The sequence below is a fragment of the Bombus flavifrons genome, chromosome 8, assembly GCF_040668555.2.
Source record: "Bombus flavifrons isolate JBK064 chromosome 8, iyBomFlav1_principal, whole genome shotgun sequence".
Lineage (NCBI taxonomy): Eukaryota > Metazoa > Arthropoda > Insecta > Hymenoptera > Apidae > Bombus > Bombus flavifrons.
In genome coordinates, this window is record NC_138449.1 from 8,104,071 (window position 1) to 8,248,249 (window position 144,179).

Genomic DNA, 144,179 nt, shown 5'->3' on the forward strand with positions numbered 1-144,179 from the left:
CAATACCTCGCGGGTTTGAATGTTCGTATCTTCGAACCAAAGAGTCCAAGAAGATTCAACGTACTTTTCCAACGACTTAATTGAACGAAGAAGAACGAAGTTGACAATGATTAATTTTTCAATTTCGGAATAACCATGTCGAATATTCTGTACGCTGCAATTTATTTTCGCGGTGCAAAATGCATGACGATGATATTCTCCTAAGTAAACTTTCGCCTGACAGAAAATCGCGTCTACGGTAAATCCGTTATCGCTAAAGATTCGTCACGCGATTCTTTAGCAAAAAAGCGGCGCTTCGTAGTTGCTGTATTGTAAAAGCAGCAAAACTATAGGTGTCAAGGATTTTTGATTTAGTGCATTAGAAAAATGGACAAACGAAGGTGCAGTTATACCTGCAAAAGAATCCGAAGCAAAGAACCCTTAACCTGCTGTTTCCATTATCTGCAGCACGTCGTAGTTTGTTTATTTGTTTTTGTAACACCTTTATCCGTCGTGAGGGATCAGTTTTACAGTTCTTCGTATCACCGGGCGCCTTCTACGCATCCTCCTGGCCAGGGGTTAACCGACAGTTCCGTAATCGATGCTCCACGACTCTTCAAATTCTTGTTTTTACTCGGGAGAATAGCACGAAAGAAAGTGTCAATACCTTCTTACCGGACTGACAGACGCGTCTCGTTCATTTGCATTGAATACGTCCGAATGGCCATTTGTCGAGTATCACTGATGCGTTAAAATCTCTCTGTTTCGTTAGCGTAAATTATGAGTGATTCATTCATGTGATGAGTGATGAGAAATTCATATTTTTACGAATACGCTTGAAAAAGGAAAAAAGGAGAATGAAACGCAAGTAGAAATTTCACTCGCTAGATATCGTAATTACACTTTGTACATTTTATATACGTTCGCGTGTATTCTCCAAATTTTCTGCTGTATATCTTTACTTAAATGGAAGTTTCTTCATTAGTATAAATCCTAGTATTAAATTAGTATAAATATTAGTATAAATGGTACTATAACTCGGATAATAAGTATTTATCGTATGTTTGATTCTAGTTGAATGTAATGTTTAAATCTAGAGGGTAATGTCTTTTTAGCCTGCGGATCTGATCCGTCGTGTCAAGTAATTAAGTGACTAGTGGGAAGTACACAAATGAACAGATAGTCTGAGAAACTTGTAAATTGAAGAATATCGTATCGTTTTTAGGAAAGGAATAAAATTGAACTGATATTTTGTTCCTTAAATTCACAGAACGTTGCACTGGATGCTGTTTCCGATTGGGATGCAAAATGTACCTGTGTGTCCAACGCTATGTGTACAAAATTCTAATTTTAATCGATGTTCGATTCGATAAACTTCTGTTTGAAATCACAATACGAGGAGAAAACTCGGCCGTATCATACAAAAATCATACATACACCGCATTTACACCAACTACGTGTTTGTCTGCCGTTACGCCAACTATTCAAGAACAATTAAATTAAAGAAACATTGGAAAATTTGCGATCATACCTTTAGATCTTGAAAACGACAAGAGAGTAAAGAAAAGGAAAACAATTGGTACAGCGTTTGCACGTACGTTTGCTATTATCCATGGGAATCAACGACGCGCGACTCGAAGAATTTTCTAATCTGCTGATCGTCGGCCTTGCTCGTTTACAGCGAATGGAACAACAGAAAGGGTGTCGCCGTTCGAAAAATGAGAATGCATTACCCCGACGCCTTCTCTCTGAGTTCTCGGGGAGATCGACGTTGGTGGTTCGGTGGATAGCACCGGCGTCGGGATCTGGACGCTATTACGAACGAAGTAGAGAGAAAAAGAGAGTCCGAGCCGAGAAAAACGAAGACGGAAGGCTCCTCTCCTCGCTCTCGGCAGGCATTCCAAAACAAAGAGCCGCGATGCTGCTTCACTGGTGGACAATATGTAAATCAGTGGCTGGCCGTGGTCACGATGTCGCGACCTCGTCGTCCCGCTTCAGACTACGTTCTTAAACCTTCGCCACCGCCACTAAACCGACTACCTTCGAGCCGCGACTACTTCCCATAAGGGTCTCAGAGATCTGTAACGATCCGTAATGGCTCGACAAAGCACGACGGACCATGTATTTTCTTTAACTCGTGAAACGACGCGCTGCCTGGTTATATCATCGAGTAATTATTTCAGAAATTTCTTTCGTTAGTTTCGTAATAGGAAACAGAGGAAGCAGCGGTATACGCTTCTGATTAATCGCGATAACAGCGATTATATTGGTAAAATTTGAAGGCAATTTGAAAATATATGTGTTTCACTTGTAAAGTGTTAGTAAAAAATTAATATATAATAGGAACGATGAGTTTGAAGACGTAACCAGCTGATGATGGTCTAGCTAAATACTGTGACTAAATACTGTACTAGTGTGGTAAATATTTGACTGTTCAAATTGATGATTTTTATGAAATATATCTATGCCTTCAATAAAATATCTCGTAACTTTTACATACGTTTACAAATTCCTTTCAAATTTTACCAATATAATTATATTTACCATGATCGTCTTGTCCTAATATAGTGGCAATGAAATTTCAAAATGTTTTGCATAATACATATGATATATTTATGAACAACTTCTGCAAATTAATGGAAATACTTCATCGAATACTTTCATCAGCCACTGTATGTAACTAAGGAAATGGAACCTAAATAGAGTACCTTACTTCATCTGCTAAATATCTTAATTACTACTTACCTTTATACGTCTCTTTTATCATTAAATCTCTCATATGGATACATAAACATTCACAGTCTAATGATCGTAATGTAACAGGATCGAGGGAAGTTATAGTCATTGAAAATAGTAGTTCGACACCGTTGTGTCTTTCATTCCTGGCCGTCATCGTTCTTCACGGTAGCAGGTTGCACATGCAGATCAAGATCGTTATGGAAATCCACATGGATACAGGAATGATGACGCACACCTTGGCCAGATGACTCCGGTTCCCATGCATTTTGCGAGGACGATCGACGATATTATACCAGTTCCACACCCAGCTTCTCGAACGCTCCTATCTACGGCAATTAGTCGTTAAAAGTGTTCGTGTGTTTCACCGGTTATCGGCTGTCCCACCCACGTGCCCGAATCGTCCACGCCGCGTTATCTCGCGACAAAATGCATCTCGTTGGCCCAGAGCAGCTGGTCGAAATCGTGGCTCGAACCACCGCGACGCGATCATCGTTCCCTCACAACCGTCGCTGTACCACACCGACGCTAATATTGCGAAACAGCCGAATTTCCATAATGCCGATCGTCCCTCCACGTTCCAATCTTCCATCCACCTTCTTTTTTCCGGCCGATGTCTACGTGCTGTTCAGCCTTCTCGGAAGCGGTCTCACGGTTCCCACGAACGGCACCTCTTTTCTCTGAAGCCATCTCGACATTGACCGAGAGAAACCGCGTCCTACGATGCTTCACATCATGCTCCTATCTAGATTCCTAGCGAGACAAACCGACGAATATACGTATCATGCTCGATTTTTCGATTTTTCAGCGTTAGCCTCGTCACTTTGTCGTTCAAAGATTGCCAACTTTTCCAAGGGTTGATCTCGCAACGTTTCGATACTGTGACTAATTAATTCGTCAGCGTAGGTGCACACGAGCAACGTTTTCGTCACGTATCGTTTCATTCGATATTCAAATATCCCATAGTATTTCTATTAGAGTCGTTCGTCGTTTACCACGTCTCAACGAATTTGTTTTCACAAGGGAAAGAGACTACAGCTACGAAACTATTATTAACTTTCATGCTATATACGTTTAGACAAGGCAGATACTTATTTAGGTTAGCCAGGCGTGTTTTCCTAACTAGCCTGTCAAAATAATAAATCTAAATCGTTCTAAAGCACGGTGTCCGTAGTAATAGGATGAGGGGTGAAAGCTATTAGCACGGAACCGCCTCTCAATCCACAGTTCTTAAAAACAGTTATATATTTGTTTTCCTGAGTGCGATCCCTACAATTTCAGATTTCACTTTAGAAAAACTAGAACATTTCCTAATTCTTCCTTAACAAGTCGGTAAGTTACACCATCGATACAAACGAAGAGAAGGCGTTTCTTTTTTTTTATTTAATTTGTACCTTACAATTTGTCCAGCTGGACATTCGATAAATTTTTCTAGTTTAAGAAGAGAAGATGTATCTTGCGAGAGATAAATTTCGCTACAATTTCGTTCATCTTATAATTTTAATGTTAATATAATAATATAATATATATAATAATGACAGTTGAAATTTCAAGCTGTTTCGAATAACATACACGACACATTGATAAAAGACGTCTACAAGTGTTGGAATACCTTCGTAATCCACTGTGTATTGCTGATCCGATTCCGATCGGCATGGCAACGATCAACGTCCTTTTAAACACGGAGCAACCCCAATCGTCGAATTCTGGCATCACACGCGAGGCGTTACGTCCACACATGCAATGGGTTGCACGGCGCCCCGCCACAGCACCACTCAACTTTGGAAGCCTTTTGTCTCAACGTTATTGAAAGTTGTCTCGAGGGTCACTAGGAATGTAGCGGCAAGATGCCTTCGGGTATTCAAGGACGACAGAGGAAGCGAGTAAAAGAGAAGATGGTAAAGGATAGGGATAACAGAAAAGAGAGAGCTACCGGAGAATGGAAAAAGACAGGAGAAGCGAGATAGCGGGTGATGAAGGAGAATGGTGAGGAGGTGGTGGAGACTCCGTCCAACAGGCCATGCGGGCGCACTGTCCTAATTACAACGAGGCCTCCTATTTTTTTCGAGCTGAAAGGAGCCGAAGTATTTGCCCGCGGCAACGGAGGCTAGACGATTCCGGTCCGCTCCCAGGACTCGCTTCAGAAACGAAGTGCAAAAGGATCGTCGGCACTTCGCCGTCATCGAGGATCGGGCAAAACGAAAAAAGAACAGCCGCAAGGAAATGGAAGATGAAGAAAGAGAGCGAGAGAGAGAGTAGGATTCTCCGCGGGAACGTCGCAGTTTTCCCAGCCATTCATGGTACCGACCGATTTTTTTGGCCTCTTCTCACGACTCATTCATACCTCGCCGCATGAGATCCGATCGTCGATCCCTACCTGCATCATCAGCGAAGACACCGGCGAATCATCCTTTTCGGCCCTCTGCCATTGGGTCCACCGGTATGTATGCGCCGGACCTTTCGGATTCCACTGTTCGCTGCCGCCTTGTTAACCACCTTTAAATACTTGTCTGCTTTCTGATCATCTCTTTGTAACGGGCCGTATGAATATTTATATCTTCTCTGACAATATTTCAAAACACGCTCGGCTCCTCTGAATCACCGCGCGATTTCACTTTTCTACTTTACTCTTCTTTTCACATTTTCGCGCCTGTTTTCGGTATACGTCCTCTTATTATTAAACGTGTCGGGAATAAAAGAGCGAAAAGATTATTAGTAATCGTCTGCGGTCGAGATGAGTTCAATACCGTAATTTCTCTTATTCCTTTTACTTTCCGCGTCTTTTCAGTTTAAACGATACAACGTTGGAAATCTGTTAAAAAGCTTGAGTTAAATCTGGGCCAACAATTTTTTAAACGATGGAAATAGTTATTTACCGAAATCCAACTCCATCTAACTTCTTCGCTAAATTTAAAACACCGAGCAAATTGAGAAAATAACATAATTTTATTTACTTTGGCGAAGGAAGAGAACGTTGTAAACACTTTCTTGATAAAACAATGAAACTTATATCGTTTCTCGTGCTTCTACTCTTTCTCTTACGCTGTAACAGAGATGATAGACGTGAAACCTTTTAAAAAAGACTGCAGTGAAATAATCAAAATTGGTACAAGTCACGAAATTCTACAATCACCATAATCCCAGACACCAAGTGTTTCATAATTAATTCCAAAGTTCGTATTCGACTAATGCTGAACAAGCTAGTTTGCTCGAAGCATGATTATGATAAAATTCGATCGTCAGGATCGTTCTCCAACCAAATATACGCAACGATACAGGAAGGAGGACTAACGATCTTAATGGCTAGGCAAAACATTGACACCTTGGCGGCGCTCGGGAAACCACCTGGGCGAGGACATAGAAGGGAAGGCGGGCAGGGATCGTCAAACAGACGGTCAGCACGAGTGAAGTGGAAATCCTTATGAGAAGGTAAGTTGGGAGAGCGATGACAACGAGCTAACAGCATGGGTAAACACGGCGGCTTGGGACAGAGCCGTGCCCGGGACGATGATCATGTACTTACGCGTTTCCTCTCAAACATCGAAGACGTAGACAGCACCGAACGCACAACGACTCGGCCATTGATCATGGGAAACGACCAGTCGTTCTTGCTCGACTAGCAAATTCAGCAACGGGATCGAGCGACGATCGATGTGCACCGCCATGACAAGAAAATCGAAACCGAAGAACGTGTTACAACTTTACAGGAAGCCACGCCAGAAATATGATAATTTCATTCTTGATATTTGTAGTTTCAGAACGTCAGCTTTCACGACGATTGGATCACGTACCACGTGTGATTCTTCAGCTTTCAATCTTGTCTCCGATCTTTCCTGAAGAACGGAATCGGAATGTTCACGAAACGTTGGAACAAAGCACAAAAAAAGATTAAAATCTAAAACTTCATTTTTGTTAACTCTGACTTTTGTGTCATTTGACTAAAAAAGAAGTGTTTCAATACGAAACAGTCGAGGAAGGAAAAGACCTGATTAGATTCAAAGGTGTCAGCTTTTTGGAAATGAGTGATAGGTTCGCGATCTTCTGTAAGAAACGAATAACGTTACTTTGTCGTTGATGCTAATTTGACGTAATTAAACAATGTCATTTATATTTTGTAAATATTCAGGAAGTTTCAAAGTCAAACGAAAAGATATCTAGCTTTAACGTGGAACTGGTCGACGACAAAATGTAACTTATCATTCTTTTCACCTGTGTCCTTAGTTCTTTTATGTCACATTCCTTTTAAGCCTCCAACCTTTTAAGAAGCCTTTTTCCGGTGCTGTAAATACCACGGAACGAAGTGATACCTCTTCATTACTGCTATCACTGGTTTCATTTACTCTTTGATTATTATTCAAAATGTTTCGGAAAGTAACTTTGTCCGATGATCGTGCTCGGTTATTGAATAAAAGTTTTATGGAATGCATCGCAATCATTGTATTTTTGTATTTCGTGTAATAACGCCCTGACAATACATCTGTGTTATTTCTATATCGATTACACCGAATCATTGTGAAGAAATATCGCTTTATAGAAAAAGATAGACATTGTATATTTATTACATATGTAGGTATAATATTTTAATAAAATATATAATGTCCGAATAATAGAACGTTCGAATAACAAAGATTCTCATTATTCAATTACGAACGTGTAATTCTGGACATGTACAGAGAATAAAAAAGAAATTTGAAAAGAGAGAGTTGATGTTTTATCGAAAACCGCTAATTGCCAATAACTGTACTTTTACATTGCTTAATAGCAATTTAATTGATTTCGTGTTTCTGTTTTCTTCGATAAATATTAAAAGTAATTAATTAAAATATGAATTAAAACTTTTATTTTCCACCTGATAAATATAATAAGAATACTGTCAAAAATACTGGAGTTCGCGCCAATAAATTACCATGCATTATAATAAAATATTCGATATTTGGATACACTGAACACTTAAAAAATAAAACATCTTATCATACTTTCTAATTTATCTCTCAAACGAAGGAAAATACGCAACAGGATTGGAAAGTATCGCCAAAGTGAAATGAAACGCAAGATATACCATGTTGAACTGTCTTTGGTTTAATATGATACAACAGAGCGGACGTTCTAGGGTAGGGGCTCGTGTACATATTACATATTCACATATATAATTATACTTTGCAGCTTCTATATCATCAAATCTGTTTATGTACAACATATACCAAGCGATCGATAATTATTTTACGCAAAATTTTATATCGCCCGTATCGATCACGTAGAATCTGCCCGTGAAACGCATCACCGGAACTTACTCTAATATTCTTCCAATCGTTTGAATCAACGATCATTTCATCCAATTCAATTCCATAGGAAAAATGAGCTTCCTTTTTCCTTCATTTTTTTAACAGACACGTTCCATGTATCTTTACATAAATACACCGCGTCTAATGACAAAAGACGGGAAAAATTTGCCAAAGAAATAGCGTGCGCGCGGTGATTCGACGTGAAATTAAATTCGAATAAAAAGTTGATCGAATTCAAATTCAAAGAGAAATAAAAAGATAGAATCCATATCGGCAATCGGTAGGATTATTTTGCTAATCGACGCTCGAACAGGCTGCGCTGCTGCTTTCTGATCAATACGTGCAATTGCCGAAGTCCTTCCTAGCGTTTACAAATCTGCGACCTCTTTTCTTCTCGAATGTCAAACGCGTCCGATTTTTAAATAGATTCGTATCCTACGATGATTGGAACGATTTTAACTAAAATGGCAGTCTTCCTTATGTAAAAGAGAGAGAGAAATAAAAGAAGAAAATGAAAAAGAAGCTAAAAAAAAATGATCGATACCGTCAAAGAATAAGTGACGATCTACTAAATAAAAAATATATAAAATAGCAGTGATAAAATGAAATACGCATTCGAGATCGATTCGTGAGATCGACATTGCCACACACATCGGCCTTTCTCTCCCTCTCTCATATTGTTTTATATCAGCACGCATAAGCGCCTTCTTTTGATACATCCTCCATTTATCTTTCTTCCTTTCCCTCCCCTTCGACGAAATCAGAACTCCGAAAAATCAGTTAGTACAATACGACGATGATAATAATTAATCGTGTGAGCGACGTTCGACGATGCATATCACAGATACGATGATATCGGATTGAAAGTGCGTCTCGTATAACGTGCATCCGCGTACACTTTACAAAATCACACGAACAGTGCGACCAGTCGTGAACTTTCTGCACGCTTTATACTAACTATCTATGGTAAGCTTATAGGCCGCCAATGACATGAAAATTAAATATGAAAGTAAGCGGTCCTTTCTTTTGCGGAACGGAACGCGCTTACCCGTATCCAAGTTTCGGATTGTAAGTACGAAAAGTGTGTGAAGTCGACCGTCTTCGAGCAAATGTCGAAGTGATACCTTACGCGACGCTTTCTTCTAGACAGGAAAGTGTATGGAATAAAAAGTGAAAGTGAAATAGTAAAGTTTCAGTAAAAATCGATGGTAGTAAAAATAAACGAATTTTACGAGAGATTAAAATCCTAGTACAGAAGGTAAAATGCACTTGAATTACTGATAAAATTATAATACTTTCGAGTCATCGAAGATTACGTTTTGTTCAGCCTACAACAGTCTCGGATATCGCTAGATCAAAAACGGAAGTGTCAGACACTATATATATGTATATATATATAAAACAAAAAAAGAAAAGAGAAATAAGGAAAAAAGAATAAAGAAGGAAAAGAATACCGGATAAAATTGATTTAGAATCAATCGTTGAAAATAAATCATCACAACGGATAAAAAGAGCGGGAGGAACGGACGTTGCGGATCGTATGTATCATTATGAAATTTTAAATGTTCATACCGTTGAAAGGTACGTCGAGCGAAGGGAGTTGCAGCAGCAGCGCGGCGCGTAACGTAAAATGGCGTCGGCCGCGTCGATGCGTTTCCTTCTTCCCCTAATGATACTATTAAAATTCTACTAATAATATTAATAATAATAATTAATAATAATAATATATATCCTTCTGTATTTTTCCTATACTCTAGGTAATTTTAAGCTCAACTAGACACTTTAAATACAGTTAATCAGACATGTAAAATCTTTACAAAAATAAAATAAATAATCTGAATAAATACGAATATAATAATATTACAGTTAGTCAATAAATTATCATGTAGGATTAAGAGTGGGCGCGGATGGCTCGTCGAGAGATTTGTTTTCTTTCGTCGTCGATGATTCAATCGACGCCGTGCTGTACCTTTTTTCAGGGTTCGCGCGTGATATCACGCGGCATAGCACATACGCAGAAATTTCTCTTACTTCCTTCTCGCACGACACGCATAGTCTAAGTTAAAGCGCGAATACTGTATTTTCTTGTATACTTATGATATAATACCGTTGCGGTGCACAAGCTCGTTTAGACGGATTCCCTCTGAATCCTTTCCTCTCTCCCTGTCGGCTCAACTTCTTTCACGTCTTGTTCGTTTCTTTTCCCTCAATGAATCCCTGAATGAAAATGACAGTGAAATATTTGTTGGTGCCGCTGCTTTGAAACTTTCGAACACGAACGAAGCAACTCCATTTTTAAAAGAGAATTATTCGAAAGAGAAAACACATTGATACATTGTCCAAATGGACAGAATGATCATCGATGATTAGTGCTCAAGGAGAATAAGTTCGCCCAATTGTATAAACCTTTATATTTTAAATCCACGCGGATTAAAAGTGAGATACCATGGAGTAAAATGTGAGTAAAATTGCCGAGTAAAATCAGATACCGTTCTGTTAAATGAAAAGAAAGAAATTTACGTTTAACGGTATAAAATATTAGAATGGATCATTAAGTCGATAAAATGCTAAACTTTATGAGTGATTTTCTAAAAATTTTCCAAATTTTCTAAAAATGCACACGAGTAATTTAAGAGCACAATGTCAGAGCAGCGATACCAAACGTGAAAGAACTGATAAATCAGAAGAAACTTAAGAGTACAACGCTTTGCTCGATGATGGAAATCTCAAGGAACGGTAAGATGTTGCACGGAACTGGTGTCTGTCATCTTCAGCGATCCTCTTCTATATAATAATTATACTTTGGACATGGATTTTCACGCGTGATATATATGACGCGTACTAGGTGTAAGCGCGTACGAAATCGAGTAATATTGACACACGTTCGTGAACTACGGCGGCGAAAGCCAATGGGCTGCTCATCGTACGACTCTCTGTTTCTTGTTGTTCACACTATCTCCTTGGTTGTCTCACTGTGGAATCTCGGTGAGCATCAACGACGGGCGGTGTATGTTATTGACGAGATTCTTGAACGATTTTCGTCGATTCTCTGTCTCAAAGTCATGCTAGTCAACTTGATACAGATACACACGCACACTTTCGCGTTCCGACGATACGGTATATCTGTCGGTTTCACTGTGATGCAGCATCACTAGCTGATCTGTGGCCGACGGATAGGCCGATCGTCGCCATGGAGACACATCTCACTGGAACCGAGAAGGGTAGGTAGCCCCTGGGCTTGCTTGGCAGAGCACGCCTAGGTTCTTCCCCCGTTACCCACTTTCTTCTCCAACCTCATGACGAGAGTTGGCCATCCAGGTTGAACTGTTCCGGTTTCCTGAGATGGGCGAGTCGTCGCCTGGTAGCCCTTCTTCGGCTTCCGCCTTGCCATCCTCAGGACTGCAGACCGCGGAGTAAGTGTTCGAACACTTGCACTACGTATTCCAGCCCGTTCATGTAGTCCCGAAAGATTACCCAGTCGCGTAACCTGCGGAACGTCTCCGAAGATGCCAAGCCACGAATATCCGACTTCATGATGTCGCGTGACACGTCTGGCCGTGGAGATAGCTGCCGCTCCACCAATGCCACTTGCAGCTCGCACAGCACCTGCAAATGTATATTTCCTAATGTTATGGTTCGTTCTAATGAACATCGAAGTGCTTTCTATGCGTAGCAGACAAATGTTAATTGGAGCGCGGATGTTCAAAATGATTTATGCTTTCGTAAGAACAATCAGAGAATACTTTACGAATACTTTAAATATTTCATACATTTTTGTATAGTGCATACATTCTATATATTTCTGTATACTTAAACTTTCCGTAAGCGAGACAAATATCCGTAGACTATTAACGGAACGTCTCCTTAGATTTGTAAATGAATAGATAGATGTTTACCAATCTAGTGAACGTATTCCATATAAATTCAGTGGAATTGATGTTTCGATTCGAACGAGCATAAAAACATTGAAACATGGAATGCAAGCAATGTTATAGCAATATAGCTTAGATCTCTGATAAGTGAGTAATAAATTAATTACTGGTAAAAAGCTTGGCTAACAAATGGTCTTGCGTTGTCAGAGTAGCAGAGACAGTCAGCGAGAAGTGCGGTAATTTTGGCAGGAAAAATAAAATGCGCGTGGAAAAAATATATATTTTACATGTTGGCGATTTGACTCGTATCACACTAATAAAGGATTGAACAAGTGTTTAAAGAATCGTAGTGTGTAATATTGATCATTAGTATGAATACATAATAATTCATAATCTATGTTGTATAATGTAACAAATGTATCAAAAAATATTCGAGGTATATAATGCTTTGTTCTCTCAATGTTAAATGGCTGGAAAAAGAACCGATAATAAGAAATCAGAGAAATCGAGTGGAAGTTGACTGGACAGAACAGCGATCCAGATTGGTCGAACGGACGATATAGCTATAAACTTTTTCACGAGGTTCGAGTGTTTAGTCGCGTAAGTTTTGCGTCAAACTCGTAAAAGCAAAGTATCTTTTTTATCGCGTTTGCGACAATAGAAGGTAACGTGATTCAGGCTAATAGCATTCAGTGAGATGGTACCATTGTGAAAGCTGTTCAGTAACTTGTATTTTTTATCGGAAAAAATAAAGGGAACGGGAAATAAGATATCATAATTTAGACTAGCGTTCTCCAAGACAAAGTGTTTCAACGTAAATGTACACTCACCGTTCGCAGTGCAGTTTCGGTGGCCTTAAATTGCTTGCTAAACTGAAGGTTTAGATCTTCTTGATCCCAAACTACCTGTTCTAGACCCACTGCAAACTTTTGCATATATTCATACGTATCGATCAAGGCCGTATCAAGCTGTGAAAACAAGAAATTATTTTTTAATTTAAGTGTATCTTTGAAAAATAATTTGCATTTGAATTGATTCAAGAGAACAGCAAAAATGGACTGATCTTAATATTCAACGAACTTTGTAACTAGCTATTAAAGGTGAACATAAAAATATTACATAAAGATATATAGATACTACAAGAGACTTTGTTATATTATCTGAAGTTTATTTGGAAAAAATTGATTCCTCCACTGTATATAATTAATACAGTTTATTGGAATAAATCGTGTAAGCTCGTATTCAGAGAAAAATGTGGTTTAGTGCAACTTTTACTCTCAATGCTTTTACGAAAATTTGCTTAAATTCTATACTTAATTACGTCAGTTTTGCTACTCAATCTAGGACAAAATTACACAATGTCTAACAATACTTTATTTTTTATTATTAAAATCATTAAAATATGTAATTTTTCTACTTAACACGTGTAAATGAAAAATAATGTATAAAGCTAGGAAATTATATTAGCATAGAATGCATTAGCAGAACCAATTTCACAAAGACGATAAATGTAAATCTAGTACTAGATCTTTAGAGAATGATGACTTAATTAATTGAATGTTAAATAACAAGTCACTCGAAATTAAACGTTTCGTTAAATACTGTCTTTATTTCTGCTATTCGCATTCTGTTAGTGAAGAAAAAAGAAGTAAACAAGCAGGAAAAAAGAAGAAACTGTTATCTATACATACTTCTAATTTGTCTAGAAATTCTTGCTCCAGCTGTTCTCCTAGTTGCTTGGGAATTTGCTGTTGCCCGGGAAGCCAATCGTAATGACTGTTTTTAAACGATGAGTGTAGATCGGCGAAGTCGATGTTGAACGTTCGTCTAGCCTGTAAAATAAAAAAAAAAAAAATTGTACGTGTGATTAAAATGACGTTTGTCTAGAAAAGTGACATATTTTAAAATAATTTTCAAATTGCAAAAAGACATTATACATTGAAATGTGGTTGAAAATATCGTACAATCTGAGAGCAGATGATTCGTTATATATAAAAATAAATCAAATTCTCTTCAGAATCTTCAACCACAACCCATGTAATAACTAATAATTAAATTTCACCCGTCGTCTTTCCCCCGGTAGAAAACGTATAAAAAGTAAGAAAGAAAAAAGCTTAAAAAATGTTCAAATCTACTCTTCCATAATAAATCGTGTCCGACAGTATTCATTCTACTTACAAAGTCGTCGTACTAGATTTACTAGATCGTAACTACCTCAGCTGCGTTGTTTTGATGCCTTTTTGTACCTTTCAAAAAAAAATTACGCATATTAGCTGAACATTATCTGTTTTCCTTATGAAACGACACGTGACGAATGACATCAAACTTAACTTGCGTAGACGTTATTACTCGTTTATATTCAAAGTTGATAATTTATCGATTAGGAAAAAGGAAAACACACAAAAAGAGCGGAGAATGCAGCATCGACGATAAAAGATCGTACACAGAGCAACAAAGTTCTTAACGAAGAACGTACATTTTTCTTCGTGTTAACTGTTATGCGACGTGCAAATACCCTATATTCGTGCGTCAAAGGTACCAATGATCGGCCATGAAACACCAAATGTCTTTATTGTGAAAGTTAACGCGATCGCGTCGTATCCAAACTGGTTCATATATATGCAAAATTTTCGCACTGCACCTTCATTATGGGAGCAGTATGGTTCAATAACAGGTTAGCGAGTTTAGTCACCGATTAAACAGGGAGCAGCGCCTCGTTCACGAGCACAACCTCTCTCGATATCCCTCGTTCCTGGTACGATGGGAACGTGGACAATCCATGCTGACGGATGAGTAAGCGTATCGCGAGTCCCCATGCGAACGGTGCACGCGCCCGCCTCGAGCTACGTCGTTCACTTTTTGGGAATACCAAGGTGGCTCAGCTTGTGTAAAAGCTAGATCGTTACCAAGAAATTACTTGGAAGCTCAGGCGCCAGGCTAGTCCCGCTAATTGCGTTACCCAAGTACAGGTTCCATCGGTCTGAACGTTATGAATCACGAACCATGCGAACGAGTATGTACTTACAGAGTCGAGTAACGAGCTGAAAGGAAGGGAGAAGCCCTCGCGCGTATCGTGTCACGACTTCGGGATGCTCCATTACAGCCTACGTTCCGCGAAACTTTAAGCGCCGCGTACCCAATATAAAAGGATCTAACGCGATCGCAAGGTCGCATCGGCACGCGTCCAAACGCCTCGTTTCGCGCGAAAATTCTCGTTTCATGGTACAGTACGGTTACCGGTCAATTACTCGGAATTAGAATCGCACGGAATTTTTAACATTTTTTAGTTGTCCAGTTCTTGAGTAAAATTTGGATACGTGAACGAATGGCTAATAATAACGTTTGTTAATCACTCGGGTATTTTATATATATATACATATTATGTTAGATTGTTGAGAAAATTCATAGCAGATGAATATACTCTGATATAGTGCTTAATTATTAGTAATTGCTATTGTAAGCAGAGAGGTGAAATATGTGTAAGTGTGATCCTAATTCAATGGCCAAGGATTGTAGGACTCGTTCGATGACCCAGCCGCGATTGTGCAAGGAAGTTGACTTTAGCCAAAGGAAGTCGAAACTGCGATAGAAAAGTAATCCGATATTTTGATCGATGTAACAACATTGACGTTCATATAGGCAACTGGATATCAATGTTTGTATCGATTCACTCGAATTTTGTAAGACGAGACGCTGGTAGCAGATTTGACGCGGAGGAAGATTTGAAAAATGCTTCTAATCTATGTAGAGATATTTCATTAATTATAAGCTGGTATTGAATGTTAATATTTCTCTTCTGTAAATGACAGGAATTTTCATTCGTTGTCTTCATATTTTATTTCTATAATCTTGAAACGTTGTGAAACGTAAATTGTAAATACGATAACCTCGTAATGGCATCATTGAGAGTTTCGACTTTAGCATACCATTGTATCATGGTAAATAATCAAACCCGTCGATTGAATCACTTAGTGATTACGCTATAAATGCTTTCACGTTGAAACTACTATTTTAAATAGATTTAAAAAAATCGATCTGTCTCAAGCTGAAATAAGCACTTATTGTATCATCGAATGTGTCTTCGACCTCGCATCTCGGACCAGCTGGCCCGCACAAAGATAACGTAGTTATCCAGGCTCTTATCTGGCCCAGGAATGGAAATAATCATCATGCGATACTACTCTCACGAGCTGCAGACTGCGATAATACTTTGACAAGCAAACAACTAGAGAACTATGCGGCAACCTGAGAACTATGCGGCTGCCAGGAATAATTTCGATAAATTGTTTATTAATAAAACGAACCGTCAGTTAGTAAATCGGAGGTTAATCAGCCAATAAGAAGTAAGAAGTAAGTCAAAATGCGTTTCTATATTCGCAACTTGCAGAAGTTGAAAAATATATGGATTGAAAGAAATGTCGGGCTGAAAATCCTACTAGTATAAATCAACATTTTGGGAATTTAAATTTCCTCGTGTAAATACTTCGACTGTTAAAATTAAATTTAAAAACAATTAAGTTGTAATTTCGTTCTTCGCCAAGATACTTTCAGGAAATACAGGATACTTTCAGATACAGGAATAGAAAACGGCAGAAAATCGAAAGATGAAACGAACCACTCGGTGAGTAGAATCCTCACACAACAGTGTGAGCCTGTCGTATTTAAAGCTAGTCGTTCTCTTCGATCGGTAATCGAACCCTTTCCACGCCCAAATCATTACGAAACCCTTCGAGAGGACACAGATACCTTTCAAAATAGAGACTTTGTATTGGGAACATTAAACACGATGATTAAAACCGAGCGGTCATTGATTGCGTCACGAACTATTATTATCACCAAGCGTGTATAACATTGACTGTCCAGGGAACCCTTCAATACGCGGAGGGGCTTCATGAACAGGCACCGAAATGGGTAATTAAATAATTTTATGATTATTTTACGCGAACGGTTCCCGCGTATAACGAACGGTATAATAAATACGCGTTAAAACGTATTCTTACAAGTTCGTTTCTGAATTGATCTTGCAGCCTTTCCGCTTCATCCCGGATTGAAGTGTTCAAATGATCTACTGGAATTCCATCGGCACGTTTTATGGCTTATTTCTGCCGATGCTCGTTAGTTAACCACGAGTCTCTCATTTTTATTATATTTTCATGATTGTGTTCGAACAAAGTGTCTCTACTTAATTGAGAATTAAACGCTCTGGCAAATTTAAACCAAAAGCCGAAACATATACCTGTATCGCTCTAATCCTGTGATTATCTGCAACGAACACTTGACGCTTCATGAAATTTATAGAAACTTTCCGGATTGTTGCTAGTGATACGTATTTCAATCGCTTTAAGGTCTAAACTGCGAGCAGCCATTTTCAATTATTGATCCCTTCTCTATACTAATTGATGTTAACTATTATTTTTATTATTAATATCTACTAACTGTATATGATTATTTGAGATAAGAACAGAGGCCAAAATTGGACTAAAGAGTTTCGTTTGATATTTTATAAATTTGCGATAATTCTACTGTGTCGAAATACTTATAGTCAACAGTATACACAGCTGCGAGTCACAGGAACTAAAGAAGTTATAAAAAAAGGTGGTGTTTTATCGATTTCGAAACCGAACGGATCGCGAATATCCGCAGGTCAGGTGAAATGCGTGGGTTTCTCGTATTGTTGCTTGTTGGAAGGCGGTCACGAAATGGTTTTAGCGAGCGAACGAATAGAAAAGGGAGAAGAAACAACGAAGAATGAAAGGAATTGTCGCTAACAACCACTGGCGGCGAGCAAATCTGAGACGCGGGTCTTTTGTGCCTCGTAAAAGTCTCCTCGGCCACACCGAGGCACGAATAATCGTAAAACCGGGCTGAAAACTGACAGGAAGTAGGCTGGCGAGAGTAGGTATGGTCTCTGTGGTACTCCCGAGGACCCGTCAAAATCAATTAGCCTCTCAGTCTTTCTTCTAGCGCGGCTTCACCGCTCCACCGCTTATTAGAAGTTATAAAATTTCGGTGCGACGGCCTCGAACCGATCGAATGGCTCGCTCTGTGCTCGCGACTCCACGAGACACAAAGGGAATGCTTCACGCGAATGGAAATCTTTTCAATTTCAAACTTTCCCGCTCGATTAATTCTACTTTCGTTTCAGAATATTTCTAGATCTACGAATTTTTAGGAATTTTCTGGGAAAAGAACTCGTAAGACGAACTGCTGAATCGAATAAATTCTCTTGGAAGTTCTAAGTCTAGTTTTTTCATTCTGTCTACGATCCTCGCAAATTTTGATATTCCAAACTTGCTCTCGTTTTAGCAAACGAGAAGTATCTTTAATGCTTCAAGAAAACGTTTAATTCGAAATCGCGCATACCAATAAGACTTGTTTCATATTTTGTTCAAGCTGAAGATATTTTTAAGCTTAGGCAAAACTATAATTATGTCGAAAACGACTGAAAGAACGTGGCAGAGTTCGTATTGGTTACGTTCGAATTGATAATTATTATGCTACAGATCTTTATGCATTTATGGGACATATGAACGTGCAAAGATAATAAAAAAATACTCAAAGTACGATACTTGCAGTAATATTTTGTAGGTAAAACGATTCTCTACCTACATATTTGAAAAATATGTCAGCATTAAATGAAACCGTACGGATCGACATCCAGCCAACCGAGTAGCAGAAAATACGTGTCGTAGTGCGTACTGAATGTATCGAGGTGAGTAAATGCACTGGCGGGTTGTATATCCGGTCTGCGCTTTAGTATGCAGGCAGAGTGCCGGTGTGGTGTATAGATGCCCCATCCTTGGCGGGGAGGGGCAGCTTCCGATTCTGATTTATTGGAATCCTCCGCTTCCGATATTTTATCCGATTCCTTCACGTACCGACGCGCATATACGCGACTCGTAGACGTCGGACTTCCTATCTACGAAGAACAGAATATCGGATATGTAATCACCCATACTTGCTCACGAACGTCTTACAAGGACGTGTCACACAAATCTATGTTTACCCGAAAGCATGGTTTTTCGCTTGTTAATTTTTCCCATTAATAGATATTCGACGCGATAAAAATCGAAATAATTATGATAAAATTACTTATGATAAAATAATATAATAATAATTAAAACGACTTGTGATGAAATAATTAAAAATACAAACAGTTGGAAGCGTGCAATCGAATAGCAAGAAATCTCCTATACTACTTAAAATTGCCAGCGGTTCACCTAAACCAAATACGCGACTATTTCTAATATTTTTAAGCGTGATAAATTTTAACGAAAGTCACTTATATCGATTAAAATATCTGATACAAAGGCTCGCGCACAAAGGATTCGCGGATCGAAACTGTATCGCAAAACACGCCACGTGCATGCGAGAGCGATCAGTCTCACGAACTTCCTTGCTTCTCGGTATCCCTTGCTAATCTACCTTTTCCCTACGCTCTACAGAGTGTCTGTCGACGTTTAAACGATAACGAGGTGGACGGTGACGTCACTGGACCACCAGACAGTACGTCGCCTAGAATCGGTATCAGCACGAGCGTCCTTAGAGGCCCCCTGTCGAAGCTTCGGTTGGCTCTGAGAAAGTTGGATAAATGTCGAGGAGAACGAAGATAATTCTGTCTTGGTAGAACACGTTTCTACCTAAATGGCACAACCTGCTGTTCAAAGCCGTTCGTTTTCCCAAGAAGGGCCAGAATAAGACAGAGAACGAAGAAGGGGGAGGAGGAGAAGAAGGAGAAAGAGAAAGATCGTTAGCGAACCAAACGATATCGGATTATGCGCTGACTTAGAAAACATCGGTATCGAGTATCGCGGAACGATGATGTAACGGTGACTTTGGTGGAGCCACAGGGCGGAACGAGCCCTATACGTACGAAGAGACACACAAATACCCTTTATGGTCGCACGCGATGAATGCTAATTCTCGCTGTCGTACACTCGCCTCGCGTAGGCAAATATTAGCGGCATAAGCATAGGAATCGGACCTTTCGTCGTTTAGTAATGGACATTCGGCACCAATCGCGCGTTGAATGTTCCTCCAGCTGTATTATAAAACTCGTATTCCATTATAGATTTATAGTTTTGCTGTCAGTGACTTACCAGTGATTATCATTTCGTTCGACGCACTAACAATCTCGCTAAGTATCTATTAGAAGTAATAGTTTGAGTACGCGATATAATCGATATTTTAATTCACGCCACAGTCGTTCAGTGTATGATATGAAGAAACAGGAAGCGCATGTAGAATGGTCAAGGATGAGTCAGGTGAGTCTAAGAATTTGGCGGGCGCGTAAGGACGCGCAGTTATAGAGACCCGGAATCGTGTCGACACGTGTGCATGATGTATAACTAGGGGACCGAGCTTAATCTATCCTAAAAAACGAGAGTAAAGTTTCGCGTGTGTAACCGTACCTTCGATCCTGCGGTTTCCACGTCTCTTCTTTCGGATCGTTTCAGAAGAGAAACCTTGAGCAACGAGAGGCCGAACCCGGTCCGTGATTTATTGTCCTTGGTTAGAGATAATAAGGCACGATCGGGCTGGGAAGATTCTTTCGAAACGAAGGATCTCCGTGCGCGGTCGCACGAATCTATTTTTTTCCCCCAAAGATCGCTTACATGTTTGATGATATACGCAAAAAAACGTGGCCGAGAGCTACCTGCCGGTACACAATACAGTGACAAACAGCGACAATGGTCGTTATATCGGATATGCGACTGAAATCGAACAGTTTTTCTCCCGTTCGAACAATTTTATTTCCGGCGATTATAACTCTGTATTTCCAATGTGCAATTACGAGTAATAAAAATTACGCGTAATACTGGCAATAAGAGAAACGGGGTAATTTTATCCTGACCACTTTCCAATCCATCCTGCAAGAAAACCAATGTTCGAATGTTCGAATACACGACGGAATCGACGACTGTCACCGTCTAATTACGTAACAAGAGCAGGCTATTTTTTAAAATAACCACTTGGTGATTAAAATTTGGTGAGAATATCAGCAAGTGAACAGCGAAAAGAATTACATATTTCAACGAAATCGTTTATCTGATAGTTGCAAGATTAAAATAAGAGAGAGTTTGCTTTTCCACTTTGCCAAACAAGCATCGTTTATATATTTAGTAATTACATTTTTTCTACTTTCAAGTCGATGAATTAAGAATAAGGAAAACGTAATCGACAAATATAGATAATAACTAAGATAGCAAAGAATCATGCTAGAAGAATATAATTCTCGAGCAAATTCGAGAATAATATTCTCCAAAGAGTTAAAATAGATCGTTAACGATAAAACAATTTATAGAATATTAGAGAATAAATTATCCTCGAGTTATTTCTAAGATTTCGTTTTCATTTACACCTATGGCACGCTCCACTTTCATTTTCTCCGTATATGTATTATATGGTTTAATGTATTTGCTTTTCCTCAGATGATAGACATTTTATAATGCTAAAATTCACTAGTATAAAGCATTTATGAAGGAAAACAAAGCGGCGTAATATCGAATTCGAAAGCATATTCTCGAGCGGCTACAAAAGACGATTCGTAAGTCCGAGATCTCTTTCGAAGGTCTGTGCGACTCTACGATCAACGTCCGTACGACCGGAAGTACTGCCATAACTGCCTTCCGCTCGATGTCCCCTTTCCCCGTCCGATCCTCACCAGAAGTCACGTCAGTAATTATTGAACCATTGATGAACTTAATCTTCGTCTCTGATCGGCGATACCGCGCGCGAGTTGGATCGCACCGAAGATATCCCGAAAAATATTCGAGGCATTTCGAAAATGTTTCTCCGAGGGGAACGACGACGAGTATACGCGCGCTCGCGCGCGCTAAACGAAAGAGAAAAGAGGAAGATGAACGTGCAATCTGTACTCACGTAATCATCACGAAAAAGTTCCGCGTGCATCAGTGCTGTTTTCGCTTGAAGGACAACTTGTTGCAGAAGCTGCGAGTCTGTAAGCTGCACCACGTCCAAATCACCGGTAAAATCTTCGGCAGCGAGGCCACAAGGATTCACCCATTTCGGGGGAGAGTTATGTCGTCTACCCTCGAGGGTCATCGTCGGAGCGCTGTGCACCGAGACCACGAGCAGGGTCAGCAAAACACTACCTAACCCTGAAAGTGAAATTGAACAACGAAATGATTACATGATCAACGCGATACAATATTTCTATGAAATAACTATTTTATCGGTCGCTTTTCAGCGATATATTTTGATCGGTAAAGAAAGTAATCGTCCAACTGTGGTCTTAGAGTTGGTTTAAAGGATTACCTAGTAGCAAGTTAGATGTTGAGACTTTTATACGTGTTCATATATATGTATATACCGCGACACGAAGTACATCAGAATCGAATAGAATGAAAACGTCGAAAAAGCAGTTGGGTTAATTTCGTTGGTATCGGTGGCTTATTTCGGTTTCATTGCTCTTATTTCCAATTCATGGATAACTGCCGCGGTACGTTATTAACGGAATTGTCCATGTATTAAGAAGATAAGAACCAGCTCACTGGTTGGTAGTAATCAACGATTTGACGTGAGACTCTTGGGGAGGATGCCCTCGAGAGAAATCATCCTGGAGCTTCCGGCTTGTTTCTTCTACCTTCCCCCCACCCTTCGATGCTGTCTTCGTCGATAGTAAGCGCCTAAATGGTAGATTTCGATCGAGGCCGTCTTATGATCATCCGGCAGTTTCGGGATCACCGCTCGTCGAATTACATCCACGCGAATTCGTCGTCGCATTATTTCACGAGTTACGACCCTTGATGAGGGGCCTGGGATCACGTGCACCGCTACGACGACAAACCATCAGCAGTCGCGTACGCATTCGGAGGATGTATAACCACCGCAGTCTACCGCGTACGAGTTCTCTTCCTTCGTTTAAATATCGTCGTCTTTCTTTCCCGACGCTGACGAGTATGCACGCTTCAAGCGAATATCTTTATATTTGATTTGTAACGCTAGAATCGTTCCGATATCCGCGTATAAACGCCGTCGATCTGTCTAAACAGCGTTATTTGTCAACGAAGTATCAAAGTCCGGTCAACCGTGATACATTAAAATACACCGATCAAATATTATGATAGATCGCCGAGAATATCAACGCAGAGGATTTTTGTCGTTTGTCAAGTTCAACCGTTTCGCTCGACGTTCTATCATTTGTAGTTTCAATTTGTCGCTCGCTCGTTACCTGCCAATTAGCACGATTTTGATGCATCACCGATGCGATTACTTTTCATTCGCGGCGATATTTGCGAATACGCTAAAGACTAGCCGCGAATGAATTGGAAAAACTATCGGCCGGTGTGTAACGGTCGTATCAAGGACTAGAAAATGTAGGTATGTTGTGCGATCGTACGGGCGCTAACGAATTTAATTTTAATGTGCAGCTACGCGTGATGCAACGCGCATGACGGACGCGTTCTCGAGTCGCAAGGAGAAAAATAAGCGGACGAAGAAAGAGAAAGAAGGATACAGCGAAAAGGAGGGAACGAGGAGGAGGGCAGGGAGACACCTCGGACACTTAACGCATATTAATAAGCGGCTCTTAAGTGCGTTTCGCGTCTTAGTGAGAGAGTAATTTGCCGCGGGGAAGTTTGCGCCCTGAAGTAACCATGAAATCCGTGTCGTCGTGTGCACCGTGTCTAACGGTGATATCCTTTCTTCCTACTACATACCTAACATAATCCTCGAATCTCCTTTCGGATGTTAAAAGCCTCGATTCACGTGAACAACGACGGACTCATTCTCGATAATTCGATGGACAGATACGTGTGACAAGAAATTAGAAGACACACGTGTTAACTCTAATCGGACAGATTGGATTGGAATTCTCTGGAAGATAGATACATAGGTCACACATCACGTATTCGCAGACTGTAGCAAGTTCCGATGGAAATCACGTGAATTTGTTTATACGTGCAGTTGCACCGAACTCGATGATAAACACACGCGCATGTTTTTCAGACAATTTCTTTCTGCGTTATGATGCATTTTGAATTGCGACGTATTTTGAATTACGCCGTTATACGAATGCAATACGGCGGAAAACGCCTCGCGCGAATGTTTTTACGCGTTTCGGTGAATTTCAGCGGCAAAACAGCCTCGAAACAGTCAAGTCAGCAGAACAGCGATTAAGACGGTTAAACGGCGCAATTAGGATCTTTGCAGCAGCGTGGAAACGATATCGTCGAGTCTACAATTTTCAGTTAAAACATGCCGAAAGAAATGTGTACATACTTTGGAAAAAGAGTCTGTTGAATAATGCGGCAAGTATTTTTACCGTACAGAAGTTCCCATCGTCGAGGTAAATGATCTCAGCGTCTACGATTATATTTCCTTACTTGTCGTTCGTATACGCATCGTGTACTTTCTCCAGTTTCTTTAATTGCGCCGCGTTTTTACACCGCTGAAAGTTAATTGCCATACGATATGTCCTCCGTGCCGGCCAAATTTGTCCGGAAAGGGAATTACGATGATATGTGCTGTTTCGAGCAAGATCGCATTCTTAAGCCGTAAGAAACTCAAAGAGCCACCTGTGGCTCGTAACGTGCAACCTTGCCAACTGGAATGCATCATCCGATATGCTTCGTTCACAAACTCAGTATGTACAATGTACATATCTCGGTTATCTCGGAGATAAATATTATTTATTTCTTATGTAGACAACCAAAAATTGGTGCAAGTTAACATTTCATAAAGAATAATTTCCTTTGTAATTTTTTAAAATCAATTTACGTTATTAAATTCACGTAGCAATTATAAGAAAGAATTTCAATGATTTGATCGATATCTTTTTTGTTGCTATTTCTTCCTTCATCTAGATCCTACAATTTAATGAAACTTTGAAAATATCGAAGTATCTTATAACAATATGACAAAATCTTTATTTCAAATTATAGAAATTTGTTTTGTACGCTCGATTAGTATAACGGACTTGAGTTTATAATCCTAATACGGCTTTTGTAATTTAACGAGACACTAATTTACTTCATTTACGTTTTTTCGATAACGTTGCATTTACGTAACTTTTACATATTATTTCACTACTTGCTTCTTAATGGGTTAAATGAAGCTTTTAAACGAGCTTCTAGACGAATGACAAATGAACCGGTCTAGTGTTCTTCATCGAATCGCGCGATTTACCGCGGATATTCGGTAGACGGTCATCTAACGGTCGACGTTCGCATCTTTTGTACTTTCGCCCCGTGTGGCCTGGACGATGTAGACGGTACAGCTAGGACCTACCTCAACGACGACGCTCGGCGACGGCGTTCCAACGAAATTCCTGAGAACCCGCGGTTGAATGGAAAAAAGTAAGGCGCGCAAAGCCGGTGGACACCGGTGCAAGCGCATCTCTGCTGTTGGTCGGCAAGAAGATGGTGAAAAATGCGGTAATGACGCACTGTCCTCGCATTGCTCGCGACAATTATACCCCATTACGCCCGTCCCGCCACCCCCTTATCAACCTGATCGTGTTCGTGCCCGGACCGAAGCGCGTTGCGGTAGGTCGCGATGCGCGCCAAGTGTACCTATACGTTCGCCGATTTATTACACGCCCTTTTCCGACTATTCTTGTTCCTTGTTCGCCATTTCTCACTTCAACGTACTTTGACACCGAACAAATTTCGAAATCAGGGCTGAACACTTGGTCTTGATCAATAGAATCTTGTTCCATACACGCTGAATACCTTCAACTCTTATTTTAGTCGAACGTAACCTTCTAGTTGACGAAGATGAAGTAACTCGTACATTGAATATGTCTCTACGTTTTTTCAAATGAACTCTTTACGTGGTAAGAAATCGTTCTGTCTTTAGTCTTGGTATGATAGGTATTCGTTTCAGGAATATTATCAAATACGGTAAAATCTTGCTTCTCCAAACTGATATACGTAATAGACGTTGTTCGGATAATCGAACGTAACTTCTTACGAGAGTTTGAGAATAAATTTCATAGTTTCATTATGCAAACACGCGATTAAATAAATTCCAAAATGAAGGAAAAAATCTCTGCAAAACTTTCCTCTACTTCTTGATTTATGGAATTAATCAGGCTGATTTATAAACGATTCGATTATTGGTATGAACAGAAATAAAAGCTTCTAAAGGGAAGTGTAAAAATTTCTTTCAATTTGTGTTCTAAATTTCCCATTTTCCTTGTAATTCTCAAGTTTTCTATTAGCTAACGATTTAGATCAATCAGCCTTTCGATAATCGAAGTTCTACCGTAATATATATACTATCGACAAGGATTTTACCATTTAGTCATTTTCGTTAAGTTTGTCATTTCTCATGTAATAATACCTGTGCTCAAAAAATATACCGGTTAACGAGTGGAACTGCGTGCTTTAGGGATCTGTTGCACGAAACACGGCAGCAACATGACGCATGAAAATTTTACGAACCGGCGCGCGGCATCAGTCAGGACTCTCCGTAGACTCGCGAGTGTTCAACAGGTGGGTGTGTCGAGCGCGTACGTCGCTCTTCGAATCGATGTCACATTTCTCACCGATTTCGCATCAAATTTGTCATCATGCTTAGTTATATCGCGCTCCACTCTACGTAATTCATCGTTACAGAACAGTTGTAAATGGAAAAGAATACAATCAATATATGCAATCGGATGAATTTCGAAGGAAACAACGAGCAAAGAAGAATCGATAAGAAGGACCGTTACAAGGAGAATGACTAATGCGTTCATCGACTTGTTCAATAGTGACGTCAAACCGCGAGAGAGAATGTCAGTAGGGACAAAGGATCAAGAAAAGACGAAAACATTATATGATCACGTTTACGTGGTAACTGCTACGTTAAAGTTTCAGAACGCGTGTATTATCTCCCACTTTTATGATGCATCTCAAAAGTCGAATTCTGTGACGCGTATCGATATCACATTAACTGTCGTTAATGTCGAGTCGAAGCACATTGCAACAGGTGATTCTTGTACGAACAGAATCTCCTGCAACAGTCTTTACTCCGTATTACAGTCAGCTTGGAGAATATCGGAAATAGTAAGAACAAAGTACGTTTGTGTTCGTTTTATCATGGTGAACGCGTCCTATTAGCGTTGAATGGATAAAAGTAAAAGCGTCGAATGAACGAAGAAGATTTCAGACAACGGGAAAGATGCTGAACGATCATTACGTAAGAAAGTATTGATTTTACGTGAGTCAGCGTCAGGTGTGTTGATGTACATTGCACATTGAACGGACAGAGACATAGAGCGTTAATAAATGACACCTATATAACAATATATGTTTTTTTGCCAACTGTTATTTGTTGTACGTTGACTAGTGTCTACGAGGTGCAATTCAATAGATGAAAGATAAAAAAATATATGTAAATTCAGTCGATACTAGGCTCATAAGTCCACTAGTAGTCAGTTATTAGCTGATTCACTTCATAAAGCAATTAACCGATTTATTTCAATAAATATCAAAGGATAGAGTTTCTAGTGTTATTCTTGAGATAACTGATTAAAGAGCGAAAGAAAAGTTAAAAATATCGTATCAATTACACGTATGATGAGTAAACTGATTTATCTGTTAAGGACGACGACCGCTATACGAGCTGTTAGAGTTATTAATGTAAGAAATATGTAAATTAGTTGTAGAAATGAACGGGGAGTATCTCAAAGTGTACAGATTTAGAGTACACGTGTAGCTGGAAAAAGGACGCAATCTTTACTTACAACAAACATTCGGTCAAGATAAAAAAGAAAAGAATAGTCTAGTTTAGAGCATAAAGTAGAATTTCTTGATTAATTGCTTGATATTCGCTCTTTGACCGTGACCACAAATTTTGTCAGAAATGATATAAAATTCGCAGTGAAACATTTCTTGACGAATTAGTTTGAATATCTGGTGAAAATTCTTCTTTTGCTTGCCTGCCATAAAATGAAACGTACGTCGGGATTTTCATCAATGTCAAATCGTTCTACAAAAATTATTCAGAACCAAAAATTGCCATCTGTCTCAACAGATCGCCTTAAACATTGCGCGTGAATAAAATAGAAAAGATTCGTGCTTGTAAAAAACATTAGCGCTCAAAGTTGCATTTTGACGAGACAGATACGTTAGTTTCGATAAATTTTTAGATCAATATAACATATCAAGTTGCCAATTATGCAGAGAAGAAAGAAAAACATAGAGAAAGAACAGTTACCGCGCACATTTTCTTGGCAATCGTTGGTATCGAAACATCATCGTGTTCAGTAGTAAGTAGTTGGACTTACTCAGCCACGTGGTCGCAGTGACGGATGCGTTGTATCTCGATCGTATCCCTCGATCGTCGTAAAAAGCAGGTACAGGGCACGAATCACACGATAAGTGTCTCTTCTTTTGATCGTTTCTTTTTATTCTCGGAGCGACATTCGCTGCGTAACATGGATTCTTATCCAAAATAGGTTTGTACCATTTAGTGGACGTTGTCATGTTGTTGGACGCAGTAGTGTTGTTTAGACCGTTCGAGGAGGTACGATGGTCAAGAACTCTGTGCGATGTGGTCCTTTGGTCACGAACTAGAATGGCCTCCATTGTCATTTGTCGATCGTAAGCGATCGTCGTATCCTCCTCAACTGTCATATTCGCATAGCACTTGATCACTCTCGTCGCACGCAGGCACTCGCGGTGGCGCGTGGCAGCCAAGGAGCAAGCGAGACGTATCTATCCTCGCGTGTCGCAGCACCGATGTATACCGTACTGGCTGCGTGAAGGCGCGGGTCAGTGGTACCCTGTCATCGAGCGTGTATTTACGTAGTTGACAGATACGAGTCGCATGGAGAATGCACTGTTATTATAATAGATAGCGTCTGTTTTCTACGATGCGGTATCGTTGAGAAAGCAAATAACGAGTTGTTAGAAGACAGGACCTTGATTTAGCCCACGCTCTTGACTAAATCATAGGAGTTGCCGATAGTTCGGGTTATCGGGTGGAACGTGTGATCACACTTGAAAAACTGTCCGCACAGAATCACAAGCCGTTTGGCACTGGTCCCGACACACGCGATGCACTGATTCTTATACGAGGGGGGAAGGGGGTTACGAGAGCTGTCTCAGAAGATGGTAGGAGGAGGGGAGCGGTAGGTGCTTAAGAATGTGGCGGGGAGGTTCGCGTGGAAAGGAAAAAGAATCAGCGGCTCGGTACACCGTTAAGGGTGGTCCGTGCGGTAGCGGTGGTAACAGCGGAGATATTTTCTTTTCTTTCGTTTAGCGTCCCTATTCTCGGTTTTTCCCAGTTGCCTCTTGTTCGTGGGTGATTATCCCTTTCACCGGCTGTCTTCGTTTGATCTCGAGTCTCGGAGATCTTCTTAGATGTTCTTAACCCTCTTTTTGGCGATACCTTCTTAGTTGCACGCCAGTGGGGTAAGGTCGTACCATACCGAATGTCAGGAGGTGACTGAGGTCTTCGTCGCCCTCGTCTGGCTGACTGTATCGAGTGTATCACCTCTCGCCTCTGTCCGAGTTAACCACGGCGCAGAGAAGGTAGGTAGGTAGGTAGGTATAGAAACAGAGAAGGAGAAGCCAGCTATAGGCAGGCGAGCGAGCAGAGGCAGGCTGTTCGTTCGTCGTTATAGTAGGAGTGAACCTGCGTAAGGGAATGGAAGTGGAAGGTGGACTTCTGTCTGTCTGCCTTGCTTGTCGGTAGGTCGTTTCTCTTGTCCGTTCCTTCTCTATCTATTGTATTCTCTTTCGTTCTCTTTCCTCTTTTCCTTCTTCTTCCTCGACCGACGCGACGTCGTTCTTTTCCTCTTTTATCTCGTGCGGCCTGAGTGTATGACTATCAGTGTATGGTAGTGGCCACTCGGTCGACCGGTGCCTATATACGATTGTATAAAGGCACCGAAGCACGTGGCCCACACCCCGCTTTCGGTCAATCCTAAGTACCCCCACTATCATCCTTGCCCTTCCTTGATCACTCGCTTTCTCGTTTCTTTCTCTCTCCTTCTCCTCTCCCTCCCTCCCTCGTCTCTCTCGCACTCCTCTCTCATTACTTCTTGCTTCTTTTCTATTCTTCTTTCTTCCCCCGGCCTTCTTTTCCTTTTGCTCCTCCGCCTCCTCCGCGCTCTACCGCCTCCTGCCTCCGATCGCATCCCTCCCCTTTACTTCACGCTCACCACTACCGCCTCTCCCACCACGTGACACTCGTGGGTCAGGACTCCACGACTCATTCATAACTCCCCGCGAGCGACCAACTATCCCCACTAAACACCTTCCATCGGTTTACCCCCACTTTTCACATCGTAGAAGCCGGGCATCTAAACGAACCGATCTCGTCTTCGCCTCACGATCAGCTTGCTGGAAGCTCGATGCTACACCGGCACGTTCCGCGGCTCCTCTAACCGCGCCACTCACAGGTGCACCGTGATACCATCTGCCACAGATCATTGGACATCGTCCTTCAAACGGATGCTGCATTTTTATTTTCCTCCTTTCCAACAATCGAATTTGTCTTCTACCGATCCGAAATCCGTAAGATTATCGTTAATTTCCCATATTTGTTTAACACTCTTTATATACTGCTCTTTATAGTCTCTTAGACGTAAATATGAAATCTTTTCAACGAGATTTTTTCATTTTAATGTTTTGTCAGATTGATTTCTTCGTTAGTTTGAACCTACTCCTTCGTTATTACGTAATTTTTGCATTTCGCGAAAGAAAGTAGATAGATCGAATCTTCCTTCTCCTCTCATTTGTCAACATGTTAACGAACGATTGTAAATTTCGCCAAGCGTGCAAACGTCTAAAAGGCAGAGGTAGTTACGCGGTTTTACATCCTACGCCTGGTTGATCCTCAGGACAGACATCGGTGGTATGTCGTCTAGAGAAGGCTAGGTCCTCACAGCTGCAAGAACGTTCCGTCGTTGGCACGCGAGCGCTTTTTCCGTACTCGGAACAGAAGACACGTCGTTAGTTGGTTCGTTTCCTCCATAAGAATCAGCGGTGCATTAATGTTTTTATAAATAAATCCGTTTCTGAGAGCAAGTTTTCCGTGGCAGGGGGCATCCCACAGGTGAACGTGTGCGTCATTAGCGGTGTTGTACGCGTGATTCTGTTAATTACCGTGGTCGTTGGTAATCCGAGGCATGTCGCCACCGCGTCGAGACTTTTGCATGTAGCATCCATTACGCAAAGACGAACGTTCGGCCTCTCGAACATGCAATTAATAAGCGAGAACCGTGGCTCGTGACTTTTGACTACGTCAGAGTAAGCGTACTCGCGTGTAAGTGTGTACGCGGTTATGCACGGTAAGCATGTTTCCGTAGACATAACACCGTGGAACAACGCTAATAATAGAGAAGATGACGATAATAGTAATAATTACAGCATCTCGATGCCCGCGCAACAACATGGATTAATTGCCGTTGAGATTCTAATGATAACGAACGTATCGAGCAAAATGTTCGATGAACATGGCAATGACAATGAGCGCTTTACGTCGATTCTTTTAGCGGAGTATCTTACCCTCTCGCGATGCTAGATCCAACTTATCATAACTGAATGACTCATTTGCATAGTTATACGTCTGCTTATCTATTATTAACGTGTTCTATGTATGAACGTTCGTGATAATACAGGTTTTTCTTGATTCAGCCTTCTCAAAGGAATTCGTAATCGATCATCACTCATCTCGTCGCAATATCGAAGCCAGAATACAATAGATGTTTCACACATTTATAGATACTATAATAGCAACATTGTCGAGATTTCTATATGCGTTTTTATCTGTTAACCGAGTAATTTATTAATTAAAAATTTCTATAATTATTGAATGTTAATAGAGAGATATTAATTCCAGCCTTTGCAAATACAAATACATAAAATGATAAAAAACATTTCTGTAAATAAGAAGATGAATATAACCAAAAAATTATTATTAGAATTTGTAACGGGTTAATGTATCAAAGAAACGATAATATCTAGTTTGCGATTTTATCTACGATTTATCTAATATCTTCTTTTTCTTCCTTTCTACGCGGACGCTCTTTTTCGTTTGACATGTTTGAGAACATAATTGTTATCGATGTGGATGTCGTTAAATCTCAGATCAATTAGTTGCATGTTCACCTAACCGTGTACTCATCTCGCGTGTGCGATCGGCCCACCTCGATAATAAACCTTCCCCTTCTGAAAGTTACCCTGTGTCCTCTTTTTCCTCTCACTTGAAATCAGTGATCACGTTTCCTTTCGCCGAGTCTTCCTTACTCGTATCTCGTAATCGTAATTCTGCGTGAAACCCCCATTAGATCGAAGGGAGGAATGAGCAGCAGGTTCGTTAGCGTTATGACGAACGCTACTATTTCCGAAAAGGAGCGAACGATCTTTAACGGTAGGACAAAGGCGTTTAAGTCAAAAGACGATGACATCTATTTCGCAGACTTTTTTTCGGAAGCTTCTCCAGTAGCATAAACATGTCATTCACTTCTCAGTAATGAGTTAATAAATTCGTGTTAATTGTGTGATTTTAATAAGTCATTGTGTAATCGGTGTCTAAGTATCGAGAATTTCATATGAGACAGTGATCTTTTTATTTATAGTAAGATCCTTTGTTTTAAGATTCTTAGTAAGTACATCGATAAACAAAAGCATATCGACGTGGCTCCGTTCAACTGTCTTTCATCTCGAGACTATCAATAGAGGTGTAAATAAAAATTTTCAGAATATTAGTTACTCACGTTTTATAGCCTAATAGATATAATAAATATTGTTATACGTCTGTGTACAATTTTATAACCCAATATAAACAGTAATATGATGTCTATAATTCATTTTACTTTTCATTTTAACGTTGCCCTTTTTAAATTTTTAAATTTCCCTATTCGCACAACGCAGGTGTAGGTAGTTTAAACTATTATAACAGTTAATACTGAATTGACGTACGTGTTATAGTACAAGAATCGATAGAGAAAGGATTTCTAGATGACTAAGCGATTTCTATTACACTCGCTTTAGAAATCACGTTACGAGTGAGAACGATCGGGCTAACGATTTGTAGGTTATGGTGCCACTGATTATACCACGTAACAACGCAACTATTTTTTTTATTACGTGTGTGACGTCACAGGAGATCAAAAATCTCGTGAAGCACGTATTTTACGGTAAAAATAGAAGCGATCTTGAAAGTAGAAGGGACAAATTTCGAATCAAGGCCAACCTCTCCTCCCGTGCCTTTCTTCTACTTTCGCCGCTATTGGTTTATGGTATAAACTGGTTAACGGGATGACGTGCGAGTTTTCGCAATGATTACGGCGGTCTCGCCAATAGTTGCGAAATGATTTCGCGCCTACGAAAGCAGACGTCTACGCTGTCTACGTCACGTTAATTTTCGGGGTCAAGTGCATAAGAAACGCTGTTCGAAGAATACGTCGTGTATGACTACGCATGTGTATCCCGATACATTAGAATACTCTGTTATATAATAAAAAGATAGCCATCCTAGTTAGTATTACATCTGAACCATACGAATTGAACCATTGAAGAAATTAAGACAGGATAAATGAAACTTATTTATGTTATGAGAATTGGAGGTGTATTGAATATCAATTTTTTAAATGTTTATGTACCACATTATCTTTCTATACCGTTATATTATATTTTTTAATAGTTAACGTTTACGAACAATTTAAACAAAATGATCTTGACGATTGTAGAATCCTGTTATAACAATTTGCAATAGCGCTCAATTTAAAACTGTTCCTTTCCATCCATAATGAATAAATCAAATTTAGTACATTATTGTTCCCATAACGTCTCATCCCTTATTTTATATTACCTTTATATCCAATTTCTTTAAATATATTTCCCATTATACACCCCAAAGAAGTTATAAAGCATCTGGATATGTAAAAACAAAATTATGCTTAATTGATAATAATAGGAAGGTTTATAGAATTCCGTTATTCGATTATTGCGAGAAATCTGTTATTGTTTTTATGTAATGTAAGCAACCCCATTCAATCAAAACTCATTATGTCATGTCATAAAAGGGATGAATGTTAGCCGTGTAATTAAGTACATAATTCAATCATTCGATCCGACAATCGTCCAGTCCCTTCTACCATTGCTCAACTCTTGTAGGATTATGCAGGTCGTCTGCTGGGGAAGTACGCGTGCCAATTCGAACCGTTGTTAATACCTTCTCCTGGAAGTCGCGTCTTGACTGTCGTGTGCGTACTCGTACATACATCATGATTCAATCGTTCACGGCCTCGATAACGCTCGGTATTTCAGCTCGGCCCTTGCCGCTCTACGAATTCACACCGTATCTAAAATTCTCAGGTGGACCACGATAATTTTCTATATGATAATTTTATAAGTATGCAACGACGATACGTGACTATATGTTTGTTTAACGGAACTATAAATGCGATCACGCGGAGTTCGTCGTTATCGAGAACACGTATCATATGCTTTTAAGCTTTCGCGATCACGTTGTTTTAGGTTCTTGAAGGATTGACAAGACAACCTTCATTGGAAGTAAATGCAAGATTAAGACGAATACAGGATGTCCTAGCTTTTTCTATGATAGACAAACATCATCAGAATGTTTTATTGGTACAAAGGAGGAAAAGATGTAAACGCAAGTTTAAAGTTTATTAGAAAGTTAGAAGAAAATCACCTGATTCCAAATTGCCTGAAATACAACGTGAAGTGGAAAAATAATTTAAACATGGAAAAACTGATGAGCAAGTTTATCGTGTAAATTGTACTCTTCGGGTAATAAAACTGTGTATTTGTAATGGTCGGCATCGTTTATTGGCGTTCTGATCAGAATCTGATTAACATCTTCCACGATTAATAATAAACAGGTGTGAGCTTCGTCAGTGACACATTCTGCGAGGAGTTGCAATTTAATTTAAACAGTAAGGTGTACGTGACCGTCCTCACGAGATTTTTCAGTAGGTTCGCGAGCAATCTTGAATTACGTACTACGTATACACATGATTCTTGTTATGTATACATAATATAAGTTATCACATCAGAATCATGACTCCCGATGATAACGGGAAAACGTAGCTGCACACGGCATGAACATTGTAGAAGAAACGTAGAAGTACGCGTTTAGCGCAAATACCGCGTTACAAAGCTAATAGAAAATCTTGAATTTTCATTATTTGCCTCTTTTAAGTACATTGAATTATCTCTAGAAATATAGATATAAACGGTGTCCTACTCATGAAATTTTAATAATCACTTTTAGTCGAATTTATTATTAGTTTGTACGTGCAGTTTTCTTCAGCTTTTTCTCAATTACTTGTCCCAACCTTTTTGAACATCAATTACTTGAATCTAACTTCTTACGCAAAACTTTGTTCAAGTTCCTTTGTACCTTATAAAACGTGTTGAATCAAACTATTCAGATTCAAGAATTTCTCTTTGCACATCGAATGTGAATAGATTATTTAAAAATCTTTTGGTATCAATTTTATTTACATACGAATATAATACAAGCTAGTATAACACTTAATTTATCCCGATTTACTTAGTTGCACTTACAACTTTATTTCAAATACGCCACATTAATTTTTTGTTCCGACTTCCGAGTAATTAGTATCATTTCTTCCTTGACTTACAATAGAAAAACTGACCTTACTGCAACATACTCGCCAAACAAGTCGTGCCACATATTCCTGCTGCTCGTAATAATAACACAAGCATATCCGATCGAAGGTATTACAATAAATCTCACGAGACGAATCACTTTTTATACTAAAATTAGCAACTACGTAATACATATTTTACAAATCTGTCTGTCATCGTCGCTGTGAGAAATTAGTCGTGTGCGTCACACGTGGACATCTAGTTTGATTATTTGCATGCAGGATTTTGTTTCCGGTTCAAATACGTTACACTGAGTTTAAGTGGTGACTAGACGTTACCCAGAAAACGTACGCGTTCCTCGTGGCGCTTGGCCAAAACATAAAAAAAAAAAGGACAAGCGAAAAGAAGCCGCAGGAACGAGAGCAGCGCGGTTCGAGCCGGTTGATTAGTGAGTCAACATGGATTATTGTTTCGCAGGAAATACGAGTGTTTTTCCGAAAATAAGCAGTGGAAGCTGACATAAGCAATCGGTGCGTGACGAATTCATCTTCTGCTAACATTTGCCACGAACCACGCTCATGGTGTATGTTAGCTATGCAAATTAGCCTAATTTGGTATCACGCTGTTACGCGAGTAGTCACACATTATCGCGTAATGTCCTGTCATCATAACCGATAATCGCTTCGATAGAAATGAAAGAGAATAGTCGGAATCATGCATTCTGACCATCGACTGTTAAATGAAACATTACGTCGATATAATGGATTCGTTCGTTAGTTCGTTCGACGATCGTTATAAAATAATATTGAAAAACGATGCGAGAGAAGAATACGTTCGCGTGTACCTCTTCTTGCGAAGAACATCTTTTCTAAATATAGTAAATGACATGTTCGTTGACAAGCAATGAACATCGGTGCATTTAACGTTACATCTTTGAGCATCTTTAGCGCATTCGTACTCCTGTTTGTCCTCCCCATACTTACGTTTGCATAATGTTGTTAATTTTACATCCTTTTAGCTTATTTCGTTTTTTCCTTTTTTAACGTATAGTCGAGTCTAATACGTTATGCCGAAGTAATGCTGCTATGAGTACGAATAACGAACGTAAGTAAAGATTCCTTTGGTCTTTCAATATTATATCGAACACTTCGCTTCAATACTCTCAATATTAAGTGCATTCTGTACATTTGTGTACAATTCAATTTCTCACAAATATGGAATCGAACTTTGTTTGCATATGGCATTTCTTCTGAACTTCTTTATAAATGTTAATATTAAACAAGAGCCAAAGCTTTCAAGCAAAAACACAGCGATTTCTTCCTTCTGAATTTTCTATTCGCTCGTCCAATAATGCATCGTCTCGTTAATCTACGTTCTAATAATTCATGTTCCACTGCATCGTTATAATTCGAAATATCTATGTATAAAATATTTAAACACACATTATAGATCATCGGTATAATTCTATTGTTAAGTTACCGCCATTATTTCAAACTCAACGAATAAGTACAAACATCTATTGTTACATGTATAAGGAGAACTAATTCGACCGAGTGACGGCATTCGAGAGCGAAGTTCGTTGGACCCTCCGGCTCGGAACATCCCGATGACAGAAGCCGCGTACTTTGGATCTCGCTTCTTCAACCGGTCAGGTTTTCGCGCTCGGTATTACGCGAGCGAATTCGAGGCGCGTACCGACGCGTTGCCCAGAAAAACGACGTTTAACTGGTCCAAGTGGAAAAGGCGGGAGCAATTTTTCGAAAGAGGCAATTATCGATTCGTGTGGTCCTCGTGATCGCGGCCGCTGCAAGAAGCGGATAGAGACATCGGCCACATTCCAGGGATACGAAAGGCACGCCGGGAACCCAATAGGGACCTGCACGTTTTCTCTCTTTCTTTATCTCGCTCTTTCTGTGACCGTCTTGCTGTCCGTTTTGCCCTTTCTGCTTAACATTTCGGCCGCACAAGGACCACCCAGAACCACTCTCGTTGCCTGGCGCAATATTCAATACCCGAGGTATACCGGCCGCATGAAACCCAAAGAAACAGATAGCGGGTCAATCGCAAACGCGATTCTGCTCCCAAACCATTCCTGCCACTTTACCATTCCTGAACGTTTCTTTGTTGCTCAGTGATCACATATCAGTAGAAAATTTCACGCGATTACGGTATTCAGATAGATTTTGTTATTAACTTTGTCTATCGGTGCATGAACTTCAATAGTCACGCGTAACGCTAATGCTATGCTTAATTGTACAACATGTTTATGATTTATATGCAACGATATCGTCTACAGCTTAATTACGTATAGTAGTATTCACTGTAATACCTCCAGTGAACATTCATATGTTAATATGTTTATTAATGTTCATCGCTTGGCAGAGATATGATTTAATTAAATTCAAATGCCTTGGATAAAAAAACATTTTTTTTTAGGATTTGATGCCTTCATTGATGAACGAATTATAGAACATTTGCAATGAATTTCTTATTAAATCTTGTTAACTTATTGAGCAACGGAGTATTATATGGGACAGAGAATACGACCGATAAGAATAAAGGAATCAGTACAAAGAATATTAAAAAGTGCATTCCAGGTCAAGTATAATACCATAACAGGTTTACACTGGTAAAGTAGTGGCCAACTACTTGAAGACAGGTAACATGACTAATTTGGACGAAGTTGAACGGAAGCGCAGGTCAGAGTGTATTAGATTGAAACGAAATAAAATCGCTTACCGGTGCGATGGAGAGAGGTCAGCATCGAGGCAGCGGTGATTTAAGAATTTTCTGGGCCGTGAAATCAGCGTTCATTTATCGGTGTGTTCGTGTCAGCGAATGTTTTTTGCGACGCACCGAGAAATTACTTGCCATATGGATGGCCGCGTGACATAAAACGTCTCCGAGATTAATTCACATTCGAAAGGATCGATAATTTTTTGTGGATACAACGGTCGCGGAGAATTGGAAGGATAGTAAATTGACGAAGCTGGCTCGCGCACGCATTTCAATGAAAACACGACGACGCCAAAGGAGGTAAACAAAAGACAGTGACAGTTCGCTGGGAATGAATACGTAGAATCACATTGTTTTCGTATTAAAATATGTATCTCGTAATTTCGTTAGAATCTTCCAATTTTATACAAATCTTGTTTCGACGATTCTATTGGAACGACTAGACTCTTTTTCTACATCGTACGACTTAATTTTCTTGCTGATGCGTACATACCATAATGAGAAGTCGCAATTGGAAAAAAATTAATGCGTTGTTAACCTATCACAAGTGATTAGCGTCTTTGTGTTTTTACACACAGACGTTCTTGACCGACCATGAGAATACTTGTATTTACACATGCGTTTATGCACATATGCAATTATGAAAGTACAAATTTATGTATGCTGTCATTATAGTGTTTATTACTTTAGATAGTTTTTGCTTAATTTTGATAATACTTATTTTCCTTTCAAGTCTTTGTAGACAAACAGAGTCGCGTTTATGTGTCCAAGCTTAATTTTTTAATTTCATTCTAGATTTAAAAAGAAATTTAGGAAAATCCCGGGATGCTTATAATTATTATTATTACAACATTATACAATTATACAGATCGTTAAATCAATCGTTTGAAACGTACCTCGATAAAAGTGAAAGATCGAAGAAAATCAAGAGTGTAAGAAGTAAATTATACGTTATAACTAATCTCAATTTTACAATAAATTATTTTTGTAATGATTATGTGTCTTTGCTTATTCATTAATTTCAATTAAGCCAAATTGGCTTTAATACCGATCAAACTTTATCTATTTTATTCTCTTGAATGTACGTAAACGTCTGTAATGTTTACTGTATACATACAGAGACAATACAAATATACATAAAATTACTTTCGATCGACACATTTTTTCACCAGACAGTTTCTCATTGTTCGATGTTTATATTTCGTTGAAATTAATTAATTGCAGATTCGACGGAAACAGATATATCATTTCGTTTTTGCCGCAACCTCCAACCATCGATATTTCCACCTGAACACGTACGTAAGGTAATCTCTCGGCATGTTTAAGGTAGAAAGAATGGTCATCGTTTAGTAAGACTTACAGGTGGCATTCCACGATACATTGCAGCGTAGATCCTCAGGCGACGAGTCCCACGCCATGGAACATTCACGTCGCGATCACGTTCGAGCATTTCACCCGACGTACGTTATCCGACCGTGAATGTCGTTTGTACGATCGCACGTTCTAACACGCACTGCCGCGTCTTTTCTCGCGGCACGAGCCGATCAGCTGAGCCAACCATTGGAAAATCGTACTCCTCGCGAATACCGACAACCTTTATGCCACTACGCCCTTCTATAGTAATATATAACACGTGGCTAATTTTCCCACGATATAGCCTCTAGCCGATCCTTTTACCGAAATCGACATAAATCTGAATGGCTTCGATGTTGATCATATACCGGCAGGAATTCGTCTGAATGTTTGTAAATCGCAGATTAACACGTTCACTGTTGATGGAATTTTCATTGCCCACCGCGATATATGCTGACGTGTGCTATACATATTCACAGATATGTAGACGTTTACATACGTATTTTACACTAATTAACACGAAAACTTTTTTCAAATGTCGTGATTTTTAACTCATCCGCGAAGTTAAACATTTTGAACAACTTATACCATTTATTTCTTGAATGAAAAAAGGTCGACGTAATACACGAATCGTAAAAATGCACGGAGTTTTGAATTTGACAATGAGATGTAAATACACGATGAAGAAGATGTAAATTAATACAACGATTCAATACGTCTGTGACAAAGAATATGTTTTATCAATGTGTCTGTACTACAGTGTTTTATTGTGCTTTTGTCCACTAGATTACCATGCTTGCAATACTAATTTATACATAGCGAAAAGGTTATAGTGGTAGAAGAATCAACTGATTCTATAATATACATAATCACAGTAAAGTATCAAAAATAACTAATAATAGCGTAATTAAACGATGGATATAATAATATAACATTTGTTATATTGAAATTATATTGAGATATATTATATATGAAAAATAATACGAGTACTAGAAATAAATACCAAGATAATTATTTTTTTAACGAGAATACTAGAACGTTTTAATGAATTTTACAAACGTTCGTTTGTTCGCTATTATAGTCATTATCGACTCCAAATGTGTACATGTGAGTATTATATACTTACTTAGCAATCGATTATGGTGTTATTAGAGACAGCGACGTTCTCAAGATCGGTAAAATTGACGGTAAATCATGGAATATAGAAATTCCAGTACTACTTCACGGAATCGCGAATTTGTAGAGAATCAACAAGTCATCGAGAGAGATTCTTGTATGTAAATATCGTAGAACCAATGTCACGAGTTTAAAGTTGTACGATGATCGGCGGCGCTCAGTTTAAATCAGCGGGTTTAATTTTAGGCGGTGTAACCGTAAAAACCGGAAACACATCCTTGAACGATCGCGCTTTATCAGCCAGTTGTTGCAATCCATTCAATCAAGCTTTAAAATTAAACTTCATTTGTCTTTCAACGCACGACGTTCGAAATATGCATTATACATTGTCCTTTCGGCATTAAAACGATCGTTAATGAAAATTCGTTTCCCGACTCTGTGTGTATACTGATAAGCAAACTGGCCATTTTTATGTATTTATAGGAGATTTCAAGGTACAAAAATACTCAGAATGCGTATAATATTAAAAGATATATAAAATATGCAAAATAAAGTACTTGCTATAATACTTATTAAAGAAAATATGATTAGATTCCGTCTCTTACGTAAATATCCGGACAGTCTACCATGGTAAGCAAAAAGGACAAAGGAAATTTTGTAAAGAATGATGATATCCATTGTAATGTCTCTTCAGGAATAATAAGAAGTACCGGTGTAGAAGTTTGCATTAAATGTTCGTGTGTTTTGTTAAAAGTCTATTATGTGCTACGTATGTCATTAAGTAATAAGGAGAACGTGAATAATATTTATTAAGCGAGCGCTATCCCACAACGCATTGAATATTATTAACTCATAGTATGATCGAAGTTACAAACGTAATCATTTGTATTATTGCAGTAAATTGCCGTTTTCGATAACCGATAATGCAAATTTTCTTTCAATACCACTTTTGAGGAGATTTAGAAGAGGATAATTTTCCGCATAAAACCATATAAACATTCTGCAATTTATCGCAATTAGAATAAGGAAAATTGCTTTCCAATCGCACTAAAGATTCATCATTCATGATCGGCGTGTATCCAGCATAGAATTGCACAGACACGAGTCTATCGCCACGAGAAACGAAACGAAACGAAACGTACAACGTATATTGCTCGATGAACAGCTATTTTTACGAATCTCAAGTAGAGATTCGACTTCGGTGTAATGGTCGGTGGATGAAGTGCATCCAAAATCGCCAGTCAAAATCGGCGTTATATATGTATATAATCGTAGTGGCCGAGTCGTAAATGAGTAAGGCAGTAAGGAACCGCGCGAGCCGCTACTTCCTCCGGGGATTGATTCACACTCGCCTTCGGCTCGTCTGGCCGTGCCTGTCTGCTATTATTTTTAGCGCGTGATCACGAAGCCGCGCGAAGAGAAGACCAGGGAAAGCGGCTACGGATCCGTCGCGATGCCGACCGCGTGCGTTAGCTCATCTCGCGGGCTTGGCTCGCATAATTGTCGGCCATTTCTGTCACCAAAGGCCGATCAGCGTGTTCGACCGATCGCGATCTAGCTACCGCACCCACTGCAAATGCTCATCCACCTGGTATGCTCGCGAAATCATCAGCGAATCGACATCGCTCCATTTTGCGCAAGTGTGCCTTCACTTGCGATCTAGAAAATGCACAAGCTCCAGAGAGAGACACGATTGTTATGCAGATTACAAGTTTCAGATACTTATTGCGTATTGTTTCATGGTTTATAGGCTAATTGAGAATTTTGCAATACGTTAGATCGTGGATTAATACATTCGCTGCTACTGAGATGTGAAGAACACAGAAAAGGGACACAAGTAGGTACATTTTTGTTGATTTTGGAATTTTTTTGTCATCTGACGATACTAAATGCCATTTTATGGCATTTTCATCTAATCTAGAATCATTGTTTTAACATAAAATAGCTAGAAGTTGGCAGAATCTGTTAGGTCCAAATGTCTAGTAAAGTTTCGCAGGAGCCAAAGATGTAACAGTAAAGCAAACAGCTCTTTTTTATTATTAACGGCTATCTATTATGTTGCTTCCCTTGTTTGACGAAGAAACATTTGTGCATGGAATATCGTTCTTTTCGAAACGTCATAAAAAGCATCGAATAATTACTTATGTAAGTGTTTTCTATTAACGGAAAGTTTAATGTGGTCTAGAAACCACGAAAGCACAATGACACACGTGGAAACTCCTACCAACCATTCTTGAATATCTAAAATCGCTCTTCGGTCGATTGCTAGGAACGATTTTATTCTCGATGAGTATGTTAGAAGTACAATGGACTACGAGGATTTTCCAATTATGTCACAGTGAAGTTGCATTTTCTCTAGAAGAAAAATAACGACAGCTAATTTTACTGGAGATATCGATCTCGCGAAATTAATTTTATCGATTGCTTTTATCTATATCCGCGTATCGAAGGTTATACGGCCTTTAAAGTATTCAGAGGAGAAATATAGAGAATTTGGACAGTCATTGGTCAGATATATTTATTAATTTATTAATTAAATATCGTTCTAATTAGAAAAACATACTTGCAGAATAATTTCTCTATGATAAACATTACGCATAACGAAAGTCATAGATGTGATTATTCACGTGTTTAATAAGTACAATTGACCTATTGTACTTTATAACTGTGGATGAAAATAGAATTCATTTCCGTCTAGCCAATATCCTTATTTTCGGAAGATTTTTCCAAGAAAGGGATATTAAGGCTACGTCTTATAAGTCTGATCACACGTCCGCTTCCGGACAGTAACGTTTCTTTCCTCACAGAAATTACGTTATTTACGTCACTACGAGGGACTTCCTCGACCTAAGAATAGCAGACTTTTTTAGCTGATGCACAATGTTATCATGACGCATTCTGGTGAGAAGAACAAATCTTTTAAAGTTGCACACGAAGAGATGATAGCTACATAAATGACTAAGCGTAAAGGTTTGTTATTGAAAAGTTAGAGTAGAGAATTTATATAACGCTATTTTACGATATCAATTAAATCAAAATTAGAATTACTAACGACATGTGATTTATATGAATTTTAATATAATTTTCAAGTTTCTTTTATACGAAGTACATTGCAGGCATACAGTATACAAGTATATATATACAAGTAACGATAGTAGATGTATATAACAAAGTTATACATATAAAAGGTGTATAAAATTTCGTAAGAAAATCCAACTTCTATAAAAATTCATAGTATTATAAATAGCACGGCGTTGACTTATGTATGAGTTCTACATCTTTGAAATCAAGGATTGGCGAACGCGAAAGAAAAGAATGATTATTAATCTTGATCACAAGAGTACGTATTCCCAACTACTGCAATTAAAATGCAGGTAAACATCATGGAATTTAGCGTATATACTGAATTCGTAATTAGCTCGTTTACACGTTTATTCCTCTACTTCCTCTAACTGTAAATGAAAGAAATATATCGCCTTTGCAACATCTTGCCTATAAATGGCTTATGTTCTGCAGTATAGATACGCTTCATCCAATATTTCAAAGTGTTATAGTCTGCACGTTTTATTTTTTTACAAAATCTCATGACTTTCTTTTTATGAAATTGTTTCTAATTTTATGAGACGAATGATTCTTTAAAACTAGATAGAATTTATTTACAATTATATAATCACGAGTTTTCTTCTGTTAATCATAAACTAGTTTTTCCACTATTTATTCATATATTCCATTTCTTATTCACAACCATTCTTACAAGGTAATTTCGTAAATAAATTTCTCATTGAAGGTTTCATTAAACAATGAAATTGTTAGAACTATAAATATTTGATACGAGAAATACTAAATCTGCCCAAAACACACGAACATATTTATGCAGATGCTGCTACTGCACGATTAACGTTGACTTTCGTTAAATTTGAGCGTATCTATTTTATTCTCATCATAAAATTCTGACCAGAATAATTTATGTACAATGCATATTTAAATATACGTTAGACAGTAGTTGTTCTAGCGTTAACTGTCTTGAAAGGCTCAGTTTAGTTTTAAGTTACGTAGATCTTATACATCTTCACACAATTTATGACAGCTTAAATGAATCGTTTACGTTGTACCATTCTAAGAAAGTTAAAAGAGAGTTGTAAACGGCAAAGCATATTAATTTTACTGTCTTTACTAAGCACGCGCAAATGTTGATATGTTTGAAAGAAGAATTATCACTTGGAAATTGCAAATCCCTCATATGTAGCACACAGATTGCACAATGCTCAAGTGTAATGCTATCAATTTTACGAGTTTCACGTAGGTGAAAAATTTTACTACGATGACGAAGTCCGCCTACTGGAATTGCGATGTAACGTCATGGAAGCTACGTCACTGCGAATCTCTCCGATTTCCATGAATGAACCTACATATTACGTACTGTCCCTTCTTAAAGAATATGCCGTTATTTGGCAATGGCATTCAAAGTTAGTCACGTAATTCGGGTATTTTTTAGTAGCTCAGGAAACCATGAGTAGCTATGACTCTCCACTCCTTGATGATTCAGTTTTTATATCTTAACAAGTCGAATTAAGAGAGCAAAAATGCATAGAACGTAGATCATATGCAAAATTATACAAAATGTCCAAAATAGAGTATTCATTACGATATTTAATGGGACGAAACAAACCTTCATTTTAAACCCCATTCTTTTAATTAACTTCAGAGGAATATGAATTTTTATACAGCTTTACAGTCTAGTTATTATGTATTATATTATATATAACTTACCTTTCTTTTAAATCGAAAGCTCCTTGAGTTGGTTCTGTAACAAAAAAAAAATATAGAAATTAAATTAGTTTCTTTGGGCATTATAAAATTATCAAGTGTCTATAACAAATAATAATATTTGTAATAAAAAACATTCAAATACATGAGAAACGAGTTCAAGGACGCGACGATAAAGTGTAAAAGATAGTAAAATGTAATATCAAGAAATCGAAGTACATTAGTATCTTCATCTATTTTATATCCGCTTGAAACGTTGTACGATACATAATAAGATATTTTTAAGCTTTATGTAATAGTCGTCATGCACTAAGGAGCATTTTATCCTGGAATATCCCTATATTTATCCTGCGGCTTTTAGTTACTCTACGCGTCAGGCTTACCGCTGTGGTAATAAATGGTCAGCGAGAAAAAGAGTAGTCATCCTTCGAGTATGCAGATATTGTTCCTTAATCACAGGTTTTGAATCATGTTCTCTTAGATGTTGAACTCGTTGATCAAGTTGCGCGAAGTTAAGTCGTTACATTATCGTCTCTTTTCTTCTACCTCTCAAAAATTCTTCTTGTTGTTTTCGTCATTTTTTGTTCATTAATTCTGTTTTATACATTTATAAAGAGCGTCGATGACAACAAAATTATATATCGCTTCAATAGAAGTAGATTATATTTTAAATATCAGGTTAGTATATAAAAAAACGTCCTTTCTTTGAATCTAACGTATCGGTATATCCATATTTTTATATATTATATAGATATATTTATTTAATTAAATATATGTATCTTTATTTATATTTGTTTATTTAAGCTTCCAACACTGGCCCACCAACAATTGATCAAATATATCGTACTTTGAAAAAACTAGCAAACTTTCATTTGAAAAAGATCGTGTATACCATAGGTATGCACCAATCTGATAGTTTATGTCGTTGTGTCTCATTTTGCACGGCGCTCCTGAAAGAAATACCATGAAATCGAGGGGCTGAGGTGTTGAGATAAGATTATAAAAGATTCCCAGTGCAGACAACACGGCACCTGTTGCGCTCGTTTCCCCGTAATCACCCTGTATTTCAGTAGAGTGTGCACCGCCTGGGACAGCCGTGCGAATGGCATTTGTAAATCATGTATCGTTTGCATTTTCTTGACACTGCATACTGAGAAAAGCCAGTCTTCTCGGAGCTTTTGTTTTGGTATTCAACTGCATATTTTATTATGTTCTCATACTACATTATCATAACAATATATAATGCTTATAATTCTATACATACTTGCGTTCATTGGAATACCGACGTGTGAAGAAGTGACTGTTTCTTTTTATCATAATTATGTATTTCTTGGCCACGGGTGTATATTTAGATACACAGGTATAATTATAATCGACACGGGAAAGAAAGTAGTATCTTTATAATTAAAGCTGTGGTTTTTTTTAACGGATAAAGTGGGAGGCTATAATTTTGAGGAAAAAGAGGATAGATGTCTGCAAAAATTAGTTTCTCATTTTTGCGAAATTGTTAATATAGCTTCATATAAATTATATGTTAATGATACCAGACACTATGTTCCTGTCTTATTCCACTTGTTGTGCACAAACCGGTATACAAACCGACAGTCATGTCGAATGGTATATTTTATTACGATATATTACTGCTAATAAGTTCCTTATTATTGAAAATCAATCAAACTGTATTTATACTTATGAGCGAAGTTACGAGACATTATTATTACGCGTGATAGATATAAACGGACGTCATAATTATGAAACAAAGTTCAAACTTATAAATCACGTAATCATAAACGAAACTATGTTATCCTATATTTCGAAGATTTTCTTACAGACATATATTATTAAAGCTTCTATTTAAAACCAATAATCGTAAATAGTTAATTGATCTGATGTTCGTTAATACTAATTTTAGCGTTAAAATAATATATACCTAATATAATATACCTGAAATAAAGTGTCGAATGGAACTTCATCGATCGAGTAGGAAAAGAACGCGAAGGCTTATGTGCGCAAGCAAAAGAGCGCAAAAATATCCGTCGGGTGGCAAAGATAGCGAGGAGTCGCGATCACGTGCAGCATAAGCTCTCGAACGCTCTCACGATGGCGCGTGGTTTGAGAGGCCGGTGCACACAAGCTGGCTTACACTTGTCGGTCTCGGAGCGTCTGTATGTGCACATCATTTCCTCCGGGTGATTCATCGCGTACGCTAGCTGCGCCCTTCAGGGTCGTAATGGCGGATCCTCACTCGAGGTCGAAAGATCGCACGATATCGTGTTACCCTCTCATAGGGTGCACCTGTGCACGAAACCACCTCGGTGGCATCGTGCCACACATTCTCCTTCAGATCACCCCACGTTTCTTCCTCTTTTCCTCTCTTCCACTCTTTCTCTTGCCTTTCCTCCACCGCTTTCCGTTCTCTCTTTCCCTCCATCCATTCGGACAGCCGTTTGCTTCCGATAAGATTGCCAACGGGCCCTACGCGATTGCGCTACCGTCAACAACACGTGCCCGGACATCGTGCGTTCATTCATAACCACGTTCATTCAACGCGACTACATAGTCGTATCGATTGAATCAATGATATAATACAGGAAGTTCATCAGCTTTCGAATCAACTTTAAAATCGTGTTCACAGGAATTTAACTATCCTTCATGCGTATCTTCGACGACGAGCATGATAAACTGCACGTAACGCTAACTTGTTTGTTGGTAAAATTGGGAGCTGCATAAAGAATATCGAGAAATCGTTGAGATAAATGCGTTTTTAATAAGACGTTCGTGTTCTCAGGCTTTTTATCCGTGTCAGTTAATTTAGAAAATTGTTGGTTGTCTTGATGCTCGTATGAATCAAAACAACGATGCCATATGCTTTACTAGTGTGTCGAACACGCGTGCAACAAATATAATTATTCTAAACTCACATTTAATTAGTAATATCAATTTGTTTCGTACTACGATTATGTTGCATTAATCACTTTGTGAGAAACGAACGGTTCAAAATAAAGTCCACAAATTATTATTAACAATAAACAGTCTAGCATCTATGACAATTTTTTTAGTTAGCACAATTTCGCGAGTTGTCTGTTGTTTGTTAGAAATGCATTGAAACGTAACAGGAAACCATTCAAAGAGAAAAGCTATTATGGTATCGGTTTGTCATAATATTCTTCCTCAATGAATATCACCTTACGTCGCTCTTTGCAGTTACTCTGATAGTGAGCAGATTCTACGCAACTGCGTGCCATTGATACTTTGTTCCTCAGTCACGCATTATTCATTCTTAATTTCTCTCTCGTATCCACTTCTGTATTCCTTTCTAATTGTTTACTTTCAGTTCTTTATTTGTGTCTTTCTAGTCTCCAAAGAAATTTATGCAAATAATTTAAATATTCGAGCTTCCAGCTTTTATTTATTAACTTGTATAACCGCAGCATTGCGGTTGCCTATATAAGGGTTGAGAAAGCGTGACCGAGATTATAATCCTTGGAATTTCCGGTGGAAGCAAAGAGTTTGGCATTTCACTAGATATACAGGTAGGAACTAAATTTTTTCGGGGTAGGTTCATGAAGGAAAGACGTAGTAAACGGGTTTGTACGTCCTGGAGTTGAATCATCGCGGATCAATTCCAGGAATGTTCCATTCATCTCGGAGCAATGTCTCGGACGCGGAAACCGAAGGTCTTGCGGAATCGACGAACCTACTCGCGGAAGAAACGCTTTTCTGACCTCATTCTCATCGAGAGTAGGCTGAATTCCACAGACAGTTGCGGTTTCGAGGTCGTATCTTTTTCAATAAGAGCCTGCTAAATTTTAGGAATACGTTATGTGACTTCTAGTTAGAACAGAAAGCCATAGGCGAATATGGAAATTAGCATCCAAAAAAAAGAACGCGTATCGAGTCATTCCTAATGTGCGACAATTTAAACGTTCTCCTTATACTGGATGAATTTCTACACTACCTTCGATTTTGAACGCAACCCATTATGTACTTTTGCATTTTGTAGTGGAATGCATGTGAAATGTTTTTTTAAGCAAAACTTCAAACACACGAAGTTTTTCAAAAGATTGTATATTTAATTAAAATAATTTTCATGTCATTGTCATTCTTATCTTGTCGTTAGATCTTTATGCAAATGCATATTTGTGTAAATACAGTTAAGGAAATGGGTTTTAAATAGAGATTTATTCCACGAAATGTAATGCAAATATTATAATAAGTACTATGTATATTCTAAATACCTTGTATATTTTCGTACAATATGTGTGTTCCATATTTTTTATAAGTGCATAAATATCGGCAGTTTAATTTAATATTTCATCCACGTATAAATATTAATTCTATTTAATTATAAATATACTTATAGAAATGATCGATGCATAAATTAAGAAACTATTTGCAAAGATGATAATCTATAAGAGCGAAGTTGAAGTTATAGAGCACTTAATAGAATCTCATATTTCATAATAAAACCTGTTTATTTCTTCGAAACAGCAAAATAAGCAGTCATCTTTAATTGCCATAACTTCTGCATATCATATAACTCATGCAGAATTCATTTGTCTATTTTCTTTACCTTTCCTGTTCGCACCAGTCGACGAGTAATCGTAAAAAGCAAAAGTCTACTTTTGTTCGAAATATTAGTTCTCTCACTATGTAGATTATTTTCAATAATATCTCACATTTTCTGTTTTAAAATATTATGGACTACATTCTCTGGTCTATCTCTTGGTTCATTTTCTACAGAATTAGTTTTACAAAATTTCCTTAAACTGTTCTAATATTTGCATAAGCTTCTTCAAATACTACATACAATATACATTTTTTACATTTTATATTAGCTAAATTTCTTCGTAAAAACAGTTAGGGAATGTCCCAGTGATTCACGGCGACACATGTACAATGAAATTGGCTACTGATCTAATGTCAATTTCGATTATTTGTCCGATTCTAAATATACCAAATATTTAAATACTTATTTAAAGTTTGAAATATTAGAGATTGTCCAGAATCATCGTTTCAGACGTTCATTTATCTTGCACGTATTTAACACAAATTATGAATTAAATTACAAATTGCATCATTAAATTATTAAACAATAGATAAAGAGAAAATACACTGTTACCATTGCAATGTTATCAGTTACTTAATTTTAATAAAAATATTGGAATTTTATTATACATAAATATACTACCTGTTACAATTTCTCTTTCATATTATATATCAACTTGCTTTACGAAGCACGATTACGAGGCATCTTCTAATGGTTTCGTCAAAGAATATCCGCTTACGTGCGCTTAACGTGCGAAAAATACACTCAATAAATGTTTACCAGTAACGTCTCTAAACATTTGCCCGTACTTCAGAGAAACAAGTTGATTATTTGATTAGATGAAAATTTATTATTTTTAGACATTCCGAAAATCGAAATGGAACATTTCTCAATTTATACACCGGATCTTGGTGGTATGCTCTGAATCATTGCAAGTGAATTCTGCGGTCGTCCGGAATGTCCACGTGTTGGGCCCACGTTCGGTACACGTTTAGTCATGATCGGCTCTCGTTTCGGACTATTGCGCAAGATCAGGTCCCGTTACAAACATTTCGTGTCCTGAACAGTTTTGTTCCGGTGTAACCGCCTGACGCCAAATTCTTTCATTTTGTGCAACTCACCGATTGACCAAGATACGTGTACACGAATAAAACATAATTTAATACAATTTATATTCTCTTCGCATGATCAAAATCATTGTTGCGTGTATTACTAAGTTTTAACGATTAACTTTGAAACGATGATCATAATTTCATTGTCTCTATTTGTGTTATTCGCGTGTTTGGAATTTATTATTGAAACTTTGAAATTTATTGAAAACGTAGTCGAAAATTTGACTGGAGAGAAGAGTTGTTCGATATCTTGTGTATAAAGAATATAACAAAATGTATGGAGTAGATGGATACTAGAAGAAGTCTACTTAAAATTTGAATCTTCACTGTAAAATCAAGAGAAACGATTAATATATAATAATAATACGAATGTCGAAATTGATCAAAATGACGATCAAAAGACGTGTCAATCATACATAGACACGAAGAGAATTAACTTCGTTGTATGGACGTCGATACATTGTTGATAAAATTACTATTATAATATTGATCTTTTATAATATAACATTTTGAATCAGATGATCATTTTTAAAGGTTTTCATAATGTCCTAATACCAACGAATTGGACTGCATCTATTTGTACTTCACTCGTATAGCTATCTTTCTATTCGACGACATAATTTCCATACCAAGGTGAAAGAGACGGAAGAAATCGTGCAGTATAACCATAATTTTCCCGACCATCATAAAAAGTACACTTAAAGTTTAGATCGGCTTACTCGTCTCGTAGGTCGACAGCGGAAAAACGGTGCTCCGTTCGAGTCATTCGCTTCCGAAGAAACTCACCTTCGATTCTCGATCGAGGTTACGTCCCATCGTTAAAGCGTTACAACATACTCAATATGAAGTTGCAATAATTTCTGGGTGACCAGTCACTCGGCCGAAGGTGACATGGAAAAAATACAAGGATCTTTCCCGTTTGTCGTTGTCTACGACGCGGCCGTAAGAATATTTAACGACATTCGCAACGATATTTTCCTGTCTCGAAAATGTATTTACCGTCGTGAATGACTGATCCACGATCGTAACCACGATTCTCACACTTGACGACGACCACGACGTCCCGTGTCAACGAGAATTATCGCCGTTCTAACATCCTGAGTCCCGGACCGTTTCGGTCAGTGACGCGTGACAATCCTGACTTCAATATTACTGGTTCGCGTGGCGAATTAGCATACCCGTATCATTTTTTTCGTCCGACCATAAACTTTGTCGCGAACGTGAGCCCAGTCATGTTATGCCCGAAGAGAGTTGCTTGCAATATGTATATCTCACGAGAAACGAGCTTCGCGTTCTTCGAAATTAGTTTTTTGTAGCAAAAAAAAAAAAAAAAAAAAAAAAGAAGGAAAGGAACAGCGGACCGAAAACGCTATGTTAAAAGGACTACCTAATGTTTTTAAATGTTTGGGTGCTTATGCTTGGAATACTACCGAAAGAGGAACACAAAGATGTTAACGTTTATAGTAACAGCAGACTTGTTGTGTTAATAAAATATTATTTTTGAAATTTTGGATATTTAGCTTTTCATGTCCACACACTGTATATTATTATTTGAAATGTATAATTATAAATAAATGTAGAAGTGTGTGTATGTGATATAAGCGTATGTGTAATTATAAGGTAAAATTGGTTGCACGTATCGGCAAGTTTATGCAAATACATATCAGTTTTATCAGAAGATAAAGTAAATTTGAATTGTACAACTTGTAATTTGATATCATCATTTCACTAGTGAGCGTTATCCGCACGCTCACGATATCCACATTATCAGATTTGCTGGTTCGTTCAACAGAGCCGCAGTTTGTAAATATAATATAATTATTAAAAAAAAAATAGTATTATTTAGCATGTTATTGGTGAAAGGAATATTATTACATTAAGAATATATATATACATTCTTATCTATATACATATTTCAAACAAATAGCATAGGTACAATTTACTGTTGAAAATTTATTTAACTATGTACATACGTGTATAGCATATTAAAAATTAAGACTTTTCATATGACAAGTTATAAGAACCCGACAAAAAGTTTATATATTATCCTTTACAAGGAAATTACCATAATTATACCTGTTATGCTGATTGTAGCTAATCGTTAAATCTATTCCATAATGCATATAATATTTGACGCAGAACACAAATTAAAAATTAACATTCTATTGTGTAACAAAGGGTTTTTATCGATGCTAAAATATAAACATATTTATGCAAGTGTAACTTCTATAAATTGACCCGTGTGATGGCTGGCGATTAAACGAGTGTGAAAACGGCTCGTACGTGCGTCGAGTTCCCGCGGATAATAGCTTCACGGTCCGAAGAAGACCATAGGTAAACCCCAACGCGATTGCTGAGTCATTATGCGACTCCGAGAAGCCAACTACAGAGTTTCTCAGTAACCAGATCATTTTCCTCTTAAACTGAACGTACCGCATATGATTATCCATTGAATGAAGCGATTACGGTCTATAAACGACATTATATTATGTAGATAAGGCAGCGAAATGGGCAGCTGCTTGTTTTAGTTGATAAAAGTTTTGCGATTAGTTAAACAGTAGTTTAATGTGCTGTATAAAGGAAAAATGTATACGACAGAGAATGATACATAGTGGAATTATAATAAATCGTTTATCGTCAGTTATAATGAGATTAGTTTTTCTCATCCATTTCATACTTTTGTATATAATTATATATATAATTATTCGTACAAGAAATCACATAAAGACAAGAAGATGCAATCTTCTCAGTTTTCTAACTCAGAATTCGAAATCCTTCTTAGGTTGTGAATAGAGTTTGCCAAACTCCTTTGCACAACCAAACTAATATTATTAGTAAACTGCGGCTTTTTATGAATTTATGGGAACATTAAAAATTCAAAAAATAGCCAGAGAGCTGATAATATGCAGAAACATATCAAACATCCAAAGTATGGTACCTTTTACAATATTTGATAGATAGAAAACAATCTTCTATCTAAGTTCCGATTTTTTAATCAAAGATAAATATTCATAAAAATATGAATTTGCATATATGTCCACAGCCTAGTTGTTAGCGAGGTTTGACAAGTCACTGACTAAAAGTTATTATTATTAATACATCTTCTTATACACAACAATGAAAAAAGTGCAAGTGAATTTTTCAAATTATACAAATCAATTGTTAGCCCTATTCTACTTTAAATTATAAAATCATCAGCTATTTGTGGTCATAGAAATCTACGATCGTTATTCGTTAATTCACTAATATTATTAGTTAAAAAATTAACCAAAATTATAAAAATCACCGTGTTTAGAAGCATAAGATAATCAGTTTGATTCCACGTTGGCAATAACGTTACTTCGGAGAGCAAAAGTTTGGCGTTACACGATCGATCTACGAGGACACTCTCACTATACGATCGACCTACTTTGGAATACCGGGTTTGGTTCCTCGTTTGTTCTTACGCACGTCTGTGCAGGTTTTGACCTGTTTCCCTGTGCACCTTCGTTCATCAGGTGAATGCTTATTATATTCACCTAAAACGATCTTCTTTTTACTTCCACTTGGTTGTCACATCACTCTCTCTCTCTTTCTTTTTGTAGGATTCGGTTCAGATTGCATTCTCAATGGAGAAGCGAACGTTTTATACACTAAATCGAAGTCTTAATAGGAAATCTGTCTATCAAAACATTTGTCTGTATTGCATCAGATGTCTCGCTTACGTTAACCTAAATTCTTCAGCTCTTTCTTTCATTTTAAGTAGTATATAGCTTTCGAAATGGCTATTTTTACTTGCAGTTGCACTTGCATGCAGTTCACAATTTTTTATATAAATATATCGATGATACAGTAATTAAGCTTATAGAAAATTTAATATCTTCAGGACTGAATTCTCTTTCTTTTTATTTTTTTGATTGTGGCAAAAATTTATTTTTCTAAAATTTTATCGTATCATCTATTCCTATTTATCATTATATATTTTTCATTTTTTATTCCTAGTTATATATCGAAGAGTTCTAACAGATAACTTATGATAACACATTAAGTGTTTGTTTACATGCAATACTATCGGCGGATTACAAGTTTAGAAGTAGAATTACCGAAGACAAATAACATACGCATGCAGATATTTTAAGTTTATGCTAGGCAAATAATCGTTCGTCTGGCGACGGATATTCTGTAAACGCTACAACTCACTTCAACCATTCAAGCGAACATGACGTTTAATGGTTTTAAAGGCAACAATAATGTACGATCATTAAGATTCTTACTTTGAAAATAATTTAAATTTTTATACATTTTAACCATAAACAATAAATCTAAGTTCTTTTACAATTCCCCAGCATTTGCTCTCATTTTTATTTCCACCAAGGACATTTGTAAGTACCTATCTTATAATAGAATTAGAAATTATTTAAGAAATTATTTCGAGAAATTATTTACTTAAATAAAAATAATAAAACATACCTTCATCTGATAATCGTATAATAAAAGAATTCGAAGAAAAATCATTTCTCCTTATATGAAAAAATGAAAAGAAGCTAGGTAACGTACAACTAATTACTTTTCAATTAATTTGAAGAAACGAATAAATGTTGTAACCACTTGTTTTATACATATACAAAGGATTTACACGAATGGATTTTACATTAATCACAACAATGATCGAAAAGTAAATTTATCAATCTTGTTTCGAACGATGACAATATCTTTCGAATATGCCACACATCTCGAGTGTAAATTTCCTCTATCACAAATGCATAATTTTCCGGTATGCTATGCAATGTCGTACAAAGTACAAGTGCAGTAAGAATCTTCTACGGAGCTCAAGTGTAAGTAAATGTTCGCCACGGTAAATCCCGAGTTTTTCCACACAGACACGTTCCTATGTGCGCGCATACGCACGAGAGTTGAATAATATGTTGGATAAATTATTACGTTAACGGCGTCCGTGATCTGACGCACGTTATCTCACAATACTGACCTCTTTTTTTCATTTGACTAAGAGAAACAGATACGTCCTACACCAGACAGAACACTTATCATCGATTTCTTTTCGTGAATTTAAAAACATATCGAACAAGTGTCTGATACATGTGTACGTGTTATCTATAGCAATTACACGAATTAAATCGCCATTACATTGACGATAAGTCAATTGATTCATTGACCTTCCTTGTCGATGTGGTCATAAAAAATGTTCCGCATTTATTGATTAGTTATTAATATTTTTATATCAGCCTATTTGAAAGTGCTTTTGCAATTTGTGATCGAAATTAAGCTGTTGAAATAAGAAATAGGTATTCCTATCTATTTTCCAACACTACCAATGCTTTATTAGCACCTTGTCACTCACTTGCAATTTGTACTAACATTTTAACACAGAATTAAAGTATACAGTATTTTGCCTCGTAATAGAATCAATAATAATAATAGAAATCTTTGATATCAATTAAAATAAAACTCTATATTGTGCTTCCAATATCATATATTTCAATCTTCAATCAAGTCATAATTAAATTGAAATCATTATTTCCAAAGACGAATTGAGGTTATTTTATATAAATAACAACTTTCCATCTTTTTTTATTCGAGCACTGAACTCCTTAAAAAGCTGTTAAAGGCATATATACTTTCATAATAATTCTCTACTTTACCCGTGTGTATTATACAGAACATTGTTCTTAGAAATTGTCTTGTATTACCTAACATTCAAAAAAGAAAAAAAAAGGTTAATTAAAAATGAACAGATTGATAACGATATCTCCAATTAATTACTGTCTCATTTACAGTGTCAGAGGGACGTTCGATTTTCGCAGTATTCCGTTTACGCGGAAATAGCGCGCACGTTTCTAGACGAGCTCGTCGAGAAACAAACTAAATCAGTGCTCGATACAAGAAACGTTCCGCGGCGATATTCCTGCAACGTGAAGGAAGAGAAGACGACGAGCGCGGCGCGCAACGCCATGACGTGTATGAATCAGTCGCAAGCAAGTGTAACGACCGAGTGACGTCAAGAAGGTTGCACAACGAAGCGCGCCGGTAATTCCAACCGTTAGTTCGGTCGATCGATTTCTAGATCCTCCTATGAACGCTTGGGAGATGGAACACAAATCACGCTCAGATTTAGTATTCAGAATTTGTTCCTTTGACCGTTCGAACGACACAGTAATCATCACGGAACACTAAATCGTTTCACTTTGTTATTTTATAATTAGCCACTTATTTCTGGTGATATTTGAAGTACAGCATTTTAATAAATATGACACATTCGGTGGTGAACTATGTCTTACATGCAGAATAGAAGATTTCGTGGTTTTAAATTTTGATTTAGATGATATGTTCGTTTTAAAAAGATCGAAGTATCGTTCAATTACCGGAGATCTTTTCTAACTAAGCGAATATTACTCCTATTGCTGATCTTTCGGATCGAAGGTATTCCTTGCAATACTTTCCATATCATTTTTTACGTACGCGTCTTTGCATTAATTAATGATGTTAAAAGTAGATATATTTGAGGAACACAAAATTGTCGGAATAAGTATAAAAGTTTAATATACAATTTATCGTGGAATATCTGTGATGTCAATTAAGTTCATGCGTATTCGATTAATCTTCAATGACGTTTTTCTCAGAAATCTGGTTTCGCTTGAAAAAAATTTCTTTCATAATTCTGACTTAATTCATATTATAAAATTACGTGATTTAAGATACTAATTACGTTAGACTGAGAACGTTAATCCGATATTTTATTTTAAAACAATTATAAAAAGTGATTTTTCTCATCTATCATACTATTATGTCTATTCTTTAAGATGTAATAATTTCATAATAGATAATCAGATTGAAAGTGAATTCTTACACATTATGAAACAATGTAAAAGAAAAATGAGACGTTTCCGGGAATCCTCTCTGTTTCTGGTAGAACTTCAAATAATTCTGGCAAAAGTTTGGATTTATTAGTGAAAAATCATATGTTCGACGTTAATAGATTTTTCAGATTCTTGACACAATCCGAGAAAAAATGGCATAGCAAGATGTAAAAGCAATCGTTGTGACGTCACTAAGAACAGTGCCACTTGTGAGACATGGCCTGAAAGAATCACTGCAACACACCTTTCAGCGTGAAAGTGGAGACAGTTGCGAATGAGTGAAAGTGCAACGTAATAAGGCCAATATGAATCATTGGTTTCCAAATTCACATACTGAGCGATCTTTTCTCTTCGACATAAGAAATAAATCGATCGATTGCATCTTGAATACGTGCAAATTTGTGTTCGAAAAATAATATACCTACATACGTATCTTCTACAATATGTAACTTTTCAAACGTAAAAGAAAATAGTGACTACAGAAATAAGATACTTTTTTGTAAAGAAATTTAATGAAGTATAAGATTCATTTTTTTATATTTTAAGTTCAATTCCCTCGCTATTATAATTTTGGAATATTATATTATTATTGAAATGTCTTTTTTTATTTCCTCCATAACATATGAATAATGATAACATTATGAATGAAACACAAATATTTAAATTGTATGTCCTATTTACCTTTTACAATGAAAGATATATACAACGATACTGTATATATGTATGTTATTTAAATGTAAACTTTGTCAAAAACATATAATTTTCCATTATTTTCATTAACTACGTTCCATGTATCTCAGATGGCAGCTTAATTTTTCTCACTTATGCCTTTAAACAATGAATCGAAGTTTTCCATCTTCGCACATAACGCGGTAGGAATATCATTCTGGAAATGATTCTGTGAATGGAAGATCGATCGCGATCTCGAAGAGACACGTCTCTAAGAATTGTTAATCAGGTCTATTTTTTCTATACCTTTGCTGCTAGCCTTTGTGGAAATTTTGATGATGTCAACGTCACGTTTGCAAACGTCATAATAGTTAGTACCTAGAACTCGTGATATTGGCCTTCGTTAGTAGAAAACTGCTTCATTCATAACAGAAAAATGTCTTTAACGAGCATAATTTTCATCGCACGAACGAACACGATGGAAAATTCTACAAAAACTAGTGCATTTTTATAATTCAAGGTTACTAGGTTTTGATAATAGAACTACCGAACCATCAAAATGACACGACATAGTCTTGACAAAAAAGAAAAGTTAATATCAATAACTGCTATGATTTCGGAAAAAAGAGTTTGTAACGTTTAATTAGAGCATCTTACATGATATTATTTCAATGTTATAAATTTTAATGAAACATAGCGTAATTCTTTAGCGTAATTTAAAGAATCTTACCTACATGATTAAACAAATTCAAAAGATTCTTATTGATTTGTTTGCGTTGATGTATGAAAGTTTCCTTTGAGAGTTTACGTGTCTAGATGAGCAAATGCATAAACGTATACGTATACGTATGTACTTAATTGTACGGGATTATTCACTCGTTTACGTAATTAGGCTTCCTTATATCGTATGGAATATTTTGTTTCTCTCTGATGTAAGAGAATAATTCCAATTTCGATATTCAGTATTTTTCTATTATTTATTGCTATTCTTAACCTGTTAAGGGAACATTCTCCTGTGAAAGTCGCAAAATTTAATAATTCTCATGAATGCTTTTTAAAGCAATGGTACGTCTAACGTTACAATCTTTTTCATACTTTATTTAGTACTTTTTATACAGTTTTAATTGTTTCTCGGTTTAATCTCGCTCGCAATAATCACCTGTTTAAAAATTGTATCTGAAAAGATCCTACCACTGTCATGTAACAAATGTCATGTGAAAACTGTTAAATTTTGCAACGTTCACAGGAGAATGCCCCCTTAAGCGAGAAAGACGAGTAAATTCGTCAGCCGGATTTCCAGTCTTCGTACATAATAATTTCTTTACTTACAGATTCAATATCCTTTGACACACATTTCTCTTTTTTTTTTTTTTTTTTAATAAATTATATCATATTTATATCTGTGAAGATTAAAATAAACTTCACTGAAATTGATACTCTTTATTAACTTTTAATTCTATGATCGCAAATAGACCGACGACTATTATTCGTTTACAGGAAATTTGGAGATACAAAATTGCAAAAATATGCGAAATAAAGCATTCGTTATAACATCCAGAGAATAAAATGAATTCCTATTTAGATTTCATTTCTTTATATATTCATAAAAAATGAGAAAATTCATAGATATCCAATGCAAATATAAATATCCATAACACAGTCCAATTATAAAGGTTTCTCGTTAAGAGATAACCCGATTAACTGATAAGTAAAATATATAATTAACCATCATTGAGTCACTTTACGTAACGTCAAAAACATATACAAAACTAGTACGTCAAAGTGTACTAGTTAATTTCTCACAATACAAGTATCCAACTACTAAATTAGTTATCTCTAATCGAAGGAAACTCTATAGGTGCATGAAAGAAGAAAAGAATCAGCCGAATATCATTGATACTCGGTCACGGTTAAGGCGGACTGCGTATTATTCACTGGCGACACGAGCGTGGAAGAGCGGAGACTCGTACACGTGGGTGCGCGCGCTCATGTGTACTGGCGCGCAACATGTGGTCAGTGACACACGAAGGAATCGTGCGTGCGAAAAGTTTAAGGCCGCGATTGCGCTCGTGTGCGTCCCTCTTAACCATGCCCCTCCACGCTCACACATCGCTCGCGTATCATATACGTGTGCACACGACGCGTGTCTCGCGCTTATGTATCGTGTCCTGCTTCCTCTCTCTTACTTTTTGCCTCTTTATCTGTCCCTTTTTTTCTTTCTCTGTCTCTCTATCTGACAATGCGGCAAAGACCGCTGACCTTGGCCTGCTGACCATGAGTGTCGGCCGCTTGATTCGTTACGTTGGTAGGAGGGCGCTACGGTATTCGTACTTGCCAGGTATTCGCGGACTTCATCGATGCTTGCTTGCTCTACGCGTTTAATAGCCGAAATTAGCGGCGAAATCAAGTTCTATAGGCGCTTATAAATCCGAATTTTATCCGATAGTCAAGCTTCTCTTCGTAAGGTTCGAGTGTTTCCCCGAGAAAAGTGTCTTATCTTTGTTGCGAAATGTTAGGAGATTTCTTATACAGACGGCTGATTGTTTAACTTGCTGATTGACACGAAAACATGTGTCGCTTTTCTGTTTACATAGCATGAAGTTTGTGCACAAGGCGCACGTTAAAAATAGACTATTCATGCTTTTAAGATTTATGCATTTATACCATATGCTAAAATATGCAGACTATATACAACACGTACAGATTAAAGATGTACAAAATATCTTAAGCTAATATAGTATTCGTTATAATATTTAAAGAATGAAACTAATCTCTATTTGGGTTCTATTTTTTTTCTTTATTCATTGCATCCATAAAAATAAGAATGTGCATAAACGTTCAGTTAGTGGAATTTTTTAACTATAAATTGACAAGTATAGGGAATAAGAGAAAATAACTGGTAACAGGTCAAGGAGCTAAAGAAATATTAAAGAGTGAAATAAAAACATTAAATATACATGCAAATTAAGTTATAGTTATAAGGATCAAAATTTCTAAAACGAGTTTATAATATGTATATCAAGTACAATAGGTTTACTGTTAAAGCCAATAGATAAAGCTGAAATAAATAAATTTGGATAACGTCAATTTTTATCAAATATATGGTAACAAATTTTTAAAACGAAATAGACGGCACAGATTTAGAGAAACAAATGAAAATGAACATGGAAATCTACCGTGGATAATAGCAATATGCATTGGAATTTTACAGGATATGACATACATAATAGATAGATGATAATTTTGATTACAGCAATCTTATAAATACTTATGTATCTATATAATACGATTGTTTTGCTTAAAATGGAGCAGAATAATATCAAAGAAAGTATTAACAGAACATAGATATGGATACAACAATATATAATAAAAAAATTCATGAATTAGATTAGAACGAAGCAGGTTCGAAGTATCTGTGTCTCCATACGATAACGTATGTGAGTCACTATCACGAAGAATGAGTCACGAGATAAATGTAGAGTAGAAACTCGTAAAACACGTAAAATTCATACATATGTAATAGTATGAATTCTTAATCATTATATATTTTAACGGAAAGTAATATATTACATACTTTAATAATAGCAAATTTTTCATTACATAATCTCCATCACACATATAATAAAACTTATTGTACAGTAGTGATATTTTTGAAAAGAATGCTTCAGTTGGATACTGGACGTAACCGGAGACTAGGATTAGAGACAATCGAGATGTAGAATCATCTAAGATTGCAGAAATGCTCAGATGAAGTCAGCAATTTGATTAAGTAATAACAGTGTTCATATGTATATTGTACAGCTTATTTTCATCAGTTCAAGATCTCTTCAAGTTACTTGTTTATACTTTCTACAGTTTTACATATAACCGTATATAGGTCTATTTATACATTTTGAAGAATTATCACCTAAGTTTTCACGGCCTGCCCAATGGCAAGCAAATGCAACAGGAATTTGTGCGATATGCGCGTTTCTACGGCATGATTCATTTAATTTTTTCTCTCGAGTAGTAAAAGAGGTTTCTGTATACATAGTCCCAGAAAAATAAACATAAAAGACAATTGCAAACTTCCGAAATTTTAATTGTAAAATAATATTTTACAGATTTCTATCGGTAGATCATATTTTGATATTAATTGCTCTTCGGTAAAGGATAATTTGACAAATTTTTGTGAAGTATTATAACTGAGAAACACTGTAAAACATATCAATCTTTTTAAAAGATCGTGAAATCTGTAATTTCAACTGCATCGCTAATAATGTGTTATAGTAATCTATTAAATCTATTTAAAATCTATTTAAATCTATTTAATCAATCTATTTAAAAAAAGAGAAAAGAGAATACTTATTCTTAAATGATATTAATTTATATGAAATGATTAATAAAAAATTTGAATTGTAAGTAAATCGCAAAGTTTGTATCGAAATATAAGCTACAAAGATATCCACGAAAATTTAGCTGTTTTTAATTCTACATTGAACTTGAGGTTGTCAGTGTCGTGTGAACGAAACTTGTCGCACAAGTTTATGCGATGGTTAGTTTCTTTAATGTCCTGCTTTATTTCTCGCATTACATCTCCGTGAATAAAATACAAATACTCGGTTGAATTTCATCGTAGTACGCGCAGTATATTTCGGTATACTGTTATCCTGTTACCGTGATATCCTGTGGCACACGTGTCTCATTGTTTGCAGGATAGTGGTAAAACAGGAATGAGTGGATATTTAAAATGGCTAGATACATATTTTCTGGCGATAAATATAACACAATTAAAACTAATTTCATCTCTATTAATATCTATATATATTATATTCTTTAATTACGGATCCAAAGAGAGAGAGAGAGAGAGAGAGAGAGAGAGAGAGAAGTGATATAATAATCTTTAATTTCATGCAACTATTAACTGTTTCTAAACTTTTATAAATTATGCATGAACAATTGTGTCGACTAAAAGTAAGTATAGCTCCAAACGTAAGATAGATCATTTGTCAGTCATCTTCTGTTGGATAAGATTTTTAATTCTCTATGCGTGTAATTTATATGTAATTTTAAAACTTCAAATTTAGAAAATTATCGTATATTAAAAGATATAGTTGAAATATATATGAAAACGGAATAGGTGTGTATTTTGTGTCATTAAAAAACGTACGGCACTTCTCGTTAATTTTTGTCCCTATCTGTATCTTCATTTAATAATATCACTTTATTTTTATTTAGTAAAATAACTAAATAAACTAAATAAAAATATAATATGTTTATCTTTTAATCTAGTTTTACTCCAGTTTAGTCCACTAAATTGTAGCTATGTTTATGGTTAAGATGTACTTTCTTTACATAAATTATGACAAGTTAAAAGCAATTGTATGTTTAATCGCAATGTTGTTACGTTAACGAATATTACTGTGTAATTTAAAATACGAATATAAAAATAAAAAATAGCTTAATCACATTGATCGCATGTATGGAGACATCTGTAGAACAAATGATTAACCCGCTTGAATATCTACACAGAAATAGTGATTCAAATACATACTATGTCAGAAGGTACGCATATTAGCATAAATGATAGTGCACATAATTTGAACTATAGCGAACTTCTTTACCGATTGACTGATTCTTCTGTATCGACTGTGGAAAAAACCACGTGGTTGTGTATGCACGTGATATACATGAGTTTGAATAGATGCTCGCACTGAAAACGCACTAGTTCTAACATATTTTATCAATGAAAAAGGTAAAACTAAAATGTGACTAATTTCCTAGAAATAACTCGCTTATAAATATACCTAATTATGAACGGATTCTGTAAATATATAGTTTGAATAACACGATACAGTGTCTGTTCAATATTGCATAATATAAAAATTGAAGATTGAGCTTTATGTTGCCTCCGATTACAAAGAATAAACGTAACTTAAATATAATACCGTATAAATAACATTATCGTGTAAATGTTACTTGGCCTTTCTTCGTAAGATTACACTAAATTGTAAGCTTACAGCTAAATTTGTATATAATAGTTAAATTCCATTACTAAAACAATATTCTGTTCGCACTATATTACACTAGCACGATATTTATGGATATTCGTTCAGAAGAAAAAATTCTTTCAATGTCATGATTTATACTGAATTTAAAGTTAAAATTGAAAATAGAAAATGAACGTGGAACGTTTATTTTTCTTCATTTCCAAATGCTTTCTTTACGTGAAATATAGTTTCAACTCTGACAAATGATAATGACAAGAAGAACTTGTATTTGTAACTAAATTTAGTTTCAGTTCCAACTGCAATTTATCGCTAAATAGAAAAACAAATTCATCATTAAATACAAATGATGTACATAGGTATATACATATATTATTTTAATATCTTGCATCTAGTCTAACGCTCGTTTACAAAAAGAATTTTAAAATAAAAGATGAAACATGTGATTTAAAAGAAAAATCTTTAGCACGATATTTGCCCTGTTGTAATGTATTTTCCAATTTCTACCTTTCAATGTAATACAAATACGTACTTTGGTTTGGCATAAAATAAGTGCAATTTTGATTTTCAAAAAGTATCAAGTTCTTAATAATATATACTAAGTATTGCGAAAACTTTACTGCCTTTTGGAAACAGGAAACGACGTAGAAAGCTACCTGAAGTATTACGTCTGTTCGTTAGCTACTAATACAATACAACACACTTTACATAACATTTTGTGGCTGTATACAAATTCAAAAGAACATTTCCCGTGATTTGGCAATAGTAAAACTGAAATTAAAGTGCAGCTCGATAACTGACAGAACTAACGTAACTACGTCAGGCTTGACTTATCGATTTCAGACTTGGCGTCGACCTCTAAAAGAGTTTGAACCAATTTTAGCAATCATATTAAGTACACCAGTTTCAGAGGAATGTGCACATAGCTCTTGTCATGTTAATATTTTAATTGTCTTAATTATGTTAATTATCGTTATACGTATTATACATATACAAAGTTTATCAAATTTTTAAATAACATTATATTGATTTCAAACAAACAAATCAAGTTGCAAAATGAATTTTATCAACAATAATTTATTTATGAGTATTTATATAAGGCTCGAAGTGCTTAAAAAATAAAATTGACTCGATTAAATAATTCTTTCAAAAGAACTATTTTTACCAAAAATATAAGAAATAAAAATTTTTCAAAAAGCATGTTATCGATATTACGTGAAATTATTCAGTATATCTACATTACGTAAAAGACTTTATAATACACAATGAATATTCCTAGTTCTTTAACATTGTTACAATAAATTACGTAAGCACTTATACGTATGAAGACTTATTTAAGATTATTCTTATCGATAGATACTGTCGTACAATATCACAAAACAGCATGATCTCACGAGAATGTTAAAGATAGATTGTTACACTTGTTTTAAGTGATTGTAGTCAAGCTACTTTGTACCTTGCCACCTTTCATTAAAATAACTTTTTCATTTTCATATACAATATATATTATTTATATATTGAATTCTTGCTTTCGAATTATAAGCAAATTATAAACAGTTTATTATAAAAATTATTAATGCATTAAAAATTTTAGTACTATAATTGTCATGACTATTTTGCAAAGTGCAAGACTAATTTTGAAACTCAATAGTTTTCCATAGTTCATATATAATAATGTATAAACGACATTGTAATACTAATTATTATAATAGTCATGAATTGAAACAAAAACTAGTAAACGCGATGATGTTATACACTTTAAGTGGACGACTCGATAGTGTGTAATTTCTCAATGGAAGTATGTACATAGTGTAATAGTGATGGTTAAGTGATTGATCATCAGCAGTGATTTAAAGTATAAGTGTAAGTAGAAAATATGTAGCTTGTAAGTGTTGCTTCAGCTTAAGGTTATGATGCTTATGCTAGTAACCATAACAGAAGGAAAAAGACGATCATGATTATATGATATACGTAAATTATGTAATTTGAACACTGGAAGAGGAAGGACTTGTTTACGTCATAGATAATTCGTATTCGACATTAATTTACATAGATTTAAATGACATTTCCCGATTCATTTCTGTGTATTGAAAATTTACGTAAGTACTTCGTTTCCTATGTATATTTGCAGTTCTAATATTGACATAAATTTGTATATTGCAAATGATATTAAAAAAGAAAGAAGACAATAATCGTTTTAAACTTGGTCAATTATTTCATGCTATAAAAGTACTATATACCAATACATAAAATAGTATAATAAAAATAATACGTAACAATATACCAATGTATTTGAATAAAAGTGTCGGTTCATTTAAAAATATTATGTAAAATTTTATAATCGACAAATCGCTCTGTTATGTTTCTATTTACATACATCAAACTACCTTTAGGTGGCTAGTTCTCTCACTATTTCTCATGGATCGATAATGGTTAAGATATTATCGCAGTTTTCAGAAGTATAGCACATGTACTACGTATGCAATGGTGATAATGTTAATCCCTGATATCAGTGATATCTGTGATGTTAATGTACAATATTACAGAAATATTAATCTGTATAATATAGAGCGCAGCGTTATGTAAGTATAAAAAAGACGATTGCATTTAATTGCTGTATCTCATTTAGTGTTGGTATTCAGGCCATTTTTATTAGCACAATAAATGTCTCTTTTGTGACGTTCGCTTGGAAGCAGTTACACGCAAGGTGACTGCCAGTAAAATATTTTAGAAACATGTAATCTCAAATCTACACTCTTTTGCAAACAAAAAGGGAAGAAATAATTTTTTATATAAATGTCACGTATTTCAAATTTACAGTTTGCTGATAAGAAAATAAGCAGTAATTATTGATATAAATAATAAAAAAAATCTAAAGATCCAAACTATATACTGTTCTGTAAGATAAACATCTAAGAACATCAGTGAAATATCCAAAAGCATTATTGGACTGAAAGTACAGAAGTGGTAAAAATTTGATACTAAAAATTTAATATAAAAAATCACCGAACTCTGGATGTTTATGCATATTCATGTCATGAAAATAATTAAAAAAAGAAAAGCTAAACAGAGATTTCTTTTATTTATACGCGTATTCACTTTATTTGGAATTCTCTCCTATTTGTACTACTCTCTTTCAATATATCAAAACACTTATGTGTTAATAAATATTATCTATTCAATGAACATAGTTCTCTTCTTGCGTAATATATGGTATATCAAATAGTAAAAAAATTTAATATCGCAGCAGTATGCATCTCGCTTTTCAAATGTTTAATGAAAAGGATCTATATAGTCTAACAAATCATAGCTTTGGTATTAAACTTAGAGTACAATGCACCGTATAAAAACATATGACGAAACAATTCATAAACCCACTCTCGTTTAATATCTCAACGCGTTCGGCGTTCTGCGTCACATGTTACGACAGAAAGTATACGCGATACCTGTTGGCAAGGAACCACGAAAATGTAGTTATTATACAATCGATGGTTGATATCTTGCATGGAACCTCTCACCAAGCCAAATCTGATTCAATTAATGGAAGCGTTGATAAATTCGATTTTACGATACGTAACGTAACGATCGTAGAAGGAAGTAGAGGTTATTTGCGGCCGGCAGTCAAGGACTTTCTCTTACATAATACGTTCACACTGCTACAGCTACGCTGTCCACGTAGCAATAATTATTACGATGCTATACAAAGAATGGAATCGTGTTTGACGATTTTCTAGTTCAAGAATTTCGATAACGAGGAACAGACTATTAATATCTATTGCGTGTTCGTTTGATGTGAACCGGCACCTACCACGTTGCTAAACATACTAGACAGAATAAACTACACGGTTGTGATCTAAAAACAAATTAGCTACCAGGAAGTATCTATCCTTATACTTATAAAACAATTCTAACCTTAAAACTTGTTAAGCGTTCCTTTCGAACAAATAAAGCCTACTATGGAGTATCAAATTCGAGATTTTCATTGAATTTCTCTTTGATAACACAACGATACAAAATGAATTACTTATCTATTAAAACTTACTATTTAAATCTTGTATTCAGCGGCGTTAATTTTATCAAACATCTACTATGAACAGGAACATTCAATCGTTACTTGCGTGCATAAAGACTTGCATTCATAATACTACTTTCATAACCTTCATTCATACATTTCTTGGTAAAACATGTAATAAAAACAAAACACGAATGAATCAATAAAACTGAATATTAAAAACAACATACCGTTCGGAACCGTGAGAATTTGTTCGATGGGAGATCCGAATAGCGAGATCGATGAATCCCAAGCACGTATTCAAACACCGGCGTTTCTGGTTAAATGTCCAGGAATCGATCGGATCAATGGAATCTGACGATCCCGCGAACACTGCGGCTTCTCAATGTCTAGATGCTTCTTGTAAGACTGGTATCTTTTCAAGGACGGAATAACGGTGCCAGAAGCGCGAACGACACAGTAAGCTGGTTAAACGGCTGGCCACCACTTCGGCTTGTTTTGTCCTACCTGACGGATATCCGACGAAAAGCTCGAGACACGTGTCGCGACGCAATTTCCGGAAAATTTTGGAAGATCACGCGTGGCTGAGTTGCGAACGATGCTAGAAACGAACTGCCGTCGTGAAAGATCACCGAGAACAAGGCGGACGGTTGTGCATATCGGTCTAACTTAGCGTCGTATTGGTAACAACGTACACATAGGTGCCTCCTCCGCGCCACTATGTAGATATGTGTTCTGCTGCGACCGTGTTCAGAATCGCGTGAGAGTGGGGCGTCTGCGCTCTCTCGTTGGCGACCTTTATTTGCATGCAAATTAGTGCGCGGGCGTGTTGTTACTTCCATGTAAATCGAGCGTGCGCCTTTCACGTGAACGCTTTTCCTGAACACCGCGAGAATTATCCCCCCCCCCTTTCTTTCATTCTCTTCCTTTCAATTTTTATCTACTTAAACCTCGATACTTAGCCTGATACACATTGAATTATCGCGACTGATTATTTTGATTAATATAATGGTATTTGAGCGATGATACGATTATCGAATCATGAATTGTGATTAGGAAAATGCGTGATATGATAATTTTTTGTATATCGTTATTTCAGTTGAAAATTCGAGATTCTCGTTTTTAGGGTAAGGAATATAGAGCTGATCTCGTAGAAGTAGGAACGTAGGAAAATTTTGGGGTTAAACCGAGTGAAAAGAGTTTTTCTTGGTTTCTCTTATATTTAAATGTTGCGTCAATTGCTCGGTCAAATTATGTTAATTATTAATTAGGTAATAATTATTATTAATTAGGTAATAAATAATGAATGATAATTCACTGTGTAATTTTAAGAAGAAAGTTTGGACTGGACAACATATTACGTATGTTGTTTTATTCAATTTTTCGTATCTTTTAAAAATCTGATAGATTGTTTCTTTCACGTTCACGATTAAAGATCATTAAATGTGCAAACTATTTTAGAATTACGTTTTGTTAGTCTATTTTTGAAAAACTATTTCTAAAAATATGTATATAAACACCGTCTAAATTTGTGGCAGAAGCGAAGATTGGCAGATTTTATGTCTCGAAATACGACGAAAACCAGGAACAACAGAATTGCGTTGGAGGTTTTATTTTCGAGAAAATCATAAATCTTTCGTAGAACAATTTCCTGTACATTCCTATCTAGTTACGAATTTGGCAAATTCATGTGTATATTTCCAAATAAAATTTCTGCGGAAATGAAGCCTCCAACGTAATTTCATTATTCTTGATATTTGTCTTACTTTCAGCTATATATATCTAACAGAATATGTGCTTTTACGTGTAAAATTTATTCTCGATGGAATAAAGATTATTTTTAGATTGAATTACATAATATTACAATATCGTAAATTCCACATAAATTCCGCAGAAATATGATAAGTAGCATTTGTTTTATATCACATATATAAATTATAAATTATAGCTAATGAACAATACTAACAGATAGGAATCCAATAGATAAGGATATTAAATTACGCCATTAAAGCTCTTACGGAATGTACCTACACATATATATTTATGTTTGTCATTAAACATAATTGTTAAATTTCGTAGTGCTGTAATGTACCTACATATTAGGCTATTATGATTTTATCTTATCACGTTTAATTTTTTCTCATTAGATTCCCGATAAAATTTTTGAAAATTCATTATTGAAAACTAAGAACACATTTTGTTAAATGACGTATTAAGTTGAGTAGATTCTTTACAAATGTTCTATACATATCACGTATTCTTACTTTTTGTATCAATTGGATACAAGTTGATGTAAATTGTGACTTATATAACGATCAGGGAACAAGATGTAAGCTCCTTACTTACTACCGACGCCAAAAACATTTGTTACGGAAATTGCATCAAGTTATGTTGACGATTAGTTTTATTTTTAACTTAATCAAACGTTTGATATCTTAACAGGAGTTCAATACTCATACAATGATGCATCTCAGCGGGACGATTATCACGTCGCGCACCACATATATGAGAGAAATAAGTTTGATATTGATAAAATCAATATTTTAGTCTTCTCAGTGATTTTACATGCGAAGTAATTTGAATTTGGAATATTAAGGCAATCGTAAATTTTCAGATCCGTTTATTTATTTATTATCTGATTAAAATATTTTGTATTAATACTGTCACGCAAAAGTTAGTAAAATATATGTATTTGAAAAAATAAGTAGTAAATGGATAGTATTAATTTTATTAAGTTTATTTAATTACTTTCTTTATCGTAGTACTTCGTAAACTGTAAGAGTTCGTTCAAAATTAAACTGTTAGGGTCGACTCTATGTGTATCTATTAATAAGAACCTGCAGATACCTAACAATTCGTGCACGAGAACTAAAACGAAAGACATTTCTAAGTACAGATAGCTAGAAATTAATAGGCGTGTCAATCGTAATTTAATTTAAAATTTACTATAATTTATAATTACTTTTTTTTACTATAATTTTTAATTAAAATTAGAAACTTTATTTATAAAGATAAAATTTCTCAGAAATTTTCGAAGATTAGTTTTATGAAATCCTAAACTAACAAATATAGGACTAAAATTATTATACTGCTTATTATTATTATTATTATTATTATACTGTTAGTAACAATTTCACAATATCGTGTTGCGTAGAATTCATTTTTTTATATTTTATGTTGCATCAAAAAATTGCGTATCCTTTATCATAAATTAAATTATTAATATACGTTATACTAACGTTATTATATGACTTTTCCTAATCCATATTTATACACGCGCGGTATAATCCAAAAAGTTAATATCAAATAGATACAGCATGCTTAAGAGGTCAAACAGGAAGCAATTCGTGTAAACATCTATTTGAGGATAATTTGTTTGGGAACTATCAGAAATCAAAGATTCGTTGTTTGTTTAATCAATATCACGTAATGTATCTCTTTTCATTGCTCAACGGGGTTACACGTTGCCAAATAAACAACTGTCACTATTATCAGTCGTAAAACGTATGATTTTGTCAAGCTTCAATTATGCAACGTGCCCCAGAAGTTTAAACGATCAAATGTCTCCAATATGTCCTATAGGTGGAGATAAGAAAAAATATTTTATAAACATAGGTCTGCTGACGTTTGATAAAAAAGTTATAACGGAAATGCGAAACCTAAAGGCATTAGAAGAACATTATCGTGAAAAATTGGTCGGGAAGAACACATTATTTATTCCACGAGGTCGTCAAATCTTATATCGTCAGTCTTTTATCAGTGGGGAATAGCGAAAGCGATTGTGTATCGTGCAAGAATCAATTCGCGACAAGAAGCAATAGAAAAGATTAATGGTTCATTCATTGAATAAATCAGCATTTGTTCACAATTGCAACAGCTAGATAAACATGAAATTCGAAGCGTAATAGACTCAATTTCCCTATGATGACAAGCTTGTGTTCGAGATGAAGGGCGGCACTTTGAAATGGAAATACAAGTCAACTTCTTTTAACGTAATAAAGCGTCACAGACACATATTTATGCAACTTCTTGTTTCCCGATCGCTTAAACTTGGGACACTCTGTATGTTCCGGAGTCCATAAGACAAGACTATAGAGGAAGACGATGGATTTGTTGATATTGATGACAAAATCTACCTCTTAGCCTACACACTATCTTTTAAAGTTCCATCAACCGGTCGTCAGTGACTCGATAAATAAATAATATTTACTACAACTCTTTTACAACAGGTTTGCCTTCGATTCTTTCACTTGAGTTGGTTCGTGGAAAAACTGCCAGGCTGTCTCGTAATTCGTTCCGTGAAAGCGATACCTATGAATTTTCATGATTTGCTGGAATTGGCGACACTTTACGCGGAATCAGGCTATGCCTTCCACGATTTCATTCTCGTACGTGGAACGAATTCCTTTCAAAAGTTGAACGTGCACTAAAAAGATGCAGGTGAAGATATACATAAGCACTTGCCTACTTTTTCTCTTGATATCTATCTACTGTATTTATGCACGACTGCAGATAAGTAAAGCAGATAAAGAACGAAAACTAGTCTGGTAGTATTAAGAGTCTAAAAGAATATCTTATATACCGTCTCATTCCAAACAAATTGAGATGAATTGCTGTAGAATTACACTTTCGAAGAGATATAAAAATCACCACTGGTTGGAACAGCAGCACTATTTGACCTTTCAATTTGAGTGTGAAGCGATCGATAAAGTTACAGTATCGGTGTAGTAGAGAGAGCAATTGTACCAGTGAATGGTTTAACAGGTACGAGCCAATGGCAGAACCCGCATCTTCTGGTGCCACGCCCCATCAGCCTCCAGCAATTCAGTACCTGGACCAGGATGCTCGAAAGGCAGATTTGAAATTGTCCTAACCACTTCAATCTGTATTGTATATCCTTTGAAAATAACGAATATCGTATTCATTTAAAACAGCCAGGACAGACTTCAGCTAAGATATATCTATGAGTGTTCAGTTTCTATTACTTACAGAATTCTGTTACACGTTGGACGTGTTCCAAGACGGTATCATGCAAATGAAATCTCAGCACAAGGATTCCAAGTGCAGCCCATACTTTTTCAGTAGCGAGCTTACTGGAAATGTATAACAGGTAGCCATTATTATTACAACATCGCGACAAAATGGCGAATCAATTGATGGATTGCAAAGAGTAAAAAAGGTAAATAGATATACACATGTAGAATAGATTAGGGATGAAATGACAAGACATTAGTTGCCGTGAGGATGTTATTAATCGGCTACTTTGATTTAGGATAGTAACATGAAAAAATAGATTTATTAACGTTCGTAATTAATGTTTTATATTAATTTTATATAGATTAAAGCGCGTTTTTAATATAGAAATTTCCAAAATTTTACTAACGATTACTTGATGAGTAACACATAGTCTAAATCTACTCTAGTAGTATTTGAAATAAAATTTAATTCAACTTGAGGCACTAAATTCTTTAATAAAAGTTGAAAATAATATTATAAGTAGTTATTATAATATATCATAATCATTTTAGATTCTGGAATACAATATCGTTACAAAATTTGAATTAGCAGATGGAATTAGTAAAGACAGTTCTTTAATATTCAAACTATTTGACAAAAATTATATAATACCAATCACTCACTCTCATCTGAATTATGTCGATTCAGAAACAATATACAATACATATAATAGATGCATTGTTGTCCCTTTATTATACCATATACCTCACATCTTAGAGAACAGCCGCACTTTCTCTAAAAAGAAAGTACCATTAAATTGTTGAAATGAAGCAACGCTCTAAGTTCTTATTCCCGTCAATTTTTATATTTTTTCCGGAAAAAAAGAAGGAAATCGATATATTAATAGCGTTTGAAAGTTACGTTAATCGCTGCTATTTGTTCATTGGATAAGTTATAAGTTACTCCAAGTACAGTACATCGAGAAGCTTAAGCTGATCCTGAACGTGGCTCGATACCAGAAGAGCGGCGAGTTGTGACAACTTCTTGGAAAAGATTAGGCGTCGTTAGCGGCCTTCGCCGGACATCGACCCTGTCGGTAGTGAGTCTGTCTCAGCCTCAATGTTGCTCAAGTTCTCAGATGTCTAAACATCGAATTCTTCCATATAACGTGATCAACGTACAAGATCGAATATTTCCGTGATATGTTAATACTTCATTTCACCATAGGACTATAATCATAAGTTTTAAAAGAATCCGTATCCGGTAATTTTTAATGGCGTGCCACTGCGTGCGCCATTTTGGTACCACGCTATTACGATTCGTGATGTTGCAATTTTAAAAGCAAATTGAAGTTTGAGTTAACTTCTCTGGCACAAGTTTTGATTGAGACTTTACCTCAACGTTGATTGATTAATGAAATTTCCTATTCATTTTTATAGTAGTTGTGATTGCTTTTACTCAGATTACTTTACATTTCTATTAAAACACCGACTATCATACGACGTGAAAAATTAGAAGATAAAATGTAACGGATAGAGCTACGAATACTTCTACTTGCTTAAAAAACTAAAATAATTTCACTATTCGTCATATCTTATTATTTGAAAATACTTTAAACCTGCCGATAAGAGGTAACAAGAAAGCTTAGTTAAATTAGAACATTTTTACTATTTATCACACCATATATTCGAGGATAATTTGAAGAACGAAATGAAATCGTTGGAAAGAAGTAGAAGATATATAATTTAAATAAACAATACTTCGTCTCGATAACCGAAACCCAACCCAAATCAGGTTCTAAACTTTTCCACTACAATCGTATCACACATATCGATTTCAACGTGTCATTCTAAGCAACAAGCGTCGGTATTAAAACGGTGTCTAAGGAATCGGAGCCTCGTAGCACGTTAATTAAATCTTGTCAGAAATGGAAACAGGTAGTCATTGACGGTGAGAAGCACACGAGCCCTTAGAAATCGGCCCGGACAAAATCTCTAGAGGAAGAATGAAAGTAATGTCGTAAATCCTTTTGCGGGAGGTTCTCGCCGTTGCATTGCGAGCACTTGTGCAAGAATCTCTCGTAAGTCAATCCACTTCCCCTCCGATGGTTCGCCGGGTTTCCCACTCGACAGCCATCTCTCCCACCAAATCTGTCCGGGAAGAATCCGCGGAACGTTGGAAGGGATGGATCTGCCCTCCTCCCTGCTTCAGAAATCTTTACTCTATCGGTTAGGTGGAGGAACCTTGTACTACAAGATGGATAATTTGTCGTTTTAACGGCAGCGCACGCCGACGCAAAAATCTTGTCCTTCGACGAAACAACCAGCCTACCGGATCTCCTTTCTGGTTTTTGCGCCGAAGGGATACTGTCGGAAATATTCGTCGGAAGAATACCGCCCTATCCTTTCCGGGTTTCCCAGTGACGTAACGCTACGTCACGGAAACGCGTCACGCGTATTTCGTCAACTTATCAATAGAAATTCATATATCTCGCGAGTTCTGATAAGAGAAAATGATTTGAATGTATTAATAAATGGGATTTCGTTTTTTTTCTGTATTATATTTATTAATCTGTTAATCCGTTTATTTGACCTGTTTAATCTGTTGTCCTGGTCTCTTAGCCAAGAATATTTATAATTTCAGAATTAGCAACTAACGATGACATTCTAATTGGGTCAATCTTAATTTTTGCAAATATAAGTACGATATGGTTTATTTCTAATGGAAATGACACGCACAGTACGGCAGTTGAATGAGAATTCGGTATAAAAATCAAAATTCGCTGGTAGTCGTAGACCACGTTTGCCACGGTCGCACGTTCGCAGTCCACGTTCGCAGGTTCGCAGTCCACGTTCGCAGGCGACGTTCGCAGGTTTGCAGACCACGTTTCCACGTTCCACAGTGCGGCATTTGAATGAGGATTCGGGACAAAAATCAACAAATGCGTATAATTCGAATACACAGTTTTATAGAAACTTGATATCAAAGGATGTGACACGAGTAAATTTTTGTTAATATTTTCGTTACCCTTTGGCTCAGTTGAATATTTATTTCCTTGACTAACCACACGCGGTAACGTTCAAGCAAATAGTGCTGATACCAAGGACAATCTTTCTATTATTTCGTAAGGATCATGCACAAGTCATTTATCCTTCCTTTCGTTCCGTAAGATATTGTGTTGACTCTTAACAAAGGACAGGGAGTTTGTATAACTTAAAAAATTTGTTTGCAATAAATGTAATCAGAATTCCACTCCTCAACCAAGTCGCGATTACGAATGGATTTTACTAGAAAAGTAAACAACATCCAACGTAATAGTTTGTAGTAGAAAAAAGTTATATAGCAATGTGATACAATATCTTCTTGACACAGAACAATTAAAATTATAGGATAATTTGAATCCTTTTCTTTTAAGATCGTTCTTTAAAGAAAGAAAGGAATTTTTAAATTAGAAATTAACATTGTACATATCTTTGCTCAAATTCTTTATATTTAAGATGTAACAAACGCTATTTAACAAGAATTGGAAAACAAGAATATATAATTGAGTGAGTGAGCTAATTTTCATGCGATTAGATTTTGATGTACAAACGATGTTTACTAATCCTCTATCGATTTTAGGGGGAATTATTGTTTACATTTATGCTACTTACAGACTGATGATATCATCGAATAATAAGATCAAAATCGAACAATGATTATTTCGATTTTTATTCACTGTATGACATACTATGCTACATATTAAAAACTAAAGAAAACTAAAGAAATTGTTATATTCAAGAGATTGGAAATCCGAGTAACGAGTTAACTCGTTCTCCCTGGTTAACAAGTGAAAATGTAAAAAACGAAAAGACTTTTCTCACTTGCGACGTTCTCATTTCCTTTCTGTGTATTGAGTGACCCATAAATTCGCATAAACGTTCGGTGAAACGGGTTGATCGATTTACATAATAATCGAAGCAAAGCTTCTTGATATCGGAGGCCAGTATGACGCAAAGAAATATGTAAAAGTTGTCTATGTGCCATATGATATATAAATGAAAGGCGTTAACGGCGCGTTACTGCGTCGCCTAGTTAATTAGAAGAATTAATTAGCATCGATAAGTAGCATAATTAATATGCGCAACCGAGGCGCCTTCCTCCGGATGTCGATGCGGTGTCGAAGATGTCGCGATTTTCGGCATCGTGAAACGAACTCCCACACCTCCATCTTCGACCACCTACGATGATTCGTGCATCACATCGAATTAGCAGAATGCCAAGGTTCGAAGGGAAAAGTCTCTTAACTCGTATAAATCTTTATTGTACTTGATCGAGCGAATCAAACGAGTTTATTGAGAAAATGAGTTTTCAAAACTCGTATGTATTTGCATAAAATTAATACCGGCTCTATATATGTTCGGCTAAGTTTCGTTTTGTGATTTTGTCGAAAAGGAATGTAACGTAACGAAGTAAGCAGATAATGCGTTGGCATATACTAATGTCATCGTGTTGCGTTCATGCTGCTTCTCAATGACATTCCACGGGTTTCATTCATGATGCGCTTGTTACTACGCCTTATTTTGGGTTCTCTGACTGTACGGTGTGAAATACGTATACAATTCAATGAAAGTTATGGGATTCAATATATTTTTTAAGTTGATTCAATATACACCTGTAAAAGTGGCACTTATAATCAGAATATAAAGAATGTTATTTTAAAAGTTGTCATTTGTGACTTTAGACAACTAATATTTCGTAATACTCAAATCGTGTGTTTAATTATTAATAGACTGCGCGTATTTATGAATTAATGGAAATTTTAATATTTAAGAATGTACAAAATGTAGTTAACGTATCTAAATCGTAAAAATGTACAAAGTAAAATGCTCGTTGGAACGTTTAGAGGATAAATCAAATCTCTATTTATATTATAAATCTCTATTATAATATTATAAAAATAGTAAAGTAATAATATTACCTACACTAGAAACAATATTAAGAAACGCAACGTTATTCAATCAGGATGCGACGACATTAAAGGACAATTGTACGAATAGAAAAGAAAATGATGACAAGTGAGTGGCATTATTTGATCACTGGAGCTGATCGAGAATGTAATCATAAGGTCGGAATGAACGGTTGGCTCGCGCGAATCGCGACGATCATTTCTGACAGGAAGTCTGGCCAAAGAGGAAGCCTCGGTCTGCGTCAGCAGACGTCGTTCTCTACCGTACGCCTTTCGTGCCGGCTCGTGCCGTTTCAGCTGCATTCATGCCTTTTGCATTTGCTCGTGCAGGCTTGCCGACAAAGACCGCCGGCGTGGCACTCGCATCGCATTTTCGATTACCTGCTCGACACAGCTCGCTCGTGTCTCGCACCCACGTTCTTTCATTCCGACTCCGCGTCCTCGAAACGAATGATCTGTATGCCATCGTATCGCTCGAACGATACGTCGTCCACCTTATTCTCGTTTACGAAACGAGCTGATTTGCTTATTAACACGTCTCCTGCTGGTCACGTAAAAATACCTTTTTTTCGTAATATCGTTTCACCGCTGATTACCTTAGAGTATATCCACCTTGTACAAAATTGTTGTATTTAGATTTACGATTATCCTTTTAAAACATTACTATAATCGATGAGGTACTTGATAGAAGAAGTAGGAAATAATACGTTATAGACAAGTAGAAGGACGACATACTTTTATATGAACGATTAAGCGATCATACGAAACAGATGTATCTTTGTGTAATCAATGCGAAATATGTTAACATTTAGTCGATATGATCAAATGATCGTTTTATCGATTAAAAATATCATTGAGGATTGATCCATCAAGGAACAACGACAAATCAAAATTTGCAACTTTCTTCAGTGAATTTATTTTAAATTGGCCAAACAGTTCTTTCGTTTACACATTGTTGTATACATTAGTGGTTATTTGTAACATTATTGAATTCTATTTTTAACATTGAATGTATTTTTGATATAACATTTTCGTAGTAGGTTTAATATTCCAGTCTAAGTGTAGTATTTATACGTTGTTCTGTTTAATTTTAGAATTCTTCTGATCTAGTGTATTTATTATAGCACTTGCTCTGTATTTCGCAGCAACGTTCCTTTATATTATTGATTTACCCTGACATTTGTACTTTGCGTGCCTATCTTTAGTATCAATTTCACCATCACGTACGCCAATCGATCACATTTTCTACCGTAAAATACGCGATAAAGAAAGCTTGTTATTTTCCATTGTAACAGAACGTTATCAACGTTCGTGTTATACGTCAAAATGTTACATTGTGTTTCTCCCGGCAATGTTTCGCATAATTTAAGTAAAAAATGCGTTCAACCGAGCATTTCGTATGTTAAGTATAAATTAAGTCCCTAATCTACGTATCATGTACCGTGTTTTAATCAAACTTTTAATTCAACACATTGTGGATCATTATTATCGCGCTCAAATTGATTTACTTCAATTTACACAATTAATTTCTTCAAGAGTGATCATTTGAGAGATTAATAAATACTGTTGCACTTGGTTCACATTCGCAAAGGCTTCCGTGCAATTCGCGTTCGGTAACTGGGTGCCACACCCTTCCGTGCCGCTTCCGCCCTTCGTTGAGAGAAGTTAGTAGCAAATTGGAGACTCCCTTGCCTTTCCTTCCAGTAATTGGCAAGCGATGCACTGGGCGTTTTTCTCGGTCCGGCCCCGATCCGTAATTGCATCCGACCAGCGAACGGATCCACTGTGCACACGCATAGATGGAGGCAGGCCATGCTCGCTACAAAACGATTGAGAAACTTCTAAGTACATTGTTTCTCTTCCAATAGCCGACGAACGAGCATCAATGTACGAATGTCCATTTGTACCGAGCTTATTAATGGTCGAAGCTAAAGTTTAGTAAATAAGTTGTAAAACTCCTAAGAAGTCGATTAATGTTACAAATCGTCGTTGCTTGAAGAAACTTTTTAGGGTTGAAATTTTCATACATAAGATTTGTCTACGTGAAAGTACGCGCGTCATAGTCAATCGGCAGAATAAACGAAATTTCCTATCGTCATCGATACGTTCAATTAACAAATTAAAATAAGGAAACTTCCTATTAACAAATTAGGCGACCTCGTCGATAGTTTTATGTTAGATCGATATTTATACAAATCTACGTTAACGATGTTACGAATTATTATTAAAATTATTATGGTTACTAACAAAAGTGATGATTAATTTCAACAATAAATTTCCCTTCCATTCGTACGTTACAAACTATTACTAGACTGCAGTTTTTTACATTTCATGGATTTGTGAGAAATCCAAGTGTGCAAAAATGTGCAAAATGCACGTACTGTGTAAAGATATATAAGATATCCAAGATAAGTACGTCTGTTATAATAGTTGGGAAACAAAACGTAATCTCTGCCCAGGTACCATTTCGCCAGTGTTTATAACAATATGAATTTACATAAATGTCCGCAGTCTTATTGCAAAAATCATTCACCGTAAAATACAGACTTTTTCGTCAACTTAATTAAGTTTCCTCATAAATCATGTCACCCGAGTTATACTGAATAACGCGCAAAGAAATCTCTCTATTCCCAGAGGAACGAAGAAAAAGGATTAGCAAGCGACGGAAAACTATCGGTGAGAAGTTGATGGTCATACTTGCGCCCTGTCATTTCACAACTCGTAAAAGCTGCTCCTTCTCCGCCTTCTTCTCGTTCTCTTCATTCGGTTGATTATTTCACTGGCGGATCGTTGGCCGATGACAGGTGAAGCCAAGTTGTGCAAGGAAGGTAATGCAAGGAGTGATTGGAAGCGATCCATTCGACCGGATATAATTGTTCCGTTACTAATTGACTTTTGCGGAGTAAGACTTTTGCGCGGATCCAGCCACCTACTTGCCTTCTTACGTTAACAAAGCTGATTTGCTTTACCTTGGTCTTCTGTAATAAGCGTTAATTCGAAGAATAACTTGTGCAAGTGGATCTTTCTTATTATAAGATATAACTGTCGATAGATTGTTTCTGTTTTAGCTCGACGAGATTTCATTATAGAACTTTCTGATCGAAACAGCACATATTTAGAAAAATACAAACGTGGCTCATCTAACTCGACTTTTAGTTCTACGTAACGGGCTTGTTAAAGGAAAGAATATCTAATAATAATCTTAACTTTTTTACCATTGCCGATGTTTATCTAGAAATCGAAGATGAAACCGGGATTCTGGAAAGATCTTCGTTCCTTCGACAATGAGATGTGTAAAAAGTGAGAGCAAAGAATGAAATAGTTAATTCAAAATAAAATAAATAGAGAATTTATTTTGCGTAGTTAAAAACATTCAAATGATCGTATGTTACTAGATATATCGTTTATCTATCATTCGTATCTTCTGTTTGATTTCAGATCTTATAGAAAGAGGCAAAGTTTTGTTTCTTAGAGAATCTACGCCTTACATCTCATTGTATTTCCAATGTATCCATATATTATGCTTCACTAAATAATGATTCACGTTTCTCTGCTTACTTTCGATACGTCGTGCTATAATCGTTGTTACAGCTCCCACGATCTGCGTATATCGCGATCAATCGACTAGAACTATCGTACTGGTGATTAGGTATCGCAATGACAAAAATTCGAGGGGAGTCAAGTAAAAAGATCACGCACGTGATCATGTGTGCCGCGTCGTCATGTATTATTAGCAGGTAGCTTGTTAGGCGGTCGGTTTGTGGATAATGGCAGGTATTACAACACGCGACCGTTATTAACCCCTCGGTTGGTCTCCCTTGCTCTGTCACGACCCCCTTTAATCTGTCTTTATTTCGACCCTGTAGCCGCGGCTCGTTCACTCGATTGAGAGGAACACCCTACCAGACCAGATATAAATCATTATTCATAATAAGCTGTCGCGACAAAAAATTTCTACCGACAGATCTTAGCTACGCTAAATGATCGCCGTCGTAGTTGTCTCTCGCCCCACCGGATGACTCCCCACCGGTTCTTCAGAAGACCTCGAGGAGATCATCGCGCGATTAAAGGACGCCGCCTTGTGAGAATCCAAACGTTCTCTTTTAAACTCATTTTCAATTCGGAACTTCTGATTTGTAGAGAGACTAAGCGCCATCCTATAAAAGTAGATGAAATTATCGGAGATGACTGTTTGACGTGACCTAAACTCCGTCTATACTATACATATAACGAAACAATTACCTTGAGCATATAATAAGCTGTTTTTATACTCGAGTTGTACGATACATTCTTATAACTTGTTCTTATATAATTGTTGTATCTTTCTCATATCTTATATTCTTATATCTTTTGATTTTGTAACAAGTTTTTATAAGATTTTGTATCTTTCTTGTTAGTAACGGTGCCGAGTGTTAACTCGATAGTAGTAGCTTAGGTTATCTAGTCAAAGATTTTAGATAACGAATTACGTATTCCTTGCTAAATTTTATTTATTAATTATCGTAAAAAGGCAAAGAGACACTGCAATTAAATGTTCATGTACCCTTAGTAACGAAATGATCATATTGTTGTTTAAAATATGAGATACGGAGGTAAATGTTTTAGTTCATTATGTGTATATTTGACTAAAAATGAAATATATTTGATCAAACTTTCTGAACTATTTTCTTTATAGTTTGACTTTGTATCAAACCTTTTTCTAGAAGCGTAACATTGCTAATTTGCTACTAACTCTCAATAAACGCAAGTGAAGTATCTAATGAACAATCGATACCGATCCTATCCCATTCTCAACAAAACTGTACATGCTAACAGATTTGAAACATGACATTCGTCCAGTTTATTTGAATCTTATAATCTAGTAACAAGCATCGACGACCGCGATCAAGAATCATATTCCCAGGTGGTTCGAACCCGGCAAAGAACACGTCTTCATTTTAGCAGTTCGAAGGTGGTGGTGACATTCCAATGGACTAGGACGCGGGCCGAGCGGAAAAGACACGATATTCCCGTGCACGTGGAGATCGATGTCCTGGAGAACGTGGTCTTCACTGTCCTCGTCAAGCAGCACCTCGTGTCCCGATCATCTTCGTCGTGTGGGTCCGAGCGTGCCGGACATAGCACCGCGTCCTCGCGATCGCCAGGGTTTTGCCGTTGCGCGACCCGAGTTTTTCGCTCGACTCTCCTCTGGCGGCAACTCGAGGCTTGGCAAGTCGGGAGTGCATTACACGCAATTAGACGCCAGGGTGGCCCCAAGGTATGTCCGATAAACGGTCCTCCTCTTCCCTTCTCCGCCTACCACCATCGCCTTTTCCTTCACGACTCTCTTTCTTTCTTTCTCTTCCTTCTTCTTTCTTCCTTTCTTTCCTCCTTTCTTTCCCTGTGCTTCTACCTACACAGGTCTCTTTTCATCTCTTTTCCCCTTTTCGTCTCTTCGTCGTTCCATCTCTCCTCTCGTCTCTCTTCCATTTTGTCGCAGATTTCTCAGCCGTACGATTTCTCTTCCTGCACCTTCCAATACCTGTGAAGCATAGCATGAGAAACAGACTCTGTGCCAAGCTTCGGTTCGTCTCCCCCTTTGCATCATTCCTCCCCATTCCTGCCTTGTCCTTCTTCCTCTCTCGGTAGTTCTCCCTGTGTTTGCCGTTTCTTTCATCCACGAAGGGGACCTTTCCTTTCGGAGCAAACGTCGCGGACCTATCATCCGCAACTCTATGTAATTCGTCGTGAAAATGACCGTCATGAACTTTCAACCCCGCCGTGTGCGGCCACGTTGTTCCATGTGAATGAGGAGCAATTTTGAATATATCTACATATTACCTAGGTACTTGTTTTACAATATAACGTAATGTATATATGTATGACTTTTAAAATAAGCAGGAAATATATAATACACTCGTTCCATATCAATGATATATATATTCTTTATATAAGATTGCAAGATTCTAATAAATGTTTGATGTTGGTCCAAAAACTGGAATTTAGATTTATTTCAAATTTGACGTATTTGTTTCTTCCTCGTTATTTTTAATATATATTTGGAAAATGAATTAAAAATAATAAAAATGAACAGTTGATATGTACAGTTGATTTAGAATATTATACGATAGATAATAGAAAACTAATAACATAAAGACAATGTCCTATGGAAAAGAAAGAGAAACAATGAAATAAATTTCGAATTTAATCTGTACTATGTGTTAATTTAAAAATAATATCTCCTATTAATTTGCGATATTATATTGTATATATCGAAGAACGATGATACAAGGACAATGTTCTCTAGAGAAAAGAAAGGAATCGTGAAAGTCTGTTACACGAATTTCGACTACAACGTCGATCGTCTCGTTCTAAGAAAATGGAATGACATATCAACGGGCTTCAGACGTTCATCGCATTAAAGACTATGGAAACTGTAGACAAAACCAGAACACGTTTGATTCGCTTGAATAGTACCTCCCGACGACAAATACAATTGTGGTATGCGTGTCGCAAAGTGAAAGAGGCGAACGAACATAGTATCGCCTCGGTCTCCGCAAAAATGTCCAACTAATTATATTTGTGCGTGTGCGAACACGTGTTTCACGCTTGTACGGACAGTCAATGGAGACTGTGACTATCGTCGAACAGGTTGGCACACGGTCCTGTCGTTGTACAAGAGAGGCTAGTACGCTCTCAGAACAAAATGGGAGGAGACGAGAGAACGCAAGAAAACAGCTCATAGAAGAAGTACTAGCACCGTTTAAAGCAGGATGCGAACAGACCGGCGCGTTCTAAGTGTAATTACCATTGGCGCAATTAATTTAGCTAAAGAGTCCCGGCATTAATTTACAATGTGAGTCTCCCTCTTTCTGATGTCCTCTCCTCCTCTACTTAATGCCCTCGTCAACTGTAGCTGCCTGCATCGGCATTCCTTTCTCGCGGTTCTCATCGATGTACCGCCGTGAATTTCATCCGATTTATAAATCATCGTCGAAAGATCGAGCCGTCGATGAAACTGCGGTAAACAAGCGTTTGCGTTGCAACAATGATAATTGACACTTATTACTATATTTTTCTTTACAATAATCAACTGCTTTCACAACGTATAAAGTTTTTATCCAAGTTTTGTGTGACGAATCTATGTTTTCAATCGTTTAACGTTTGGTAATTGAGCATATGATAAAAGATCAAAATTAATAAAAGCTAAGAAATTGATAGATGAAAATGGAAAAATATTTAAGCGAACGTAGCGAGCATTAAGATCAAAGATCAAAGATAGAAAGATCGTTGTGTATGAAATATCAAACTGAAACGATTAATTACTAAGAACACATTGATCACATTGATCTTTATTTCTCATATTTTATAATTGATAATCTAAGCGTTTTTCCTTTCAAAACGCGATTTATCTGTGACCTTCTATACAAACTATTTTCGAGGTATTAATTTTCAGAGTTGGTATCTTGGTCGTTTAAATACGAAAATAATGTATTATATATATGCTGTATATATATAATGTATAATGTATATACGTATAATATATAGCCAGTTAATAATATTTATTCAATGATTTAATTATATTAACAATTAATCTATTTGCTTGCGTTTTTATAGAAATTTTTATAGAAGTAAAGCAATTCAGATATATTTTAGGGACTGTTGCGTTTCTTTTAAGAATTCTTACATCTGATAGACGTTAACAACTTTACTACGTAGCTGAACGGCTAAAGAAAATGGACAATGTAACTATCCAAGCTTGACTGACAGAACCAACTTTCTTCTAGTTTATAATCTTGTTACAGCTGTGGCAGATAGAAAGGTGGAACATTCGAATAGCTTAAAATTGCGATCTCTACATGAGATCAATTCTTCGATATTCACTGCAGAACACATGTCTCTTCCGATTCTCTTCTTCGATCACCTGGTACTCCAAGTATCAGCTGCTGACCTCTTATTTCCCAAGCACTTTATGTTTTACAAGATAAGTTACCAGCTTTCGATTTAATATCAATCATTTAATAATAACTTGATTCGTAAAATTTGTCATTTCGTTAATTTTCTATTCGTAAGAAACAAATATTCAGAAACTGAGTTGGATATAGACTCTCCATTTTGTATTTTTGATCGTACCAACATTCCTAACAATAATTTATACGTTGCATGTAATATTAAATCTATCTAGAAGATGAGCTTTTTTCAGAGCTGCCAAATCTATATTTTACGTTGCCAATCTATATTTTAAAACAGAGTTTGACAAAGGATGTAAATTCATACATATGCACAGCATAGCAGTTAATAAACGATTCTAAAACACAACTCGGCAAGAAAGGTTTTATTCGAAAATTTCAATGTCTTGTTAACCCATTGCTGTAACATTTTGTCGGTTTTTTCTGCACGGACCTATTTTAAAATTAGCCATTTATTCTTTTGCCAGTGACATCGAAAGTCAAGCGTAACGAAAGAAACAGAGGCAGTTTGCGTAGCCTGAAAGAATACTAGAATCTTGACACACCTTTAAAGCCATGGGTCAGCCATTGTGAATAGTGAAGTGCCGTGAAAAAGATCACGCAGCATTGTGTCCAGCTCTGGCTTTACAACTGGGCGGGATGACTCCTAAATATTTTACAACTGCCTTACGGTCCTAACACAAACGACCGCCCGTCAGGACGCCCATTTTTTCCCTTCTAACATCTATATAATATTTCACCTGGTGGGACGTGCTCGTGCCTTCTCTATAGAATGCGAACAAGACAGCTATTTTGTCGCACCACCTTGATGCCAACCGATTTCACGCAGTCGCAGCTTTTCTGCCCGTTATTGCCGTGCGGCTTCGATTAGTTGTATGAGAAACTCGTACACCCAGTTCTGCTTTCATTTCGACATTTTTCTTACAATTTCAATTCAGCGTGGTCTAGAAGAAATCCGCAATTCTCTTCTTACACGATACAACTCGATCTAACACGGTATAGTCGGAGATTTCGATATGATTTGGAAATAATTTATTATTTATACTAGATTTTGTTTGGAACTGATGAATTTTTTTCTTGGAAAGCTATTCACCGTTTAAGAACAGAATCAGATTGTAATGATATCGTTCTTGGAAAACTGTTTTATATAAGACGTTTCGTACAAACATTTCGTATATTAGAAATAACCAAACAAACCATATGAAAGCAATAGATCCGTCATTTTTCCTTTTCATCTTCAAAATACCAACAATACGGCATCTCTCCCGTATTCACCCTAATACATTTTAAAAGACAGAAACCTCTTATTTTCCATCAAGATCGCACGTTTGCTGTACGTTTGCCGAACGATCCGAATCCAGCCATAAATTCCCGGATGAGGAAACGTTTCGCGTCTCATTCGTTAAAGAAGTCTGTCGAATTACAGCGGAGCAGCGGAGATGCGGCAAAAACCGTCGAAAAGAACAACATTGCCGCGGAATGGTTGGGAAGGACGAAATCCTCGGTGTGGACAGTAGACCGCGTCCACGAGGCGCAATCACGAGCACGGTCCATTGGCATTGGCCGGTGGTCCAATTAGCGCAGCATCCGATAAACGAACTCGCGGCAGGGTGGCTGTGCAATTGCTGGTAAGCCGCCATATAAATTTCTTAGTAGAAGCCGGTCTCTGTACAAGCAGCCAGGCTAACTGTGCTGTATACGCCGAGCTGGGCTTTCTTGCGTGCTCGCGCGATACTCGCCTCGACCGGGCGCGCTCGCTAAAGGGTATTAAATGCCTTCCTTCTAGGCTGACCGATGATTCTGCCGACGACAGTTACTATCTGGAATTTGCCGCTTTCCGTCAAACGACCAGGAGCCACGGACCGAGTCTGTACAGTTACCCGTTGCATGGCGACAAAGCGCGCTTTTAAAACGCGGCCGTCGCGCTCTGCACGCAACCCTTCTTCTTCTTGTTCTGTCATTGCCCGACGCTTTGCCCCTGTTTCGGACTTCATCGTGTCGCTTCGATCGTTCTACGTTGTTTCGGGGTAAATGTGGCAGAATGTCGGTTTATGCAGATGTATATGATATTTGATAAAAGAATTCCTAGGTATCATTCGTACTGATAGGAGTAGTGTATGAATGTGAGACTTGAAAACATGGGAAATTTAAATCTTTCTGCTAAGAATTCACTTATGTTTTGTCAAGCTCTATCAGGCAGCGTTATTAGCACGTAGCTTTAATCAACCTGCCCTTATTTGTCAATAATTGACAACAAATGACGCTTATATGGCAGCAGCAATTATTAACACTTGACATATTACAAATGACACCAATGTGGTTTCAGCGGCGATCAAAGTGTTAATTGAGTTGTCACCGTTTTGAGAACACGTCTTTTATATTTCATATTGCGAGTCATCGTCGTGAGTAATTTGAGACAATATAAGGTTTCGATATACAGTTGGAGAAATTGGTACGAACGTTTCAGCTTTGAACCGCCGAACTTGAAAATAGGACAGCAACAGTTACGACCGAAATTCGAACAGTAGTCATAAATATGTCCTCCAATCATTGTGCAAGTTTAAGACTTAGAATTCTTAAAGATTTCTTAATAATTCCCTAATATATCTCTTCTAGTTTTGACTAATATTTAGGTACGTAATTTTATTATCGATGGAAGAAAACTAGGTTTTGTAAATATTTCTCACATTAGGATAATTACAGGTGACACTGAGAACTGCCAACTTGGCAAATCAACAAATATGTAAATAATTTTCCCAGTTTTGTTATTTGTATGAGCTATAATAACGAAGCAACAAGTTACGACGTTCCTATTGCAAACTATTTCTTATTTCTCCTGAATTCAAGGCGTAAGGATATCAAAACACATATAGTTTTACGATTTGTGTATTCGATTATACTAACCATGTCAAAGTCGATAATGTATCTATTGGTAACGTTAAAATCTTTTTGTTTTACGTTAAAAAATATGACGTCGCGTAGGAGGATTTGGCCTCTGGCCAAAGTTTCTTCTTCCGCTCGCTATTCAGCCAAGTTCAAAGTAACCCGCGAATAGCCTTTCGTTATCCTACAACCAACGAAGATTGCGAAGATTTTAGTTTGCAGTTTGGCATTCGCCAATCATCGCTACGTTCGTGGATCGTACTTCTTTCATATTCTTCGGTTCGATATCTTCGCGGCCGACGATATTTTTTTTATATACGTACCATTGATTTGTAAATTAGTGTGCTGGGTGTAACTTGAGGACCAGCGATGTTGATTTTATGTAAATTGCATGTTGCACAGCAGATTATATGAATAGAGTGGTTGAGAAATATTCCGTTGAAATCCTTGAAGAAATTGCAACTCGAAGCCACGTGATGATTGTGTTATAAAACGTAAGTTTTCTTGTTCGTACCTTATGTTTATATTTTATTTAATAATGTCACCAATACATGTTCTTAATACCGTCGTGTAAATTGTGCAAATTTTTTACTATTTTGTGATATAAAAATTTTGATATAAAATTAATGTGACACTGAATTGACATTTAAGATTGCGCAACAATGTTATAGTAGCTATTTGTTAAATATTGCAGCAATAGAAACTAAGTTATGATGTATAAGTTAAAAATGTATGCATCTGTAGTTAGACTATCGTATGTTTTGCATGTAACCGACGTAATAAAACTGCGTAAACCGAACAGGAATATTACTCTGACCATTTCCTTTCATCGCTCGAGTGAGATTGTCTTTTTCTTGGCAAAAGAATACACTTATTCTGAAGATTCATATCTATCTATCGATTTCTAGAATGTTATTTCATTTCTTTTACGCACAATTTTGTCCTTCCTGCAAATAGCTACCAAAGTAAATGTTGGTAAATACTACCTATAATAGCTAACTATTAAAATCTGAGAAAGTTGTATTTTGAAAACGTATATTATAATTTTGTCGTGCAAAAAATCAGGGGTTAACTTCAAATTTCCAAGGAAATAGTAGTATCAGGTTATCCGTTTTGTTATGTATACACTATTTATTTATTTATTAATCTAGTATAATTATTATATTATTCATATTGCACCAGCGCCATATATATGACTTTCAATGGTATTAAAAATAAATTTATAGTCGTCAACAATCTTAGAAGTTTATGACATATAAGAAAGGGTTGAGATTTCTAAAGATTGAAATTTGCATAGCAGTTTCTGATAATTGCTTAAACATCGTAAACAAGATAATAAGGCGTTATCAGAGTTAAATTTATCGTGAGTTGCGTTTGTCGAGTTTACTTAGAAGACTTATAAAACAAATAGCTACATATATTACTTTTTATTTATAACTATAGCTATATTAGTTTTTTATTTATAACTAATGTAATCTCAATATTTTTCTTAAAATTCTAATAAATTAAAAATATAAACGATAGATATTTGCAGATTTTTCAAATCTATTAAAGAATAGAAAGTTAAACTTTGTTATTGATAAACTGAGAAATTGCTTATAAAATTTGGAATCGCTTTATTTGTAAAAATTGTATAACATAAATCTGATAAGACTTTATTGATTGAAACTATTATTATTATATATTGCAATATACTTATAACCTACTAACATGATCTACATTAAATCCAAATGTGCAGATCTGTATAACGAAATGTATTTTATTTAATAAAAAATATGCATCTTCCTGACTGTGCAAGATTGCACAAGCAAATATCGTTTATGCAATCAGTATGGATGTAGCAGAGATAAGTTTGTGTCATATGTAATAACTAGGTCAACAGCATACAAACGAGCCATTAATAATTTTATAAACGGATATACTTATCACATTAAATTCTTGAAATATGTCCAAATTCTATTAGCAAAAATTTATTATGACACTGTATTGAATATGACATACTGCTATGTGCAAGAATACATATTATGCAGTGTCTCATATGTTCCACTGAACTACATATTTGTACTTCTGATATAAAGAGAATTATAGATTAAAGAAACAAAGTTTCTTTCCTTAATAAAACGAATATCTTGAGAAATAAATAATATCTAATATATTGATATTAAAGAATGTTAAGAAGAGAATAATAAAATAAGAATATTAATATTAAAGAACTTAGAAAGCAGTAATATTTCTCCAAGTAAGAATATTTATATTAGGGAATTCAGGAAGGAAGTTAAGACTTTGTTCCTATAGTTTAATGCACAGGGTAATCCATTATTATAACCTATAAATGTTTATATTTTGGAAAGTAAGTAGAATCGAAAAATTTTCTTGAAGACGAACACGTAGATTTTTTGTAGTGTTCAATTCTTAGCTCTTGAAATTTCGCTTTGGTGGTATTCATCTTCGTTTAGCACAGAACTGAATTGCTTGTTGCGGAAGGTCAGGAATATGCATTTGCATATGTTTTCTTTGCTTTTGAAACGTTAGAATTGGCCAACAAGAACGAAACTAAAACCTCGAAGGTTTAATACAATGTAAATAATGCAAATAAATTTATATTTACTGTAATATTTAGAATAATTAGTGACCATTCTAATAGATGATAATTTGGAGTACTTTAGCTTTTAGCAAGCATCTTTTTCATATTTTACGTAAATAATGTAATAGCGTGAACAGTGGTGCTAATAAAATGAACATATGAAATATTCTCATAATTTCCATATCCATAGATAACAAAAACAATTAAATAGTTTCCTCAAATAAGAAATTATTTATTAAGTAGTATGTAATATTGTATTGTATTAGATACTGAATGTTAATAAATTCTAAGTTAATAACAAACATGAGTATTCTAATAAGAATTCTTCTTCTAAGTAAACTACCAACGATTGAAAGAAAAATATAGTTGAAGAAAGATACAATGCAATATTCAATCAATCAAAGAAGAATAATAAAGTGTGGGTTTTTGTACAAACCAAAGTTAATCACATTGCAACAGTTGTATTAACGTAAATTTTGTTATTATTTATTTTTAGCACACATCTATTCCTTTCTCGCTGTGATTCACTTATCCACAAATACATAATATCAACATGGATATGGAGGACGATATAAGCTCAATCGCAGAACAAAATACAAGAACACCTAGACGTAATAAAATATCTCATAAAACAAGTATTAGAAAATTTCTTAGAAATGGTAAGTAAATTTACATTAATAAAAAAGTTTCAAAAATTTGCGACTAAATAATATGCTTATTTGTATTATTTTTATCCAAGTTTGGCGCAAAATCGAAGCCGAGATTGATGGAAAAGAATACAAGAATACGGATGACTATGGGGATCACTATTTCTGTAAGTGACTATGTTTGCAAGTGAAATTGTATAATTCAATAACAATTTTTATATGCGCATTTTAATAGATAATTTGATATTTTATCAATAAATATTACAGTTACAATACTTATTTATTTTAAAAATTCTTCTTTATCTACAAGTGGTAAGAAAGAAATTTTTTGCGTCGAAGATGAGAAGACAAATATGCAATATAATATTTATCTAATATTATTATATTTGCCGTGTAAAATGTATCGCTGTCTAACGTATATAATTCTTATTTATAATATCTAATTACTATATTTATACAAGTTTTAGAAATAGATGTAATTGTTACCTATAGTTGGGAAGTAAAACTTTGTAAAAGGTAAAATAATTTATTTTAAAAATATATTCAGGAGTTTTTCGGGCGTAATAAATAAAAATGTCAGTGAATGGAATAATAGACTCCTTAAGAAATAAATAATTCACTATTTAAGTTCATTAGCTATACAATAATGTTTTAAATATTATATCACAATATCAATTCTTAAAATGCATTCAGTAAAAATAACTGTAATTATATATCTCGATAGAAACGTTTAATATGCGTGATACTTATAAATCATAATACTACAAAGTTAATTAATTAATGTCTTCTTAATTAAATTTTAACTAAAGCAAAATACAACTAATCCTAATAACATTTTATAAGAAATTATAGCTGTCTATAATAAAAAAATTCTAAGAACAATAGCAGTATCCTATATTTCGTAATTCCAATTGAAGCTAAATTTAACATTTATGTTCACTGCAGTACCTCATCCAAGTTGCATCTAAATACGTGAATGAGGCCCTAAAAGGTGACGGAAAGGGTTAAACTTAAAAATCCTGAGCTAAAAAGGTGATATGTATCTACCTTTTATCTAACGGGCTAGTGATCCTTCAATTCGTATTTTGAAATTTTGTTTTAAATTGCTCGAACTCTTCATTCTACTTCACTAGTTTTATAAATTATTGAAATCTTATCATTAAAAGAAAAAGGTTGTAGATAAACAACAAATTTATTTATAAAAAGACAAACTCACTGCAATGTAATATTTAACACTACATTAGACTAAGTATCCATAAGGTAAAGTATCTATAAGCGATTCCATCATCAAAGCAAAATTTGTTGCTTTGATTTTGAAATCTGCCTTTCGCCAATAAATTATTAAATACAAGTCTTCTCGTATTTAATATCTGACACATGACGGAAATTGAACTTTCATATCGTTGTGAGTATTTAAAATTATACTTAAACATAAATCACTCAAAATATTACGGTAACACAGATGTAATATTTATTGCAATGAAATTAGAGAATATCGGATTTCTCTATTACAAAATACGCAATTCAATTTTAACATTCACTTATGTGATCACTTCTGTAAACATCAAATGTTACTTTGAAATCATTCAGTTTATATTAATACTACTGATATAAAATTTTAATCATCAGAAAATACAATATACAAGGAGATTCTATCCTGAACTAATAACTAAAATACACAAAATGTTACCACACTACGAGGAAATATCCGTGGTTATTATGCTCGCAAAAAGATCTACGTAATATAACCAGTCACTCGTGTCGATTCGAATCTTTCGACCTACGATATGATTAAGTGACCGGAAGAATAAAAATGCATGCGACTTACCACTAGGTGCGAAGAATATTGTTATTAGTATTATCTTTGCCCGGGAAACATCATGAAGGCACCGACCTGCATAATTAAAATGGTAGTTGTAAAAAATCTTTAACAAAAGAAAGATGGAACTTTATTAAATTTAGAACTTTAGTAACAATAAATGTTGAAACTCTAATATTCTTTAATAATAATAGAAATTGTGATTTCAATCTAAAATCTGATTTTATTTCAATAAAGAATAAAAATTTGAAACTTCACTAAATTACCTTCATGATTAACAGCAGTTTAAGCTAAGAATAAGACAAAGTGATATATAATATATAAAGATACTTACTGTTCTTGGTTTTTAAAGAGGTTGGATCCTTTTGAGGGGAGGACTGATTCTAATAACGGAAAAGAGTATTTAAAAAGAAGAATATATCTGTGCGTATGTGTGTATATAAAAAAGATAAAAGACTATTAACGTGCTCGTTTAAATTACAAGCGACGGACAAACACTGGCTCTAAATTCGCGTATGAACTCTGATTCAATTTATGATCACTAAGAACTATATTAATCTGAAATATATTGGAGATAACTTTACGTAGCAAACACTGACTCTGCTGATCACATTACACACGGCCACGAATGTTCCCTGAAAATGAATAAAGGATTATATTAGAAGAAATTTAGAAAAGCTATATACACGTGTGTGTGCGTGTGTGTGTATGTATATTTGATATATATATATATATATATATATATATATCAAATGCCAGTTTGTGACAAAGCAGTTATATTACGTAGTAGCTAAAAATCATGTTTATCAAGGATTGTCAATCAAGAATACTTAACCATAATACATATAAAAATCGTGATTCGTATAAGATTAATATTGCAATATTAATCTCCATATAGCAAATAATAGCAATCTACTGTTGTAATAGCATCAATTACAGATTCATCGGAATTTTATTACAAACTTCTAATTTTTACTAGTTATCATAATATACCGTTAATCAACAATTATTTATTTAATAAATAAATAAGAATATAAGAATATGTAAATCTAATACATTTTTACACACACAATTCTACTTTACTTTTTACTATGAGATTATATATTAAAGCATCACATTAATACAATTATTAAGGATATTAAGAATTATGTTAATTATATTCGACTATTCCTTGGCCTCTTAAATCGTACAGTACGAAAAGATACAGATCAAATTCATTTTGCTCTTCACGATATATATTTCGCCTGCTCTATTCTTATCAACTTCCATGATTGAATTACATATATGTAACTTTAATATTCCTTTAATCTAATTAATAGACATATTCGACAATGTAGAAAGAAATTTTAAAACTAATAATTTTAATTTTTACCTAATGGGATCTGGATGATATTCCGTTTCGCTGGACTTCCCGCGTAAAACTAACGTTTCTCCAAGACGCCATCAATCTATCGACCACGAGAAATTATATCGATGACATAATCGAATATCGCGGTATGTAATTAGTAATTAGCGATTGCACATTTTATAGTTTCACTAGTTCCACGAAAGTGACGGTCTTTAATTCTTTTTTTAATATTTATATAGACAAAGTGTACTTTTAAATTTTTAGACATTACAGTTTTTTAAAAAGTTGTAGATATAAATGTATGTATTTAGTTAGCTAGTTATAAGTTCTTTGCTTACAATTAGAGACAAGTAAAGTTTACTCCTTTCGAGTTCACTAATTAATTTTGATTGCGAAAGAGCGTTACATGTTGTTACATTGGATATCTGTACTTTAAATGCTGTGAGATTTAGTGAGAAAGATGTCAATTGATACATGTAATTTTTTTCTGTGATCAAACTTCAAGTTCTATGGCTGCAATTCAAGCTATGTAAGTACATACATTCATACATACATACACACATCTCCTATCATTTATATAACTCTATACTTGTAACATCGGCACATAACTGTAGTAGTGAGAGTGCAATGCATATATGTGACGTGTGTTGTAATCTTACGCTATTGGCGTTCTCTTGTAGATCCTAGATGATGTATGTTAGATTTAAATGAATAAGGCTGTACATACTATCATTATAGAACCGTTTTCTTATTAAAATATAAAAACATAATGTATTTGATTTTCAACATATATATACTATATATATATATATATATATATATATATATATATATATATATATATATATATATATTTAATAATACTATATATATATATATATAGTATTTACACAGTCGTATCTTAAATACGGTAATTCTTAATGTTTAAGGTACTCATGAAATTATTTTAAATAATAATATATTATAAAAGAAAATAATATAAATTAAATTAATATAGAAATTACATTTTCTTTACAATTCGAATTAGAAAAATAATATTCTCTACAACATAGAAATATTATTTCGAAGTTTAATACAATTTTTATATCTTAACATAAATTCTCATTTGTTGTATTATATTTGTTCCATACATACATATCATCGATTTTTATCCTTTTCTGAGGAACTATAGCAGGAACCTAAATTAATAAAACTTATTAATATTTCTTATTATTTTTAATATTCTTACATTACTTTCAATATTTCTAAATAGAAAACAGCCTAAAAGTATTGTATAATTTACCTTTTTGAACACTTTGAAATTAGAATGAGCTCGAAGTGATGAATTACTTTTTAGTGCGGAACTTATAACATTTTGTGCTTTATGTTTCCTTTTTTCTTTTTCCTGAAATTTTGAAGTAAAAATGATATCCCCTACTTTAGAATGTTCTAATGAAAGTTATATATCTATTAAACTTACCACAGAACATATAGGAGGATCTTCAGATGTATTTAGTGGTTCTGTTGTATGTGGTGTAATTGAATTTTCTGAACATGTCGTTTCTTTATTATGCTTTTTTTCTACTTCTAGTGTTACAGGGCGCACATTTTTTAATTCTATTTTTTCATCGACTTCACACATTTCTTTTAAATTTACGGCAGCTATACGATTATCAGTTAATCGAGCTGTTTGTTGCTTTTGCCTATTTTCATCTCTTGAATTACTTGTTTTAAATATATTATTCAATGTATTATGTATGAAATCTTTATTAGAATTCGTATTATTATTTTTATTTTGTTGTACTGGTTGTAGTTCAATTTCATCATCACTTAAGATTATTACTTCCTTTGATTGTCTCTTATCCTGTATATTACTGTGTTTGCGTAAATTCTGGTTATCATGGTTAGAATATCGAATGATTTGTGAGAACATGTTAGGAAAAGTCGAATTGTTTTCATTAGATCGTGTATCTTGTATACTTGCCTCTGTTGCTGAAGCATCATTAGGAGTTTCGTCTATGTATTGTAATTTATTACATTTTTGCTTTCTTGTAGGTTGTGTATCAGCAAAATTTGAATTTGATTGTAATTCTTGGCTACTAATGCTGCTCAATGTTTCAGGAATAACACATTGTCTTACTTTCACGAATGTTGTTTTCGAAAGGTTGGAAATTTCTTTTGGTTGTGTAACTTGCACATTTTTCACTGTTGCTGAAGCATCAGTAGGAGTTTCTTTTATGCACTGTATTTCATTATATCTTTGCGTTCCTGTTGGTTGTGTGAAAATATAATGTACATCTAATTGTGATTCTTGACTGCTGATGCTACTCAATGTTTCAGGAATAACACGTTGTCTTATTTTCACGGATGTCGTTGCCGAAACGTTGGAAATTACTTTTGATCGTGTAACTTGCACATTTTCTGTTGCTGAAGTATCATTAGGAGTTTTTCTTATGCATTGTATTTTATTATATTTTTGCTCTTCTGTAGGTTGTATGACAAGACCACTTACATTTGGTAATGGTTCTTGACTGATATCCAATGTTTCAGGAATAATACGGTGTTTTACGGGTGTCGATATCGAAAACGAAGAAGTTGGTAATGCTGACACTTTGGCTGTTTCATCTTGTGTATCAAGATTTAAAATCTCACATGAATCATTCTTTCGTTCCGATCTTTTTAAAAGCTTTGCGAATTTATACATAGGATTGCAATATTTTTCTGTCGAACAATGCAATATTGCAAGACAAATTTCAACTTCAGCTATCATTCTATAATTATTTGCTTTCAATGCTTGTTCTGAAGAAGTAAGCACAAGATAATTAAGTACATATGACCAATAAAAGATAACGCTCAAATTATTTTATAATGTGTAATAATCACTTACGTATTGAATGATATATACAGAAAATATTTTCCGTGATCTGTGTTGAATCATTGTCTGAATATTGTAATACAATCATGTTTGGGCTACAAAATTCTGTAGTTGTTAGGCCTGCTCTTTCAAATAATTGTGGTATTCCACCTAAAATATATTTTTCATTAAGAACAGTATTTAATATTTTATTCAAATAAGTCATGGATACAATTTTCAATTTTTGGTATTTACCTGCTATTCTAATGATTTTTTTATATTTCCTATATTGAGTTGTACTAAAATGTATAAATGTTAAATTTTCAAATAACGTTGTTCTTTTCTTGTTTGGAGAAATCAATACCTTTTTTTTAGCGATTAATGGTTCACTAATTGGTGGAACAAAATTATTTGAATCTGGAAGTTGCTGACCATTATCTATTGCAGATTTAACTTCGTCCCAATATTTCATTGTCACTATTGGTAGAGCAGAAGCCATAGCAGAGGCAAGCTGTTATATATCCAAATTAGTAATACACATTCGATTAGGAAATAAATTACTCAAATTAAAAAATTTTCTCAAGGAAAATACCTTTAGTGTTAAGATAGCATTTCCTACTGTTAAATAAGTGGATGCCCTTCTCCAATCGCTGTCAGTAATTATTACGCCATCAATTTCTTCCATCAATTGTTTTAATCTTTCTATCTCGTCATCACATAAAGTAGATACTGTTGTTATTATAGGCACATTTATCACCCTAATATGTAAATTTCCTCCATATAAAAGACTTATATTTATATGTAACATTTTTAGATAAAAAAAAAGTAAAAAAAACTGAAACTTACTTAAATACATGGTTCTGTAAACCAAACCTTATTGTATCTTGGTGTTTTAAAATACATTCAGTTTCAGTTAGTTGTATTATGTCACGTTCACGAAGGATAAAAGTACCATATTTTGACTTTAAGTCTTTTAGTTTACATATAGATGTTGGTTCAGTACTCTGAAACAATGTAAGAATTTTTATTTTGTAAACAGCATTTTCTTATTATATTATATTTCCTGTTTAAAAATACCCTTATCTCCTCTAATTTTGTAACGCTAATTGAGGCATGTTCCTTGCTGATTGATTTATCATTTGGCAAAACAATGTCAGTTTTCTTCCTGCCGATTAACGTTTCTTGATTTGGTTTTAAATATATGCGGACACCTAAAACACAAAAGTTGAAATAACATTGTCATTTATGATTGATCTATTACTTAATCGATAACAGAACGTACCTTGTTCATTAACCAAGTACCACATTGTAATCAACAATTATAAAGTTACACTTAATTGACTTAGTTCACACATCTACAATAAGTTGACTCGCTCATAGCCTGGCATACGGTATATAGGTTAGGTATGCATGTTTATATCATGGATATATATATATATATATATATATATATATATAAAGATAGAGTGCGTGCATGAGCGAACTGAAAAAACGAAGAGGGAATAGAAAAAGAACATGATATTCGTGCAATAAATATAATAATGTAATACCAATCAATGAGTGGCATCAGTTTTTATGCCTCATTAGATGAAATTAATGATTAATTAAATTTTCTTTGTATCAATTCAGTGTACCAGTTCATCAGCTCTATTTAGTACAAAACAAAGACACCTCTATTAAAAATTTCTTTTTCTTCAAAATTTAAAAGGTTTTTATTGCAAACAAAGTATAGATGTAAAATAAAATAGACATAACAATATCAGTACGCTCTTAAGTATGAATCCCAGAGCCCCGTTGGTATTTCTATTTGTGACCTTACTGATCCACTATAGAATAAGATTATAACAATTTTATAAAACAATGACAGGGATTTAAATGTTCAAATTAAATGTAATTATGAAATTATGAATATGATATAGACTTAGGCACATTTGATTTAAGATAAAATAAAAAGTAACAATACAAAATAATGAATTATTTTAACAAATTTATTATTTTTATTTTAGAAATAACATAGCAAAAGTAACTTAACTTATGTATACATACATTCATACATTCATAAATGCATATGCATTTCTTTAGACTCAACCGGTATGTGATATGAAAATGGTAAGAGTAGTTTCATAGTATCGTGAATAGAGTCCGTTAGTAGTATACAAATTGTTGTGATCGAGACACACGCGCGCACATGCACACGTATGAATAAAAATAATTTTTTATCTTCTGCAATATTAATCTTTGTAATAACGGCTGGTAATTCGCTTGAAACACAAATTAAATATATCGTACCTTTTGATATTTTATAGATTTTTATTTTATGAGTACATATGTATGTGTTTCTTAAATAATTGTATATACTTATAAAAAATACATTATAAAATCGCAGAGAAGTTTGCTGAATACGTAGTGTTAAATTTGAATGTAAATCAATTACTATCGTTAAGAAAGACAAACACATATTATAACGAGCGCATCTTCCTATAATTCGACAAATATATCTTGAGTCATTATGACCTCAATATGCTGCATTTGGACTAAGTAAGAGTAATCGATAAATTTATATGACATCATGAAAATGGAGTACCTTTTTAAGAAGGATAAATGGTTTAATTTGCAATTCTTAAAGGTAAATTGCAAGGATGAAGTTCTGTTACATATAAATAATTTTAATTAAAAAAAAACTTCTATTGATAATAAATAACGAATGTGTTAAGGAATACGAGTATACTCGTGTATGAATGTATATTCTAGGAGAAGACAGGAATACAAATTCTAATAATTATAGTTGAATTGCAGACATAGGATGCAAGATGGAAGTTCAGGGGATATCCTCTATTCAAAGAATTTCTCTATAATAATTCATTAGACATTCTCTTTTTTCGAAGAAATACATTTCATCAACGGTGAAAGGTAATAAGATCAACGGATTATTTCTTTTTATTTCTATATTAATCTTTTCTCCATGATCTTCTAATTGGTTAATATATATTTTAAATATTAGTTTCTACATATACATAATAGATTTAAATTTATGAAAGAGATAGCATTTAATGTCAGTTTTAGTTTTCTGGGAAGGAAGAGGGTGACAGCAGTCAGATAGGTGGAAGAGAGGCTGTTTGAGCACAGCAATTTCCTTCTTAGCTCAGTTTACATAAAAGTTTATTCTGTGATGCTTTATTTTAAAAACTTCGACAGTGTAAGCAGAGATATTTTAATACAGAGATATGTTTATATAAAAACGTGTTTCTGGACATTAATTAATAAATCATGATTTATATTAAATTTCAACACATTTTTCGCATCATCTTGTGTAATTCTACTTATCAGAATTATTTTTATTTCTTGCTCTTATTTCTAATTATTTTTTTCAGTCTATTTTTAAACGAAACTACGATCTTTGGAAAAATAAGCTTATAAATGTCATAAAAGAGAATAACGATACAAAAATATATAAAAATTTTATTGGGGATATGTAGAGTAGTCCTACATTTAATAGAATATCGGACACAAATATTAATATACCTTCATGTTACGTAATGATCCTCGACGAATTGCTTCGCGAAGTCCATCTTCTTGGCTTATTTCCTACTACGAAGAAAGGAGGTTAACAAGCATGGAAGTAACGCTTCATGTATGTAAATGGATCTTCAGTAGGCTTAAACTGAAGAGCTCGGGGCTGATTTCGTTGTATGTACGAATATTGATCGACTCATTAAAAGTGTTTTCAACTGAGACAGCGCTATTCGAAATGCCGTACAGATCTATATATGTGTTTGCGAAAATACTATGTGTTTAACTAACTGAAAGAGAGTTAACGAACATTAGGGGTGCAGATCGTGCACAAATTTCCTGAATGTTCAAATCGAGATACTAAATCCAATTATCGTTAAATATTCAAACAGTATAACAACTGCATATGAGTTTATAATTTGGTATCGTAGCATCCCTTCAAGTTGCTTATTCATTTAACCACCGAAGTATCCGAATCCGAGAAATCATGTTTTAAGATAATGTGAAATATTAGATAAGTTATTGCATAATATGAAATGGTCGATTTCATGAATATGTGAACTCATTCAGAAATTAGTTATTAATAGTGCTATTAAGTAATATTTATTAGATGCCAATTTATGTTTGAAACTAGCCGAACACATGATCCGTATTTTGTATATTGTTTTACTGCAAAAACAAGATATTTACATATATACAATGATTGTTACGGTTAATTGTGTTTTATGAGTTTTTATAGCCGAACCATTTGTATTTAACCATTAATCAATCCCTAACTTTCCAGAAGTAATATATGCCAATATATAGATATTTAAATGTATTTCCAAAATTAATATCGATATACTAATTTTTTACCAATTTGTTAAGTCATTTAAAAACTTAGATCTTCGATATATACGTAGATCGATAAGTTCGGTTGTCTTTTAGAGTTATCAGCAAAGGTGCATTGTCCCTGTAAGTCGGGTGTTGAATGTCATTAATTAATTCACATTTGGTAAGCACGTGCATTTATAGAACCCTAATTCCCTTAGCTATTGACATATCATGAACCTGAAATTGTGTCATAGCAATTAACGAGACCGTTGGCTGGGTAGGCATCCAGAGTCTGATCCCTCATGACCCTTCTTGTGTTATACATCGCTCCCATGTATTTTATGGTGAACAATAAATACAAAATATTATTCGTTTGTTCTGTCATCGCTTTCTTATTTTGTATTAGTATTTAAAATTCATTTCCTGTCAGAAGTGTTTTTATTTTAAGTAATGACGACTATCTCAAATACATTATCCACTGATTTCGTTAACTTTTTAAGTCATTTTCTCAAAACGGATAAAGATAAAATTGTAACAGTTTCGTCGATAGTATTATTTAAATAATTGCTTCGACACAACATATGCATCAATAACAAGGAATATTAGAGAAGCATCAAACTCTATATAGTCAGAATAAACGAATAGGAACAAAAGGTCGTACTTGATTCTTTGGTATAAAAAGATCGACATGATTTTCCAATACAAAAGTTCGATGCGTCATATTTATGTTTATCAATTTAGAAAAATCGCAAAACGTTAATATAATCTACAGCTTAACAAGTGATTCATTTTTACAAAGTTTATTTCGATTATTTTTTTTTTTTTTTGTATTTCCGTCGATTCCAATAAATTCAAGAAAACGAAAATACTTTTTGATGTAAAAGGAATCCCTCAAGGGATTGGCATTGACCTCTATCGTATTTCAAAGTGTTCACTCGAGACGTTTCTTAATCTCGCTGTTCTATGCGACTGAAGCTTGATCTACTTTTATTCGCAACGATGAAAAGTTCTACCGTACTCGACAACGATCTCCCTGTTATGCAGGCTGCTTTACACAGCCATAGCTTTAGTCGACACTTTATCACTTTCATCGCCCAAGAAAACTTTTGCAATTAACGCAGTGTCAGCTAGAGAATGTTAATTTGACCGAGTTACCGACGCCCTCTATACGGTGAATACCATCACTTTATTATTCATTTTCCTGATGTGATTGCTATAATATTTTCAACAAACGATCCTCTATCTTTTCACTTTATCTACCAAAAATCACAATTTATATGTGAACGAAAATTATTAATAGCATGATGCGAATAGGTTTAATTTCTCGCGTGAATATGTCGTGTGGGATGTTTGAAATTTGATCGTGGAATTTACAATAAATTATTATTGTTATATATCAATGAGACTTAAATAATAATTGTGGAAAGTAATGAATTTATCAGTGCAAGTTTTTAATGTAATTCCTTAAAGTTATTGTATGTGGATATTTGTGATGTTTAGTATCAGAAAAATTAAATAGATTAATAAATAGACACATGTGAAGCTTTTTTTGTACGCATTATGAACTACAAGTTTTGTTAATTTCATATTCAGATAACAAAATTCGAAAATCGTATTTAACTATTTAAAAGTCCCAATTGTAATAAGAATGTTTATTTTTATGTGTATATTAAATTAGAATTTTGTAACTTTGATGCCAAATATATTTTTTATAATTCTATCTTAATATTAAGTATTTTATGACTGCTTCTTTCTAATAAATCACTCTTTTTTATCCATGAACATAATTCAAAGTGCTTGCAGTGAATGCAAATTTATAGGTTTTCGAGAACGACTAAGACGAGGTGGCATTTACTGGCAAAAATCTGTACTATATTTAATACTTTCGGGATCGAATTTTTTCTAGCCTATAAGAAAAATTGCTGTTTTTATTAATTACGAATAATAGAAATACATTTCTTGAAATGATTCTGTCAACATCATAATATCATAAAACATGCATATTCATTCCTTAAATTCAAATATTTATTCATCGACGCACGATTACTAGTAATCTGGTTGGAATTTGTTCGCCAAATTTTCGAACTTTGCTCTCTCATAAATCCTTGTTAAGTAGCGATGAATGAATCCGAACTTTCTACAATCTCCTCCGCTAAATAATGGTGTACATCACCCAAAGTCTTAAGTGCTTCATTATCAAAGTCGACTGACCGGCCCGATTTTGGTTCACCTGAGAGATTAAGGTTACCCTTGGGGAATTTCAGAAACAGGTGTTGGCATTTTAACAAGTTTGAAGCATTGTTTCGCAAGTGTTCTGGATAACAATCATGGTAGCAGTGCCTTGCTTAAATGTAGCAAACGAACTCACAGGTAACTTGTATGAAACCTTACAATTATTTCTGTATTCTATGCGAGTAAAATGTAGCTAAAGAAAATAACTTAAAAGATGCGGCATGACCGTTATAATTAATCTGATCATAAAAAAATGTATTTGCTTTTATGGATAAGAAAAAATAATGATTTTGTTGCACAATACCTTATACTAATCTTGTTTGATGTTCTTTAATACGTAAAATGTCGCAATAAGTGTTTAAAAGATCGATTAATGTCATTAGTAAAATTGTAGAAATCACGAAATATAAATAATCAGTTTTAAAAGAGTTAGAATTCTCTATTACAATATCTTTGCACGTTCTGATACGTGACGCAATAGGAGACACGATCTTTTTGATAAAAATGAAATCCGAATGAGTGATAAAAGCGTCACATCACCGGAAGCTCATGGATGAAGGGACTAAAATGTACTGTATGTGAGTAGTTTCCGTTCAGTCATCGTTCCGTTATGCAACAGAAAGCACGAAAAAAACGAAAATTTCAAAAATTGGTTACATTTGTGAAATTTTTACGTGTACTCCACCAATGGTCACTCGAATATTACCGAAAATTGTAGTTTGAAAGCCAGTGAAGATCGAAGCCACATTGATACACGATCGGAATTTATCCGTAACGATGGGAATATCGAAAAACGTGAAAGGAAATGTAACTGCTGGCTATTCGAGCTGGCTGGTTGCTGTTGAAAGCTTTGAATGTTTTCTTTTAGAAAGTATAATCTATGATACTAAAAGAAGCAACGTGAATTTGTGTCTTTAAAATACTAGCGAAAAGTGTTGGTCGTAAATAAAAATGTTGCACTTATATACATATGTTTCTTTTATTTTTGTTTTATTACCTATACGTGTACAATGAATTTCAATAAATTATGCAGTTACCATTCTTATAGTAGTTTAAGTATTTTTAGAATTTTTGTTTTCCAAAGATATATACATTATAAGATATATTGTTAGATATGTTGCAGTATTTCTAATATCATGTGAATTCATAAATGTTTTAACTATGTTCTTAAATTGTTAGTTGAAACAATATACTATAGCATAAAGATTATGGTATTAAAATATATCTAACAAATTTTTGTAGTTGATCTTATAACATTATCTTCATTCCTAGGGATTAGGTAAATTGCTTGTACTAAAATCTTTCTAAGAAATTGCATTAGAATCTTTTCCATTCAAGTGTTAATGTCTCAGTGCCTATTCTTCTCATGCATATATAGATACATGTATAGAATATTTATTGCTTCTTTCCATTGAGCTACAACGTTTTATTGATTTTTCTTTCTTTTTCAAGACTCACGTACATACTTGCATTTCTAGCCGCTGCTCGTATTTCTACGTTCATTAACTGTTTCATGTAATATTAGTTAGATTGCTCTTAAAGGAGAATATCATGGCAAAACTAAAAGCTGGTGCAACTAAGGATAGGATTTAATACAAAAGGAAAGGATACTAATAAACGATACGTACGTCGTATTCTGGGCACATTGTTCGAAAGTTTTTGTAGTGACAACAATCTTCATCCAATTAATTAATTCAGCGTATTTGGATCTCTCTTTTATTTAATAAAGGGATAAATAAATAAGGAAAGATAAACATCTTGGATTGCTAAATATTGCGGGAATACGATGAGTAATGAAATGGAAATTCAAACACTGATGTACTTGTGATTAAACGTTTCTTCCAATAGCAGTAACTACCAACAGCAGCAATTATTCCTTTCCGCGAAATGTTTCCCTTCTTCCAATTGTTACAAGATGGAACGAGTCATCTGCAACTCTCGCTTTATAATTCCAGCTTCATTAATTGTTCCAGTCCCTCTTTTCTCTGTGTCACAGAGATACAACAAACGTCTATTTCTGATAAAAGTCAAGGTATATGAGAGAGAAGCAGATAAGTATTTACTACATAAAAATTATTCCCTTGGCGTTATTGTACATGTACCTGCGAGTAATATTTTTGATCTACGAGTTCACGAATCTCATTGCTGAACAATAGACAAAATCATATCTTTATGAGGGATGAATGAAAAAATGAAACCTAAATGGATTTATTTCATCCTGTAAACTTTATAATGTGTATATACTTCACTGTAAATGTTCTGTATATTTTTGCATATTATGCGCACTCTTTACGTTTTTGTACATTGAAATTTTCCATAAATGCATAAAAGTCCTGTGTATACTTATCATTATCATTAGACATGATGTGGATTATTTAAATGTGTGAAAACGTACAGGATGCATAATAATATTCTAAAATATACAAAGTACCCGAGAGGAAGTATGCATTATAATATTTAGGTGACACAATCCGTTTCCTTAACTGTATTTATAAAAATTTGATTTAAAAACTATTTTCAATTACTTTTAAGTATACTCTATGTACTAGCAATAACGTATATGGCACATACATTATTTCTTATATAAGTTTCATGTAGAAATTTGGAGCAAATGTATCGTACTTTTATCCCGATTTTGCAGAAGTTACAATTGTTTGTCGTCACGCTATGAAAGATTTCTATGGAAATCACAGATACGTTGAATTACGAAAGTAATGATATAGAACGCGCGCTGGTTCCATGTTCTACATCTGTCGCATGCGTTAGAATCGTTATTCGATATATGTATTCGTTGTATGCCGTCGAGGATTCAGCTTTATGACCAGATGCTTGTCTTATGCTATGAACGAATTGTTTCCGACGACTTGTTATTGGAATTGCTTCATGTTATTTGCGAGAAAAATACGAAGATTGGAACCTTTATCCTTGGAATGATATTTAGATTGTGAATGAGATTTGCACACAAGAATGGAAATTGTTGGTCTGTATTCGGTATTTCATGCGAACATATTTTAGAGAACAGATTTTTTAGCAACTTTTGCAAAGTTATTTTAAGATCTTTTCATTACTAACAATAAAATCTTATTATTAAAAATCAGTTAAATAATTCTCGAAATATCTTTCTGTTCTTATATTTCTTACGATGAAAAAGTTAATGATTTAATACTAGAAAAGAGTTGTTTGAAATGTGAACGAATATGTTTTATTAATATGTTTGTTAAATACATTGTATGTACATGTAGGATTGGAATCTCCTTATTTAGAAAGGAGACTGTGAGAAAATATCGAGGACGCTTCCGAGAAGTTGCTTAGGGGTTGATTGGCTCAACTGACAGGAACGAGATATCACACGTTCGATTCCCTCTATGAGGACCGACACTTTCTCTCAGTTCTTATGTGTATGCAGCAATATATTTTTGAAAAATGTAAATAAGAAAATAAAGACAGGAGAGTAAAATTTATTCAAGGATAACAACGAAAAATGTTAGCTGTGTTTACTTTGTGTTTAAAGGAAACTCGATGATAGAATAATCTTACGTAAAGTAGTTCATAGATCATTTCATTTCTCTGTGCAAGGTGTTATAGATGATTTAATAAAACAGACGAAATTAATTCTTTACGGCATCATTCGAAGTTATGTATTTCTAGTCATAAGTGCTTTTTATAATTCCAATTTTATTTCTTTTATTAAAATTGTGGTAAAATGATTAATTTTCAAAACAAATAAGAACAAAGATTTGCCAGTACGTTACTTATTTATACTTTATTTCCGATACAAATAAATTTTCTACCTGTGTAACATCGAACGACAATGTATCATTGTTTGATACCATATGCTTGAACTATCAGTGATGATGTACGCTTTTAATTATATTCCATCCTGCCCATATTGTGATTTTTTAATATTCACGACTATATTTATAAATATTATTTATTGATTACGTATATAGACGAGCTCAGTCATTTATTACACAATTTTTAAAATAAAAGATACAATGATAATTCTATTAACTTTATTATTTATTAATTTTATAAATTTAAATCATTCATATAAATGAACGAAGTTGAATGTTTTAATTTAACCGATAAATATTTGGCACATCTAGTTGTTCACACATAAATAGAACCATATAGTTCTATATACTGTAATCATAAGTGTAATCATTTATAATTATGATTATATTTTGTTAAAAATTACGAATACTTAATATCGCTTAAAAAAGTTTAAACGTCTTTCGTTAAAACGACATATTTTTTTATACGAATAGTGTTTATGAATATGAATATGAATTTAACTCAAGTGTGAAAATAGCTTTTACATACTGATTTTACGCTTGAAATTTCATTCGTGTATTCCTGTACGTTGAAGGCAAACGCTAGAATAATGGCATTTTATTATTATCCGAATCGGAAGACAGAATATTTCGTTTCCTGTATTTGGTGATGACGTACTTTGAGTGAAGTAAGGGCGATCTTTCTCGAAGAATGAAGCTTCATAGCTTTCTTGTGAAAAATGTACGAAGCAAACTTCCATCAGAACATTGCTGCTAAATAATGTAGCTGAAAACGAGGAAGTTTGATTTTCCAGTTTGCACACTTTCGTTCTAAATACATAATTCTTTTTCACTGTCACTTCTTTTTTGTCCTATTCTCATCCTTAGAAGGATGTATCCCAGAGGTAAAAGCACTGATTATATCTACACTTTACACGCGCGCTAGTTTTTAGACAGTGTAAAGAAACGTTTTATTTTAGTTTTTCACTGAGAAAGTATTTGAGAGATTCTAAACCCTTTTATAGGTTATCTGATAGAATCTTTGTAGAACATACTTCTTTTGCGGTTTTATATTCGGTTTTATATTCGGCTTTATATACACTTCGAACAAATTGTAGCAGAATCTCGATTATTAGAAAGTTGAGTAATGACACGATTGATTATAGTAACGTCAGTACATAGTAACAAACTTTCCAAAATGAAAAATTTGAAAGTGTTTTTTAAAAATAGAATTTGAACGGAAGATTAAAAAATGAGAGAAGAAACTAACTTATTTAACAGTTTTTGAACTTCTTAGTTCCCAAATGCCTAATTTTTTCAAATATAATAAAACATTTCGAACTGACACATTTATGTGTTACAAAATCGTAGAAACAACAAATGAGGCTAATCTACCTAACGTTTACAAAATGTTTTTTATTTAGAGAAATGGGTCCTTGTCAAATAACTACAATATATGTGAAACATGCAAACAAATTATTTTGAACAACTATCTACCTCGTTCATTGTGTATCGCAGTTTTTAAAGCATTTCAACGTAATAATTTTCTAAATATAAAAGTAAACAGTAGATACAAATAACACTAAAATATTTAGGCCATGGCAGGTAAGCTTAAAATAAAAAAGTTTATTTTGTGCAAACGATCCATTTATTCGCGTACACCTACGCTCTATACTATGGTAGTACATTAGAGCACACTATGCAATAAGCGTTATATGTCCGGTACATTAGGAAATATAGATATGCTGCCAAGTAGCAACACTATGCATTTGAGAATAATTGACATGCATAAATTCACTGTATTATGGGTTATCTATTCACATAGACAAAAATCCTTAAATAAAAAACGTTTAAACAAACGAATCCTACTCGTATGCAAATATTTATCTTATTCACTAAATATCATAACGCGTACTACATTTTGGATATTTCGTATATTATGCGCATTTTGTAGAGTTTTGCATCATTGAACTTTTTATAAATTATTTTGACTTTTTAATTATATATAATTAAATTATTTAATTATATAAATTATTTTGATTTCTTAATACTTGTAGAATAAATTCTCCTATCTGCTACTATAATTCCTCTATTTCTAAGTGGCATTATTTTAAATCCACTTAGAGTTATATATACTAACGTTATGTTCGTAAGCCAAATCTTCGAATTGCAATAAAATATTCAACTGGAGTCCCATAAAATATTTCATCTCATTGCTATTTGTCTTCCTTGCCTACCCACCCCTCCCCCTATGTCCGGTAATTCGGATGTCGATAACGACGTCGTAGGGAGTCGTTTAATCGGGCCACGGCAAATCGAGGGAAATGCCACGTTACTCGCAATAATCTGCAGCACAAATTGAAGATTGTTTTTCTTTGTCTCTTTTTCATTTCGGCTATGCTCTTCCGACGCTTCTTTCACTGTCTGGTGCGATCATTACACGTCTACCATGGGCGATATTTTTTCCATTCGAACAAAGTAAACATTATTTTCGAATGACCACAAAGCAACGTACAAGCGACGTTTTCTTTTTGGTCTTTCTATTGGAAACTTTTAATACGCCGAACGTATATTGCGGAATGTGGTACGAAGTGGAAAATCTTCGTCAATACTCTATTTCCATCGATGTTTACTGTTTATTCGAGGAAGCTGTTAACTTTTCGAGGAATCGCTGAATAGTAGAACTGATGGAAAGCAAATAACGTATTCGATTGATTGATGCCGAGGAAATGGAATTTGTTTATGTGTACGTAGTACGATCAGCGTAGTTCGTACAAATGATAAGAATGTCGATTAGGAATTAAAATTCTTCTCTTTTAATGCTGTAAAGTATCGTTCATTTATCTGCAAATCGAATATATTCAGGAAAATATTTAAATCAATTTAATGTATATGTATTAGGTTGTATTGATTCACGGCATTTCTCATAATACAGACCATAATGGAAGAGATTTGTATGATGAAGGAGTTCGAAGACAGCTCCGTACAAGTTCGAAACAATATTTAGCAAACATGACAAACCAAGGCTTGATATCAACAGATTCGACTGGTTTGGAGTGTTGTTGTCGATTTGTCTCAATGAATGAAAACTGGTAGATTATAACAGATAAGATTAATTTAATAATCGATACATTAATTTAATAAATTCCATAATTATTTCGTTCGCTATTTTTCCGCTTTATTAACTTTAGTACTTTCAACTTAACGCGTTACTTCAACTTAACGATTTTACTTGATGCGTTTTTATTGATCTATTGAATAATGTTCATCTTTTCTAATATCAGGAGGGAAGCGTCTAGCTGAGGAAAGTATTTTTTATGAAAAAATATAATGTATTTATAGACTTTGTAAAAATATTTTATTTACATGCAATAATTTCCTGAAATATGTATTACGATACATCGATCGAATCAGATACGTTCAAAAGCAATAGTAAAATGTCCACGAGCCTCAAAATTAATGGACACCTCGCACATATATTATCGCAGTACACTCGTTTGTTCGAAATCAACCGCTGTTTTCCATGCTCCGTTGAGCAGACACCAGCAGCGAATTAATTTGCAGAGTTCTGCTTTACAAAGAACTACCTTCAAGTATCGAAATACATGGAAATTAGGGAAATGGAATTTACGAGGTGTGGAGAGCGTGCTTTACGCACTGTTTTCCCCTCTTAATTTATACGTGATATTACGCGTCATATGCAAAATATGTAATAGGCAGTTATTTAAAAAAAATTGTTTCAGTAGGACAGTTTATTTGAATATGTAGGTCAATTAATATTACAAGTAAATGTATAAGTAATTGGTAGAGAATGAATTGGGGGAGCAACGAATGAGGTGGCAGTTATACCGGCGGGAATTCGTGAACGTCCCAGATTGTGGGAGTGTGAGAAGATTATAGTGAGACGCAAATGTGTGATAAGCAATTGTAGCAATTATGAAAGGAGAGTGATATCGGTTAATTTATATAAGCGTCGTTTCCTCTTGTTATAATTAACAAGATATATGAGCGAGTTTATACAGATTGATACATATTATAGAGCCTGATAAACTGTATTCTTCGAAATACAAAATGTACATCTCCGTTCGTAAGCATTAGATCGCTTTGTCAATTCCATATGAAATGTAATGATTGGTCAAGATCATTAAGAACAAGATTCATTCTTACCAGACTTACGCATAAAAAGTTTGTAAAAATTATTTTTAATAATAGATCTTTAACTCTAGAGAAATAACATATTCAAAATAAATTTCTCTGAATTTGGCAACAGCTATCCAGAAATAATAAATAATTATCTCAAACTTATCGCTTCTCAAATGATTAAAACGTGATTCGTTTGTCCTTCTTAGTTTAAAAAAGATAGCATATCGACATCTGAAGTATTCTTTTTTTTTTAGCAAAATACAGTTTTTATGTTCGTAAAAATCTTATTGACTTGAGTTACATATAACAAATTCCATTTGACATTGTCTTGGCTTGATGGTTTATAACAGGTATTAACGGAAGAGTTTGGTGGAACATTGTTCACGTAACTGTAAGAGATACAATTTTATCTGTGTAATGGACAGCGGAAAGCTGCATATCGTACCGGATGGAACGAGTTCCTGGTTGTGCATCTATCGAATTGGTTAACCAGATCCAAACCCATAGGCGAACGTGACGAGATTGTTGACTGTCCTCGATTGTTTGCAAAATGTTCACCTAGCCTGTAGTCCTAATTTGTCTTTGTTGGGAATTGCGGTTTAACGCTCACTACATGTAGAATAACTACATTTATCACTTTGATATAAGTTTACTTGTTTAAGAAATGTTGGTATTTGTTACTTTAACGAAATTTTAAGCTATATTAATAATTTTCTATTCATTTGCGCGAAGTTATTTTATATCAGAGCTAAATTTTATAGCGCTGTTACAGTTATTAACAAAGAATGATTTTACAAATAACTTATTAGCATAAATTTATATATTCTAATATTTTTGTTTTTCACGAAAGCAATTTCCGTCACAAGAGTTTGTCGATGCACGTGTGTATATGTGTATACACGATCTTTAATTCAATATCAACATCGATTGTTGCATGTGTGTGTATGTGTATGCCTTTGCTCACTAGAGAGTTGACTTTCAAAGTGTTACATAGCAGAATAAAACTTTCTCGTGTACATATTTTCATTCACGATGCTGGATAAATGAGAGGCTTGGCATTTTTAACTTCATAAACAATTTAACACATATAGTGACCCATCCGTAACTTACAGCTGATATAACTTTAAAGTGGTGGTTTAACGACCGTGCGAAAATTGTTTCGCGAAAAGGATACGAACATTTCAAAATGTATTTAACTTGAGATTCTGGGAATATTTATTCATTAGAACCAGCGAGTTACGTAAATAATTTAATTTGATTTTCAACGAATGATGTACCTGCTAAGAGCGTGAACTGAAAAGTGTTTGAAAAAGTAAAATATAACATATGAATATACGACGTAATACTTAAATATCATTGCTGCATATTTCTATATAAAAAAATTAAAACATCATTTTGTATACGTGAAAATCCTTGAACGCTTGCAAGAAATAACATCGAAGGAGATAAAGTACCAACATTAATAGTACTGTTACATTAGCTACTATATTAGCAATAATAATATATTATTTCGTTCACAAATAAACAATCTTAAAGGCAGTATAATTTAAATTTTAAATTATAGGAAGTGTATCTCTTTCATAATTAAATCAAATTAAATGATAGCAGAAAGAAAACACGTATATCTTTTTATTAAATTAGTATATCGTAAAGCGTTTCTAGAAAAGCTACCTATTTTTTTTAACCCTTCAATCGAAATCACGTTCTGTTTATTTTGTTAATTTCGGTGGGCCACGCTATTATCGCATTGCATTTTTTGTAGTGCATTAAATCTATACGAAGTATATATACATATCTATATACACCTATTTATATAATTATAAATTTCATTCGCGATTTTGTACAAAGAAGTATGAAAATTGCCTGCGGCTGGAGCGTTGAAAATATATCCTTAATTAATTTTGGCCACGTGTTTATATGAAATTTAATTAATTTCTAAAAGTATATATTCTACATAAATGTTAAAATATTTAAAATATTTGAATCTCTGTTTTATTTATAATCATTTATAATTTAATTATTATCATATCTAACAACGAATTCACGACTGAAGCTTTTTCGTATTGCACTGTATTAACAATAAACAATTCTGACTTTTATAACACGTTACATGTATGTGTGTATTTATTATTATAGTATACTGTGAACTATGTATATCAGAACAATTCACATATTTGAATTCTTGGGTGATACGCACATACATAATATATGTTGGAGATTGGCTTGTGATGAAATTATGCACGTAGCTTGAACGTTATTAATAAACGTATTATAGGTAGACAGACGCAACGTATTATTTACTGCAATTTCGATAGCTAAATATTATAAGTGTACATATTGGAAATCTTTAAAACCATTGAAATTACTTCCCTTTCATTATTAACTTTAAAAAAAATAATACGAAACATATCTTTATTCCTCAGGAAGTTTCTTCTATTTTACAATACTCACCGTTAAAAATAACTGAAGAATAAAAATGTTTTCACTGGAGTATCGTTTATCAATATGGTTTCAAGTTAATTTGAATATCGTGACGTTCTATCTTTATAAATTATCCGCTGCTCCAAGAAAGGTCTATTTTAGTAAAAGGATTTGGAATGCAAATTGCTTGCAAAGCGATATCAACTGCTGAAACGAGTTCACGGGGAATGATCTCCCAAGTTTAATTCGAAGCCTATAATGTTTCCTATGAATTTACTGTTTTTTCCTCCCTTTTCTACATGTACATGTATATGTTTCGTTTGATGTAAAATAATTGAAAATAACTGGCATATTTGTGTATTCCAATCGTTTACAAACATTTAATTAAACGCCTATTTTTTTCGTGATAATTATGGTAGGTTCATCATTTCATTTAATAAGCTGTAAAGAACGTAGAGTTAATTCGTAAAGTGATGAATTCAATAAGCTGATGAACCTATAGCCTCCCACGTCTGACGTAATGTTGAGTTATACTACTGAGCAGTGTCTCGCAGATGGGCATGTGTACGGCGATGATTGGAGATTAAAGCATGCGTCTAATCAAGATATATATCAATTTAACACCTCATCGTGTGCAATGATATGTGATACAACTTTTACACGTTTATGACGTTGTATCTTACACATGAAATTAAAATTAAAAATATCGGGAAGTACACATAGTTTGTTGAATACGTTAATACTGTAGTAGTATTTATTTAAGTTTCTTGTTTAACACCGATCGCCTCAAGTATTTGTAAAGTTTTAACACGTCCATTAAAATTTTCCAATTTTTAAGGCTTCGAAACAAATGCAGATAGATATACAATCCATATAGTTACGATTCCAGCCTTATCTCTTATCCTCGCTTCACTTCACTCGTCCTGTACGCAAGATCGTAACCCACTGAATTCTCTGATGGTAGTGTGGCGGGTGCCCGTGGCAACAGGTTGCCTAGCAACTGTAAACCTCTTACATCCCTCGTTGACTCGTTGGCTACGGCACAGTTGCTGACGCTAACGTTGCTGCGGTATCATCCACTTTGTTCTTTCCGTTATACCATTTGTGGTAATCACTTTTTTTCCATATTAGTCATTTCGGCTATAAATGAATGATTTCTGATGAATCTTCATTTCGATGTTTCTGAATATACGAACGGTTTAGCTCACGGAATACCTTTATCAATATTCCTTCACGTGTATGCGGAAACATGTCGAAGGGATGCATAAATATAAGGGATATCCTTCTTCTTGTTCTTCTCCTTCTTCTTCTCCTTCTTCTTCTTTGATAACGAACTGCCAGAGTTTTCGGGGAAGCTAGGAGGCATCTGGAATATCTCCAATTGTTCATCATTCTATCCAGCACTCGAATATGCGAGAGAAGTTTTGTTCTAGCGACCCTCTTTGCTACGGTATTGGTGTAATCCCAGTGCCCGCGGCTAAACATTTTTCCAGAATAAATTTTCGAGAAACTCTTCCTTGACTTTCTCAGGCTCGAACTCCATTATTTACGTTGTATTGTTACTGGTTCAATTGAAGATATTCGATGCAGTAAACGCGTTTGATGCTCTTTTTTATTTGAGTTTGTTTATGTTTTACACTAGAAGCTTTGAATGAGATATTTTTCTAACCTTCATGGCATGCAATTTATTTTTACTTTATTACAACTTTCTTACAGACAACGATAGTAGTAAATCTCGGTTAAGAAATAGGAATTAGTAGGTGGGAAGTAATAAAGGTAATAGAAACAGATGGGAGAATATTATTCAAATATTGCATATATCGAAATATTTAATATCATTGAATTTGTGCAATATGAATGCGTGTAATTATATTACATACTTAATCGCGCTTATGGATTACTAATTAGCTATCAACATGAATATTAATAATCGAATTATTTGAAATAGTGTAGTACTCAATTTTATAAAGTTACGTTTGTCGAGAGGATATATGTATTTAGACTAATAGGTTATAATAGTAAGGTAATATTAAGGTATAGGTAATATTAGTAAGGCACCTAAACATTGTGTTATCTTCCACTTTAGAATTAAACATTTTCTAAATTATATTAACCGTGTAAAATTTATTATGAAAGACTGTTATTCGTTTTCGCAAAAATTGTTCAGGTGATTCAACTAACCGTAATCCAGACTCACATTTGCCAGTGCAACTTGCTTGTAAAAATTAAGTTTGACAATTTAAGGTTTCAGTTGTTCACGATGTTTGTAACTGAATTCTAGTTAAGGCCACTACTTAACTTATTTAACGAAGATAGGAATAAAAGTTTCGTAATTAATTCGTATTCAATAAACTGAAACACGTTATATACAATTTTCTACGGTTTACTTGTTATCTAAAAGCATAGAAACTTTTTTAAATCCACATTCCATTTATTCATTAGGATCCCATCAACTTACATTTAAACCTTTCTTTCTTCTTTTGTTTTAAATAGATCACGTAAATTCCTTTTCCTCAACCTCTCAACATTTAAAATAAAATTTGACTGAAAATTGAATAAATGTTCGATTATAAATACAAATTAAACAAACGTTTTTACTAAAGATCAATAGGTCATTTTTATTTAAAGTATACTTCTGCTAATATTCTATAAAATGTTTGAGAAAAAGTAAGATTCGTGTAAAGAATTCGTTGGAAATATATTAGTTAGTGCGTTGTGCGAACGAACGACGTGCCACGATAAATCTTCTTGACAGACCAAATCTTCACGAAAAACATCAGACATTTTGCTGTGAAAATCGTTTATCTCCTGTTATATGAGCTAAAAAGAATACGTCTGACCGATGAACAACGAATGTCATATGTCATTTCTCGGCTTCGATATTATATTTGTCCATGTTCGTTTTTGAACTTAATTCCTTCTATTTTATTGTTATTGTATGAGCTGTCTTTTATTTTGTCACCTTCTGATATCAATTTACACTTCACATGCCTGCTGTTAGCTTAAAGATCTATTTATGGGAATTGCTTGACCTTTCTTTTTATCACGTCTTTTGCTGAAAAACTTTTGAATTAATTGTTATTTCCTATAGATTTTTTACTAAGAATTTCTTAATGCAAGTTCACGTTTTTGCGTTGTTGTTTAAAATGTGAAATATTTATTTATTGCAATATTATGTCACTATTCTCTTTTAGTGTTTTATAGCGTATTGTATAGCTTTGTTCATAGTTTATACTTTATACTTTATTGTATAGTTTATTTATGGTTTTAGTTCTATTGTTGTTTAATACTGATCATAAGTTCCTTGGACTATTTTATGTGTGTTGTTATACACATAAATTCGTATTCATTTAGATTGGACACGTGCATAAAAATTTTATACATGAATCTAAGTCTGAGCAATGCCACCATCTACTTTATGTCGTATGATTTTTCATGAGAAAAATATCGAGAGTCCCAGTTTTTTCAACAAAATTCAGTCGTCATATTCTAAGAATAAAAATAAAAATAACAACAAAATGATGTATAAATGTAGGCTTAGGTTATAATAAAGTTACGAAATAACAACAAATTAAGTTTTCGTTGAATATATTGATTAAGCGAGTATCATATTCAACCATGATGATGGGTGAAATCGATTATGTGATTTTCAAGATTATCACATTTTACTTGAATATGCGAATATACTTATATATAGAGCTTGACTTCTTTTGTTCGACGAAATGTAATACAAGAGGAACTTTCACAAAAAGTTATGAAATCTATTCCAAGAAATAAAGAACGCAATAAAGACAACAAAGACGTAGATATACGGGTCAAAGTGCGTCGTATGAAAGTATAAAAACTACATAGATATTGAATTTTTTTAGAATTTCCGTAAAATAAACTACCATTCCGTGTCCAGGATAAAAAAGCGTGTACAAATACTTCTTTTCGCAGATATTTTCAGTCTTTTTTTTTTTTGGGAGGACGGGGGATATTCCATTACGTAAGCAATAATAAATAACTTCTTTGTTTTAAATTTTAATAACATTTTTTACAATCTGTAGCAACTATATCATTTCATTTCTGTGAATTAAAAAACGCCTATATGAAATATTTGTACACAAGAGTCTTTTTTCCATATCCTAGTCTCTTTGCGAATAGAATAAATATGATTTACAATATTTATTGTTTCGAATATAGTTATGATACGAGCGTAATAATTAAAGTATTTGAAAGAGAGACGGCAATGTAAAATACATAGCTTGTCCTAAAATCGAAAGTGACGTCATTTCTGGAATTAATTGTAAATGAAACGAGTTCAATATTCATCTCTGGCAAAATAATTTCAAACATTGACATATTGATACATGCCACCTATATCTCAATACATATTTAATCTATTTTTCACTGTTTCGAATAATACAGAATTTCTATCAATTTCTAAGAAATAACGATTAATAATTTTACTAACTAAAAAGTTAATTAAAGAAAGCATCAAATTAATATGAGATAATACGAAGTGTAACATATTCTATGCGTGGTTCTCCTGTCTCTAGAGTCTGAGATATGTAATTTAGGTGTCCGTTTCACGTCTCTCTTAGATTTCTCACGTCATTTTCAGCCTATTGTAAGAGACTCATACAAGATGTTAGGTTTTCTTAGGAAACCCGCTGCATTAAGCTGCTTTACTGCTCGCTTGTTAGGCTGCGTTTAGAATAAACTTCGACGATCTGGTCATCGGGCCGGGTAACGTACAGGCAGCTGTTGGAAAGAGTGCAACACAGGTTTCTCAGATTTGCCTCTTTCAAGTCGGGAAGGAATCCAGAAATGGATGTTACGGACCACAACTACACACCGATCTCGTGTAGTTTGAATCTTAAATCTCTTGAATCTCGTAAGACTGCAGTCGACTTAATCGTTTCATGCTAAATTGATTAATATCTTTACACATTGTCCGAAAGTCTCAAAGTTAATTAAAATTTACGCATCTTTGAGATAATTTAGCTTTACGCGAGCACTTCCACCACTTACGTTTATTTACTTTTTACTTTTATTTACTTTGCTAATTGCGTACATTTTGCTTATATTTATAAGCAAATTGTTTCCGACCAATGCTAATAAGTTTTGTATGTTGTTCGACTTTTTTTTACGGGATTTGCAAATACTTTAAAGATTTCTGTACTTAAGCTTTTGTAAATTGTATCGATCTTACTGGTTGTCTAACTGCGCACACTGTTCAGTTTACGAAGACTGACGGGTTTCGCCAGTATATCAATAAATAAAGAAAGAAATATTCAAGTGTTAGAGAAATAATTTACAATCTTAACTTTCACTCGATTACTATGAGTTATAAACATACATGGAAGCTTAGATTACTTAATTTTAAGATATTTAATCGCATTTTGCACTTTGTACTTTATGCGATGAGAATTGTTAATGGCATCTATTGTTTAGATAAAGAATATAAATTAAATTGAAAATTTTATCCTAAAGTGATGTGATGAATCATGATTCAACGATACCAATTAAGGGTTAAACAAGCACGATGTAAAATTTATTATGAGTAACCAAAATATAAAAACACGAACCTGTGAAAATGCAAGTAACTGTAACATCGAATTTCGAATAAATTCCAAATATAAATTCTTTGCAATTTGATGGTTTGTGAATTCTTGAATTTGAGAAAGTAATCCAACGTTCTGCAAAATATTCCAATTTTTCGTAGCAATGCGATTTTGAAGAGTTCGGGGACCGGAAGCGTAGGTGGGAAAATGCCAATGAGGATTTTTTGGGCGATGTCCTGAATTTTGCATGCGTTATGCACAAGCTTGCTGCATAGAATATGCAGCCATGCAATGCAGAAACGTTGCACGCGTGCTTAAATTGGGAAAACGAGTCCTCAAACGGTTCGTTTACGGCCTTTCGAGATCTGACATCCTCGAATTTTCGATGTGTCAATCGAAGTGATCGGAGGACAGGGAGAGATCCTGAATTTAAATCCTCCAATTTCAATCGGAATTTCGGTGATTTTCTGATCATCAAGTGGTAGATTTTTAGGTTAATCCCAAAGCAGCAAAATATCACGTATGTGTCATAAATATAAAATTCTGTAGCTGTTACATTTTAACAACACCGTTACTTTAGCACTGTGTAACTAAAAAGCCGGTTTATTATTTAGCAACAATGATTATATTTTTCGACGAACTATGTGTTGCCTTGTAAAAAGCATAACTTACAAAGTTCACCGTTCATGAACGGAGAAACGTATTGAAGAGAAAGAGAAAGCTTAACACGAAATTATGAATAAAGTTTTCGAAACGAAACAATGGATCTCAGAATTTTTAATAAGTTTTTGGTTTACTCGTTTATAACAGTTTAAGTATCAGTTCACTGACAATTTCAATTTTATTAAAAATGAGTAGATGGAAGATGTTGAATGCTTTGAATAGTCTTAATTCGATTGAGTGGTTGTACAAATAAAAATATAAGTTATGTAACAATTATCTTTATGTAGAACTAATAAAAATTGTATGGTTATTTAATTTCGTGGGTAATTATTATCCTGACATCAGCAATTACACATGCTACAATCGCTCTAAAAAAAATGTGAAATTTAAGACGAAATACTTATCCTTTGCGTGCTACATAGTACAAATACATGCTTACTTACAAAAAGGCCGAGATTCCTTCCGTTTATTCCGTCTCTTCTTCCCTGAGTGCCCGAAGTCCGGACAATTTTCTCGGAGTTCAAACGACTTCCTTCCTTTTTTCCCTTCTGTCTCGTTTGATAATATGGGAAGTAGGGAAGAAACGAAGATCGTGACAGTCCAGCCGATAAATTACGAAGTTAAAGTTGCCTCGCAAGCCCCGTTTTTTCGACTTAACGATATTAATAGCACCAGTGGAGATATTAATCTTCCCGACTGTCACAAGAACGAGAACAGACATTCGGTGTACATGCGCAGAAAAATGAACGGCTGTGGAAGATATCGTGGAATAATTTCATAATTTTCCTTGAACTTGACTCTCGAAGTTTAGTCGAGATAATCCCGCTCAGACCACTTGTCGTATTTTCTTCCTTAAATTAAAGAAAATTACTAAAATACAGAGAGAAACGTAATGAAATAATATTCGTCGTCTGTTTTGTGTCTTTAATGTAATATATTTGACATTTTATCGGACAAAACTAATAATCATATAGAAAACCAAATGGAGTAAGCGGTGAACTAGGAAGAGATGGTCGTATGGTGTTTCTTAAACATATTTTAATTCCATACGATCCATATATATTTAAAATTCGATATTTTCTAAATATATAAACTTTATTTACAAGTAGATGTAGTTTAAAATAATGTAATAAAATCTTAATATTGTTTTAAATTATCTGAAATAATTTCTATTCGTAAAAATTCTCATTTAGATCAGAAGAAGTGATCGTAATATTAATTTCTATAACAGTCAACAACTTTTTATAAGTCAAAGGAGAAACTTCAAGTAAGATATATTATATTTTTATAATTAAATTTGGAGTCACAGCTTCTCCTTAAAAGTGGATTAAGTGAGTTTGCGAGTAAGACAGGGCCATAAAATATGATCTTGAACTTAATGAAGTATAAAATATAACAGATTTATTTTAGCCTCAATTTGACGTTTCATTAATTGCGACCTTTCATATAATGATCCAATGATCTGAGAAACTTTCCGCAACTAATTAATTTTGTAAAGTCAGTCCTGCATACGTTTTGTTTGTTGATAAGAGCAGGAGTTAATAATCCTTAATTAACTTAAACAAATATGACTTTAGATACAATTATTTGCTTTTTAGCTCTCTTATTGATTTCATCTTGATTTTAGTTATGTAGTAATTTAATTTACTATAATATAAATATTTAATCGAAACTGATAACCACCATGGCTATCATATTCATTATGCAACAATTATCTCCAATTTTTAAAAAATAATTGCTTAAAAAATTCGTTTTGAAGAAAAGAGTGTAATAGTATGGTAGCCATATGAAATCGACACGGAGGATTATTGTGTCACCATGTAGGAGATCCTCTTCTGCCGATTCACGTTTTGTATGTACGTGTGCATCTTCCATTAAAGAATTACGACACATATCGGAAATATGACAATGGAAGAAGGAGCATATTGGCAGAAGCGTCATGATTTTCATTTTCGATACTTCAAAAGAAGATTTGATGTAGAAATAGTAATGGTACGTGATAGGGCTACAAATATGTTATCACTTCGAACATTTGTTATAAATAGCAATGATTAACCCCAATGATTGAATGAATCTACGATATCTAAGAAAAGATCTAAAATCTGTCATTTCGGTAGTAGATCTAATATGAAATGGGATATAAAACAATTCTACTAATTTACAAATTTCCTTTTCGTGTTAATTGCTAGTATTGAAACGCGTTTGCATCATAAATGTTATTCAAAATGATCTTGTATATATCTATAACAGTTTTATGCGGTTCGTTGCAAGAGTTCCAGTCGTGTGGAATAAATGATTAATTCTGGGAATATTATACATTCCGGAGACACAGTTGAGAATTCAATTTAGATATGCACGTGGCTTGGAGATGCTGAATACTTGGTGGTTGATGGAATGATTTCAATTTCGTCGACAACACGTGCTTACTGCATAGAAAATACATACTTGTCATGATATATGTAGTATAAATAATGAATACGAATAATGTACATTTTACACATATCAAATAATCATATTATAAATAACCTGTTGAGAAGTACTAACATTTCAGTAGTATAACATTAAATTGACGTTCCTAAGGGGCAAAATTAAATTCTGCCTTTCTTTTCTTGAAAATGTTTCTTAATGAAGTTGCTTACTTAACAATGAATAATTAAACATATATATAATATACTTGATGTCATTGTATAAATAATGAACAAAATATAATTATCTTTATATTGTAATTTTTCCTTAGAATTTTGTATACATTATTATTAGAATTGTATACGTTAATCAAATTTTCACAATTTCGTTGTTGCTTGTTATGGAAATACAATTCTCCGAGGTTACGAAAGTATTTGATTATAACTTTGCCATTGAAGTGAAGATAGTACTAAGTTCTTTGCAGTATATGCCATCTTCTCAGTCAATAGAAACCAAGACCCGAGAAAACAAGAAGCCAATTAGTACGGATGATAGCTAAGGAGACGATGGATTCTGCTGCCTGTCCAAAACAGATATCTGACACGTTCTCTGTACCGGTTAGCACGATTCTCGGGCACGTTTATGCCACCCGGAATCTTCATTGATCGTATCTTGCTTCGAATTTCTATGAGACCCGATTATGATGTAAAGCTTCAACGTGTTCCGAAGAAATCCTCTTAGGAATTTGGGTTATCTGAAAAAAGAAAAATGAAAAACGAATTAAGAGTCAGCGTTTAAACAACAGAATTCACCGTCCCAGTTTTTCCTATATCAAAAATTTAAATGCGTGTGTATACCTCCGTTTTAGTGAAGATTACGAACTTCAATAAAATTTTGATGCAACATCCAATTGTACAATACAGCGCGCATTGTCATCTTTTTACGTACATAAAATATTTATATAGAATAATTTTGTTAATTCAAATCGTTTGTCACATATGTATGTTACATATGCGCCGGTTTCACATCTGTATATTTAAGTTTTGTTACAATTTACTGTAATTACACGTAGGAGTTAAAATATGAATATGAACGATGGTATTTATAAGTCTTCAGCTATAGTCATTTTTATCTATTCTTTGCTGATAAAATAAATTTTATTTGATTTTGTAAAATATTTCGATCAGATTAACTTTAAATCTATACCGTTATATGTAAAGTATTTTCCTTTCTTGTGGAAACGTAGTAAAGATTTAATTAAATTTTGAAGTAATGTTCTAATTAATTCAATCGAAGTTATTCGATTTTAACGGACATGTTTTGTAATAAACTGAATTTTCTTCAAGTTGAGGCACTTCTAAGATTTTGTTCAAGTTGTTTATAGCTATACGAGTATTTATTGTCATATCGTTGTATTATTCATTGGAGAAGTCATTCGTACTAATTTCACATTAAACACACAAAAATTACGTTCACTGTTCAGAAACTTTGTTTTACGCAAATTATACATATATAGATCGAAACTGTATATGGTCGCATAAGAACAAGCATTTTTATCGTTGCAGTTTTTCGCTCCTTCCACCGTTCTCGAAGTCGATAAAAGGTTTTTTTATCCTGTCGCTCTCGCGTTATTGGGAAGTAGGTCATCCATTAGTTGGTTAACTGCGCTGTTTATAGATTTTGTCTTAACGATGATGGCATGTCAAAATATGCAACTAGATATAACAGCAAGTTGAACAAATTTGTATCAATTGCAACAACCTTTCGTTTCGCTTTCTTTATTCTTTCTTTAATATTTACAGAGAAGAAAAATGAGAGTATTTAAGAATAAACGTTAGTAGAAAAAATAGCAAGAAGGAATTTCAGTTGTAATTGATCACAGTACTTACGAGAATACTTGCTATATTCATCTTATTTTGTTCATCTTGCAAAGGTGTGTTTTATTAAATGTATTGAAACCTTTCTTCGTAGAGACGCTAAATAAACAAATATAGAATATGTTGTTGCTATTGCTACGACCGCGAATATACAGTTTGATATGTGATATTACATGCCTTTGGAAGCCCCGGAATTGCCTAGAAAATAATCATTTAATCATGTGCTATATAATATAGTATATCTTATAGCGAAATAGGGTCAAATTATAATTTCTGGCAAGCATTGCGGAATATATGTACCAAAACCCAGAGGAAATTTGCAACACGCAACAATATGATCCAAAGTGGGTGCATCGATCATCTTCTCCTCTCACGTTATAAATCATATATAACGAATGTAATAAAAAAAATAAAATACTGTGATTTATTAGAGGAATTATAAAAGAATTGAAATATTGACATTAAACTAAGAAATATTTCATTATCCAAAGTTTAATCGACTATTGTCTATCCACGAAATTTTGCGAAATGCAATTTAAAAATAATTATAGGTACAATTATAATTTTTGCCACGGTTTACCACTATTCACACAGTTTTTCATTATTCAGAAGCTTTCGATCATCGGAATCGCCCGAACAAAAGTGATCACCGATTAATCCAAGTATCGAGGTAAAAACTCAGAGCGTTTTAGTGCTTGAAATCGTTATTCAACGCACGCAACCCATAGTTGTATAAGTCGGTATGGTAATGCGCTGAATCATAATAATCCTCTTTTAGAAAGCTGTCCCCTATTTTTCGTGAGCGATTCGCTACCGGTGTTTCGGAAAATCCGAATGGCATACGAATCGCGACGGACAACAGGATCGGAGACTGAACTGGATTGGACTAGTATGTTTAGCCGAGCATGTAGAGGATACACCAGGGAAAAGGATTCCTTTCTGTCGGAGGAGTGTACGTATTTCGGCGAATAATACGGTAAACGCTAAAAAAGGAGCTTGAAACCCGTCACCCCGGAAACCAGCTTCCAACGTCTTTTGCATCAAAGGCACGCGGTTTGAAGCACACTTCAACGAGCGCGTTAGTCAGTGGTACACCAGTCGAGAGCTTTATAGCACACCGCGTTAGAACTGCCAACTTTGAAAAAAACGTTACGCTTTTACAAGATTTTCAATATCATATGATTTCGTATTTATACGTACGTGTATAATATGTTAGTTTTTGTCCATTCGTTTATACAACGATTCATTTAATATTCGGATATCAAGGTGTTCGACAGATTATTACTCCATATGTATATTTGTTTATGTGAGTAACATAATCTATGATATAGAGTTTAATATTATAAAATACTTATGGCAGGTACGCTTAGCAGGAACATGGAATTTTATTTATTTTACTTGGAAACTTAGCTTTTTTAAGCATTTTATTTCAATATGAGCAATCAAGTTAGCAATTTGTTAGCTTTAGCGCTCTCCTACAATCGATTTTTCGTATCATGTAGCAGTAACTCTACGTGACGCATATTTTTACTTACAACTATTCGTTACTTTACTGGAAGATTAAAGTGGAGTCTTTGTTTCAACAACGTAAGTAGGATGTACAATAAATCCTCTTATATAATAAATCTGAAGTTTCCTATTTTGCGTGTTGTATTGTGAAATATAATGAAAGGGAATTTGCTTACAAAGGGAAGTTGCATACCTAACTATTTTTCTTCAATGATAATTTCGAATGTAAGAGGGTAAAATTTCGTTCCAAGACTTTTGAACACCGTTCGCTTAGTATTCGCTTCGTTTCATTAAAGCTTCGTAGTTAGTTAGCTCATCTTCCTAATATTTCTTAAGGTCTGCCTTTCTCAGTAGAAAAGCACGACTCTCTTGTTTCACTTTGTATGACCCGAAGGTAAGGAAGATCTAATGAGTAAACCGAATTACCGGGGAGAAACAACCAGAGAACATGGTGTGGAAAAAATGTAACGATAAAATTTTATGTTTTGTCGTTAAAACCTATAATGCAAGGAGCTTCATTGACGTATCTAAAAACTGCAAATGTTTTTTAGCATCTCAGTACATATGTATACATCTAAATTCTTCTTGAAAATATGTAGAATTATATTATGTATTTTTATCTTTCATTCTGCATATGTATACTACACTGATATCGATATAATTTTACAAAATGAGTGATATAAGAAATATTAAATTATTAGTAACTATATCAAATTTTTCGAGATAGAATTTGTATTATTACTGTATGATGAGATAAATTTAAATATATTGAAAATTAAAAATTAAATAAATCTCGATATAAATAAAACTTAGCGATCAAACTTGTTGCTTGACCTCTGAACTCGTTGGCAAAGTTTCTTGAGTACATCACTGGTCGCTCTGTTTGTGTATATAAATATTACAACAGTGATAAGAAACCAATTCTAATTACAAGGCGAGATAGAATACAACATAACGGAAAAGCTCTTTCCATGGAACAGTTCGAGAAAAACAAAACAAGATCAGTGGAATAGTTCGAAGTGTAGTGGATGTGGTAGTAAACGTATGTATTCAAAATATCCTAGATACCACATGTCAGAACCGCAATTGGAAAGGCCATATTGCGCAGAGGTTTCTGCACGAGATGGATACTTGGCTATCCGAACGATAACAGTCGCGTATAGAAATAGGCGAATTTATACCCAAACAGCTATACAGAAGAAACCAATCAAGTTTCAGTGCAATATACTAAATCATCATACAATATACCGGACCATGCACAACTGTGAATGGAAATAATAGATGAAAACATGTCGATCAACTAACATATCTAATTCTGGATCCGTGAGTAAAGACATACACGAAATGGCAATAAGCACGAACAAAATAAATCTTTTCCTTTTCTCCCTTATCTCTTTCTCAAGGAGGGTAATGTCGAGGAGTTCGAGAGTTTATATTAATTGTCAAGCGGGAAGAGCGTGACTATCAATTTTTCTCCGTCTCTTCGCACACACGATCGAGGTCAGGTAGTTTTATACAAACCCCTAAATTCGAATCACATCGTACCCTAAAGTTCTATACCAAATATAATAGCAATTGTACAATAAAAAATAGTATTTCAATTGTTATCATGACAGCGTATATCAGTAAAGGTAAAAGTAAACTTCGAATCTCTTGATACCATAAAATATTTAGAAATAATATTTCCTTATATTCCTGTAGAAATGGTGGAGATATTTTAAATAGATAAAATTATTGTCTCATCCTATATATACAGAGCGTTCCGTTTTATTAAACAATTATCATAAAAATAGAGAGTGTAAGCAGAACAATACTTGGGTTTCCAATATTGCTTGATTGCGCATCATTCGAATTTTATGTGTTGATAACTTCGAAAGAGCATGTGGTGAACTGATACGAAGAGTTGGTGGATTCATTACGGCAAAGCAAAATCGATACGCTTAACATTTTGAAATAGGATATTAACACCTAGTGGACATATTGATCGCGCACCTACTCTTTTCTTCTGACGTAATGATCGCAAGTTTGTTGGTATTGTCTCTGTATTTTGTAAAGATATAACTTTCAACGTAAATTTATGTTCAAATAATATTTTTCTGGTTTGTACTCGTACTTGACGAAATTTAATTGGAAAAACTTGGAATACACGTAAAGACTCGTACAGTACTTGTTCGTTATAGTATAATACAGGAATGTAATTGTCCTTAGCATTAAAACGAGGCAAAATCTTTATAATAGCGTTAAATACTTTGTGTGAATGGAATAACACTTTTAATAGAGATTTTATACGTTTTATGTTTTGTCTGAAGCCTATATGTAAAGTTCATCGGTGTGAAAACTTTTCTACATATTCTTGATATTTTGAGTACTTGGACGAATGCTTTAATAAATGGAAGTTCTTATCGTTAGCGAAATGTCATTTAAGGGTATCTTATCGAATGCCTTCCAAATCATTGGAGTGAACTTAATGACAATAGATTGTGGCCGCATCTATCTCGAAAATTAATGATCCTAAATGTTTTTATATGCAGATAGCGTTTTGCATTAAAGTCCAAGAACTAGGGACAATGAGTACAAACCGAACAAGAAACTCGGAACTATAGAAATGATTCTATTCTCAAAATCACCATTTCCTATATATATATAACTGCTTTAATTATCATTTTATTAATTTTATTTTAATTTTCAACCTTGCTACATTATTTATACAATTTTTGTTTAAAATATAATTTTATTCTAGCAGAAATACGGAAGCAATACATGAAATAATTTCTATTCTAGCTGAAATGTATTTAAGGATATCAGCTTTAAAGCTATCTTTTCGTCAAGTATGTACTTTAATATGACCCTTTATCTAAAAGTAATTGTATATTATACTTGTTTCGACGACTGAGAAAATTCTGAAAGGTTTATGTGTTTAATACTTTTATACTTAGAAAAGAACGAAATGTTTATATATTTACCATTCAAGTCAGCTAGCTATTTTGGTTAAAAAGATTATTAGTTAAAATAAGATATTTATTCAGATACCACGCAAATCCAAATTGCGATTTGTATTACACGTTATCCCAATATTTGCTGAGCGGCAAAATTAAATTAATTAAATCCGGAGATTAAAGCAATACAAATATCTATACACAACCGTTTGAAGGAACTAAAATCTTTTTTTCTGTTTCTCTCCCTTTCTCTGTTCTCTTCCTCTCCTTCTCTCTGTAAAGATCGTAGAATTTAATTTTTTAATTCTGTTCTCAGCAAGATTCTTGACAATTCACTGATGTGAGAAGTTCGCATTCAGGAATATAGATATAAAAAATACACTAAAAAGTTATCAATAACGATCAACTAAACTTTGTAACTCTGTCATATAATGGTTAAAATGTATTAAATTCGGCAAATCATAATTTGATTAATTATTTTCTCTAAAGAAAGCTATGAACACTGACGGTTTTATTACGAACTTTGCCATTCCATCCGCAACGATCTAATAATATGCGAGCAACATTTGTATGATACTTTTATTACTCAAACGTGTAATTTGTAACTTCAGGAGAAATCATTTATTGCATTCACGCAATCGCGATTAAAAATGTACTTTCAATCGGCGTCCTGAAACAAGTTGATTAACAGAAATTGATTTGTATTGCCTTAATATTTCCTATATATTGCTCATGGAACTAATTAGAAATATTACGTTATTAATTATGCTCATTTCACGAGCATGGCCTAGTAAGTTCGAAAACCACAAATGGGATTTATTCCCTCGAGTTTATATTCTGTTCAACTTGATAAATTACTTCATTCCATTTGAAATTACTTTGCAGCTTATCCTTCAAATTTCTCATCAGGAACGCTTGCCTAATTTATTTCTATGCTATTTCTCAACTTTTTCAACTTCTTATAAATCAAACACTCGCTAACTGTAGAGAGTGTTATTGATAATTATACCTGGAATTTCTATGATTGTCATTATATGATACTCGTGAAATATGCGGTTATGTATTAACTATAGTTCAATGACAGTTACAGAAATGTATCACAAGAAATATCATAATCTGTTATATCTGTTGCGAATATAATGAAGAAGAGCTTGAGAGAAAGAAAAGAATTAGAAAGGAACTTGAAAGGATGGTTTATTTGATTAAGCTAAAAAAAATTGTGAACCGCCGAGTGGAGCAAAATAAGTGAAATAATGATTGAATTTAGTATCAATGAAATATTTATTATACTTTAAACAAGCAAATATTTATTATAATTACAGTATATAATTTAAAAATGATAAGTAACAAGACGCGGTAGTATCTTGCATATATGGTAATATGCTAGCGAATAAAAAGTATATTATAAAGTAGTAAAGTTTCTTTAAACCAAGAAAAAATCTTTCTTGCAATATTTTTTAATCTTCACTTAGAACGACGGACTAGAACATGGCCCAGTTATTAAAACAATCTTGCACATAATTGGCAAGTATGCTTGAATAACGATTTAATTAAAATACTTTAATTTCGTTCGAAATACACGACAAACACAATTCTGATGGATTCTATCAGAAGGGATCGTCACGTCGGAAATTCTTCGTTGTTTGACCTAGATACGATTAAAAGAATTTGCTGGTTAAAATGTCCTTATCAGATACTTCATGAAAGTTTCATTGGAACATTTAGCTCTTGTTTAAGAATATCGAACATTTCCTTCGTTCAAAAAAGACATTCTGACAATCGTCAATCGAATAGTTTTGGAATGCCGAAGATGTTTTGGTAAAAAGGAATTCTTAACCAGCCTGTGCTGTAAATAATTTCAATTCTTAACTCGTCTGTGTTGGAAACAATTTTAATCCTTAAATTGTCTTCAGCTACCGTGTAAGAAACATTTATTTATTTGGATTACAAATTAATTATCAGGTATATTTAGGAACAGAACCTTTAAAATGTTAATATTTTCAGTTTTTCTTTTCACTTTAGTGTATTATAAAAATTGTTAAGTATTATCTCCAGGTACGAGATATATATTTAAAAAATCATAAATTATTAACGATAAGCTATTAAAAAAACGACGCTCTCATAAATTATAAAATATTTAAATACACACTGAAATATGATAAAGAATAATTTTCTAGGACAGCAACAAATTTGTAAAATTCTTGTATCAAGATATTAACACACTCAATTGATTATTTTAGTACGAAAAAAATATTAATATGATATTATTAGTAAATGCCTAAGAAAGTAACTGTGAATGTAATTAAGTAGGTAATGATATTGTTTCTTTAAGATGAAATGCTTTGCTATTCGAAGCTTAGGTTTGGGAAGATCATACCAAACTTATAGTTAGCTCAATAATTGAATTTTCTGGGCACATGAACTATTGAACTTCCCGTAAGAAATTCCCTTTGACTAATCAGGGAACGGTAATGACTTGTTACGTTTATAATTGGGTGAAGGTATCAACTTGAGAATTAGTTTCGATTAAGCCTCATTAAACTTTAAAAGTCTCCGTTCGATAATCTCGGGATTTAGAAATCCGATTATAAAAAGTAATATACGTAATACTTCATTCGATTTTAGGTACAATCGAGTTCTTTTCGTCTTTTTGTTATCATAGATGATAGTATTCAGTTCACAGGAGTTGTAAATTCAATCAGTAAACAATAAATAATAAAGTTCAAAATAATATTAGATTAATAATATCAGAAAATAAAAATCATTTCTATTTTTTTGTGAGCCATATTATTTTCATCACGCAACCGAGCTATAAATATTTTGATGATAAAAAGATTCACGTGTATGATATAACAATTAAGATGAAATTAGTTAATGAATAATTAATGCTATTTGCAATTTAAATTCAGTTGACGAAAAGAGATGCTCATTGTTCATATAATTACTTTATTTGTCACTCCACTTGATTATAGCCATGATGAGGTAAATAACTTGGTATTTATTGTTTGTAAAATACAGCTGTAGAGGTAATGATTCAAAGACAATTTGAATCCCTTAATTATTTTCATTATTTAGAGACTGATCAAGTTTTCCATTTTATTACAATTCAGTAATTATTCTCTGTAAAGGGTTGCATTCAGTTCATAAATTTAATTATATCAGAGTGTCTCATAGAGTTTCATTTCTTCCAATGTGTTTTATGACTTAGTTTACATAGCATAAATATTATTTATTCATCTTTTTTCTTTATTGTGTTAAAAATAAGTCCATCGTCAGTTTCTTCACGTATTATACTTTTGTTATAGCCTTTTGATAAAACTTTTAAAGACTTTTGTTGAAACTTTAGCACCATTTCAAACTGTAGAACATGATATCAAAGTTTGTATGAAAACCTGTGGGACACCCCGTATACAAAGTTATCCACAACTTGCAGCGATAAACATTCGCATGAAACAACATTCTTTTTGACTTTTGAGGAATAACTATTTTCTGTCGGTAATGTAATTTAAATTGAAATTATAGTAATTTAATTAAAGAATAGAAATTATTTGTGTATCGCCAGAATTATGTATCAAGTAAGTAATAACACATAAACTATTTCAAGAAATAGCCACACATTTAAAGCTTTCACAACATATAATACAATTATCGAAATTGAAGCTTCTGGATGTAAACCGTGTCTTCTCCGAAGACAACCCAGTATCGGTATATTTGTCATTCAATCTTTGATAAAGCTATGTGCAGTTCTGGCGAAATGTCAGAATATATCTTCCAAAAAGACAAGGTTTACAACCGAAAGCTGCAATTTTAGTAATTGCACACGTTTCGTTAGCACACTATTTGCACGTAAATATAATACTGCGATACGTTGCAAAAACGTACTGTATAGAACTGATTTTTATATTTTATATAGTATTCTATATATTCGCGAAAAATATTCGAAAAATATTTCTTTTAGTTTGCAATTCCAGAAATATTCCATGTGCTTATTTTTATTAGGCCACTCTATATAATACCATAGATATAAATTCCATGTAATATTCCATGTAAGTTAAATTTCGACAGTGATAGATTATAATAAGGTATAGTATCAAAGTTTAGTCATTAATCCTTTTTCCCCATGTTACTTATACTCCAGGCGAAAAATGTTTCAACTGGATTATTCCAACGAGTCTAGTTTACATTGAAGAGATTTTTATAAAAATCCACATTTATTTGAAAATAAAATTTTGCTACGAAACATGTAATAGCCTGGAATTTCTTGCTTGAGTGACAGAGTGCAGTTATCTTTTCCATTCTTCAAAATACGTGTTAGAAAATGCATCGCATTTTTCAGAATAATTTATTCTGAGTTTAAAATGTAAAGAACGGATTCGAATGGAAAATATCAGATCGTAAAAAATTTCATAATCGGACCTAATATAATTTTACTCGAACCTAATTAATTAGTATGCAAACACTAATATATAATAAATCAATTAGTAAATGCTATATGATAAATACAACAACGGTATGCAAATACTTTCTGCAGCTGTGGCATTAAAAAATTGTATCTATTTTATATCACAAGAATTAGTAAATGCAAGATTTTTACTTTTCGTTGTAGCTTCTCGCCTGCTACCCTTTTTATTCCTACAGGACGCGCATGGTATACAAGTGTAATAGTATTGGTACAATTTGCTGTAACAATATTTTGCGGAAAGATTTATTGAGGTCACATGATCGCGTCGCTTCGTGCAACATTGCTACGCATTAAAGATGTACAGCTACATACATACAAATGTGTTATGATTCTGCGAGAATCTAATACAAGACAGATACACACAATGCTCCTGCGCTTTCAACATAAAACTTATGTGCTCTTATAGAGGTACTAAATTTTCATAAAGAATGTACTAAATTTTCATAAAGTATTGCTTAAACTGACTGATTCTTTCTACAACATTTGGTCGAAATGTAGTGTAAAATCGTCAGATCAAATAACGTGTTAGACGCTTCCTGTTATAAATTATGATAGTTTGACTACGTTGCGATGCAAAATACACTACTTCTATATACAGGATACCCCAGCATTCACAGTACAATCATACGTGATAAAAACGTTGATAGTATATGTGAAATAAAATTTCGTCATATCACTCTTCAAATAACTTGATTTTCTCGAAAACAAAGCATTATATAAAAAAAGCCTCATATGAATCGTCCCTTTGCCAATTGTACCATGACCGTTGCGACACAGTGTATAGATACACGCACATTATCGCCCATAAATGTTACATTTGGATACTTTCACATTATCGTAAACATACAGAGTGTCCGTGTTTAACAGCCAAATTTTGCAGATATATTTTATGAATGTTGTTCGCGTTTTCGATGTTTGCATGTCGCGACGTTCGTGTCAACGCGTGCTTCCTGCTTTTTACTTTCGCGTTCTTTCCACACTTGTCGCGTCACTTACAAGATTGTACGATTTCGGGAAGGTCCGATCCTAATCAATTTCCATCTCGTACGACAGCCATAGATCAATCGTTAGGATAATCAAAAAACGGTCTTCTTCGCTCGGACTTGTTTTCGATTAACGAGCCGTTCGAGTATCGTCAATACGAGTCTATCACATTCGTATTGCGTGAAAATCTCACTTTTTCCAAATCTAATCGCGTCAACTTGTCTTTGCGAAAGTTTTAACTCGGGCGGTACATTCGTAAAAGTACAAGTTTATAAATGCAAGTTTGATGTATCATTTCCGTCAAAGTTCTCCGGTTACTTCGCCGAGTCTTCGGCGATTTACTTCACGCTCAGCGTTAAACAATCCCGGCGCCTCTACAAATTGGATTCTGCGGTCAGCAGTCCGTTCTGGTACAGGTATAATTAAGCATAAAAGTCCCTCGAAGCTTTAGTAGAAAGTTTTAATAAAAATACGAAATACAAAGGGAACAATAACGGATTTACGATTACTATGCTATCAGACAAGAATAGGATTAAAATCGACATAGTCATTAGCTACTGAAAAAGATTCGTTTGGCTTAATGGTTGTAGACTTGTTTCTTTGGAGATATTTAAAAGGAAAGATCTCTGCGAACAAGCCGGCCATAATTCAACACTTAAAGCAATTAAAGTCACAATATTCGTCAGGAAATTGAACAAGTAATATATGAAACGTGTTACGAGAAATATTATTGATGCACACACATACACGCGTTTGTAAAACAGCTAGAAGTGGTCATTTGGCCGGTATCATGTTTCACATATAATTGACAGAATGATCCAATAAAGTAAAAAATATCCATTGATAAAAGATATACAGCGAAATATACTTTGGAAGCATGAATTTTATTCGAAAATTCTTACACATATGTTGCGTAAGTTGAAAATAGATTGGAAAAATATAAAGTATGTAGAAATACAGATTAATAGTAATAAAAACGTAGATAACTCAATATTATACGATCCCCATTTTTGTAACATTTCGTTTATAAATTATTTAAAAACAAAGTGGCGAAGCTTCTTTTACGACACCCTGTGCATACCAGGTGATCTTTGTACGCTACGATGCGATGCATCTCGTACAATGAAACGACGCGTGCCAGCTTCGCGAGTGCACTCTGCTCGTCTATACGCCTCAGCCAAGCTACAAGATAGCGATAAGAGCACCGTGAAGAAAAGGCGCTTTCTTGCTAAAGATAAATACCTACATCGTCATCTCTGAAAATAGCAAATCAATACGTCTAGCCAGTCATCAGCCTTTGTTTCTCATATATTTCCCGAGGTGACCGACCTATTGTTGGTTATCGTCTATTTACGCGTGCCTTTGTCCACCTCCATCGTTTTTCTTTTATCACATCATTAGTCGAGTGATATCTAGCTGTTCTTTCAATTTTGTTGTCGTATATTTTTTACGCAACTAAATGATTGATATTCATTTACGTCGATTCAACAGATAGAAACGATTGATAAAATAAGAAAAAGTATTTATCAGAATAATTGGATTTACATACATATATAACGAAATGTTCGAACTTTGATTTTTAACATTTATTTAGTAATTATTTAGTATTTATTTAGTAATTCAGTAATTTGTTACGTAATGCATACAACATCTGTTTAGGTCACGGAGGTTTGTAACAGAAATATTTTTCCGGGAATTAGTTTAGACCATCGCGAAGACGATTAACGTCGATCGATTAATAGCCAATCATTCAAGCTAATAATTTTACCTTGCGAGTATTGAGAGGACTATGAATGAATTTCTAGTACTCCCACAGCCGTTGTAAATCCTTCAATTGTATCTATAAGCTGGCTTAATGTTAGTTTCGGAGTGGATCGGAGAAAGCATTGCAACTGGATGCAATACTCTACCTCACAATTTGAACGTTGCTGATAATAACGATTTAAGTTTTAAATTTAATATTAAAATTATATAGATTATTCTTGTTATTGATTTCCTTTCCATTTTCCATATTAATATTATTTGGAAAGCATTCATATGTGCTATTCGAATTCACATAGGAAAGTATTAGCAATAAAAGCAGAATACGAGTCCTCTATTTACAGAGAAATGAACGATAAATTGGAATATACCTTTATATTATTATTATACCTTTATATTATTATTATACCTTTATATTTTTATGTTATAAGAAAAGTTAGACTCTGTAGAATCTTGTGGTTTACATACGCATAATTATTTTTAAATAAATTCCTCCGTTGATATAACTTACTTTTTAGATGATGGGCAATAATGTCTGCCCTACGTATCAGAAATCAATACAGAGGAATTAATTGAATTGGAATATGAAGTTCTGCCACTTCCTATCTATCTTCCGACCTTGTTCCTATGTATTATTACATTTTCATGTACTTTAATAATTGTTTGCAGCAAAAATATTTTGCTATAACGACTATGATAATCGATACATCTTTTTAAATATAGTCATACCATTATAAATTAATACATTACATAATAAAATGATGTAATTATTCGTACATTAATCATACCATCAAATTCATCTTCCTACGAATCACGATCGTTGAAGTGATTTTGCTTTTATCACGATCTGGGATCGTGATAAGACACTTCTAACTTGTTCTGCTGTTCTTGTACTTGCCGAAACTCAAAAGGATTTCGACCTATCCTCCCTCTATCGCTCGCCATTATTTTCTTCGTCGATCTTCGACACTTCGCTAACTCTGAATCACTGATAGCACTTTAACCGCGAGCAATTCCAGTATGAGAAAACGGGAATCTCGACTTACCCTTCGAGATGCATCGGTCCAACAGGACCTTTCACGTAATCTCGAGACCCGATCAGACTCCAAAGAAAATATTCTTACACGTTAAGCCAACTTGATTTGCCAGAATTATAACGATTCTTGAGAATATATTATAGTCGTAAATTTATATCGTGACAATACCGATAGGATTCTTGCATGTTCATTATATCATAGTTACAAAAATTTAAGCGATGATGCAGACAAAATGGACGAGCAATCTTTTAACATTATTCCTAAGTAAGACCTTGACCTATTATAGATTTGTGCTAACGGTATACAGTCGTTCGTGAAAATCTTTACACATCCCATAAAAGACTCCCATCAAATGATAGTTAAAAATATTCAAACACATGCATAGGAAAAAAATTGTGTTCGTACAATCTTGCCGTATTATGTCAATGTACTACGGAGTTCTTTTTTCGCCTTTATAGTAGTTCTTATAGGGTATATTATAAGGTACATGGAAACTTTTGTAGTAAAATGTACGAATTTATGTGCCAAATAATATTTTAAGAACAATTCTCAAAGTGCTATATTTGATAACAATGATATTCATATGAAAGGTGGTACAATAAATATTAAGGAAACTAGATTTCAGTAGCTGTTTAATTTACGCAGTTCTGATCATTAGGAACATACAATTTTATAAAATATTTGAATAAAAGAACTTTCTTTACTTCGAGAAAGAGAAAAAATGAAATGCAAGACTAAAAAGTGTAGGCAGCTTAAACGTATACAATTTCATAACGGTTCACAAGTTTGCCAAGTTCGTGAAAGGTAGATCGAGAATGAAAGTGACAGACTGTGATGGAGGTTGATGTAACGCGAGATAAAAGCCACATAAGTTCACGAAGAAGAAAGCAACTGCAATATATCTGGAAGTTCCGAGGGTTGAAAGATCGTCTAGGTGGTTTCAAATTAAACTTTTCCAAAGAACGACTCTTTTCGTACATCTACATATATCATACGTTCTATGAGAGAAAAATTCTATGAATCGCATTAACATATTTTGTAGTAACTATCGTTCCTTATTATTCTTTGTTCCAATCCAGTCCCAACTGTAAAAAGTTTCGTTAATCTCGTTAAAGACGAAGTCTCACTACAAAATATTCTTCTTCTCTTACATATCTACTATCTTAGCAAAAACTATATCGTTCTAGAAAAAGCTAATGTATTAACGCAATAATTTTTATACACCGTAGTTACAGAATCCACTGATACAACGTACTTCTTAATAAAACAAAAACTCTCGTATATTCGTAAAAAAAAAAATGTCCTTCCCTCGCCGCTTTAATTTGAACCTACAAATACCTTGCAAGTTAAAAAACTCCGAGTTCCCCTTAAGATCTTTCGTAAGTCCTTACATAGCACGTCTGAACGGCGCAATAAAACGTCAAACATAAACTAAGAAGCTATCTCTTTACGCGGCTCCGTCCGGACTCCATTGGGAAATAAATAACAGTCAGCCCTTGTTATGCGTCGTTTAACGGTCAATTATCTTGGGGTAATGCATTTTTTTTGGCATTCGCGACGGAGTATGGGGAAGGGGAAATAATAATTAAAGCGGGAAAGTGAAAGAAGGGGAAAGGTGCAATGTAAAATTGAAGGTGTCGAGTGGCGAAGGACCGACGAGGCCACGTTTCGTAGACGTCCCCAGTGCGCAAGGGCGTTGGCGCTGACGACGAACGGTACTGGAAGTGTTGAGGGTGTGGGATCGTGGGGAGCTTTGGAGCTTCATGGCGGGATGCAGAGTGGGGATGGTTTGAGGAGAGCATGGGGTGGGACAACCAGAGACGACCGTACTCTCCCAGTCGTTCAGTCCGCGCCCCGACACGCAATCACGCGCACACTTCTCGTCGTCTCACTGAGAATCCGAACTTTCCGTTTCCTTTTTTTTCTCTTTACGCTCTCGCTTGTGACTCGAGAGTTCTTCGAGTGGCTGCCACGCGCGTCTTACACCCGCCGATTCTTCTTGTTGTCGCGATTACTCTTTTCCCTTTCAACGTGACGCGACTACACGCGGTCCTCTTTGGTGAGTACTTTCTTTACTTTCAAACTTTCTCTTCCTGTGTGTGCTCGTGTTAATTAAAACATTCGATAACGTCGCGTAACATGGTGGCAGGTCCATTTTCCACGAATTTCTACGTATCCGTCGCTTTATACGGGTTTAATAAAATCGTTGCTTTTACGTTCTGTTCTTTTCTTTTTCTTTATTTCAAAGATACAGCGTATTCGAAGAATATTCGTGTGATTATGTTACTGAAGAAGCTGAAACGCGGTGTTGTACGTGGTGATCGAGAATAGAACGCTAGTTTATCTGATTTCGTTGTTCTCCTATTTGCTTTGGATCGTCGATGCGACCGCATTTTCGATACACCGCGTCCTCCGGCTCCATTTGGTTAATGAAAGCTGCGATAGGTGTCCTTTGTCCCTGAAAGTTACAAGCGGCAGAGCAAGTTGTTTCCGTAATTGCAACGGATACGCTAAGCCGTCATACCGAAGCACCGTGAAAACTCTGAAATGAAGTTGTTTCATCAACAGGATTTTTACTTAACCCGGAGACTCGATCACTGCCTCGGGTACTCTTTAAATGGAAAGAAGGATACGCGACAGGCTGCTGCTTTTCATTAAAGTAAGCCTAGCTTGTCAGTTTCATAGGAAATGGGTGAAATCATAAATGACAATGAAAGCGGTCGCTTTGAATTTCATTAAACGTTGAATTTACCCGCGTATATGGAATATTCTTCGGTATTTAGAGACGCGCATCAAAGCAAGATATATCAAAGCTATTTTCTGACTCGTACGCTACGCGGTAATCGCGGAAATTTTTTCGCCTATAAAATGTAGCTTTCGTTTAAACTCTAAAAATATTTTAATAACGGCACTATTATTCTTTTCCAAAATTTACTTCTAACTTAATTGATACCTTCAAAAAGAAAACAGTTACTCCGACTACCATATTCTATTAAAATTACAAAATAAATATTGTATCTCAAATAAGACGATTTTCTTTTATTTTACAGAATGTGTGTACATATTACATATAATACATTTAATAATAATAACAATATATTGTATATGCAGTTTAGTACAATTTTAATTACTTTTAAAAGCATACGTTCCGGATCATGTTTTAAAGGATAATCGAGAGTTTGATGTCACGTACTTTCAAAGTATGTATGTACAGCTTCACTTCATCGAATAAACAAATTGGTAGGGTAGTTTATCGCAGTCAAGAAGTTGAACAGCGAGTTTCCGGTTTCCATAACTCAGTTGTGAACATTTTGCCCACTTTACGCGTACATGAATCAATCTTCCCTATAGGACCATACATACGATTTGATGCTTTCTAAATTCTATGAGCTATATCGAACCTGGTGTTTCAAGTTAAACAGGAATTAATAAAATAATTTATGAAATGTGTCGTACAAGTGGAAGCAATATATTGGAAGATTATGAAAGTAAGTATTCCGCGAAACTTGGTTGTACCAGTGAAAAAGTTTGTGTGCCAACAATGTGAACACCCACTATTCGACTCAGTGCTCCACGAAACTTTATGCAAATTTAAACTTTCTTTCCGGTACTAATAACGTTGATGTAATAACTTGTTTTAGGAAGAAGTTCAATTACTCGAAGTTAATTTAGTTAGTGTGTTCTTCGGTTTACTTATTCGCAAACGACGGGGGAATTATTAATTTTCGTAATACGTGGGTCAGTTGAACTTTAGCATTCGATACCTTTGTCTGTATCTACTATAATACAGTTTATTACTATTCTTATTTTTCCTACAGTTTTTTCACCTTATATGTCTATTAGCTTCTTATTTTTTCCTAGTTTCTTCGCTATTAGCACTAGAATTAATAAGAAAATGTATATTATTTATATATGTATTAAATGTATGTGCAGTTTCAAATTAATTTTCAATATAAATCGTAGATACGTTACAAACTATAATTGGCTTTAGTCATGTAACTACACTGTGTTTTTCAAAGAAATTCAATATAACTTTCTGCTGAAAACAATTATTAAGCAATAACATCTGCAAAAATTCCATACATTTCAGTGTTATATGAACTTAATATCAAAATAGAACATTTTTATTTCGTATTTTTATATTATTTTTATATTAAGGCATTTAACATATCGTGTTATTCTCATTTCAGACTTAAAACTTGTACTACATTAAAAAAATTTCATTATGGAAAACATTTCAATACAGCAAAATTTAAGCTATGCATATATTAAATCCAAACAAAGCTGCGCAGGCAAAGCAGGGAACTTATTTACATATGTGTCGTCACTGCTACGATTAATGTCAAAATGTAATTTAATATCTGTATAAAAGAAATTTTTCTGGATTAAAGTAACATTTTTGATAGCAAACTACCACATGTTTCAGTTATGTCATATCACTATATTCGATTAAAAGAAAACAGTTCTACCAAAAATTTACGAAACGATCAACAAATTTACTAGAGAGGCTCAACAAATCTATTCAAGTAAACGTAAAATTTATTATTATGAGTTCCAAATGAAATATCGCTTCTTTCATTCTTAAATCATCTTCGAATAAAAAGCGCACTTTGAATGTATTTCGTAACGACCGAAATTATATATCGTCGTTGTGGTTGATCGCGTTGAAGATAGCTAAAAGTTTTTCCGCAGGATCGTATGTGGAGATAAGGATGAACGCCATTAAACAGAAAAACGGTTTCCGATACGGATGCAGGGCAAAACGCGAAGAAACGTAGAACGCGGGCACCGGGGAAAATATCGTAGTATGTGAGCGCGGTGAATCTCAATTAGTACTGTTCTTTTGATTTTCCCACTGGACTTTTCACCGTGCTCGAAAGGCGTTGTAATTAAAGTCTTTGGCGTTGCGTTACACGATGGTCTTAATTTTATCACTTGAGACGCGACTGCATGGAGTTTGCTGGTAATTTCGTATTTAGCACCGTTCCGCTAGGCCTGTAGAAATTTACTACGTCTTGGGATCACCTACGGCTTCCCTTCTAGCGTATTAATTACTCTCAGCCTGTTGTTGACGTAAGCAAAATGACTTAATCCGACGTTGCAAATTTTTTTCGCTAAATTTGTTACTTGAAAGCCTGGAGTAATTGGTAAATCTCGAAAATATTAAAGGTATAGAGCTTTTACTAGTTTTTACTCTTTTTCTAGTTATATTATATAGTGTAAGTTAAACGTAAGACATCTAGAATTCTTAATTTGCGCGCGAAAGTTCAATTTTTATAATTATATTCATCAAAAAATTAAATTTTACATGACCCACTTACTTACAATAGAAAAATTTCTTAATATACTTATAACATCCTAGTTGATATGAATTTACTATATTAATTATCATATTACTTAATTTTATGATATTACAATAATTTTATGATATTACTCTACATTATAATTTCATAATATTAATTTATATATATATATATAAATAATATAAATATACACAAATAATAATTGTAACATAATATTTATATCTATATAGTTATTAAATCTTATATTACAATTATATTAAATGTTT

The 144,179-nt window shown here is 34.4% G+C and overlaps 2 protein-coding genes across 6 annotated transcripts; both read right to left on the reverse strand.

Moving 5' to 3' along the window:
• Window positions 1–9,443: 9,443 nt before the first annotated feature.
• On the reverse strand, window positions 9,444–69,287 carry LOC138182818 (uncharacterized). Of its 3 annotated transcripts, XM_069119071.1 has the most exons (6): window positions 68,798–69,287; window positions 45,388–45,421; window positions 21,752–21,990; window positions 13,561–13,701; window positions 12,700–12,837; window positions 9,444–11,603 (listed from the first exon to the last, which is right to left on the reverse strand). In XM_069119071.1, exons 3-6 carry the CDS (start codon window positions 21,932–21,934, stop codon window positions 11,391–11,393), a joined length of 675 nt encoding a protein of 224 aa, XP_068975172.1. In that variant the 5' UTR covers window positions 21,935–21,990; window positions 45,388–45,421; window positions 68,798–69,287; the 3' UTR covers window positions 9,444–11,390. The 3 variants fall into 3 exon arrangements, with proteins under 3 accessions (XP_068975172.1, XP_068975174.1, XP_068975171.1); XM_069119073.1 differs by lacking the exons at window positions 45,388–45,421; window positions 68,798–69,287 and adding an exon at window positions 40,628–40,756; XM_069119070.1 differs by lacking the exons at window positions 45,388–45,421; window positions 68,798–69,287 and adding an exon at window positions 39,509–39,885.
• Window positions 69,288–79,375: 10,088 nt separating this feature from the next.
• nbs (nibrin) lies at window positions 79,376–99,970 on the reverse strand. 3 transcript variants are annotated; one of them, XR_011173915.1, is made up of 13 exons: window positions 99,817–99,970; window positions 99,612–99,745; window positions 99,381–99,538; window positions 99,127–99,292; window positions 98,790–99,045; window positions 98,568–98,705; window positions 97,161–98,479; window positions 96,984–97,085; window positions 96,836–96,879; window positions 95,726–95,801; window positions 94,688–94,988; window positions 94,363–94,428; window positions 79,376–80,290 (listed from the first exon to the last, which is right to left on the reverse strand). XR_011173915.1 is itself a non-coding variant. In XM_069119067.1 (11 exons), the coding sequence occupies exons 1-10, from the start codon at window positions 99,839–99,841 to the stop codon at window positions 95,726–95,728; spliced, it is 2,418 nt and encodes an 805-aa protein (XP_068975168.1). In that variant the 5' UTR covers window positions 99,842–99,970; the 3' UTR covers window positions 94,581–94,988. The 3 variants fall into 3 exon arrangements, 2 of the variants coding, with proteins under 2 accessions (XP_068975168.1, XP_068975169.1); XM_069119067.1 differs by lacking the exons at window positions 79,376–80,290; window positions 94,363–94,428 and having other exon boundaries at window positions 94,581–94,988; XM_069119068.1 differs by lacking the exons at window positions 79,376–80,290; window positions 94,363–94,428; window positions 94,688–94,988; window positions 95,726–95,801 and having other exon boundaries at window positions 96,643–96,879.
• Between the last annotated feature and the right edge of the window lie 44,209 nt (window positions 99,971–144,179).

What these genes read in the sequence shown, in the direction of transcription:
- nbs (XM_069119067.1), bottom strand. Translation starts at nt 99,841, where the DNA reads ATGTGGTACTTGGTTAATGAACAAG. An exon ending in AAAAATCATTAGAATAGCAG is followed by an intron (nt 98,706 to 98,789) that starts GTAAATACCAAA and finishes AATATATTTTAG; the next exon opens with GTGGAATACCACAATTATTT. An exon ending in ATTTCAAAGTGTTCAAAAAG is followed by an intron (nt 96,880 to 96,983) that starts GTAAATTATACA and finishes TTATTAATTTAG; the next exon opens with GTTCCTGCTATAGTTCCTCA.
- LOC138182818 (XM_069119070.1), bottom strand. Translation starts at nt 39,566, where the DNA reads ATGGCGTGGGACTCGTCGCCTGAGGATCTACGCTGCAATGTATCGTGG. An exon ending in AACTTTTTCGTGATGATTAC is followed by an intron (nt 13,702 to 21,751) that starts GTGAGTACAGAT and finishes TTTATTTTACAG; the next exon opens with GCTAGACGAACGTTCAACAT. An exon ending in AATTTCTAGACAAATTAGAA is followed by an intron (nt 12,838 to 13,560) that starts GTATGTATAGAT and finishes TTGTTTTCACAG; the next exon opens with CTTGATACGGCCTTGATCGA.